This window comes from Convolutriloba macropyga, chromosome 7, assembly GCF_964194025.1.
Source record: "Convolutriloba macropyga chromosome 7, txConMacr16.3, whole genome shotgun sequence".
Lineage (NCBI taxonomy): Eukaryota > Metazoa > Xenacoelomorpha > Acoela > Convolutidae > Convolutriloba > Convolutriloba macropyga.
This window is the reverse complement of record NC_134474.1, coordinates 74537470-74669088: the sequence shown is the minus strand read 5'-3', so window position 1 is coordinate 74669088 and position 131619 is coordinate 74537470. Positions and strand designations below refer to the sequence as shown.

At 36.4% G+C, this 131619-nt stretch overlaps 2 protein-coding genes across 5 annotated transcripts; both read right to left on the bottom strand.

Annotated features, from left to right (window-relative positions):
* Window positions 1-16954: 16954 nt before the first annotated feature.
* Window positions 16955-117200, bottom strand: LOC142343325 (transient receptor potential cation channel subfamily M member 1-like). Of its 4 annotated transcripts, XM_075395160.1 has the most exons (21): window positions 116850-117200; window positions 113545-113621; window positions 112550-112703; window positions 102302-102637; window positions 102160-102174; window positions 99506-100068; window positions 98749-98875; window positions 90804-90998; window positions 90525-90536; window positions 80046-80240; window positions 76211-76243; window positions 63392-64192; window positions 62895-63069; window positions 59614-59885; window positions 59107-59520; window positions 49623-49871; window positions 41757-41907; window positions 40925-41072; window positions 22037-22215; window positions 21629-21767; window positions 16955-18929 (listed from the first exon to the last, which is right to left on the bottom strand). In XM_075395160.1, exons 1-21 carry the CDS (start codon window positions 117099-117101, stop codon window positions 17369-17371), a joined length of 6048 nt encoding a protein of 2015 aa, XP_075251275.1. In that variant the 5' UTR covers window positions 117102-117200; the 3' UTR covers window positions 16955-17368. The 4 variants fall into 4 exon arrangements, with proteins under 4 accessions (XP_075251275.1, XP_075251278.1, XP_075251276.1 ...); XM_075395163.1 differs by lacking the exon at window positions 76211-76243; XM_075395161.1 differs by lacking the exon at window positions 90525-90536.
* Window positions 117201-117258: 58 nt separating this feature from the next.
* Window positions 117259-117828, bottom strand: LOC142343326 (small ribosomal subunit protein uS12). Its single transcript, XM_075395164.1, has one exon. The coding sequence runs from the start codon at window positions 117756-117758 to the stop codon at window positions 117321-117323; it is 438 nt and encodes a 145-aa protein (XP_075251279.1). The 5' UTR covers window positions 117759-117828; the 3' UTR covers window positions 117259-117320.
* Between the last annotated feature and the right edge of the window lie 13791 nt (window positions 117829-131619).

Below are 131619 nucleotides of genomic sequence, written 5' to 3'. Positions count from 1 at the left end.
CACTAAGCTGGGGGGGGGGGGACAGAATAGATCCCAAATATCAACCAACAAAATTAACTTATTGTGAAGGAAACTTTACCTTAGTAATACTATGATTCTATATCATTTTGTTGTGAAATTATCAATTCCTCCATATGAACCCATTTTAATAGCTTCGTACAGTGAAATAATCATTCAGGAGTTCATTTTTTAAAAAAAATTTGTGCTTTCTATATTTCTGTGCTTTAGAAACAATCAGTTGAAAGTTTCATAGCCGCAAAGATACTAAACTTAATTCCCGGATATTTTCCGTTTGTGCCTCACCCAGTACGTTTTGCTTCCCCCGCTATAGAGCAAGTGCCATTTAAGTAAAAAAATGCCACATAGGTCGGGGGTTGCAAATAATATGCACCCACTGAGCTGGGGTGCACAAATGGAAAAGGTTCTAACTCTCAATTGCTAGAATTTAAAAGTTTTTATCAAATTGTTTCAAAAAAACAGAATAGATCCGTTTTTTTTCACCGCAAAACGTTCAAGTTAAACTTTTCGTTCCTAAACTTAGATTTCTAAGAAATTGATTCGTCAATAATATATTTCGTTATTAAAGTGAAATGTTGGGAAGAATGAGAAAACAGATGCCTTAAGTCCCCCAATCATCTGGTCGTAAAGTGATTCCATGAGTGCGTTGTTGTTTGATACCACAATATCACCAACTATCAGCATAAGTCGCTCCGCATCCAGCTGAGAAAGACTGGCACTCGACCTGTACAAACTCTGCCCCATCCCACAAAGAAGTAAATTTGCAAAAGTGTTCAATTTAAGCATCTCCTTTGGATTTATTCTGTTTGCCCCCCCCCCCACCAGCTTGGCGGGCATTTAACATTTACATCCCCCCTCAAGTCGCACGTGCTATTTTTGCATAGTAAGGTGCTACATAACAACGCATAAGTAAGTGAGGGTCATAAAAAAGGGGGCCGAAACAGAATAGATTCTCTCCTTTTTGCGCGCCCTCTTTCGCTCTTTCTTGACATTGGTTTCATCACCATCAGCATGCCTGTCTTTTAAATTGCCCGGGTTGTTCACAATTTGTTGGCATAACTCATACAACTCGAGTAGAAGATCTATATCCATGGAAAAAGGTCACAAGGAAAACTTTTAATTTGAGCTTGATTACTATTGAGCACGTGCTCTTTAATTGCAGGGATAAAAGAAGTAGAATCATTTCCATTTAGATCACATTCTTCCCGGTTATGAGAGCGATCTTGAAGACTCGTTCGCACAACAAGGATCCGTGGAATCTAAATTGTGCTCTTTCTCACCATACAGTTTTCGGGTCTTTCCCATTATAGCCCCCATTATGGTATATTTACCATGATTGGGGCGTATAGGTTATCTGACCACTAAGTTTGGGGTCCACTCGTTAAAACACGCTATAGTTTATAGAGTTACAGATAATGCTATTTAAAAAACGGATCTTTTCAAAAATTCTCAAGCGCCATTTTTGCTAATTAGGACCAAGCAAAAATGGATCTGAGATTGTATATTAATTCCGTTTCGCAATGTCAATACACAGACTTTGCATGAGTTTAGCGGAATTGGATTACACTCAAAAGGTAGTTTACTCTGAAGGGAAATTAGTAATCCGATTCCACAAATATAGAACATAGCCGGTAGATTGCTCGAAAATAGCAGCCATTCACAAGCAAGACGCACATCGTGGTTTAAGCAGAAATAACAAAAAAACTGACAGAATTTGTCTCTAAGTGTCAAAAAGAGCTCTAAATTGCTGTGCAGCTTCTGTCAAATTCGAAAATTTAAATCAGCATCTGAACTGCAAGCTATACAGCTGAATAATAATGCCAGCAAGAAATTGTTCTACCGAAGGTTGTTAACCTAATGCACTATGACTTAATGGCCGAGCACTATCGGTTTATCCTTTTTTGAAATCGTGAGTTAAGTAAAACGAGATCAGAAACCAAAGCAAAACAAAAGGCATAGCAGTACAAATCCTGACACAATTAAAGATTTCTCATTGACAAAGTGAATAATTCATCCTACAATGAGCAAAAAAAGTGTAGGATAACAACTTACATAGACCTGTGACAATAAAGTGGAAAAATTAGCAAAACGAATAGCTGCATCCTAACACAAAATCGCAACCAAGAAAGTGAATGTTTGTTCAAGCACCGTTATCTCATTCTATTTTAAAATTGGAGTGAAAAATTTGCACGCTGCAAATTCACTCTCTGTTTCACTCCTCTCGTTTGGGTGTGACCAAAATCAGTTCTCCAATTTGACTTCACAAATCATAAAAATCTGTGAACAGTTCCTAAAAAACATAGCCGGGAAATTACCCGAAACTACTCAAGTAGAAAACCAACCATCTTCACTGATTTGGTACATCTCTTATTTGATAACACCTAATGGCCTAATTGAACAATTTGAAACCACAACCAGCAAATTTGCTTGAAAAAAAATAATCGACAAAAACTAAAAAAAACATCTGATAAAAATTACTTCAATTTGCAAGTATGCAATTATAAAGCATTGTTTTAAAGATGTCGTAAAATAGAAGTACAATTAGTTGGTACCAAATTAATACCGATTAACGGACAGTGTATTAGGCTCAAAAAAAGAAGACGAGCAAAGGAGAGTTTAACTGGAAACGAAAGGAAAAGAAAAACAAGATTTTCTATAAAATTCAAAGAACTCTCTTTAAATAAGACTAAAACGCAAACTCAAAACTACTGATCGCAAAATTATTTAAAGAAAAATTTTGCTAGATCAGTAATCCAGGCAATATTTTAGAGAGAAAATATCAATAAAAAGCAAGTTAAAAAAGCAAAAACGAGAGAACCTAAAAAACTTAATTAAGTAATTTCACTGTAAAGTGCGTTGTCCAGTTTTAAAATGTCACTTTATTTTAAAATCACCTAGATTTGCTCTACATTAGCAACCGATCTAAAAAAACAACTGCGAAGACCCTAATTTCGAAGAAATGGTCAATAAACTCTGTACTACGTGAGTACTTGTTAGGTGTTACAGTAAAGTTTATAGAATTTCTTGTTTTATCATAATATAACCCATGAAATGTTGCTAGACTTATTCCACATGTTATTTCCATTCTTTTCTACTTTGTTCTTGCGGTGCTGAAATAATTGACTCTTCAGTTGATAACTTGATTATGTACATCAAGCAATCTTCATTCTCTGATAATTGCATCTCATATTCATTTGCTCAATTTCAACCCTGATCCCAGTCTCGCTCCGTTTTTCCTTCAAGAAACCATGATGAAAGTAAATTTTCATTCAATAGCGACTCTCGCTCCGCGAAGCTTGCCTACAAATTTTATGTAGGGAATTCGAACCACAAAGTACAGTGAAGATATACTCAAACGCAACATGGCGCAGTCATTAAAGAACAAACGGACTATTCCACTATTCCTACTCAAGACCCCCTTTCCGATGGGAGAAAGAGAGAAAGCAGTCCAAGCTTGCTATGTCAGCCAAGGAGATTATCATCTTAGGTACACTACTTGAATCAAACCTGAAATGTGCAGTCACCTCTGGAAACTTTCTATCAAGAGACGATTCAATGATCTTCAGTGTAATGAAAACTAGAACCTATTGCTAGAAACGCGCAACAAATGATGATTTGTCAAAAACAAATATCAAATGGCTATTTTATTTCGTGGCAAGCTATGGGCACTCACGACAAACATGACAAAACGTCAGTTTCGTTACTATACTTGAGTATCAGGTTCGTAAAGAAACTTTACGCAAACTTCTCCTACATGGTTATCCAACCCAACTACCGGAACTTTAAAATCTCTAAGAAGAAATTTTTGTTCAATCAAGAAATCCAACATTTGACAGAGATATATTTCGAATCGAAAAACAACTGAAGGGCAAGAACATGGAAATTTATTATGGAAAGCTTACAGCATTAGCTGAGCATTGTGAATTACATAACAAAGAGGCAAATCCCATCATATTTGTGCATAAAAAATTTGATGCACCCTAAACTTTTAAAAAGAGCTTCACAAGGAAGCAATGGAACCCCGAAAAACCCTAGAACTGTTAAGGTATCACTGAGACCACATTGAAACAAGCTCCAATACTTTAGCTCCGACCATCGTTCAAGCTATTAATTTTTGAACAAACTCCCATTCATTGGAATGGCTATCAAAATATTTCCTACCCAAATCACCCTCACGTAATTTTGCAGCACTCTACCAGCATTCTGGTTTAATGTGGTCATCCAGCCATAAAGATAAAAGCATTCCAGCGGGAAATCAGTGTAACAATTGTGACTCAGCCAGTCATTTTGCTAGGGTGTGGGAAAAAACAGACTCTTTAACCCCAGTCCTCAAAAAACGAGCGATAAAAAAATCAGTAAAGGCAGTTGAACACAAGACTACAGCGGAAAAATCGGTCAAGTGTTTTGAATCAGAAAATTTAAATAAATTATATGAATCAGAAAAAAGTAGATCCCGTTTTAACATGTTAGCAGGTTTCAATGAAACTGCTGAGAAAACCGAACCCTTGAATATGCCACTCACGATATTTAAGATTGCAGCCATAATGTTGGTTGACTCCGGTAGCGCGTGTAGAGTTCTCAAAAAAAAGAACGGCAAATCGTACAATTTCGAAAGCAAGCGTTCTGTGTGACACTTGTCAAAAAACCCAAACTTCATGTTTTCTCTAATGAGCCGATCGACAACTGTCATTTTTAAATAATGTTTGGAATAGTCCTAAACCAGAGTTCACAGTGGTATCAGACGGTTTGACGCTATTGATTGAACGGGACGTTTTTGAGAAAATGGGTCTTTCAACCACACAAACACATTCTCTCAAATTAATAATTAAAATGATAAGCAATACTACAATACAATGTTCTGCAAAAATGCAAATGGCAAAATGCATTCCTCAACTCATAGCCCGATTTGGCTGCTCAAGGACACCTGTAATTTGCTCAAATTTTCACAAAAGTTTCAACCTAAATATCAAAAGGTAAGAGGAAAACAAAGCAAATTACAATAAAAAATAAAAACAGAATTGAAAAACTAATAAGAGAAAAACCTATTGCAAAATTCCAAAATTGTTGCGACCAATTTTTTTGCTGAAGTTGTTTACATTAAAAGAGGTCAGACTGTAAAATTAGCTTTAAACTTAATTTTTATTATTTATTTTATTCAAAAAACCGACCAACAAAGGTAAAACACTGATACGTTGGTGAATTCAAAGTCGCAAGAACTTAGTGATCCCGCGCCGCAAGGTAATACTTATTTCTTTAATATTGATTTTAATTATGCGTACAGTCAGTTTCATTTACAAACTGAAACAGCCAAAGGTTGTAATTTTGACTTAGTCTAATTTTAATTTATGGCAGGATCCTATCCTTTCAAAACTGGATTTTAAGGAGTGAGAGACAAGCTTGCTAAACTTCAAAAAGCATTGGAGTACATTCTCATTGGACTAATTGATACATTCTGTTGTCAACGCGACATTTTAGGTGTAAGTAAAAGCTCTGCGGAAGACCGACTGAAAAGCGTATTCGATTGTCTCAAATAATAAGATGCGGAACCACTTCGAAATTATTTAGCCAAATGTCATTTCGTTAACACAGGCATAGATTGGAAGGATACCACTTATCACAAACTAGTTTTTCGCCCCGAAAGCAAAAAGTCCCTAATACTATCCTCGAGCCACAAAAAATTTGCTCTTTCCTAGCTTCTGTACACGGTATCAGAAAAATTATACCAATCTTATATCAACTCTGTCACCAGTTCGGCCATTTATACCGAGATCTGAAAACCTCATTAGGATTCAAAACTGTTAAAAAAACACTTCGCATCAATTAAAAAACTCATGGCAAGCACAATCGAAAACTGGCACTAAACGATACTAGGAGCTGCATCAGACAACTGACAGCAGATGGCTGGACAACCGTATATTTGGCCATTCCTTTTCGAAACTATTGCTTACAGTGTAATTCAACTTCAACAATTAGAAAATTTATTGTCTGTAGATTTTTTAAAGATTTTTTTGTGTCGGCAGAAACTAAAATAATTACAGACCATAGAGCACTGCTCTCGATTCTTAAAGAGAACCGTTCAATTAAGTCATAAATTAGTCGTCTAACAATTTCATTTGACCGTCTTATCCCCTACCTATTCTCAATAGCACACTTACGGCGCGGAAGAACGGGCCTCGTTGACTCTATTTCCCGTAACCTTTAAAAGAAAGCTAAAAAGTAGATGCTTACTGGTACTAGTACTAGAAGAAAAAGTCATACTGCAAAAGCTAGATCTGATTTCCGCGTTAGCAGGTTTACAAAAAATATATTCAAAAGTATGAGCACATCGTTTAAACTCACGCTATTTACCTATTTACCCGAGCCGCCCGCCAAGCAAAAAATATGTTCAAATAGCACATATTTTACATCTATTTTAAGAATTGATATTTTCTCACCGCAATCATGCACGACGAAATTTAAGCCACCACTCGCTAGGCGAAATCCAGTAGAGAATCACACTGCAATATAGGCACTTCAAAATATGCAAATTTTGGGCCATAATTACCAGTGAAAAAACCATTCGCACCCTAAAATCCATTTGAAAAATACAATGCATGCCAGATTATTGACGCTAACGGTTTTTCGAAGCAAAAATACTCATACAAAATCAGATAAAACGGCGCCAAATTTAACAAATTACAACTATAGCTCTAAAATTCCCAACAAACAACAAAAACTGTGCCTTTTGTCCAAAGTCAATCAAGAAGCTAGTTGCAATCTTCAAATAGGCACAGACTCAGTCAAACGACAAAAAACAATCACTCACCTTTGACAACATCTATATCAACATAATCAAAAAGATCACTAAATCGACTAATAATTGAACATGTATTGAGCGATATTCCAACCCCCCATCCGACCCACAACTTGTTTTGTTTCTGGTGCACCCAATGTACACCAATTACAGATTGCTGGCAAAACCCGACGTTCGAAAATATAATTCATAAGGTCTTCAGTATATCGGTAACTGCTTCTCTAACCAGTAAACACGCTCTACAAAAAGACTGTTTTTAAAACAACAACGAAATAGAACCACCAGAAAAAGTTAATTACCTAGTCAAGTTTTCAGATGTTCACACAACAATTTCATCATCCTGTCATTCCCTTAACTTTCATCATTTAATTCAGTTGCTTTTATTCTACTCTGTTTTCCAATAAGAAGAATCCTATTGGATTCGAGGAGGAGTTCCACAGCAGATAAAACACAGTTGCATTTGTAGCTCAATTGCTAAAACAAACTAAAAGTGGTAATCCCACAAATTGGTAAAAGCTTGGATTCGCACCTCGAATCCCATTCTACAAACTCTAAGCGGATTTGTGGCTCAGCTACGTATCTCCACAGTCAAGGATATCACATGGCGCAGTCAGCAACCAAAGAACATGCACTCCTTGGAATCGAACCCTTTTGGGAGAAACCGACACTAGAGCCACCTTTGCGATGGGACCGCTGGCAGACCATTTTGAAGTTGGCTATCATGGCAAAAGAGGGTATTTCGATCGACATTCTACTCGAAGATCCCCCAGACAAGGTCATCCTACCTCCTGAACCTATATACGAGGATAATGTTGAAAACAGCACATCCCAGAGCGAAAGAGATCGAAGAATCCGAAACGAGCAACTGAAGAACTCGTGGCTAAATCATTGGCAGAAAATAGAACTCGTAGGTATATTGTGTGGTGAAAAACCCTGGAAATATTGTGATACTAAAGCGGTTTCCCTGACGTATCTCAGCCTGGGGATGGAGGGTAGACGAATATTTGGTTCCCAAGAACCGATTATCCAGATTGATCGGGTAACAACAAAGAATCTTTGGGAAAGTCTCGATAGAGTGTTTACGAAATAACGAATCATCACCTTTGATCGGTATACCTTTCTCACCAGGAAGCAACTGAAGGGAGAACCTGTGGAAAAGTTCTACGGTTGCCTTCGGGAACTGTCATTGAATTGCGATTTAGGAAGCCATGAGGAGTCAATCATTCGTGACTTCTTCATAGCAAACATGCAAGACGGCGAAATCCAAAGGGAATCGCTAAAGGAGACAAGAACAGCGAAAAAAGCGCTTGAAATTGCCATGAACATTGAGATGGGAATACAAAATCAGCTAAAAATATCTGGGACCTCAGCTCTGACTATCACAAATGAAAAAATTACAAGTTCGTCAGTGAACAATGTACAAGGATCTTGGAATAGATCACGTCCATCAACTAACCAATTTGTTAAGCCTACAATTTGTCCAAACTGTGGCTATGGATGGTCAGCCTCATATAGACAAAATTGCCCTGCCCGTGGAAAAAATAGTAAAATTTGTGGTATTGCTAACCACTTCGCCAAAGTCTGTCGAAAACCTAAACACCCATACAAACCGAAACCCCGAGTGAATAATGTAGATGATTCTGTTTCTGAGGCTGCCACAGTGGGTACTTCAGCAACAGCAGCCGAACAAGTCAACAATATAGATAGACTACTCCAAAAGCAAGGTTTTTACGACGCAAACTATGACTCAGATTATGACGACAATGATGATAATTGTGTTGCGACGATTTCAATTAAAAGCGACATTCGAGAAGTGGAACCGGTGAACCTAGACATTTGTGTCGGGAATACGAAGACAAAAGCATTGGTGGACTCGGGGAGCGTGTGCACGATTATCAACAAAAGTCTCGCAAAAACTGTGGTGTCAGAGTGCAAAGGAAGCTATTGGGTACAGTCACCAGAGATGCATGACCTAAAAACTTTCTCTAATGATATGATCAAGATCGTTGGAGTGATTAATACACTAATCCATTGTAATGAATGGATAGCTACGGGTGTTGATGTAACAGTGGTGGAAGATGGTTATAGACCGATCATTGGACGAGATCTCTTCTCAAAGCTAGGCTTTTCTCTTACACAGTTGAAACAAGTTGCAATTATTGATCAAAACCAATGTTTAATCAAGAAGCAGATTGAATTTGATTTTCCAGGTCTCATCACAAGAATCGGTAAATCTTTTAAACACTCAGTCAAATCCACAGTCTACAAACAATTTACACCTACACATCAAAAAGTTCGTCGGGTCCCAATTAACTTAAAACCACTAGTTAATGCAGAACTTAAAAAACTACTTGACGAAAAACACATCATAAAATTTAACAGTTGCTCAGATAAAAACTTCATTTCACCTATAGTTATCACAGTAAAAAGAGATAAAACAGTTAAACTGGCTTTAGACTCAAAAATTTTAAATAAATCTATCCACAAAAATAAATATCAAATGCCGAATATAGATAATTTAATTGACACGATTCATTAAAATTTAAACACAAACGCATCACAGGGACAGCATATTTCTTCTCCTTGGATTTGAAGTACGCATACAGTCAACTTAATTTAGACCCGGAAACGGCCCGGAATTGAAAATTCAACATCATTGGCGGTGAGGGAACTGGTACATATGGTTTTATTACCGGTTTCTACGGTTTAACTGATATGCCGGCGGCATTCCAAAAACTAATGGACTAAACATTAGTTAGACTTCAAAATACTCATTGTTTCTTGGATGACCTTATAATAGTTAGTCGCGGTTCTAAAGAAGAACATTTAAAGTTAGTCTACAAATGTTTTCAAAAAATTGGATGAGGATAATTTAAGAATAAATTTATCTAAATGTTATTTCGGAAAAACCGAAATTGAATGGTTAGGACACAAATTTACTCAGTCAGGAATCGGACCACTTGAATCAAAAACAATCTCATCTCTATCCTAAAAATCTAAAACAATTACGATCATTCCTAGGATCTGTCCTCTATTTAGGAAAATTGATTCCTAATTTATCACAATTATGTCATCCACTTCGGCCATTACTTAAAAACAATACAAAATTTGTCTGGAATGACGAACATGAAACTCATTTCCATGCAATTAAAAATAAATTCGCAAATGCGACAGAAAATACACATTATAATCCGCACTTGGAAACGCGGATCAAATGCGACGCATCTAGAGCGGGATTAGGAGCAGCATTAGAACAATGCTCGCCGATAGGTTGGAATACAGTTGCATTCACGTCGCGTTTCCTCAACCCAAACGAGGAACGCTACAGTATTAATGAACTAGAATTGTTAGGGGTTGTATGGTCCGTAGAATAATTTAAATATTATTTATTTGGCAAATCATTCACAATCATCACGGATAATCGAGCACTACCTTCAATTATGAAAAAACACCGGTCCAACAAATCTTATAATAGTCGCTTAACCCGCTGGGTAGATCGTCTTTTACCTTTTGATTTTAACGTTGAACATTTACCGGGTGCAAAAATGGGGCTGGTAGATTGTATTTCACGCCAACCAAATCAAGAAGCAAAAGTTACAAACAAATACGTTGAGGAATTTGCGGTAGCAGCAATTACGCGCATTCGTGACGCCAACTTAATGTGCAATTAATGTAAATATCACACAGCAAAACTGTCAATCGCAGCACTTTAGCAGCGTCAATTACACACATTCCACACGTGCCTCACATCCTCACTCGACAAACCATTCCAATTTTCTTTCTGCCATTAATCGAAACACAACTCAGTTGCTTCTCGAATATTCTGCAAAGGCAGCTCAAATCCAGCCTAATACAAATTCTACTACAATTTCAAGTCGAATCCAGTTCATATCAAAACCTAACTCAAATACTACTCATATTCATTCATTTTCTTCTAAAAATATGAGCAGCCCAAAATCGAATCCACAAACCCCTCCTACCCACAGCAGGGTCACATTTCAATCATCCCCAAAATCGGCGGTAAACTCAACACGATCATCATATGAGGCCCCGAACTCACCCAACTTAGACTTATCAAAGGATGAGGTATTTGAGAATAACTTCACTCAGTTATTCATTAAAAGGATTCTTGGCCGTATGACTAGCAAAGATGCGGTTCTCAAAGAGGTGCGCAATTGCATTCTGCAAAATGACCCCCAACGATGTAAAGAAGTGAATCCCTACATGTTTCCATACTGGAGAGATCTACACGTGCGATCGGGTTGCGTTTGCATTGATGAACCTGTGGCAATCCCACACTCGATACAAGATGCAGTCCTGGAAAGCCTTCACCTTACGCGCCCCGGCAGTTGGGGTATGATAACCCTTGGACAGTACGCAATCTGGCCGTACAAGCATCGCGAAATCCTGGACAAGGCTGCTCAGTGCAAGCCTTGTACTGATATTCGTAAGAATCTTAAACCAGTTGTTCCGGCGTCAAAATGGAAACCTTTGTTGAACTGTTCAGAACCTAATGAAGAAATACAAATTGATTTCGGACGGCCCATCACGAAAGAAAAAGATCAAGATATTCATTTTCTTGCATGTATTGGCCGTTTTTCAAATTATCCGACCGTAGAAGTATTTGAAAAAGCAAACGGACCAAATGTAATTAAATTTTTGAGATGAATACATTCACATACACGGTGTTCCCTGAAATATAAGATAAGATCAAGCACGTTGTTTAATGGGTTATAAAGTAAAGAATTTCTGCAAACAACACAATATTAACATAATCACTGCCCCTGCTGATGACCATAGAGCTATTGGATTAGTGGAGCGTTTGATACAAACTATTAAAAGACGTTTAAGCTGCATGAAATTAGATAGTAGAAATAACACATTCACAATGAAAGAAGCAATAAAGTCAATAGTATATCAATTGCTTATATGCAAACAAAAGACCAAAAATGTAACACCTTTCCAAGCACACTTCGGAAGAAAGCCGAACACACCATTAAGCAATATTAGTACAATACCAAAGTCATCTAATTTATCATATGAAAGCATTCTTCACCACTATTTAGATGCCGATACCGTTCCTGTGGAAGATTATCTTGAAGACAACGGATGGGTGAGCGGTGACCGTAGCGATATCCTCATAGAAGAGGCTATGCAAAAGGCGCAGGTGGATATGGGACGCCGGTACAATGGGGAGCATGATAAGTCAGTTTCTCGGTTTATTATGCATCCAAAACTTAATAACCCGATACCGCGGTCCCAAAAATCGTTAGACCTGAAATTGGCAAAGTTAGACCCGAAAAGTGACAAAAAGATCGAAGAGGGACCTCCGTGGCTTGTAGGAAACATTGGTTCCGGGCAGTACCGTAGTGCGAACATCGGATACCACAACCGTCATTAAAGAACCTGGAGTCCCCGAAGTACAAATGCGCAATTGCGACATAGCGATGTTTGGCACTCGCGCTGAACGTCACCCGGATATCTGGCAATATGCCCAAGGACGCCCCCTTCCTTATGAGAAAACGACAGAGGAAAAAATTTCTCAGCATACGAAGGACCTCAAAAAGAATTACCGCGGGGAAATAAAGATTCATCACAGACCGACACAATCTGATGCCGCCTCAGAAGTTTCATCGGCCAATAGTAACATTTCCAAGGCGATGTCATCACGAAAGCCCAAAAAGCCTCAAGCAGGAGGAAAACGTTCACGACAATCTTCTACCGCACTCAATACGTCAAATGACTCTTCAGTTGCTGCGTCGTCGGGCGCATCATCAACTGCTTCGCCCACTACTTCAAAGACCAAGCGAAATCGCAGAGATCCAGATTATTTTGGCTCTGAAAGTGCCGTGTGCTCTGTTAGCGACGACTCTGCCGCCCCTGCACCCAAACTATCAAAGACAGCAAACCGGTCATTGAGACCATTATTCAAGAAGAGGAGTGACAACCTCCAGTAGTGGAGACATCCTTTGATATACCGATAGTGAATCCGCCTTACCCCCTCCAGTTGGGACATGGTCCCCTGAAAATTACGAGTATGAAGATTATACTAGAGAGATTAGCATGAGCGTCTTCGACGCGGAAAATCAAATTTAAACTCAGTTGTATGTGGTACGGTTGTACCTTATTAAGTTCAAATCACTTCATTTAAGTACCAAATCTGTTAAAGTTTGTCCTTGCCTAATCAAAAGTCAGTGATCACCTATTTTAAGTTAGCCTCCGACTAAAAAGTCAAGTTTTCAGTTGTTAACACAACCCACTTTCATCATCCTGTCATTCCCTTAACTTTCATCATTTAATTCAGTTGCTTTTATTCTACTCTGTTTTCCAATAAGAAGAATACTATTAGATTCGAGGAGGATTTCCACGGCAGATAAAACACAGTTGATTTGTAGCTCAATTGCGAAAATAAACTAAAACTGGTTATCCCACAAGTTAGTAAAAGCTTGGATTCGCACCCCGAACCCCACTCTACAAACTGTAAGCGGATTTGTGGCTGATACGTATATCCACAGTCGAGGATATCACACACTCCTAAAGAACGGTGTGAAATAGGGTGTAGACTCCTGACAAAAAATTGTAAATTAAAATAACAAATAGTTCTAGAATACAAGAAACAAATTATTAACGTTTAATACACACGTTAACCCCTACCTACAAAGAAAATCGAGGAAAAGGAAAGCTGATGACAGGATTTTTTTAAAAAAAAAATCAAAACATAATTCACTAAAAACCATGGTGGAAAAGTACCCTCGCTTAGTGGAACTGTCTTCCTACCTTCTTTTCTTGCTGTCTCTCAAAGAAGCGGCATAAGCAGAATAAATCTCTTACTGAGACATGCTAATCATTTTGAAGCAATAACATGCCAATAAACGATGGAAAATTATCTGACAACAAAAATTGATGAAGCATGGAATCAAATTTTTTTCAAACTGCGACTCCAAACAACTACTGAAAAAAACATTGCATTATGATTAGTTTGCTTTGGATAAACGACAGCGAAGATAGCGAAAATAGTTTGTACAGAGAAAACCAAGGGCAAAGATAAGAATGACAACGTCAAAAAATAATAATCTCTCCAAAAATCTAAACAAAATTATCTTAATGATAAAATGCTACTTCCAATCCATTATTTTGAGACAAAATGTTTGAGTGCAACTCTGCTCAGACATTTACCGACCAAACACCTGGCGGAAACATAATAAACAACAAAAAATGCAAACAAAGAACAAAACCGAGCAAAAGATTGTTTTATTGACTTCAGCGAAGCGTGCCCTATCTAGCCTTCAATGGCATTTTTAGGAACAAAACGTGTAGAAGCTCTAATCTTAAAAAGCATCAAGAAAAACAATAGAGAGAAGTTGAAATCACTGAATTACCTTCCGGGGTCAATTATTATCTTGTTACAGAAACAAAATTATATAGCAAGACAGCCAAAGCAACTAAAAACAGATGACTTGAACAGTAGAACTTCACCGAATCCTTCAAAAATTTAACACAAAACCATAGCACAAAGGTACGATTAGCTCAAATTGAATGTAAGTTTATTTTTTGCTTCAGATTGTCAAGAAAGCTTTCAAACGCTCTATTACTCGTTTGGGTAAAATATACAAACACCGTTAACTGAAAAAGAGTGGAATTTGAACTAAAACACTGCTTTGAAAGTTTCGCGCATAAAAATAATTTGCTTGCTTAGCAAAGAATTTTTTCCAAGAACTTTTTGCTGGCTCTCAAAAATGCTACAAGCTCAGAACTCCACTCTTTTTCTCTGCTCTTCAGCAATTTTACCTAAACTTTATTGAATCAACAGCTGACTTTTGCTTCAACAGCAGCTCAAAACAACTGATTTCATTGTACTCATTTAATTGTAATAATTAAAAGTAATAATTTGTTGGTTAAATTGAAGGACACATCGTGAAAAAACTCTTTTTCAAGAAAACTTTTGAGAAGTTTGTCATTTGATACTTTTTGGAGCCTCACAAAATTAAGTCAATGAGTTCATTTTGAGAATGATATTCCAATAATTGAATGACAATGAGAGCCAGCTTTTCACAAACTGCAGGCTTCTCTTATGTTAGGTCAATTAACAGTATCCGTTCAATTTTCAGGAACTTCTGATAGTCGGGTCGCAAAAAGTTCTGAGGGATGGGGCTTGAAACATTCTTTTTATGAATATTATGCAATGTTTGAAAAATATGTTATATTCAAAACTTAACCTCGTTTCGGATCAGCATGCTTTTTATAAAAGGTGCAAAAAAACTCTTTCGAAAATTCAATTCGCTACCTGTATGTAAAAGATATCAAGCAACGTATCAGTATTAACGATCATAGTAACATCAAGTTTAATGTAACAAGTGAAACTTAGACGGCAAGATTTTTTGATGCTCATTTAACAGGTTTTTTCGTCTGATGTCATTGACGTCAAATCATTTCGTATTCATCCAACAGTTGTCTAGATAAACTAAAAATATTAAGCCGAAAACCAGCTTAATCGATACATATCGTTGTTATATTTACTTAAAATTAGGTTATATGAACTTTTTCGGAACTTTCTACGTATAGAAAGTATTTAAATCTTAATTGGAACAACTTATATGCACATTTGAATACTCGATTCTGATTGGCTAATAAATTGATTTACAACGTAACACTTTTACAAAACCACAAATTTACTCGCAAAGTGATGCGTTGAAACGCGGTCGTTATTCCCGCATTCTGGTTAAAATTGCATCTTTAAACGTTTCAAGAAACAAGAGGCCATTTTTAAAAAGCTTGTTTTAAATTGAAACTTTACACTGTTCCAAAAAATCAAAAAAAAATCTTGTGTGCGTTAGAAAGGCAATTGAACTTAAAAAGTTAAATAAAATACAGAAGTCGAGCTCCGCTTGCAGATTGTCACTTTTATCCTTCTCCAGTAATTAAAAAATTGACTGTTTAAAAACCCCCCAATAGAAACAAAACCGATTGCTCTCAAAAGACCCACTGGCTTTGTCAGTAGCTAGCTACGATTTAGTGAGGCTAGCTTTAGCTTAATTGAGGGGGTGTGAGGTGAGCGCTGCGGGGGGTCAACCTCTAAGAACCGCCTTTCACACCATAAGTATGTCTCCCAAACAGTTTCAGTGAATCAAATACCTGGAGACTAGTGAGCTGAAAGGCTCTGAGAACTTACTGCTCGCTTGGTACTACCTGTATACGCAAAATTGGTCAAGCGAAATCACATAAAAAAGAACAACAGGACTAATATAATTGCTACAAACTTCGTTTGAGAGCAATCAAAAAGACGCGTTGATATTCAAATCCGAATTCCATTTTTGCTGTTTTCATTGCTCACTCAATATATCTCTCAAATGATACAGTTGTCGTGATAAATAACCCTGATATCCCTACCCAAATAGGCTATTCCACAAAAATTCATATTAATAGCGTGAACAGTAGTTTTCACACAAAAACGACTATCGAAAATTCCGACATTTTTTTACTTTGAATATGATAGAAATCGTTCCCCCAAACCCGTAAGTTTCTTCGCTTACCTGCGTGTTTTGGACTAGATTAATTGAAAACTAGGGCCTGCAAAATGATGAATATAAACGACTAAGTCAGGCGAATTGCTCTCATTAACCGTGAGTTGGCTTCGTGGGCAGCTAGCTACGGTGAGGCCAGCTTCATCTTAATTGAAGGACCGTGAGGTGAGCACAGCTGAGGTGGGACGCCACATGGTCAGATTAAGTAGGGCGGGGGGGGTCAAACTCTAAGACCCGCCCTTTACACCTTAAATTTCAAAACAATTTCGGTGTATCGCATACGGAGAATAGTAAGCTGTAAGGCTCTAAGAGAACTTAATGCATCCTGGGTGTTACTTTTTACTTGTTCATACCGTTTTTGAGGACGAAAAGTCAAAGGGTCAGACGAAAAACTAAAAAAAATACAAAAAGTGTAAAGTAAATAACATTATAGTACAAACTAGATGCAAAAATTTTGCACAAAAAATAATTGCTTTGTTCGAGAGCAATTAACAAGAAATCGGAGTTAACTGCAACAGCTAATTTGATTTACATAGCATCTTAAACGTTGGTAATTACGCAAAATGGAAAATTGCTTGAAAAACACCAGACTAAGATATTTTCTTTCTCACAAGCAAAAAAAGAAAATTAAAACATAAATTCTTCACAAATTTGTACAGCTATTACATAAATAACTCTTCAAATGCATAAAACTACACGAAATAAGCTATAATGATTAGGACATCCACTAAATAATACTGGCATTTGAGCACTGATATCTTAACAATTACTACAACAGATAGAGCACCTTGTATGATTTGCAATAGACAGTTAGTTATTTTTCTTCAAATGTTTATCAATTCAAACGTATATCCAATACCGATTAATACAATTTTGATTAAAACAGTTAACGCGTTATTATTCCATAACTTTAATTTTTCTGGTTTGCCCTGAGTTAGGCCAAAAATTGCAGACACGAGAATAATTACACTGAAGAATTGTTTCTTCCACTTGTAACAGAACAGCTCAAAAAGAGCAGCAGTCCTTATTGTGATTATTACACTGAGGTAGATGAGTTCTCTTCAACCAGGCATCCCAAACCAGGTGCATTTGATCTGCTGGCAAGTCCAACTGGAACTGCTCCAGTAACATTTGCAGCATCAACCAACTCAAATGTGTCTCCTTGCATTAACAGGTTTGCATTGGGAGACCTCGGAGCTGTATCGTTAGAAGAGGTAGAACTCCTGTGATGCGAGTTGGATGATCTCGGCTTCGTTTGGGATACACTCCCCATCTGATCTTTAAATGCTCTCTGTAGCAAGGTGGTCGAGTTTGAACTTAACAGCTGGGATAGTGTGAACTCCTCATGATCACTGCCTTCTTCTCCATCTCTTCCCTCGGTGGACACTTTGACAACCACTTCGCTGCTGCCCCCTTTTATACTAACTTTGTCCCCGACGTCGTCCATACTGACCTCTGAGCTGCCATTCAGCATGTTTCCATCTTCATCATCGTAGAGATCTTCTTCATCGTAAAGATCGAATCCGAAATCATCATCATCATCGTCAAATGGTTCATCGTCATCATAATTGTCAACCTCTTCGTCATAGTCCAAGTCTATGTCTCTCCCATCCATGATAGAACCTCGCAGCTTCTGACCATGACCTCCTTTACCTTCACTGTAATTGTTGTTGTTGTTGCCATTTCCACAATCCTCTTCGTCGCTCGCTACTCCAATTTCTATCTTAACAACAGGTGAATCGACCATTGCAACAGCCGCAGCGGCTGCTTTCTTACGTTTACGAATTTTGGCTTTCTTCCGGCTTTCCTTGGACGAGTAGGTCCTCAGCTTTTTCCTTATAAAATGAGTGACTGCCAGCCATTGAGTGGCTTCCGCATTCTGTTCGACATAATAATCGTCATCCTTGTTAGCTACGAGTGAAGTGTTGCTGTTCTGATTATTCACAAGAAGATGATGACTTTCGATATGGTCCGTGATAGATGTGTAGTCCCGTTCTCTGAACACTACAGCATTGCGTAAAGCTAGAGAGAAAGCTTGGGAGGGTGGACAGCTTTGGTTTAGGAATAGGCCGCTATTTGAAATAGACTGACTGGCCATTAGAGGGTTGTTCATACTGCTACTCAGGCCGACATTCACACTCAACATCCGGTTGAACGGCTGGCTCATTCTTCGCATATAAACCGGCTGGCTCACCTGTCGCTGAATGCTAGCTGAATCTGTGTGGCTTTGGTAAGCAGCTTGATTGTGGTGATTAAGTCCACTATCATCCGGGTAGTCCATCTGTGTTTGCATATCAATATTCGAACCCTGGGCTATAGTTCGAGAAGGTTCTTTTGAGAGTGTCCTGTCCGCTAAATCACCATCACCTTCACCTGTTTCATTATTGGCCAAATAACCTCCACCCCCTGGAGTATTGCCCACATTGCTGTTCTGGAAGTGAGTAGTGATGGTCTGCATCATAGCATACATCACATCCAGTTTCTCATTCGTCACTCTGTTCAGTTCCTCCAGCTGTAGTTCCAGGCCTTGCAGTGCCGCTCTGTTTGCTGTCACTTTCTCGTTCACATCCACAAAGTTGGAGCTTGCAGCTTCAGTCCTGCAACAAAAACAGCTGTTCATCATCATCTTCCATTAACCGAAAAGACATCACTAGAAACGGGAAAAACCAATATCGTTTTGAGGACGAAAAGTAAATTGGTAAGACGGCAAATCGATCAAGCCAAAAAAAACTCATAAAAACTGACAACTAGGACTCCGAAGCATCTTCACAATAAGAGCAATACCTATCTTGTAAAGTTTGAATCAGTACCACAGTTCTCACCTTTTCTTTGCTCTTGATTACAATCCGAAACATTTGGCTTGTTTTGGAGCACTGACTTTTCAAAGATGTGTTAACACATTTTTTCGAGGTATAAACAGGAAAATCCCAGAGTAACAAATTGCATTAGAGTATCTAATTTAGCTTTAGTAGGCTTTTGAGCGTTACGTGCGCTGACGCCGATGGGAAGGCATAAGTTCAAGACAAATTTTTGAAAAAAAGGGGCTTCAATTACCGTCAAAGTTCACAGAGGTTGTGTGCAAGTATCAAATCCTGTTCATGACTATGTTTGGTATCTACATATTTGGTGTCTAACTTCAATAAAAAAGATCAGTGATTTTTGATTTTTTTCGAGCAATTTTGATACTTGTCGTGTTTTTTACCTTTAGGGCCAATAAAACTTTTCAAAAGCTCGCATATGCGTCAATGAAGAGACGTTGGCAGAAGAAGAATAGTTTTGAGGGCAAGATAAAGTATTTTGTAACTTTTCAGTAACATTTGCTACTTTTTTCAAAAAACTGTTTTTGTCATTTTTCCAATGTTTGTCTCCTCTTATATGTCAAGTCAGTTTTATTTTTGTCGACATCCAGTTGTTTTGTAGATTGCGGCGAAAAAGTTTTAGTCATTTTGTTTTTTGAATTCATCTGACCAATGAAGGTTTTGCTGATCGCCTAGCTGCGTTTTTGTGCAGATTTTAGCAGCAAAATAGTGGTTTCTAAGACCTTGACACCGAGAACTTTCAGGGCATTGACAGTTGTTTGACAGTTTACAAAAATATAAAATTGCAAGCTTTAAAAAAATTTTTCTCAAATTTTGTGAAAATATTTTCCGTCTGTTTGGCTGTTAAAGTTCATTTGGTCTGTTCGTCAGGTCAAGATCTTTATTCAATACATAAGACCGTATTTCAGCAACTGTCCTGTTTTTTAAGATGCTTTTTCAGCATTTAAACAGAGCCGGCAGCTGGCCGGAAAATAGCCGCGATAGACGCTTGTGGCCTACCATGAATTGAAACAACTTAAGAAATAAGATTGACAGCTCGACCACCAGCTTTTTAAGAGACCACTAGACTTTTTGGGTTAGATTCGGACTGTCATTTTTATCAGACACATTTGCTCTACGAGGAAAAAGCCCTCATGGAGCTTTTTCAAAATTAATATTCGATATTAAAACTCAAGACTCTATTACTCAGGAATTAGCACATACAAGTTTGGCACTACTTAGATGCACACTATTGACCTTTAATTAGTAATTGTTCAAATAATTAAAATTCTATAAGTGAGTTCAGAAGTCATTTTTTGAGTGAGGTAAGTCACGCAATTGACCTAAAAGCAGAAATGACGTCACGGACACAAATTTTAACTGCAAAGCAGTAAAAGTCACTGAAGTCATTGAAAAAGTCAATTCCAAGAAGTCAGGGTCAGACGAAACAAAAATCTGTTCGACAATAAAAACATAGAAGGCAGATTGCCGAAATAGCTGCGAAACAATAGACCTACGTGCCATATAATAGAGATAGAAACAGATAAAGAGCTAAATTGAAAAAAAAAATGACGCCGCTCAAAAATCTAGGTAAAAAACATTCAGCGATAAATTAATAAAGCTTGTTAAAATTCATTACACTGAAGCCTCTTATTAGGGACCTTTAATGCACATAGGAGCTCCTTTGACCTTAGACAAATTCAAATTAAACTTAAGTTTTAAAGTGCAAAAGTCATTTTATTGAGTGAGGTAAGTCACGTATGATCAAAATCTAATCACGCAAATAACCTAAAAACTTTCGCTAAAGCGAGTGAGAAATGACGTCACGCGCGCAAATGCCGTTAGTGAGAGGAAGCCATTCAGAAAATTTGACTTTTTCAGCTTTGCTGTGTGAACAAATGGAAAACGAAAAAAGAGCGTCAGACGACGAAACAAAAAAAATCAAGAGCTCCGCAATATAGCTACGCTCAGCTTACAGCTTCGCAGCTATAAAAAAAAGGAGCGCAATAATAGCCGCCTGGAATTGCTGACGCGGCTAGTAAAAATCTATAAAGTCTTTTCAGCATTTAGAAATCTATTTTTTAGAGAATGTTGTTTGCGAATTTTATGGAGAATACTTTTTTCGGTTTTGTCCATTGTCATCTCCCTTCCCCTTTCCTCGGCATTCTATTTATGAACACATTTTATGAGGTTGTCCGACTGTTGGTATCAATTTGTTGCAAACTAAGGGTATTACAGGGTCTTTTGTCATTAGTTTTTTAGAGAAGGCCAATATTAGCCCCAGCTATCGCTTTGCGGCTATTAAAAAGAATTCGATGCTCTCAACTTTCTCCACAAGGTATCCTCAATTCATTTCCATTTGAGACAAAATTCAGACGCGAGAGCATAAAGCAGAATAGTTGCAAATAGGACAAAAATAAGATAGTGATAAGCAGTTGCCCGAAAGGGTAGGTCTGTTACTTCTATAGGCAGACACATTCACACACATACATCATTACCTCTCATCGATTAGCCTGATTCTCTCTTCTTTGGACTGTCTGGCGTGGTGCTCTCTCTTGCGCAGGAAGTTGGCCAGACATCTCTCCTCAAACTTGTTCAACTCCATCTCCTCCTCTCGGCTGAGAAACAGCTTCAGACCTCAAAAACAACATCTCAATTTCTTTCAAATGGAGACCGCCTCATCAACACTTCTTGGTAGAGCTTTATTCAGTTCAAACATTCTGGCTTGGGTTTCAGGGGGCGCCAGTATCTCTAAAGCAAAATCGTAACTCCGCTCGTGTAGAAAATGGTATAACTGACAAGTAATCGCAAAACCGCAACAAAACAGTTTGACATAATCACCGTTTCTACTTTTTAAAGGTAGGCGGATGCCTTTATAAATGCTACTCTTAATCCCAGATGTGTACCTTTGTCGTAAGCGTGCAGTTTGTGTCTCTTGACTAGCCAGCGGCCCAGGATAGAGATGTAAGCAAATATGGTGAGAGGGGGGGGCACGAATGGCTTGGTCTCGTGGTGCATGATCACATAGTACCTCTGGTACTTCCACACTTCCTTCGTGACAGAACGCACTTGGTTGTATGTATTGCTGAAACAACATAAACAATTAAAAGTTTTATTGCATGGCTTAAACTGTCCAGCAAAAAAAATGTTAAATGAAAGGATCCATTATAAAAAAAACGACTAACGTCGGGCGAATTGCTCTCAAACGACTGGCGAGCGGTTGGTTTCGTCAGATCTGCAGTTTAGGGAGGCTAGCTTTATCTAAATTGAAAAGGTCGTGGGGTGAGCATGGGGGATCGCGCGGGGGGGGGGGGGGGGTTGAGCGCGATGGGTTGTGTTGAAAGAGGTGGAAGGGGGTTGTTGAAAGATGGGATGTGTTGAAAAAAGGCAGAGAACTTTTTGATCAGGGGTCTGGTTGGTGCTGAGGTAGCAACAGAAGATTAACAGAAGTTTTCAACTGTTACGAAGGAACAACAGTGGTCAAAGAAACAGTTCAGGCATATCGTTCCAAAAGGAACTACTATATTATCAGCCTTTTGTAAGCACCCCTAACAACCCCCACACCCCCCCCCCTTGTGTCAGTGAAGAAAGCTGATTAGCTCGATTGTCAGACGTCCAACCGCATCACCACTACCACACACACAGTCAAAACTAACTGAAGCCTGAACACCAGCACAGAGTTTTTCTGGTGACGCCCTAACCAAGCTTGAACCCCTTCCAATCAACAAAGTTACGCAACGACACTTTTTTTTTCAAAAAATTGAACACCAAGATGAAAGCAGCCTACTTTGCCAGAATGCCAAAAAGAATAACGCAGTAATTTAAGCAAAAGGTGGTTAGAGCGAAAATTTATTTAAAATGTGCAAACGATGAGACTTACTTGACTTAGGAAATTTATGTGAAGCAAGAAGCGTTATGACAAGGCAGAAAAGCGTTTTCAGAAATCGAGGCAACATGCTATGAACGTTGAACACACAAATGGACGACGACCAAAATGACCAGTACATCGGAAAAATCACAGAGACCTGGAACCAGATTGACGACATGAAAAAGCGAATTCAGAATCAATCGTCCCCAGAGTAAATTTCTGTATCAGTAACAAACAATCATGTCAGCAATGGAACAACAACAGCAGCAAACTTAACAGTTGAAACAACAGGTGAAAACAAATGTCAACAACAACGCAACAAATACCACACAACAACAAGCGTCAAACAGCAAAAGTTCAACCGCAAATCGATTGGAAAACAGCAACCTATGCGAATATTGCAACATCGGCAGTTTTTGGAAAACCAGATCAGCTTATGCAACCATCATTGACAAAGAACGGCAACGGCTAACTCAAAGTTTAAAAATTACTCTAAAGACATTAACTACAGTTCTCTTCGTGTCTTAACATTTATACAAACCTTCTGCCGAATCAGTTCTCAAGTTGGATCACCAACAATTCGATGGGCACCTGAGTAAATGACGTTCATAACCAAGATGATATTGACTCTTCAAGGGCTCAATATCGAAGCTGACATTAAGAGCACTACCATTTTCAAGCATGAAACTGACAAGATTCATTACAGTGACCAATTCAAGTGAGTAGTAGTAGGTGAGCAAAGCTGGGGGGGGGGGGGGGGGGGGTAAAAGGAAGTACCTATGTATTAAGATTAGGTATAGCCCATTTTCCCTCAAATTCCAAGGATGTACCTCACAGCATGATACCCACGCTGTTCACACGAGGGGGATTAGCAAGTTAATCCCTTAATATTAAATTAGGTCATTTACTCATTCCCATATTGCACTTTAATAATGTAAATTTCCAAAGACGTACCTCACAGCATGACACCCAAGCTGTTCTCTCAAAGGGGATTAGTTAGGTAATGTTTTAATATTAAATTAGATAGGGTGACTCATTTACACTTACGTACGGTTTACGTGATTTTCAAAAGTGTACCTCACAGCATGATACCCACGCTGTTCACACGAGGGGGATTAGCAAGTAAATCCCTTAATATTAAATTAGGTCATTTACTCATTCCCATATTGCACTTTAATAATGTAAATTTCCAAAGACGTACCTCACAGCATGACACCCAAGCTGTTCTCTCAAAGGGGATTAGTTAGGTAATGTTTTAATATTAAATTAGATAGGGTGACTCATTTACACTTACGTACGGTTTACGTGATTTTCAAAAGTGTACCTCACAGCATGATACCCAAGCTGTTCACACGAAGGGGATTAGCAAGACAGTGCCTTAACAAATTAGTAAGGACATTGACCCCCTACCATATTACAGTTTACTAATGTAAATTTCCAAAGACGTACCTCACAGCATGACAGCCAAGCTGTTCACACTAAAGAGATTAGCAAGACAGTGCCTTAACAACGAATCAGTAAGGCCATTGACCCCCTACCATTTTACAGTTTAATACTGTAAATTTTCGAAAGTGTACCTCACAGCATGATACCCAAGCTGTTCACACTAAAGGGATTAGCAAGACAGTGCCTTAACATCGAATCAGTAAGGCCATTGACCCCCTACCATATTACAGTTTACAAATGTAAATTTCCAAAAACGTACCTCACAGCATGACACCCAAGCTGTTCACACTAAAGGGATTAGCAAGACAGTGCCTTAACAACGAATCAGTAAGGTCATTGACCCCCTACCATTTTACACTTTAATAATGTAAATTTCCAAAGATGTACCTCCTCACAGCATGATACCCAAGCTGTTCACACGAAGGGGATAAGAAAGATAGTGCCTTAACAAATTCGGTCATTTACCCCTTTCCAAATTACACTTTACTAACGTCAGATTTCAATGACGTACCTAACAGCATGATAGCCACGCTGTTCACACGATGGGGATTAGCAAGATAGTACCTTAACAACAAATCAGTAAGGTCATTGACCCCCTACCATATTACACCTTAATAATGTAAATTTCCCAAGACGTACCTCACAGCATGATACCCACGCTGATCGCACGAAGGAGATTTGCAAGAGAATCTCTTAGTAACAAAATAGTAAGGTCAATTACCCATTCCCATATTACACTTTACTAATGTAAAATTCAAAAGCTGTACCTCAGTGCATGATACCCAAGCTGTTCACAGGAAGGGGATTAATGAGATAATGCCTTAACATCAAATCTGTAAGGTCATTGACCCCCTACCAAATTACACTTTAATAATATAAATTTTCAAAGATGTACCTCACAGCATGATACCCAAGCTGTTCATGCGAAAAGAATTAGCAAGATAGTACTTTAATAATCATTTAGATGACTCATCGACAGTTAAGTAGGGTTTACGTGAATTTCAAAGACGTACCTCACAGCATGATACCCCAGCTATTCACACGAAGGGGATTAGCAAGACAGGGGGGATAAAAAGATGTACCTATCTATAAAGATTCCGTATAGCCCATTTTCCCTCATATCCCAAAGACGTACCTCACAGCGTGATACCCACGCTGTTCACACGAGGGGGATTAGTCAGATAATCCCTTAATATTAAATTAGTAAGGTAATTTACCCCTTCCCATAAAAGACGTACCTCAGAGCATGATACCTAAGCTGTTCACCCCATCCTCGCTAAAAATACCCAATTCTTGAAAAAAGAAATTCTTACCAAAAAATTACCAATTCTTGGCAAAAAATACACAATTATTGCCAAAAAATACCCAATTATTGCCAAAAATGTCCAATTCTTGCCACAAATACCCAATTCATGCTTAAAAAATATCTATTTCTTGAAAAAAAACACAATTGCTAAAAATACCCTATTCTTGAAATAAACACCCAATTCTTGCCAAAAACATACCAATTCTTGGCAGAAAACACACAATTCTTGGTGAAAAAACAACCAATTCTTACCAAAAATACCCAATTATTACCAAAAATTCCCAATTATTATTAAAAATTACCCAATTGTTGCCAAAAATTACCCAATTCTTGCAAAAAATACCCAAATCTGACGAAATTTTTCAAAAACTTTACCAGAAACTACCCAATACTAAAAAAATAACCATTTCTTACCAAAAATACTTCATTTTTGCCACAAAAAACATATTTGCTAACAAAAAACCCAATTCTATTAAAAACTGTCCAATTGCTGCCACTTATAATTACCACAAAGTAGCTAAATTTAGTCAAAAATACTCAATTTTTACACGCTTTTTTAGTATTGTCGAAAAACAATCAAATATTGTAAAGAATAACAAAATGTTTTCAAATATTTATCGAAAATATATCAAAAATTAGACAACTTAACATCATCATCTGTATTTATTTAATTTCTATCTGACAATCCATTTATTTAGTGATCTTTCAAACATCAATTTTGACATCTTCTTTTGTAAAGGCGAATCTTCTCAGGTGATCGATAGAGGTTTTTTGAGTACAACTTCATCGAACTTTTCACTATCGTTAGAAATAAGTCATAAAATGTATCAATTAAATCATAGTACCATAAAAATTACGTCCTACTATCTTCGCAATTACGGACAAATAGATGATTTCATAATTGCATGGGGGCAGTGTCCTCTTTAGAACAAAATTAAGATCAATTACGTCTTAGGATTGGAACAATTACCGAATTACAGAAACCTAGATATCCTATGTGGTCATTGAACTCATGTGAACAAAGTCTATACCATACTACTTACGATATGATGATTCATACTTTATCTAAGCATACACAACTCACGTGATTGAGGTCTCACTCATAGTACCGTAATAATTACGTCACTATTGCGTCATAATGATGTCATCTTTATCATAGTGTACAAACAAAAGTACAACTCATTTTACTTCTTTTCCTTCTCTTCAACAACTTAACTATAATTAGCTTTTGTTCTTTTCTTGAGACAATTTGAAGCGCTTTTTGTTACCAGCCTAAGTTGACAACTATAAACTCTTCAGCGAAGATTCTTCATCTCTAGGACCTCTTCCTATTTCCCATTCCAAGTAAGTCTGTTCTGTTATAAAATATGAGAACCAACCAAAAAAAGCGAATAAATGGCTATTATAATCATGGTACTCATTCGCAAATAGCATAGGAATGCTTCAGAGAGAAAGATTTAGCGATTATGGTTATAGGGGCAATTTTGCTTTAACTTTAGTTCATTTAGGATTTCAACCGTCTTGAACCAAACAAAGGCTGGAATGATGAATATCAAATCTGTGAAATTGAACGAAAATCTCAAAGTCCACTTCTTCTTCCCCGACTTCAATGATGATGTAGCAATTATAAAAGAGAGAAAAACGTGCTTCGGAAGGGTAGCTGATCCTCCATTCTCAATTCCGAGGCAGCTTCTGGTCTTCATTGTTGCTATCGAGAATTTGCCTGAAGTCTCTGTACCATACAAACAGACAACTGTAGACTTTTACAAAAACCACCACAATGAAAACACAACTTTACAAGTCTCGGACACCATGGAACTAAGCAGATCAGTCCGTGCGCAATTCTGTGATTATGAGTTGTCCCATAGAGCAATACATGAAAATCAACGAGGATTTTTTGAGGAGGAGAGGGAACTTAAATTCCTCTGGTGTGTTTCTGACGAGTATGACGATTTGCCGGAGCAGAAACCTGATCGGGATTGTGACGAGTGGGAAAATGGGTCACTGACAGAGAGTATTATTGCAAGTATAGAAGCGAACGCACTTGGCCTCAAGTTTGACAACAAAAAATTTGACAAGGCAGTCCCCTTTTTGTGTTTTTCTACAGAAACTGAACAAGAAACCATGAAAGAAGTACAAGAGACATCAACGGTTGAAAATACTTCACTGGAGTCTGTCAAAACCATCCTCAGTAGAGTAGTCGACGAATGTGCAGATAATCGGGATCATTTTTTTTCTCCTGATGCAACTGAAGCCAGATCTGAAAAAACTTCCCTCAAATGTGAGAACCTGCGTATTGTACACAAAAGACAGTCAAGAGAAGGGCTCTTGTTGTCAATAACCCTGAGAGAGAGGGAAGTAGAAAGTCAGAAGTTGATGAGAACGAAGAAAAATGTGTCCTCCATCGAGCAAATTGAGACGACATACTGAGTTATATGGTAACTAAACTAGCAATCTGAGAAGTTTTCCATTGGCTGATTATTTTTGTTTGTATTTCCTGTCTAATTTCAAATCTGATACTAGTATTTTTTTGTGATGAATGATTGACTAATTATTTTGAAATACTGTGTTTCTACACTCAGAAAAGCTGAAGCTCATGTATGCTTTTGAATTAATACTTTGATACTAATATTTAATTGAGCTTTAAAAATGCATTTTCGAAAACAATTTTTATCAAAAGTTCAATTTTGAATTCAAAAATTTCTCGACAAATGCTTGCTTTGGAAATATTTTTTTTTAAAAGTGAGGGTTAATAGTCGTTGCAGAGACTGTGAAGTTGGTTGGAAGTCGTTTGGATGGAAATGATCTGGTTATCAGACAATGGACCGTAGTCGACATACGACCACAAAATATCTGAAAGGTTCTCATGCGGATAGGTTTTTTTAACAACAGGTTTTTCAAGTCCCTGAATGAGCTGAAAGACCAGATTTTTGAGGTCGGAATGAGCAAGACACGTATTCAACATAAAGAACCAATATTTCTTGGGTTCTTTATCCTCCTGTACGCCAAAATTACAATGTTGCAACTTAAATACATTTTCTAATCCTCTTTCTGCAATCCAAACAAATATGAGTTGATTGAAATGGATACTGACAGTCTTTGCTTGGCACGTAGTGAGGAAAAATTTGACGAATTCAGTTGACCAGAAATGCATCCATTGTGGTACTGGATGATGCAAAGCAATTGCAGTGAAAATTTCGCAGCAGACTTTAGCAACAATTCTTTACGACGAATACTATGCAATAATCATGGAAACTTTGATAAGGGAACACCTGGTTTTTCTAAAGAAGAATTTTTGGTAAAGATTTTTAGATATAGATGCATACATATCATTAATAATAAAATTTACAATTTTTGTAAGTGGAAAACCATTTCCATTAGTTTTTTATTGTTTTGAATAAAAATTGTTTTACTAAAGGAATTTTTTTTAAAAAAATGTAAATTTTATTAGGTTTTTAACAAAAAAAATGTAAATTTTGATGTTTTTTATTTTTTTAATGAAAAAATAAATAAATTGAAAATTTTACATGAAAAAAAGTCCAAAAACTGAAAAAATGTAAAAATAGAAAAATAAAAAACAACAAAATTTACATTTTTGGTTAAAAACTTTATGTAAAAAACGACATTTCTGAAAAAAAATTATTTTTGTAAAACAACATTTTTTAATAAAAAAAAACAATTAAATTGAAAATTTTACATGAAAACTTCCAAAACTGAAAAATGGAAAAATAGAAAAAATAAAAAACAACAAAATATACATTTTTGGTTGAAAACCTTATGTAAAAAGCGGCATTTTTGAAAAAAAAATTTTTTTAGTAAAACAACACTTTTTAATGAAAAATTAACTTGAAAATTTTACATGAAAAAAATTCTAAAACTAAAAAAACGTAAATTAGAAAATTTAAAAACAAACAAATTGACATTTTTGGTTAAAAACCTTAAGTTAAAAACGACATTTTTTTAAAAAAATTTATTTTAGTAAAACAACATTTTTTAATAAAAATACAATTGAATTAAAAAATTTACGTGAAAAAAGTTCCAAAACTGAAAAATGGAAAAAGTAGAAAAAAAAACAACAACATATATACTTTTGGTTAAAACCTTATGTAAAAGACAACATTTGAAAAAATTTTCTCAGGTAAAACAACAATTTTGAATAAAAAATGAATTGAAAATTTTACATGAAAAAAAAACTTCAAAAACTGAAAAATGTAAAATATAGAAAAATAAAAAACATCAAAATTTACATTTTTTTTGTTAAAAACCTTATAAAATTCACATTTTTTTAAAAAAAATTCCTTTTGTAAAACAAATTTTATTCAAAACAATAAAAAACTAATGGAAATGGTTTTCCACTTACAAAAATTGTAAATTTTATTTCTTGGGTTCTTTATCCTCCTGTACGCCAAAATTACAATGTTGCAACTTAAATACATTTTCTAATCCTCTTTCTGCAATCCAAACAAATATGAGTTGATTGAAATGGATACTGACAGTCTTTGCTTGGCACGTAGTGAGGAAAAATTTGACGAATTCAGTTGACCAGAAATGCATCCAATTGTGGTACTGGATGATGCAAAGCAATTGCAGTGAAAATTTCGCAGCAGACTTTAGCAACAATTCTTTACGACGAATACTATGCAATAATCATGGAAACTTTGATAAGGGAACACCTGGTTTTTCTAAAGAAGAATTTTTGGTAAAGATTTTTAGATATAGATGCATACATATCATTAATAATAAAATTTACAATTTTTGTAAAGGAAAACCATTTCCATTAGTTTTTTATTGTTTTGAATAAAAATTGTTTTACAAAATGAATTTTTTTAAAAAAAATGTAAATTTTATAAGGTTTTTAACAAAAAAAATGTAAATTTTGATGTTTTTTATTTTTTTAATGAAAAAATAAATAAATTGAAAATTTTACATGAAAAAAAGTCCAAAAACTGAAAAAATGTAAAAATAGAAAAATAAAAAACAACAAAATTTACATTTTTGGTTAAAAACTTTATGTAAAAAACGACATTTCTGAAAAAAAAATTATTTTTGTAAAACAACATTTTTTAATTAAAAAAAACAATTAAATTGAAAATTTTACATGAAAACTTCCAAAACTGAAAAATGGAAAAATAGAAAAAATAAAAAACAACAAAATATACATTTTTGGTTGAAAACCTTATGTAAAAAGCGGCATTTTTGAAAAAAAATTATTTTAGTAAAACAACACTTTTTAATGAAAAATTAACTTGAAAATTTTACATGAAAAAAATTCTAAAACTAAAAAAAAACGTAAATATAGAAAAGTTAAAAACAAACAAATTTACATTTTTGGTTAAAAACCTTAAGTTAAAAACGACATTTTTTAAAAAAAATTTATTTTAGTAAAACAACATTTTTTAATAAAAATACAATTGAATTAAAAAATTTACATGAAAAAAGTTCCAAAACTGAAAAATGGAAAAAATAGAAAAATAAAAAACAACAACATATATACTTTTGGTTAAAACCTTATGTAAAAGACAACATTTGAAAAAATTTTCTCAGGTAAAACAACAATTTTGAATAAAAAAATGAATTGAAAATTTTACATGAAAAAAAAACTTCAAAAACTGAAAAATGTAAAATATAGAAAAATAAAAAACATCTAAATTTACATTTTTTTTGTTAAAAACCTTATAAAATTCACATTTTTTTTTAAAAAATTCCTTTTGTAAAACAAATTTTTATTCAAAACAATAAAAAAAAACTAATGGAAATGGTTTTCCACTTACAAAAATTGTAAATTTTATTATTAATGATATGCATGCATCTATATCTAAAAATCTTTACCAAAAATTCTTCTTTAGAAAAACCAGGTGTTCCCTTATCAAAGTTTCCATGAATATTGCATAGTATTCGTCGTAAAGAATTGTTGCTAAAGTCTGCTGCGAAATTTTCACTGCAATTGCTTTGCATCATCCAGTACCACAATGGATGCATTTCTGGTCAACTGAATTCGTCAAACTTTTCCTCACTACGTGCCAAGCAAAGACTGTCAGTATCCATTTCAATCAACTCATATTTGTTTGGATTGCAGAAAGAGGATTAGAAAATGTATTTAAGTTGCAACATTGTAATTTTGGCGTACAGGAGGATAAAGAACCCAAGAAATATTGGTTCTTTATGTTCAATACGTGTCTTGCTCATTCCTACCTCAAAAATCTGGTCTTTCAGCTCATTCAGGGAATTGAAAAACCTGTTGTTAAAAAAACCTATCCGCATGAGAACCTTTCAGATATTTTGTGGTCGTATGTCGACTACGGTCCATTGTCTGATAACCAGATCATTTCCATCCCAACGACTTCCAACCAACTTCACAGTCTCTGCAACGACTATTAACCCACACTTTTGAAAAAAAAAACGATATTTCCAAAGCAAGCATTTGTCGAGAAATTTTTGAATTCAAAATTGAACTTTTGATAAAAATTGTTTTCGAAAATGCATTTTTAAAACTCAATTAAATATTAGTATCAAAGTATTATTTCAAAAGCATACATGAGCTTCAGCTTTTCTGAGTGTAGAAACACAATATTTCAAATTATTAGTCAATCATTCATCACAAAAAATACTAGTATCAGATTTGAAATTATACAGGAAATACAAACAAAAATAATCAGCCAATGGAAAACTTCTCAGATTGCTAGTTTAGTTACCATATAACTCAGTATGTCGTCTCAATTTGCTCAATGGAGGACACATTTTTTCTTCGTTCTCATCAACTTCTGACTTTCTACTTCCCTCTCTCTCAGGGTTATTGACAACAAGAGCCCTTCTCTTGACTGTCTTTTGTGTACAATACGCAGGTTCTCACATTTGAGGGAAGTTTTTTCAGATATTGCTTCAGTTGCATCAGGAGAAAAAAATGATCCCGATTATCTGCACATTCGTCGACTACTCTACTGAGGATGGTTTTGACAGACTCCAGTGAAGTATTTTCAACCGTTGATGTCTCTTGTACTTCTTTCATGGTTTCTTGTTCAGTTTCTGTAGAAAAACACGAAAAGGGGACTGCCTTGTCAACTTTTTTGTTGTCAAACTTGAGGCCAAGTGCGTTCGCTTCTTCTATACTTGCAATAATACTCTCTGTCAGTGACCCATTTTCCCACTCGTCACAATCCCGATCAGGTTTCTGCTCCGGCAAATCGTCATACTCGTCAGAAACACACAAGAGGAATTTAAGTTCCGTCTCCTCCTCAAAAAATCCTCGTTGGTTTTCATGTATTGCTCTATAGGACAACTCATAATCACAGAATTGCGCACGGACTGATCTGCTTAGTTCCATGGTGTCCGAGACTCGTAAAGTTGTGTTTTCATTGTGGTTTTTGTAAAAGTCTACAGTTGTCTGTTTGTATGGTACAGAGACTTCAGGCCCCATCCGCAAAATTGCCCCTATAACCATAATCGCTAAATCTTTCTCTCTGAAGCATTCCTATGCTATTTGCGAATGAGTACCATGATTATAATAGCCATTTATTCACTTTTTATGGTTGGTTCTCATATTTTATAACAGAACAGACTTACTTGGAATGGGAAATAGGAAGAGGTCCTAGAGATGAAGAATCTTCGCTGAAGAGTTTATAGTTGTCAACTTAGGCTGGTAACAAAAAGCGCTTCAAATTGTCTCAAGAAAAGAACAAAAGCTAGTTATAGTTGTTAAGTTGTTGAAGAGAAGGAAAAGAAGTAAAATGAGTTGTACTTTTGTTTGTACACTATGATAAAGATGACATCATTATGACGCAATAGTGACGTAATTATTACGGTACTATGAGTGAGACCTCAATCACGTGAGTTGTGTATGCTTAGATAAAGTATGAATCATCATATCGTAAGTAGTATGGTATAGACTTTGTTCACATGAGTTCAATGACCACATAGGATATCTAGGTTTCTGTAATTCGGTAATTGTTCCAATCCTAAGACGTAATTGATCTTAATTTTGTTCTAAAGAGGACACTGCCCCCATGCAATTATGAAATCATCTATTTGTCCGTAATTGCGAAGATAGTAGGACGTAATTTTTATGGTACTATGATTTAATTGATACATTTTATGACTTATTTCTAACGATAGTGAAAAGTTCGATGAAGTTGTACTCAAAAAACCTCTATCGATCACCTGAGAAGATTCACCTTTACAAAAGAAGATGTCAAAATTGATGTTTGAAAGATCACTAAATAAATGGATTGTCAGATAGAAATTAAATAAATACAGATGATGATGTTAAGTTGTCTAATTTTTGATATATTTTCGATAAATATTTGAAAACATTTTGTTATTCTTTACAATATTTGATTGTTTTTCGACAATACTAAAAAAGCGTGTAAAAATTGAGTATTTTTGACTAAATTTAGCTACTTTGTGGTAATTATAAGTGGCAGCAATTGGACAGTTTTTAATAGAATTGGGTTTTTTGTTAGCAAATATGTTTTTTGTGGCAAAAATGAAGTATTTTTTGGTAAGAAATGGTTATTTTTTTAGTATTGGGTAGTTTCTGGTAAAGTTTTTGAAAAATTTCGTCAGATTTGGGTATTTTTTGCAAGAATTGGGTAATTTTTGGCAACAAATGGGTAATTTTTAGTAATAATTGGGAATTTTTGGTGTGTTTTCTGCCAAGAATTGGTATGTTTTTGGCAAGAACTGGGTGTTTATTTCAAGAATAGGGTATTTTTAGCAATTGTGTTTTTTTCAAGAAATAGATATTTTTTAGCATGAATTGGGTATTTGTGGCAAGAATTGGACATTTTTGGCAATAATTGGGTATTTTTTGGCAATAATTGTGTATTTTTTGCCAAGAATTGGTAATTTTTTGGTAAGAATTTCTTTTTTCAAGAATTGGGTATTTTTAGCGAGGATGGGGTGAACAGCTTAGGTATCATGCTCTGAGGTACGTCTTTTATGGGAAGGGGTAAATTACCTTACTAATTTAATATTAAGGGATTATCTGACTAATCCCCCTCGTGTGAACAGCGTGGGTATCACGCTGTGAGGTACGTCTTTGGGATATGAGGGAAAATGGGCTATACGGAATCTTTATAGATAGGTACATCTTTTTATCCCCCCTGTCTTGCTAATCCCCTTCGTGTGAATAGCTGGGGTATCATGCTGTGAGGTACGTCTTTGAAATTCACGTAAACCCTACTTAACTGTCGATGAGTCATCTAAATGATTATTAAAGTACTATCTTGCTAACTCTTTTCGCATGAACACCTTGGGTATCATGCTGTGAGATACATCTTTGAAAATTTATATTATTAAAGTGTAATTTGGTAGGGGGTCAATGACCTTACAGATTTGATGTTAAGGCATTATCTCGTTAATCCCCTTCCTGTGAACAGCTTGAATATCATGCACTGAGGTACAGCTTTTGAATTTTACATTAGTAAAGTGTAATATGGGAATGGGTAATTGACCTTACTATTTTGTTACTAAGAGATTCTCTTGCAAATCTCCTTCGTGCGATCAGCGTGGGTATCATGCTGTGAGGTACGTCTTGGGAAATTTACATTATTAAGGTGTAATATGGTAGGGGGTCAATGGCCTTACTGATTCGATGTTAAGGCACCGTCTTGCTAATCCCTTTAGTGTGAACAGCTTGGGTATCATGCTGTGAGGTACACTTTTGAAAATTTACATTATTAAAGTGTAAAATGGTAGGGGGTCAATGGCCTTACTGATTCGTTGTTAAGGCACTGTCTTGCTAATCTCTTTAGTGTGAACAGCTTGGCTGTCATGCTGTGAGGTACGTCTTTGGAAATTTACATTAGTAAACTGTAATATGGTAGGGGGTCAATGTCCTTACTAATTTGTTAAGGCACTGTCTTGCTAATCCCCTTCGTGTGAACAGCTTGGGTATCATGCTGTGAGGTACACTTTTGAAAATCACGTAAACCGTACGTAAGTGTAAATGAGTCACCCTATCTAATTTAATATTAAAACATTACCTAACTAATCCCCTTTGAGAGAACAGCTTGGGTGTCATGCTGTGAGGTACGTCTTTGGAAATTTACATTATTAAAGTGCAATATGGGAATGAGTAAATGACCTAATTTAATATTAAGGGATTAACTTGCTAATCCCCCTCGTGTGAACAGCGTGGGTATCATGCTGTGAGGTACACTTTTGAAAATCACGTAAACCGTACGTAAGTGTAAATGAGTCACCCTATCTAATTTAATATTAAAACATTACCTAACTAATCCCCTTTGAGAGAACAGCTTGGGTGTCATGCTGTGAGGTACGTCTTTGGAAATTTACATTAAAGTGCAATATGGGAATGAGTAAATGACCTAATTTAATATTAAGGGATTAACTTGCTAATCCCCCTCGTGTGAACAGCGTGGGTATCATGCTGTGAGGTACATCCTTGGAATTTGAGGGAAAATGGGCTATACCTAATCTTAATACATAGGTACTTCCTTTTACCCCCCCCCCCCCCCCCCCCCAGCTTTGCTCACGTTATACTACTCAAGTGCAATCAGTCTATTGCGACAAAAGTTCATCAATTAACACAAGCAGACTTCAACAAATCACCTAAGGAATTGCTGCAGTTCAGAGACGCTCAAGACATTACAGTAGCAGCACCGTTCACAATAAACAATCAGCAGCTCACAAACTGGAAACCAGAGCTATTCGAATACAATGAGAAAAAAACAGCCATTCCAAACGGGCCAAAACAACAGACACACACCACAGTAGAGCAATAGTCAGACCGGCAAAAGCAGCAGAATACAGCAACCATAGATATTAAGAGCAAACAGCAACAACAATCAACTTCCAGTCAGAGTTGCCAACGACGGAAACCATCAATTATTTCTTTGTCTAACTTTTGGGGAAAAATGACAAACAACTAGATATTAACCAAATCTTTGCATGAACTGCTTAGGAAAAACCACTCCGCCATCGACAGGCCTTCCACTTAAAATCGTCGGTAACAAGGGTCTGGCCAGCAACATAGGGCAAATGTTGCTGACCAGCCAACAGAATGCTACATGGGGCAAATGAAAGCTATGAAAGAGCAGCAACAACTAAACGACCAGAAAACATATATCGCGTAAACGAAAACTTTTCCGCAGTCAGAAAGCAGCGGCACAGCAATGACAAAACAAAACGACAAAATTTCTTTTAGATTATTTCGATTTCACTCCATTACGACGAGCCATAACGAGCATTTAGTTCAAACCTACACCTTCATTGCCCCGGGATGGAATTTTAATAATTATGCTTGCCAGGCAATCGCAGCAGCTCCGTTTTGAGAAGCAGACACGTCAGCAACTTATCCTGGAAGGAAAAAACGGGAGATCTCAAAACTTTTTAAGAAAGATACACAACGTGAACGACTCAACAAAGAACGTTTTTGAAAACGTCAACTAATTCAAGTTGCCGCCGCACCAGAGATATTGCGAACTCAAACCAACCATCTCAAGCACTTCATCATGCCAACGTTAAACAACTTCATAATACTGTAATATTGATGTCAAAAATCATATAGGACAGCAACATTTTACCTTTTATCACCAATAAGAGGGGACTAAGGGCCCTCATCAGCACCCAGTCCAAGTCTCTTCAAACTAGGATGAACTATCTCCGGAACCCATGACGACTTAGACCAACATACAATGCACCACACAGCTGTTTTGCAGCAACTGTCTTAACTAGGATAACCACCTTGACGGGAAAAATTGGAAATGGGGGAAAGCAAATTACACAAAATTAGAAACGAAATAAATCATGGCATCCAGAAGTTTTGATAGCCAAACAAAAATCTGCTCAAAACATGCAGGAGATAAGCCGATTGACGATAAGATAGGACTGTGGAGAGATAAAAACAGTTTGCCAGACAACAAATCGCAGGAATTTACTCATGTCAACCATCTATTCAGCGTACTACCGAAAGAGCCGCAGCGTTATAGAAAACGTAGTGGGGGGATACAAGCAGACTTCGAAAAAATTTAACCATCGCGAAGAGGAGTGTAATGCCACTAAGCGGCTAAAAATGATGTTACAAGAGCTTATTATACGTTAACACTTAGATAAAAAAAAACAATTTTGTTGAGCCTTTGATTTACCTTTTTGTAATTAACTGCTGCAGATTAAGTGAGCGGGGGATCTGCGATATGAGGCGCAGTAAATTTTTGTAGCCATTACGCAAAAATTTTTAATTAGCTTTTTGTAGAAATTAGGCAAAACAATTAAAACATTGAAAGATGGTACTTAAATTTCCCATGACGCTATAGAGTACTGTAAGGACCCTAACAGTTGCCATTACAAGAGAATAGTTTAACAAAAATAGTGAACAAAAAGCTTTTCAATATTGTTCATTTGCAGCATTTCAGTTTAGTTCCATCTTACAATTATGGCAACATTTTGCTCAACGTTTCCAGCGCCCCATAGATGCAAACTACCAAGAACAAAGAAATTTCTTTAAAAAATTTTAAACTGTTCACCATGTCCGCTATAGCCTTTCGAGAAAATTCTTTTTTTTGATATATAACCGAAGGATTTAAAAATAACATAAATGGTTAAAAACTAGTACACTTTACTTTATGCTCTAGTTCATGGACAATTGTTAGGGATACTTGCGTACTTTATATCGTTGAGTAGCCTCTATGTGAGTACTGATGGTTTTTATTTTATTTTACCACTTTTTTGTCTGATGCTTAGAGACTTTTTCGCGCTTGACTTTTGCGTGATTTGTATTGCTCCCCTTCAGACTATTAGCCACTAACGTGCGATGGTATATTAGGGAAAAGTTCGATTTGGCGAAGCCAAATTTTGTAGGCATTAGGCTAAAATTTTTCAATTAAGTTTGCGTAAATTAGGTGAAAACCTATCAAAACGCTAAAAGATTACGGCACTTAAAAGGCTAAAGTGTCGTCGTCTTTTAGCGTTTTGATAGGTTTTCGCCAAACTTTCGCATTGAAACTTACTTAATTGAAAAATTTTAAGCCTAATGGCTACAAAATTTGGCTTCGCCAAATCGAACTTTCCCCTAATATACCATCTCACGTTAGTGGCTTACAGTCTGAACGGGAGCAATTTAAATCACGCAAAAGTCTAGCGTGAAAATGCAATAAACTAGGAAATCAGGAAGTCAAGCGCGAAAAAGTGGTAATCAACAAATATAAAAAACCATCAGTACTCACATAATTGCTATAAACTTTGTTCGAAAACTATAAAACAGTGCCAAGAGTTTAAAATATAGCTGCCAGATTGCCAGAAAATAGCCGCCACAGATTCGTAGATCTGCAGTCTCAGAAAAAAAACAGTAAAAGACAGATCAAAAAATTCGTCTTTTCATTGAGGGCTGATCTGTTATATTTTGATTAAAAATCTGTGTAAGTTATTGCTTCCTCTATTAGCTGCTCTCAAATAACCTTCATTTAGAGTGACACACACCCATTTGACCTTATCTCTTTAAATTAAAGTAAACAAAAGTCAATTTCAAAGTGAGGAAGTCATTTTTGCGAGTGAGGTAAGTCAAGTGACCAAAAATTTATACACGCGAATGAACAAAAAGACTCGTTCCACTAAGAACGACAAACGACGTCACGCATGCAATTCAGTTGAAATTGCATGAACGAATGAACAAAACGAGTGGATGGGACCTCATATGATCGTAACAAAAATTTTGACGAAAAAAAAACATAGGACAAGTCCTGACGTACAATTCAAAGAATTTTCATTGACTTAACAAAAAACTAGACCTAGAACGGACTATGAGTGAATTGCAAAAACCATTTCTAAAAAAACTGATAAAAAAGACACAAAAACAGAAAATCAACGTCATAATGCCGATAGCGAAAAAAACTACTAGCGAGAAATGTAAATTGATTCTAACAAGAAAAAACTAGGCCAAGAAAGAACCATGAATGAAAAAAATTGGACCCCAGAAACGGAAAAAACAGTAAAAATCAAAGTGAAATTGCCGCACGTGATCAAAAAAACCACTAGCGAGAAAGTGAATTTTAGTTTCAAGCAACGTTTTATCACTCTACTCTAAAATTAGCGCAAAAATTATTCACGCCGCAAAACCACTCGCTTTTTCGCTCCACTTCCTGTTTCGGCGTGACCAAAATCACTACTCCAATTTGACGTCAAAAATCATGAAAATGTGTGAACAGATCTTAAAAAAACAGCCGGAAGAATGCCGGAAACGACTCGAAGGAGAAAATTGCCCATACTTACGACTAAACAACTAGAACAACTATTGTGAAACCTGAACATCCACAAACGCCATAAAAAATTTGAGGAAGAATAGAAACGGCATTCAAAAACATTGAAGAAGAAAAACTTAATGAGTTTTTAAAATAGTACAAGGAAACATAAAGCCGAGTACAATTCCTTTGCAATTAGGGCAATGAAAAGCTTGCAAAACAATGGGCAAGTCATAGTAGGCTACGAAACTTGTCTAAGACTAAAAAAAGAGAAAATCTACAAAAAATAAGAAAAATGGTTTAAAATTTTTCAATTTCTCTGTCAATTTTCCTAAGAAAAAAAATGATTTACACCAATAAAACTTTAGTCAATTGGTATCTGAATATTCCTTAAGTAACAAGCTTCTATTCCCACTTGAAGCATTAAAACAAAAAAAAAACAGGCAAAAAATCATTAAATTTCGTCTGAAAATAAGCAAAACCGATCAAAAACCTCCAAATTAGCATTAACTCATATTAACTACTTGAAACCTAAAATTCCTATCAAAACAAGCCTAAAACTAATACAGTATCATAATCAAACCTCATAACCGCCAAAAGTTGCAAAAAAACTTGCTTTTGAAAGCCGCACATGAACGAAAAAATTTCGCTCGCATAGAGAAAATTTTTTCACACATCAATTTTTCTTGCTCTCTCAAAAACAGCGGTATGAACAAAAACCACTCTCTTTTCGCTCCGGACTTCACTTTTGTTCGGCACCAAAATCTTTCCAAATTTTTTCACGCGTTTCATTTCCCGCTTCAAAAATCACTCCAATAAAATTGATTTAAAAAGGACTTCTCCAATACTCCTCTTCGAGTAGTAAAAAAGACAGCGCCCCAATACAATTCAAATTCTTTGAATTGTAAAAAACCAAGAGAAGGCCAATAATAGCCCCAGCTATCGCTGTGTGGTTATTAAAAAAAGTTAGTGGATTAGTTACTTGAATACAGCGATTAGGAGATTGACGAGCAGGATATTCTCCACCAGTAGGTAGACGGACATCAGTGCTGGCTCTATCCAGTGTCCAGTCACACACTCTGGACTGTGTTCTGTCCCACACTCGGGTGCAATCTCAGCTGCGTAGACCTCTGAAAAGCTCAAAATTTGAGTTTCGGTGAGAACGCCTCTTAGAACGCTTAACATAACCGACTGATTTACAGATTATCACATAGCTGTTCGAAAAAATAAACAGCTCAAATTGCACAACCGATATCAAAACTTCGAATATTGCTATTCTTTACCTTATTTTATGCTTCTAGCTAACTTTGGCGCACCGTGTACTTTCTACACAATTTGGGCCTAAGCAAATAGCAGATCAACTAATTTTCCATTTTTATACTGTTACTCTAACTAGGTCACAAAAAATGTACAAAAAAGGTAAAGATATCACAAAACTGTCAAACACTGCGCTGTTTTCAACGTTTAATTTTCCAGGCCCGCAGTCGATTGTATGGCATGATGCATGTCTTAGTGAACTCAATTTGCTGCACCAGCTCTCAATTAGAGATTCACTGGCTCTAAGGGCGCCAAAAATTATTACCAGAATCTGAAAAAAAATAAACAACGAAAACTTATCGGCAACCCTTTTTGGATCCAATAAGTTATGCTGTATAATATTATGCTGCTTCTTATACGTAGGCTGAAAAGTGAAACTAGAACCGTAAATCGACTAGTATCTTTTTGCAATTGAAAATTTGTTTTTTATTGGTGATTACAGTGCAGAAGTAAGAGTGGTGTGGTATCGTGTAGTGATAGTGATGGTGGTGACTAACCCCCATATATCATGAAGTAGGGATGGAAGAATATGTCTCTGATGTTCTCCCATCTGAATGGCTCGTTGGGATTGAGGATGCTCTGTCTCACTGTCCCATAGCATGTCAGTACCAGGAACATGAACACCATGAACGAAATCATGTCCATCATCTGAACAAAAGAATTATCACAATCAGAAATACTTGTGGCACTACTTCCACATACCACACCATATTGATTAGCAGAGAAAGCACCATTGAATAGTCTTGTTCATATTTGCCAATAAAACCCCCGTCAAACCATGGCTTACTTTACTGAACAATCAGACCCAATTGATATCCATTCATGTCCGGGAAGTAAGACTGAAGTTGGCGGCAACAGGAAAAACATAACCGACTAAACGTCGGACGAATTGCTCTCGAACGACTAGTGGGAGCTCTAATCAATTTCAGCCTGCTTCAGTCGGGGGGGGGGGGGCTAAATGGGACTAAGAAGTTCAATAGTGGGCTTCAAATAACCACAATAAGAGGTAAACATATACCACTATTCGATTTAAAGTGAAAAATGACACCAGTTTCGGCGCACTTTTCATTTGATTTTTAGTATTAAATTCCCGCCAATTGAGTTAAGCTGCTTGAAATTGTGATTGAGACAGAATTTTAGATCACGCGAAACGCAAAAAGTCAAGGGCGTAAAAGTCACTCGAAAAGTCAAAATTGTCAGCGGAAATTTTGCATAAAAAAAGACACACGTTTACAATAATTGCTATGAACTTCGTTCAAAAGCAATTAAACACAGCCGACTAACTTAGGGTGAATTGCTCTCAAACAACCAGCGAGCGGTTGGCTTCATCAGTAGCTAGCCACGGTTTATTGAGGCTCGCTTTAGCTTAATTGGAGGGGCGTAAGGTGAGTGCAGCGGTGGGACCGGGGCCTGACGGGATGGGAAAACCGAGGGGAGGGGGGAACATCGAGGGGAAGGGGGAGGTGTGGGAAGACAGTGAGTGGGGAAGGCAGGTGTGGGGCGACAGTGAGAAGGGCACCGTGAAAAGGGAACAGATACAGAACGTTTGAATGGGAACAGCTACAGTACGTTATGCCCCCCCCCCGTTACAGAGCACGTGCCATTACATAGTAAATCTTTATAATTATTTAACGTGTTTCTGGAGGTGCAAAAAATATGCGCCCGCTAAGCTGGGCGCACAAACGGAAAAGATCCCAAAATTCAAATAAGGGGCACCCTAAAATGGGTTTTATGAGTTTATCTCGTTTCTCTTTCTGATTTCCATTTTCGTTCATATCACATTGCTCTGTTGAGCATTTGCTGTTTAAAAGCACTTTCAGCAGAATGAGAGAAGAGCAAAACTAGCCTAGAGAAGTCAAAAAGATTTAACACAAACGCCCAAAAAGCGGCATAATTAGCTAAATTGAGACAAATTGTTGTCCAGTAGAGTACAAAATTAGAAGCGCCATATTAAACGGCTGAAAATGGCGGCTATCAACAAAATTTAAAAAAAAAACAAAAAAACAAATTTAAACAATTTGACTTCCCAAATGTAGAGCCAAACCTATATGCACCTCACTAGTCTTCAAAAAGTAAAATTGGTTCTTAAAAGAAACAATTTGGAAGTCAATTTGTCGAGTGAACTCGAGTTACGTATGATAAAAATAGCCCAAACCATCTAAAAATAGAGCTAGACAGAATGACTTCACGCAAAGAAGAAATGAGCTTTATAGGTTAATACCGTTGCAAATTTTGAACTTAATGTCAACAATGATTTCGATCATTTTAAGTTGATTTGATAAGCAACAAAAGCTCCTTAAATCGAGATTGATCACAAAGCGCCAATTGTTGGAAAAAAATGGGAAACTTGGTACAAAAAAACAAATTTTTGTTTGCCACCGTGAAAATAAAGCGCAATAAAAGATTGCAGATTAATTTACGTGGTTATTGAAAGTAAAACCAAATTAAAGAGTAATTTACTTCAAACGTAAACTAACTGTCAACTGTTACGCGAATATGATCAAGCGCAAACCCGAATTATTACAAGCAAAAATTAAGGAAGACACTTAGAGTAAAACAATCCATAGTTAATAATTGTACTCCGTCAAAATGAAGTACCAAACTTGTAAACATAACCGACCAACGACTAGTGAATTGCTCCCAAGGTATAAGCGGCCCGTTGCCTTTGACAGTAGCTATCTACGTTTCCGGGAGGCTAGCTTTGGCTTAAATGAAGTGGGACGAAGGGTTAGCGCCACGGGCCACGGTGCTGTGGGGGGGGGGCAAATGGGGGATCCGGGGTAGGGGTTGCAAAATACAGAAGCACAAAGTTAATTGCTACTAACTTTGTTTGAGAGCAATTAATCACTAATCCAAACCGTTACCGGGCTATAAACTGTTATCAGTTCAAAAACATATTGGTTTCTCCACAGTTGCGTTCAAACGCAATCAAAAACATACCCGGCAGATTGCCGGAAAATAGCCGCCGTTGATTCCAATAAGCATGATTGGGATTGAAAGAATAGAAGATATTGAAAAAAAAAGATTTTTGTACAAAAACATTTTTTTAAGTCCGATTTATTTTGATGGCATTTCGTAGTTGATAACGTACTTCTGTTTCTTAGAGAAAAGCTACAGGGGTACTATCAACACCAATAAGCATTAGAGATGGTAACTAAGACTTATAGGAACGACGTTCAAATAGCGGGCATCTAAAATTGGGCTTTATGGGTTTATCCCGTTTCTACTTCTGACTTCAATTTTTTATACTGACTCTGCTCATTTTGAATTGCTTTGCTGAGCAACTGCTGTTCAAAATCACTTTTAGCAGAGTGAGAGAAGAGAGAAACTAGCCTAGAGAAGTCAAAAAGATTTCACGCAAAATGTTGAAAAAGCGGCAAAATTAGGTAAAGCGAAACATTTTTTTATTCGACGAAGTAAAAAAAATAGGAGCGCTATAATAGCCGGCTGAGAAGATGAGGGTGGCTATTAATAAGGCAATTGATAACAGACCAATTTCCAACTCTTCAGACATATCTGGCAGATTTTCAGAACACATCAGCATTAGCTTCGTAGATCTGCAGTCTCAAATAAAACAGTAAAAAAAGAGAGACCAAAAATTGCTCTTCACATTAAAGGATGAGATGACATCTTTTGATAAATAACCTGTATAACATTGCTGCTTATATTAGCTGCTCTCAAATAACCTTCAATTAGAGTGACAAACACTCACTTGACCTTACCTCTTTAAATTAAAGTAAAGAAAAGTCAATTTCAAAGTCAGGAAGTCATTTTTCAAAGTGAGTTAAGCAATGTGTGACCAAAAACCTGATCACGCGAACAAAAAACTCGCTCCATTGAGTGAGAAATGACGTTACGCACGCACTTCAGTTGAAATTGCATGAAAAAATGAAAAAAAATTAGATTTGAACTGGTTGTGACGTCATATGGTCGTAGCAAAAATCTTGACAACGAAATAAAGAAAAACAAGAGAAGGCCAATAATAGACCCAGCTATCGCTGTGCGGCTTATAAAAACAAATGAATGATTACGTTAAAGCAAAATTTCACCTCAAAACTATTTCACCTTTGACAAGCGACTGATTTAGAAACACAGAGAATCGTAACCTCAGTTATATTTCCGAATACCAGGAAAAGTTCAAGAGGAACAAAATAACGAGGCAAAAATTCCTCTTTGAATTAAACGTTAATAAAATATAAAAACTTGAGTCGGTGTGATATCAATCAAAAAAAATTATTTAAAGAGTTTCTGATCGGAAGCTGCTAGAAAGACCGTTGAAACATATAAAACATCAAATAGCCGAGGAACAAAAGAGAACACAAAAATCACAGCAAAAAATGTTGGAAAAAGCAACCAGAATTAACCCTTGCCATTTAGTTTTCAAATGGGAACCTAACCGACTAAACGTCGGAAGAATTGCTCTCGAACGACTGGTTGTAGAACTAATCAATTGCAGCCTGCTTCAATCCGGGGGGGGGGGGGGGGGGGGCTAAATGGGACTAAGAAGTTCAATAGTGGGCTTCAAATAACAACATTAGAGGTTAACATATACCACTATTAAGATTTAAAGTAAAAATTGACACCAATTTCGGCGCACTTTTCATTTGACTTTTTGTATTAAATTGCCGCCAATTGATTTCAGCCGCTTTGATTGAGAGAGAATTTTAGATCACGCGAAACGGAAAAAGTCAAGGGCGTAAAAGTCATTCGAAAAGTCGAAATTGTTAAGCGAAAATTTTGCATAAAAAAGACACACACGTTTACAATAACTGATATGAACTACGTTCAAGAGCAATTAAACAGCTACACAGGGAACAGCTACAGTACGTTTAAATGGGAACAGCTACAGTACGTTATGCCCCCAATCTTTATCTATAATTATTGCACGTGCTTCTGTTAATAAAATATCAAAAAGACTTGAGTCGGTGTGATATTAATTAAACGTAAATTTATTGAAAAATTTTCCGCTTGGTAACTTTAAGATTTAATGCTGGAAAAAATTCAACCATGGTGTTGACAAAACAACTATAGCAAGCAGATTAGCTGAGAATTGGCTGCACAGGTTATACGTACATTTAGTCATAATAAAAAAGGCAAATAAATTTAGCAACTTCTCGCCCTCCTGAAATGTCTACTTAGCGCCTGATCTCTGACTTCCAATGCAGATCGCCAAGTCGGATATTCTGGACCAAGTTCGCCAATTATATGTTACAACAGAACAACAAAATCTCCCTTCCTCACGAATGTTCAAGGAGACTCTGAAGAGTACGGATGTCCTAACTGATAATAGAAGTTTTCTTTCTGATGGTCTGTCAGTTGCCTTTAACAAGTTGATAAAAGTCAATTTCCGTACTTGGTATCCGAAGAACTGCAATCATAAAACTATCTAGAGCCAATTGACACCCAGTTCTGCTGGTTTCAGATCACCCAATAAGAAGGGATTTTTGAATGAGAAATCAGTCAATATAAAGCATAAAAAACTCAGAAATTTTCACGCTTTTCCGCATTTGCTTTTCATCCAAAGAGAGACGAGATCTGAAAACTTTAAAACATAGCCGGTAGATTGCCGGAAAATAGTCGCGATAGACGCTTGTGGCCTTCCATGAATAAAAACAACTAAAGAAATTAGATAGACAGATCGACCACCAGTCCTTTAATAGACCACTAAAACTTTTGGGTTAGATTCGCACTGTCATTTTTATGAGACACATACGCTCTATAAGGAAAAAGCCCTAAAAGAAATTTTTCAAAATTGATATCCAAAATCAAAAACTCAAGACTCTAATAGTCAAGAATTAGGGAATTTCCGTTTGGCACCACTTGGATGCACTAATGATCTTTAACCAGTAAATTTTCATAAAATTCCATAAGTGAGTTAAGAAGTCATTTTTTGAGTGAGATAGGTCGCGCAATTGACCCAAAAGCATAACGTCACGCACATAAATTATTATCTGCAAAACAGTAGCAGTCACTGAAGTCATTAAAAAGTCAATCCCAAGAAGTACGGTCGTAAGAATCATCGATGGAGACGACGAATTAAAAAACATAGCAGGACAAGTCCTGAAATACAATTCAAAGAATTTTCATTGAGGGCAAAAAACTAGTCCTTGAAGGGAATATAAGTGAATTGGGAAAACCATTTCTAAAAAAAATCAGAATAAAAAATGAAAAATAACAAAATCGATGTCAAAATGCCACATGTGAACAAAAAAAAACCACTAACGAGAAAAGGAAATTTGGTTCAAACAGAAAAACTAGGCCTAGAATGAACTATGAATGAATTGGGAAAACCATTTAGAAAAATTAGAAAAAACCATTTAGAAAACCATTTAAAAAACGAACATAGCCGGCAGATTGCCGGAATAGCTGCGAAAGAATAGACCTGCGTGCCATATAATAGAGATAGAAACAGATAAAGAGCTAAATTGAAAAAAAAAATTGACGCCGCTCAAAAAACTAGGTAAAAAACATTCAGCGATAAATTAATAAAGCTCGTTAAAATTCATTCCGCAGAAGCCTCATATTAGGGACCTTTACTGCACAAATGAGTTCTTTTGACCTTAAACAAATTCAATTTAAACTTAAGTTTTAAAGTGCAAAAGAGCGTCAGACGACGAAACAAAAAAAACCAAGAGCACCGCAATATAGCTTCGCTCAGCTTACAGCTTCGCAGCTATAAAAAACAGTAAAAATTAAAGTGAAATTGCCGCATGTGAACAAAAAACCACTAGCAACAAAGCGAATTTTTGTTAAAACACCGTTTTCTAACTCTACTTTAAAATTAGAGCGAAAAAAATTCGCGCCGCAAAACCAACCGCTTTTTTGCTCCACTTCCTGTTTCGGCTTGACCACTTCTCCAAAAATCACTTAAATCACTTCTCCAATTTGACTTCAAAAATCAAGAAAATGTGAGAACAGATCTTTAAAAAAAAGACAGCTCCCCAATACAATTCATATTCTTTGAATTGTAAAAAACCGCGATGTCCCTAATAATAGCCACTATCGCTTCGCGGCTATTAAAAAGACCATTACGATGGAAAGAAATATTGGTTTCTACTTCTTTTCACCCCGATTCATTTAACCCCGCATAGTTTAACCCCTCTATCATTTCACCTCGTAAATTAGCAGTAGACATTGCAGGCATGTTGCAGACATAATTAAGCGGATAACTGAATCCCCTGATCGGTGGTGATAGTTTCATATCACGTCCAACGGGCCGCTGAGGCATGGCCAATGATTATTCTACTAATTTTATAAACCAGCTAATTTTATAAACTGATTTGATATAAAAGACTATAATCGGGGTATCTGATAGCGGCTAAAAAGAGGGGTGAAAAAGCGGAACACCGAATAATGTCAGATTGAGTGGCTTGAAGGCTCAAAATGTAATGCCCAAATGACGATTTGATTTTTTTAAACTGATCTCTCCAATGAATTAAGATTGTTTAAAGAGAAGTCTATATCAGGGATTTTACTTATTTTGCCTCTGAAAGTTTCGTAATTTTGTGGTTCAAACGTTAGATTCCCAATCAGATTGACACACTTTAGAAATGGTCAAATCAAATGATAGCCTCAAAAAAAAAACAATTTAAAATAGTACCTCCAAAAGATAACATCTAAAACATTTGAAAAACATAGCCGGCATATTGCCGGAATAGCTGCGAAAGAATAGACCTGCGTGCCATATAATAGAGATAGAAACAGATACAGATCTAAATTGAAAAAAATCGACGCCGCTCAAAAAACTAGGCTAAAATACATTCAGCGATAAATTAATGAAGCTTGTTTAAATTCATTCCACAGAAGCCTTTATTAGGGGGACCTTTACTGCACATATGAGTTCCTTTGACCTTAAACAAGTTCAAATTAAGCTTAAGTTTTAAAGTGCAAAAGTCATTTTATTGAGTGAGGTAAGCCACGTATGATCAAAATCTAATCACGCAAATAACCTAAAAACTTTCGCTAAAGCGAGTGAGAAATGACGTCACGCGCGCAAATGCCGTTAGTGAGAGGAAGAAGTCATTCAGAAAATTTGACTTTTTCAGCTTTGCTGTGTGAACAAATGTAAAACGAAAAAAGAGCGTCAGACGACGAAACAAAAAAAAACCAAGAGCACCGCAATATAGCTACGCTCAGCTTACAGCTTCGCAGCTATAAAAAAAAATCAACTATACGTTTATCTATCCATTTGACTTAAAACGATCCAAGGTTTCCTAAAATAATTCGCAACATATCATGACCTTGTTTACATGCACTTCGTTGAATTTTAGTTATAACTGTGCCTTTGCTTTTAGCCAACATAAAACAAGCACAACGAACATCTGCCTTCGGCAAATTTAAGATTTTTAATTCGAGCAACTAACCATTTGAGCGATAATCTGGACAAACGGTCCCAATGACTTGTTCACACTGAAGACCTCGAGCAGCTTGGCATACCAGAAGATGACATCAAGACAGTAGAGCCACCTGCCCCATGCCATAGTGGCCGGATAGAATCGGAGGCCCATCGCCACCAGGAAGAGGAGACAACCCAGAAAGTCTATTATATTCCAGGGGTCACTTAGCCACACGGACACTTTTGCACGAAACTTTACCGGCTCCGAAACCACTATCTAAAACGACAGCATAACAAAATGACAACTATGGCAGTATGACGATTTCAATAATCAAAACCAGAAAGTGAAAGTTAAACAATTAAACATGTGGCATGTTTTCTACAGACAGATTAATTTGATTTATTCTCTCAAAAACATAAACAACTAAAAGCCGAAGATTAGGCCTCAAACGACAGACAGTAGGTGAAAGGAGGATTTCGATGGTAGCATGCTTAAATTATTCCACTCGCATAGGGATTTTTCATAACTCAGTAACTAATTATATTCTCTCAATAGCAGCAAGAAATCAGTCTTCTCTTCCACATTTCTTCAACGGATTGATATGAACTCCTTTTTACAGTTGAGCCACACGAATGGTATACTCCCAGCTTATTAATACACGACCGGTAAACTACCGAAAGTAGCTGCAAAGGTAAACTACCGATATAACAATCCCCTCCGCTCATAAATTTATGAAAAACTTTAAGTGATAAAATAATATTTCTTGGTCAATTTTACTATGAATAAGCTCTTCTATTAGGATCCTTCACTGCAAAAAAAAAGCCTCTCTGACCCTCACCTGAGATGCAAAAAATTTTCGTTGAGGGGTAATTAGCGTACGACTAATCACGCGATTGACCAAAAAAGTGAGAAAATAACGCCATTTAGAAAAACAAAGCTGGCAGATTGCCAGAAAATAGCCACAATAGCTTCGTAGATCTACAGTCTCAGAAAAACAGTAAAAAAGACAGACCGAAAAAATTCGTCTTTTCATTGAAGGCTGATATGTTATATTTTGATTTAAAATCTGTATAAGTTTTTGCTGCCACTATTAGCTGCTCTCTAATAACCTTCATTTAGAGTGACATACACCCATTTCACCTTATCTATTTGAATTAAAGTAAATAAAAGTCAATTTCAAAGTAAGGAAGACATTTTCGAGAGTGAGGTAAGTCACATCTGACCAAAAATTTAATCACGCGAATGAACAAAAAAAACTCGCTCCACTAAAAGCAAAAAATGACGTCAAGCACGCACTTCAGTTGAAATTGCATGAACGAATGAACAAAAATCAGATTTGAAGTGCTTGTGACGTCATATGGTCGTAACAAAAAGTGCGACGACGAAACAAAAAAAACATAGCAGGACAAGTCCTGACGTACAATTCAAAAAATGTTCATGACTAAACAAAAATCAAGACCTAGAACGGAACCATCTCTAAAAATTAGATCAAAAAACAAAGAAAAACAAAAAATAAATGTCAAAATGCCGCTAGCGAGAACAAAAATCCACTAGCGAGAAATGTAATTTTGATTATAACAAAAAACTAGGCCTAGAATGAACTATGACTGGATTGGGAAAAGTATTTAAAAAAAAATCCGATCCAAAAATTGAAAAAAAAACAGCAAAAACCAAAGTGAAATTGCCGCATGTGAACAACCATTAGCGAGAAAGCGAACTTTTGTTCAAACATCGTTTTCTCACTCTACTTAACAATTAGAGCGAAAAAAAGTCTCGCCACAAAACCACTCGCTTTTTCACTCTATTTCCTGTTTCGGCGTGACCAAAATCAGTACTCCAATTTGACTTAAAAATCATGAAGATGTGTGGACAGAACTTAAAACATAGCCGGAAGAATTCCGGAAACGACTCGAAGTCGAAATCCATTTCAACGCCATCCAACTGCTCATCAGACAAAACGTTCCTCCACTAATATATGATTATCTTGAAGAAACCATCAAACAAAAAAGTAACAAGAAAATCAAATCTGTTAGAATATGATTTAAAAATCTGATCAAATTTTGTCGTACATTGAGATCCCGAAATAACTATCTCTGCTAAAATTACTTTATCAAAACAACTAGTATTTATTAAAACCATGTATGTGAAGTTTTGAAAATTACTTGAAGCCAAATTATGAAGAAAAGGCTCTTACAAACAACGCACTAAAAAACTGGAAAAAGTTAATAAAATTTTTGATATTACAAAAGCATATAAATCCAAAGAAAAATTCGTTTCAGCCAATAGGGTATCCAGATGCTTGCAAAACGCCAGGCAGGTCATTAAGAAACTTGTCTAAAAACAGATAAAAAAGGAAGAACTTCAAAAAAAATAATAAAAATGGTTCCAATTTTAGCCATTATTGTCATATTTCTCAACAAAATAATGATTCATATCCACAAAACTGTAACCAATTGGTATCAAAAAAAACATCAAGTAGAAGGGGTGTTTTCAATACCCATTTGAGGCAGTAAAACAAAACAATCGTCAAAAACCGCAAATGGGCACGGAAATCAGCAAAATACGTGAAAAACCTCCGAATTAGCAATCATATGAATTTCCAGAAAACTTCAAAATACTGCTAAAACCGACATAAATTTAAAACAAAATCATAGCCACACCTCTTAACCAAAAAATTGAAAAATCGCTTCAAAATGCCGCACGTGAGCAAAAAATATCGCTCGCTTACAGAATTTTTTCACAACTCAATTTCTCGCTCTCTAGAAAACAGCGATATGAACAAAAAACCACTCTCTTTTTGCTCCACTCTTCATTTTGTTCAGCAAAAAAATCACTCCAAATTTTTTCACGTGTTTCATTTCCCGCTTCAGAATTCACTCCAAAAAATTGATTGAAAAAAGGACTTCTCCAATTATTGTCCTTCGAGTCGTAAAAAAGAGAGCGCCCCAATACAATTCATATTGTTTGAATTGCAACAAAAACCAAGAGAAGAACAATAATAGCCCCAGCTATCACTGTGCGGCCATTAAAAAATATTAGATAAAATATATTTTAATTGCTCTCAAAGGAACTTTGTAGCAATTGAAAGAAGAGCTTCTGCATAGTAAAAATGATCAAGCAATATTATATTATGCCTTGAAGTTTTTCATAAATTTAAGAGGGGAAGCGATGGTTATATCGCCCTCTTTGCAGCTACTTTCGGTAGTCAACAGGCTGTGAATTAATAAGATGAGTGTTTGTTGGTGTGTCTCACCAGTAAAAAGGAGTTCATAACTATCTGTTGAAGAAATGAATGTGGAAGAGGAGAATGATTTGTTGATATTGAGCATTTGAGATCAATTATAGCAAAAACTGATCAAAATGTAACGCTGGAAAGTTAGAAATGTTACGTTCATGACTATTGGCGACTTTTATCGTCTATGTAACACACAATAAAAACCGTGTAATTTAAATCACATGGGAAAATAAGGTAAAAATTTCAGTTTAAAACTAAACTTTAAAAATAACATGTTATTGGCACTCATTATTGGTTCAATAACTCAGTATGTCGAAAACCCGATAGGTCAAAAACATAGCCGTCAGATTGCAAGAACATCTGTGAAAAAGAATTACGTGACGTATAATAAAGAGAGAAACAGCTAGATATAAGTCGAAAAAGTTATCGACACCGCTAAAAAGGCTACATAGGAAACAATCAGCAAAAAAAATAATAAGGCTTCTCAGGATTCGGTCCTTTTTGTTAGTGATATGTGTTACACATCAGCTCCTTTGACCATAAATTAATTCAAACAAAACAAATTAAAAAGCAAAAGTCATGAGTACAGTAAGTTACTTATGATAAAACTAAACGCACAAATGAGCTTAGAAATTTTGCTAGAGAGAGAGAGAGAGAGAGAGAGAGAGAGATTGGAGTGACGTCAGGCATGCAAGCGCCAGTAGTGAGACGAAGAGGTCATTCATAAAATTTGATTTCCTCAGATTTACTATGTAAACAAATTTAAAAAAAAAGAGCGTCAGACAAAAAAACATAGCCGGAAGAAATCCAGAAGCAACTCAAATCCTAGGACTTTCCAACATAAAATTATGATTGCAGCCGAGCCCACTATTTTCTCCGAAGACAATTGTTCTTTAACAGAGTTAAGATTTGGTTACAAAATCAACCCTTGTCGTAACGGAACATTTTCCACATGATTTCACCTCATTCATCAGAAAAAAAAGGAAATTGTTATAAACAAAAAAAGCGGAAAAGCGTCTCCTACTGAAACCCATCGGGCAGAATGTTCGCAAAAAAAGAAAACGCTGTAGATTGAAATCACAAATAGCAGGAAAAAATAATAGTAACTCATCGAGGTCTCAGTCGCATTATGTTAAATCAAATCAACTCCAAACAAAAAGATGAAATACTTTTTTAAACATAGCCGCCAGATTGCCGGCAAATAGCCGCTGCTGTCGCTCTAGACGCACATCAGGATCAAAAGAGAAGAAAAAAGATTGAAATTGACAAATTTTTTTCAAGAATTCACTCCAAAAAAATTGATTGAAAAAAGGACTTCTCCAATTATTGTCCTTCGAGTCGTAAAAAAGAGAGCGCCCCAATACAATCCAAATTCTTTGAATTGCAAAAAAAAACCAAGAGAAGGACAATAAAAAACCCCAGCGATCACTGTGCGGCCATTAAAAAAATTAGACAAAGTTGGTAGAACGTTGTTTAATTGCTGTCAAAGGAACTTTGTAGCAATTGAAAAAGAAGAGCTTCTGCATAGTAAAAATGATCAAGCAATATTATATTATGACTTTAAGTTTTTCATAAATTTATGAGGTGAGGCGATGGTTATATCGCGCTCTTTGCAGCTACTTTCGGCAGTCAACCGGCTGTGTATTAATAAGATGAGTGTTTGTTGGGGTGTCTCACCAGTAAAAAGGAGTTCATAACAATCTGTTGAAGAAATGAATGTGGAAGAGGAGAATGATTTGTTGATATTGAGCATTTGAGATCAATTATAGCAAAAACTGATCAAAATGTAACGCATCGAGGTCTCAGTCGCATTATGTTAAACCAAATCAACTCCAAACAAAAAGATGAAAAACTTTTTTAAACATAGCCGCCAGATTGCCGGAAAATAGCCGCTGCTGTCGCTCTAGACGCACATCAGGATCAAGACAGAAAAAAATTTAAATTGACAAATTTTTTTCTTAAAATTCGAAAATTATTCGAATTCAATGTGCAGTTTCAGTTAGATTATAAACGTATACTTAATTCAGCTTCTAAACTGAAGAGTATTAAGCTTAACACTAATATCAGCTTGCAATCGCTCTAGTGAACTTTGATAACCTAATGCACTACGACTTAATGACCGGGCTTTATCAGTTTACCCCGTTTCTTCTGATTTTGCTCTGTTGACATTGACCGTATTCACATTGCGTAACTCAATGAGTTAAAAAATTAGAATCCATTCAGTCGAAACAGTGAGGTAAGTCAAAGTCAAACGTGAAAATCGTGACTTATGTAAAACGAAAAACGTGATCAATAGGTAACGAGAATTAAAAAACATAGCCGGAAGAATTCCTGAAACGACTCGAAGAGTCGTCTTCAAAAAAGAGTTATCTTTTAAATCAACTGTTTCATATCTAAAGGATCAATAAAAAAATCAGTCAAAAAATGAAGATAGCGCATACAACCAATTGAATAAAAAATTACATTACACATATATGAAACCAGCCACATTTTTTGTACGCAATTTCAAACATCAAAGTACGCCAGCCGCAAAACTCAAGCCATGTTAGCCTCCCAAAATATTAAGTTGGAAGAAAATTGAACACTGCAGAAATGGCCAAAAATTGTTACAAAATTTATTTATTTCAGTAAGTTCTTTCAATTGAAACACTATCTTACAATGTAAAAACAGTAATCAATTGATAACTAAATGAACTTTGTCGCTTTAACAATAAAAATTAGTTGTCGCTTTAAATCACAAAGACGCCAAAAAACTAAACAATGACCGAAAAAATAATGAAATTGAAATTAATCGTGAAAAAGACTAAAGAAATAGAATATTCAAACGCAAAAATTCTCAATGTTACCAAAACCAAGACCTTAGAAAATTTGCAGAAAGTGTTGTTCAAAATCTGTGAAAATGAAGCCAGCAAAACCTCAGTGCCATAATACGTTGAATAAAATCAATTGGAAACAAAAAAGTTTAAAAATTCAAAGGAAGACAAAAAATTATTAGTTCAGATCGGTAATTTTAAATTTATTAAAAGCAGCGCGGATAGGTTTTCGGAAAATGTTAGAAAGAAAAATGCTTAAAGGTGGAGAATACATACAATGTGAAAAAGATTAATAAAACTGATTCGCAATTTATAAAAATTCAAAAAACTAAACAGGAAACTCTTAAAACCAAAATGGAAAATAATTGAGGTGAAAAAACATGGATATTTTGTAATTAGACAATCTGAGTTAAGGAACCTTACATAGCCATCTTTCCGTCTCGGTAAGAAGTAAAAAATGCTCAATTGCAAAACAAATTTTAAAAAAAAAAACCTGTTCAAAACGTGGTCAAAATTTTCACTGAATTTTAAAGTTATCGCCAAAACCAATTCAATTAGCAACCAAACGAAATCAAAAACACCTTTTATCGTAAACCAAAAGACCTTTTATCGTAAATAAATTCAAAGAAAAAGAACTTAAAAAATTTGACAAAAACCGCCAACATCGGATTAGTATGTATACAATTTTATAAAAACAAAAACATCTCACGTCAAAAAGATGCATCCAAAACAGAAATTACCAACAACACGTTAACATATTTACTTATTCGGTTTTAAAAAGTCCGCTCAAAATGCCAAAAAAGAAGAAAATATAGCTGACAGATTGCCAGAAAATAGCCGCAATAGCTTCGTAGATCTGCATACTAAAAAAAACAGTAAAAAAGACAGAGCAAAAAAATTCGTCTTTTCATTGAAGGCTGATATGTTATATTTTGATTTAAAATCTGTACAGAGCAAAACATAGCACCAAGAAATCCGTCTTCTGTTCCACATTTCTTCAACAGATTGATAGGAACTTCTTTTTACAGTTGAGCCACACGGACGGTACACTCGCAGCTTATTAATACACGACCGGTAAACTACCGAAAGAAGCTGCGAAGGTAAACTCCCGATATAACCATTCCCTCCGCTCATAAACTTATGAAAAACTTAAGTCATAAAACAATATTTCTTGGTCAATGTTACTATGCAAAAGCTCTTATATTAGGATCCTTCATTGCAAAAAAGAGCCTCACTGACCCTCAACTGAGATGCAAAAAATTTTCGTTGAGGGGTAATTAGCGTACGACTACAGACCGAAAAAATTCGTCTCTTCATTGAAGGCTGATATGTTATAATTTGATTTAAAATATGTATAAGTTTTTGCTGCCACTATTAGCTGCTCTCTAATAACCTTCATTTAGACTGACACACACCCATTTCACCTTATCTATTTGAATTAAAATAAATAAAAGTCAATTTCAAAGTAAGGAAGAAATTTTTGAGAGTGAGGTAAATCAAGTGTGACCAAAAATTTAATCACGCGAATGAACAAAAAAGTCGCTCAACTAAGAGCGAAAAATGACGTCCAGCACGCACTTCAGTTGCAATTGCATGATCGGATGAACAAAAAGCAGATTTGAAGTGGTTGTGACGTCATATGGTCGTAACAAAAATCGCGACGACTAATTAAAAAAAACCACGAGAAGGCCAATAATAGCCCCAGCTATCGCTATGCGGCTATTAATAAAGCCAAAAATTGACATTAAAAAATGAGAAAGGTGGACCGACTTTGCAATTGAAACGTATTATTAAGCTCTGAAAAACAATGTGGTTTCGATTTCAGATGGTTGCATATTCATGCTGCATCGCTCAAGATTTACTTCCACAAAAAAAACAATTTACAATGAGAAAAATTTGGGCCAAATGGACGAAAACTCGGCTAAAAAACTGTCATCTATATGCGCCAATCTCTCAAAAACTCTTTTCAAAGTCAAAAGGTCATTCACTGAACGCAGCGAATGAACAAAAAAAAACTTCTCTCGCTCCGCAAAAGTTAGTTCATATGGCAATTTTACTCACTTTCACTATTAGGTCAAAACGCTGCCTGAACAAATAGTACTTCCGGTAAAAAAAATTTAAGACAAACTTTGCTCATCTTCGAGTCGTGAAAACATACCCGGCAGATTGCCGGAAAATAGCCGCCGTTGATTCCAATAAGCATGATTGGGATTGAACGAATAGAAGATACTGAAAAAAAAATTTTGTACAAAAAAATTTTTTAAGTCCGATTTATTTCGATGGCATTTCGTAGTTGAACATACTTCTGTTTCTTAGAGAGAGGCTAAAGGGGCTACTATCAATACCAATAATCATAAGAGATGGTAACTAAGACTTATAGGAACGACGTTCAAATAGCGGGCATCTAAAATTGGGCTTCATGGGTTTATCCCGTTTCTATTTCTGACTTCAATTTTTTATACTGACTCTGTTCATTTTGAATTGCTTTGCTGAGCAACTGATGTTCAAATTCAGTTTTAGCAGAATGAGAGAAGAGAGATACTAGCCCAAATTTCACGCAAAATGTCGAAAAAGCGGCAAAATGAGGTAAAGCGAAACATTTTTTTTATTCGACGAAGTAAAGCGAAAAAAAGTTCGACGAAGTAAAAACATAGCTCGCACATTGCCAAAAAATAGCCGCAATAGATTCGTAGATCGGCAGTCTAAAAAACAGTAAAAAAGGCAGACCAAAAAAATTCGTCTTTTCATTGAAGGCTGATCTGTTATATTTTGATTTAAAATCTGTATAATTTATTGCTGCCTCTATTAGCTGATCTGAAATAACCTTCATTTAGAGTGACACACACACATTTGACCTTATCTCTTTGAATTAAAATAAATAAAAGTCAATTTCAAATTGAGAAGTCATTTTTGAGAGTGAGGTAAGTCAAGTGTGACCAAAAATTTAATCACGCAAATGAACAAAAAAACTCGCTCCACTAAAAGCAAAAAATGACGTCACACATGCAATTCAGTTGAAATTGCATGAACGAATGAACAAAAAGTGGCTGTGACGTCATATGGTCGTAACAAAAATCATGACGACGAAGTAAAAAAAACCAAGAGAAGGCCAATAATAGCCCCAGCTATCGCTGTGCGGCTATTAAAAAAAAATTAGGAGCGCTATAATAGCCGGCTGAGAAGATGAGGGCGGCTATTAAAAAGGAGAGCGCCTAAGTATTAGCCGTTTAAAAGGCTGACGGCGGCTATTAACAACACATAAAGGAAAGGCAAACAAAACTATAGCTTATGCTAAGAACTCAACAGATACTTTTTCAAAAATTTGCCAAATAATAGTATGTGCTGATTTCAGAACTTGAATTCAACCAGGAACTCAGCTTACTGCTTCGCAGCCGTAAAGACAGTAGACTAATATACACTTCCAATGGATACATTTTGAAGGTAAAAGGTGATTCGAGCGAACCTCTCTGCAGACTTCCATGCACATGGAGAGCACCCACGCAATCACGTACAACTCGGTCCAGTGGGGTTTTACCGGCAGTCTGACCAGAATCATCCAATGGTAGAAGGTCAGGAAGACAAAGAAGGCCATGGTATGGATCCAGAACTTGACAATGGGAGCATTGAGGAACTCGTAAAGTTTCTTCATCATGGTAATCTGTCGATTGGAGGAACCGCGCCCATTCCAACTCACAACACTCTTTCCATCACCTGCCACTCCTACCCCATTGTTCTCCTTTATAATAGTGCCGAGCGCATTGATCTTGACACGGGAGGAGGCCTTAGACATCACCACAGGCACATCATGCATGTTGTCTTTCCCTGACGATGACGAGAGAAAGTGTTCCTCCAAATTTGACGCCACGTCCAGGGGCACCTGGGAATAAAACAACAAGTCTTGTATCTCCACACTCATCCTCAATAAATGCCCCCTTTTCCCAACGAACACAGACAGCACTGAGTGACTTACTCTATTTGAGACAGTAGCTGATGTCTTGTTGTGGATTATTTTGCCATTGGAGACAGAGAGCGAATCAGTGGCCACAGTCCCGTCATTCTTCACGCTCTGCAACACTATCTGATTCTGCTGTTGTGGGTGATGACTGTGTTCGTGGTTAAGGTGGGCGGGGTGAGATTGAGTGGTGGCTGAGGTGGTAGACTTGTGTCTCCTCCTCTTCAATCTTTTCAACCTCCCCCAGACTCTATGTTCCCCCACTCCGTCCTCGGCAGCAGTCGAAAAACCTGCGTAATAGTAAGAGCATTTCAAGTTTATTACAACATAATCCTTTTTTAAGGAAACTTCAAATGTATAACATTAAAGTTAAATATTCATATTTACAAATGTATTCAGTCATCAAAATTTTCTAATTTCATTAAAACCATTGTAGCTGTTCGATCCCACTCTCATTAGAGTTAAATGCTCCTCAATCTCTGTCCTTAATTCGATACAAACGCACTTCGAGAAACATAGCCGGCAGATTGCGGAATAGCTGCGAAAGAATAGACTTGCATGCCGCATGATTGCGATAGACAGATATAAGTTGAAAAAGTTTCGCTCAAAAAGCTAGGAAAACAAATATTCAGCGATAGATTAAAAGCTTGTTAAAATTTGTTGAGCAGAAGCCTTTTCATTAGAGACCTTTATTGCACATGCGTTCCTTTGACCTTAAACTAATTAAACTTCTCATTTTGGTGAGTGAGGCAAGTCACGTATGATCAAAATCTAATCACGCAAACGAGCTTAAAACTTTGCCTAAAGAGAGCCAGAAATGACGTCACGCGCGCAAATGCCGCTAGTAAGATGAGGAAGTAATTAAGAAAATATGACTTTTTTAGCTTTCCCATGTGAACAAATCTAACACGAAAAATAGCGTCAGACGACGAAACGAAAAACATAGCCCGAAGAAATCTGAAAAAGAAACTTTTAAATCAACTGGTTACTAAATCAACTGGTTACTAAAAATTTAAATCAACTGGTTACTCCTGAAGTCACTACTAGCAACAAAAAAGATTCAGTCAAAAAATGAAGATAGCCCATAAAACCAACTGAACTAAAAGTTACATTCATCCTATATATAAAACAAGCCAAATATAAAAAAGAAGCCAAATTTTTTGTATACAAGCCATTTGTATAAAACAGGCTAAATCAATTGAAAACATCAAAGTACAGCCGCAGCAAAACTCAAGCAAAGCTAGGCTCCCAAAACTTTATTTTAGAAGAAAAAGTGTAATACTGCAAGAATTGGCCAAAAAATGTTACAAAATGTATCAATTTCCGTACGTTCAATCGATCAAAATACTAATTTACAATATAAAAACATACCCAGCAGATTGCCGGAAAATAGCCGCCGTAGATTCCAATAAGCATGATTGAGATTGAAAGAATAGATAATGAAAAAACATAGCCGGCAGATTGCCGGAATAGCTGCGAAATCGACTTGCGTGTCGTAAAATATAGATGGAAAAAGATACAGAAGTGAGTTGATAATAGTTATCGCCGCCGCCTATAAAACTTACAAGTTTATTTCAAAGGAGGTTGTTTTTGGGTGCAAAAAAGTTTCCCTGTCGCGTCTCGAACCGCCGATCTCCGGATTAACAGCCAGTCGCCTTAACCACTCGGCTGTCGGACCATACAATCTGTTTTCTTACAATCAAATTTGTTTTAGGAACAGATTCTGTTTCTGAATAACCGCAATTTAGGTCACGCAGAAAGCGTGAAATCAAGCGCGAAAAAGCCATTTAAGCAGCGACGAGACAGAATGTTCTAGAACAAATGTAAAACGAAAATGAAGCGTCAGACGACGAAACAAAAAAAAAACAAAGAGCACCGCAATATAGCTACGCTCAGCTTACAGCTTCGCAGCTATAAAAAAGATTTTTGGACAAAACATTTTTTAAGTCCGATTTATTTTGATGGCATTTCGTAGTTGAACATAACGTACTTCTGTTTCTTAGAGAGAGGCTACAGGGGCTACTATCAATACCAAAAAGCATTAGAGATGGTAACTAAGACTTATAGGAACGACGTTCAAATAGCGGGCATCTAAAATTGGGCTTTATGGGTTTATCCCGTTTCTATTTCTGACTTCAATTTTTTATACTGACTCTGTTCATTTTGAATTGCTTTGCTGAGCAACTGATGTTCAAATTCAGTTTTAGCAGAATGAGAGAAGAGAGAAACTAGGCCAGAGAAGTCCAAAAATTTCAGGCAAAATGTCGAAAAAGCGTCAAAATGAGGTAAAGCGCAACATTTTTTTATTCGAGAAAAAACATAGGAGCGCTATAATAGCCGGCTGAGAAGATCAGGGCGGTTATTAAACAGTAATCAATTGGTAAATAAATAAACTTTGTTGCTCTAAATATAAACTTTAGTTGTCGCTTTAAATCACAGTGATCGCGATAAAACTAAACAAGGACCAAAAAATTAATCAAATCGAAATTAAACATGAAAAAGACTAAAAAGACAGCAATATTCAAACTCAAAAATTTGTATAATACAAAAACCAAGCCTCAAGCATAATTGCAGGAAATTAGTGTTCAAAAATTTGTTAAAGTGAAGCAAGCAAAACCTCAGTGCAATATTTTAAACAAAATCAACTGTAAACAATAAAATTTTCTAAAAAATCCAAAGAAAAAGACAAAAATTATTAGTTCAAATCGATTAAAACGTTGATATATTTACGAATTTAGTTTTTAAAAAAGTCCGCTCAAAGAGCCAAAAATGGAGGAATTAATGAGAAAAGCCAAAAACTGACAAAATAATTGAAACATGGGCCAATTTTGCCTTTGAAACGCATTTCAGAAACATTGTAGTATCGATTTCAGACCGTTGCATATTCATGAAGCATCGATCAAAATTTACTTCTACAAAGAACCAAGTTACAATATAAAAAAATTGCGCCAAATGGACGAAAAGACGGCTAAAAACTGTCATCTGTATGTACCAAATTCTTTTCAAAGTCAAAAAGTCATTCACTGTTTACTCACTTTCACTATTAGGTCAAAACACCGCCTGAACAAATAGTCCTCCCGGTTAAAAAAACCTTAGGAAAACCCGTACTCCTCTTCCAGTCGTAAAAACCAAGATCACCGCAATATAGCTGCGTTCAGCTTACAGCTATAAAGAAGCTGAAGATAGTTTCAAAATTTTTGTTATCAATGTTTGCTATCGAAAAATGCACTTCTACACGAATAAAAGCGCACAAACGGGGTTACCAGGTAATCAGGAAAAATGGGATGAAGGGTGGTTACCATTTTCAGATGAGGAGGAGGATGAGGTAGATGTAGTTGAGGTGGAGTCTGAGTCATAGTGCTCTGGGTCCTGTTCAGCGTGCTCTTCTGCTGTCTGGGGCATCAGTCTCAATTCCTCTACTGTCTTGTACTCCATAAGGAACAACAGAGGGAAGCACAGGATACATGCTATCACCTATCATATACACCAAACAAATGGCTGTGAGGAGCTTTTTTTCAAACAGTTTTGTCTAAGAATAACCGACTACTGTCGGTCGGACATATTGCTCTTGAAGCAGACGGTAATCGATTCTATGTAACCAGCATTAGACGGGTGAGGGGGTTGCTAGCATGTGGCTAATTTCAGAAGGGGCTTCAAATGATGTTATTGAAACAGCACATAACACTCTCTAAGTTTTGAGAACCAATTCCCTATTGCACTTTGCTTGTTTTAAAAAAAACTCAAAAGGATCATAGATAAATATGCAATTGATGGTGAGAAAATTAGAAGCATGTACCTTAAAATTGCTGTTTTTGTTGCTCTTCAATCCTCCCATCCAGAGGTCATTAATAAGAGACTGGCAAGAATTGTGGGATACAAATGTTTTGGCACCCGCATGTACAGCCATGCTCAGGTTAGTCTGTTTACTCCACTGTTGTAACTCATAAGTCAACAAATGTCCAGTCTGGCAAGTATCAATGTTGTAACACTCATCAATCAAACTCACAGCCAGTTCCAGAAACTCTTCCCCGTTCTTCTTCAGACTCTCTGCGGATCCCAGATCCGAGTCGTCCTTCTCAGCCTCCTCACTCATTGAGAAGTACATCTTAGCACCTGTGATTGCCTTCGCCAGTGGCTCCGGCGATTGCTCCCAGAGGAATTTGGCCATTTCGTGTCTCTCAGCGAGAACTGCCCAAAGGAACAACTCGTGGAAGGGGAACTCGAAGATGTACTCTGTCGGTTCGACTTCTTTAACTGCTTTTCCATCCTTTTCTTCGTCCTGCTGAATGTCATCAAGCTGTTTCACCTGTTCTGTCAAACTTTTGAAGCTGGCATTTGCAATGAGCCTAGTGCTGACTCGCCTGAGTTTGAGGCCAGGCACTGGGAGCTTCTCGGGGACTGTCGCTTTGTTACTGTTCTTCTTTTTGTTGTTAATGTTCTGGGACTGGCCCTCTTCTATGGCCTTGTACTCTCTGTACTTGATCTTGAACAGCTTCCGACAGTAGGCACTTCTGTACACTCCTCCAATCAACAGTTCTATGATGCTTCCAATGTCAATGAGAGACACCGTGTTGGAATCCTCCGTTTGTGACTTGCTCTGAAAACAAGAAGCGATTTGAAAAGACAACAATTTTTTCATAAGCTCAAAACAGAGTTCAAAGCAGACAGCATTACAAATAATACGACTGCATTTTTTTCGTACCGCGCATCTTCTGTTAACCGTCTAAAACAGACTACAATTGCTTGTCTTTTCTAACAATAAGTTCAGGTTCCCCACGTCATTTTAACATTTCGAATTCCTTGACAAATGTCGATGCTCGCCCGGCCACAATGAAACCTTTTTTAATGAACTTCACCCCAAAAATGGACTTGAAAAGATATCACATGTAAAAGGTAGGTAATTCACAGATGAAGGAAAAAGGGTGAGAAGGATTTCTGTATTCGAATGAACAGGGTTGGAGGAAGAGGCAAATGGGATAATCATATGTTCACTCTACAATCAAAATAAACAACATATGAAAAATAACAAATACCAGAAAACTAGGAAAAGACTAAATTACCATCATCACAACTGTTTGCTTTCCCCGTGAACAAATCTTTTTGTTTCCTAGGCCTAACAAATTTAAGATCTTTTTGTGTTTGGCACTAATGATGGTATGTGTAGCCCAAGAGGGATGGGCCGGGAAACAGTGGCGATGTTATTAATGCGTACCCAACAAAAACTCAACAGAATCACTAAAGGAAACTAAATTAACATAGCCGGCAGATTGCCGGTATAGCTGCGAAAGAATAGACCTGCGTGCCATATAATAGAGATAGAAACAGATACAGATCTAAATTGAAAAAACAATCGAAGCCGCTCAAAAAAACTAGGTAAAAAAATCATTTAGCAATAAATTAATAAAGCTTGTTAAAATTCATTCCACAGAAGCCTCTTATTAGGGACCTTTACTGCTCAAAAGAGTTCCTTTGACCTTAAACAAATTCAAATTAAACTTAAGTTTTAAAGTGCAAAAGTCATTTCATTGAGTGAGGCAAGTCACGTATGATCAAAATCTAATCACGCAATTAACCTAAAAACTTTTGCTAAAGCGAGTGAGAAATGACGTCACGCGCGCAAATGCCGTTATTGAGAGAAAGAAGTCAGTCAGAAAATTTGACTTTTTCTGCTTTGCTGCGTGAACAAATGTAAAACGAAAAAAGAGCGTCAGACGACGAAACAAAAAACATAGCCGGAAGAATTCCGGAAGCGACTCGAAGCGTAAAAACATGACAAAAAAACCTAATTGCAGCTGAAACCAATACCTTTTTTTAATAAACCATAAACTCATTAACCCCCCCCCCCCCCCCCCCCCCCCCGGTCTGATCTAAAAATTGGTGAAATTTAAACCACTGTCACCAAGAGAAACAAAATGCCGCAAAATATTATTGAAAACGTTTGGTAAGGATAAGTGCAAAATAATTAGGATAATCGAAACACTGATAGTCTCAAACAGCTGACAGGGTTATCAACTGCCCTCAAATAATTCATGATTCTAATCTCAAAAAGATCACTAAAGCAAACGGCAGATAATAATAACTTAGAAACTAAATTAAATTAGAAACTTATTGCGGCTGAGCTTAACAACTCAGAAATCAAATTGAATAGCGCTTCAAGGTCATTTCAAGCTGTTCAGTTTAGAATAGTGTGACAAGCGAAATTTAATGCTACATTCTATCGAAGCCAAACGGATTTGTTCATTTTGTTCAACATTTATATTTAGCAACTATTATTAGTACGTAATCGTCATTCATGAAGTCAAACTATAACTTAAACTCGAACTACCTCAACCACCAGCAAAACAATACTACGACTTAACAGTATCGCATCAGATTCTTTGCGATTGGATTGCGAATCAACCTGTTATTGATACAGAATATTCGACAAAACTTCTACATGGTTAACAAATTTCCCATGACATCAAATTTACACTGAAAAAGTGACGTTATGGAAAAGTGTTCACATTCTGTCGACATTATTATCTACAACCAATCAACAGTTGAATTTGACATGTAAATCCACGTGACTAGCAGCATAAAAGGAGTTTGAAAAACTACCAAAAATTAGGTGAAACTCGTTAATTTTGTCTTATTAAACTGACATACAGTGCGTATTGAAGCACACTTTCTTGAGCGGTAAATTACTTGTTATCGTGTCTTGTTTCTGTAGATCATATTAGTGATTGTACAGTTTTAACTTTACTTTGACTTGTGAAAAGAGAATTAACTTTGATATTCTCAAAACTTTCTTTCTGAAGGAACGAAGTTCCTAAGTAAGAGAAACTTTGTGCAAAGCATAAAGTCAGTTTCTCTTACTGGCTTTAACGAAGCCTACTCTAGTTCAACATTGGTTGTTATTGAAACCAATAGAGAGACTTGTTAACTTTGAATTTAGAAAAATTATTATTATTAAATTTGCAAATGGTAAAACTGCCCGTTTAACAACTGTTAACTGCAGCAGGTTGAAACTTTGCATAATTTATAGCCAGATTATAGGGCTACAATTTGTAGGAACGGAAATTCCTAAATTCGGTTTATAACTTGAGTTATTAACCAAAACTCAACAAAATTTTGATTGTTTCAATTTGAATTATTTTGTTATTCTGAGAGAAACAAGTTTGTCATACAGCAAAGCTGAGCGATTAGTTATCAGAAGTAATTGAGCAACAAGTAATGCAACGATAATCTACAATATAGCGGATATACAGTTCACAAAAGTTAACTGCAAAAACACAATATCCGGACAGATTTGAAACCGCTGAAACGAACTGGGCGGTGTAAAGTTTTCCTTGACTTTGATAGGAGAGCAGCCGTTACATTTGGTCCGCCGACCCGGACAGTGGAAGGCAAACTGCTGTCCAATCTGATGAAGAGAGTGCCGAAGGCACCCCCCAAAGAGAATCAAACAAATGAACAGCGCAACGCCAGTGAGGCAGAGCGAAAGTTGCGAGTGCACATCACAAATTACGTTGAAGAACTAACCTCGCTTAAAAGCAGCAAGCAAAGCAAAAGGCAATCAGGCAAAACAAACACAATCAGCAGAGAGGAGCTTCAATCAACAGCTCAAAGGTACGACAAGAAGCTCCAAGATTTACGGGAAGAAGTCAACACCAAAACAGGTCTTGGCTACAAAATAATTGAAGATTCAGATCGACCCAACAAACTAAAGGTCCTCTACCAACAGACTGTTCACCTTCTAGAGGAAGAAATACCCAAGCAACTGCAGCGTCGAAACAAGCTTGTGCCCTATCAAGCTAATTTCGTTGAAGAGCATCTGAAAGAAGCAAGGGAGTGCAAAGCAAGTTTGGACTATCATTGGCTTGCATATATAAGCAAAGGCACGCAACCAGCAATGAATGCAGAGCAAAATAACGCGACCCAAGCAGTGAACGACAGCGAGGGCAACAACAACTACCCAACAGACAACCCAGTTGCTCAAACAGTGCAAAATGGAGCAACAGCAAGTGGCCATGAGACGGAGAATGTTTCGGAAACATCTTCAGCAAAGCAAAGGCGAGAGGAAAGGATGAAGAAATTCGATATCGAATTCGAAACCAAGATGCGACTCGAACAAGCACGGTTTGAGCGAAGGAGGCTAGAGCTGGAAATGCAAATGAAGGAACTGGAAACCAAGCATCAACTGCTGGAGGAAGAGCGTGAGCTAGAGCGCAAAGTGAAGAGAACAGCATTAGAGAACGATGATGCTCGTTCCCAATCAACTGGTGCTCGCGACAAATCACCCTTCAACTGGACCCCAAAGAAGAGAGACGTCTCAGACTGGGCCAGCATGATCGACAACCTTCTAACACCAGATCGATCAACAGCTCGCTTCGAAGTAACCCCTGAAGTGAACAGGCAAAGTCACTTCTCACGATATCGCAGTTCACGAGACCGATCCTCAAGTGTTGAAGACCGAGACGTTTCCCCCAGAGCTGGTCTATTGCGATACAACACTGGCTATTCAGGTAGTAGTAGCCTACCAAAGCTGAAGTTGAACAACTTCGACGGGAACCCTCTCGAATGGCCGGAGTGGTCTAGTATGTTCATTGCTACAGTGGATCAACGACCAATACCAGACTCAGAGAAGATGAGCCATCTGAAGACTCTACTGACAGGCAAGGCAAGGTCAGCAATCTCTGGAATGGGCTATTCTGGACAGTTCTATGGTGCTGCATGGAGCATTCTGGAGAGGAAATTTGGAAGGCCTCATGTGATCATTGATGCACAACTGGAGAGTCTCCGCAAAGCAAGTCAGGTTAAACCACACGACTCAACAGGTCTGATCAGTTTCTCAGTTATTGTTTCGAACTTTGTGAATGTGCTCAAAGAGTACAAGCAGATTGGTGATCTGCAATCAAGCTCGACACTGTATATGGCAGTAGATAAGCTACCCCAAGTTCTCAAAGAGAAGTGGTGGTTCTAAACGTTGATGATAAAGATGAAGATTGGCCTGATCTGATTATGTTTGAAAAATGGCTATCAAGGATAGCATTCGTGCACGAAGGGTTTTCAGCTTTCAAGGGAGAGCGAAGAGAAGAAGACCGAAGAAGCACAAATAGAGACAAACGGTTCTCGAAAACGTCGAACTTCAGTGCAAGTTCCAACGTGAAAGAAACGAAGCAAATGCAAAGTGATCACTGTCCGCTAGCTGATGGCACTCATAAAATATGGAACTGTCCACTATTCAGGAACATGAGTGTGAATGATCGGTACGCAGCAGTGAGAAAGCAACGCTTATGTTACGGATGTCTAGGCAAAGGACATGCAATCAAAGATTGTAAAGTCAATGCGTGCGGCATCAATGGACGCATCAAGAAGCACAAGCGATTGCTACACACAGAAAACCAAATGGACGAGGGCAATCGCGCAGTCAACGTAAGCGCAGCAACAATCAACCAGAGTAACGAAGTTACTAGCTTTCTTCAGATAGTTCCTGTCTCAATACAGAGCGGTGGCAACAGGCTGAACACATATGCTTTCCTCGATAGTGGATCAACGGTTTCATTCATCGATCAAAGTGTGCAAGAGAAGTTACGAGCCCAAGGCACCGATGTGACGCTCAACATAGCTGGCATACACGGAACGAAGGATCTGAAGACAGAAAAGGTTCCTCTCAAAATAAAGGGACTACATTCAAAGGTGCATTCAATCGAAGCGTTTGCACACCCGTCAATCTCCTTGGGAAACACAAACTACAACTACAATAAGCTGAAGCAAAGCTTCAACCACTTGAGTGTTTTACCCAACAAAAGCTTCAACTTGATGGAAGTTGGCATCATCCTTGGTCAAGATGCTTATGAGCTACAACGCCCATTGGACTATAAGATAGGAACACGAAGTGAACCTTTCGCCGTTCTAACAGAGCTAGGATGGGTAGTCAGTGGACCCATGACGGGCAAAAGAAGACAAAATGTATGTCATTTCGCCTTCACTGAAGATGTGAAAGTGGCTGAGAATATTCAAACCTGGTGGGACATAGAAACCTATGCTTCCAAAATCAACGTCGCCAGTCAGTCAAAGAAGGAACTGCAGGCACAAAAGATGCTAGAGAGTACGACAAAGTTCACAGGCGAGCGGTACGAAGTGGGAATGCTGTGGAGTGAACCAGAGCCAAACCTACCGAACAACTACAGCTCAGCCTTGGGTCAGCTTTACTCACTGGAGCGAAGATTCCAAAGGGACCCAAACCTGAAGAATTTGTATCAACAGTCAATAGATACAGATGTAGAAAAGGGATTCGTAAAGATATTGGACGAGTCCGAAGTGAAAGGCACCTTCGGGAAAGAATGGCATTTGCCACACCATCCAGTGCTAAACCCGAACAAGCCTGGCAAAGTAAGACGTGTTTGCAATGCCGCATCAAAGTACAAAGAAGTATGCCTAAATGACAAGCTACTAGCAGGACCTGATCTGCTACATGGCTTGATTGGAACAATTTTCAGATTCCGTGAAGGACCAATAGCCCTAACAGCCGACATCGAATCGATGTTTCTACAAGTGCAAGTTCCTGAACAGGATAGAAGTTGCTTGAGGTTTTTATGGCGTCCAAGAACTAACGAACCTGTTCAGATATACGAATATCAGCGTCACGTATTTGGAGCTAAGAGTTCTCCAACTTGCGCGAACTATGCTCTCAAGCGAGTGGGACTGGACAACGAAAAAGAGTATCCAATTGCAGCAAAGGCAATACAAAACAACTTCTACATGGACGATTTCATCAAATCGGTAGAAACCTCTGAAGAAGCAATTGAAGTCTTCAATCAACTACAACCTCTTCTCTCACAACATGGATTTGAATTGAAGAAGTGGATAAGCAACAACGATGCAGTTGCCAAAGCAATCCCAGAAGACTTGAAGTCAATCAGCAACACGAAGCAAGTCGAAGTGGAACCCAGTACGGAGGGATCTTCAGTGCTAGGACTACAATGGACCGTTACTGATGACAGTCTTCAAGTATGCAGAGGTACAAACAAGGAAGTGGAAGCACCTATAACCCAGAGGAAGACTCTGTCACTGGTATCTTCAGTATTCGACCCGATCGGATTGTTTGCTCCGTTCAGTGTTCATATGAGACGACTTCTGAAAGGCATCTGGACTAAGAATGGACAACATTGGGACAACGAAGTGGAGCCTAGTGAAGAAGAAGAATTCCTGAGATGGAAAGAACAACTTCCAATAGTGGCTGAAACCAGCATCGATAGAAGATACTTCAACAGAGAGAGGGATAAAACCGAACTTCATGTGTTTGCTGACGCATCTGAAGACACATGTGTGCAGTGGCCTATCTACGTTCACAACCAAAAGAATACTCAGCTGACTTAGCATTTGTCATTGGAAAATGCAGAGTGGCACCGATGAGGCATCTTTCAATACCACGATTGGAGTTGCAAGCGGCAGTCATGGCAGTGAGGTTGAAAGAACAGATAGTCAAGGAACATGAAATGAGGATAAATAGTTGCAGTTTTTGATCAGACTCAACTACGGTATTGCAGTGGATACACAGTTCCCATCGCAAACAACAAGTGTTTGTGGCCAATCGAGTAGCTGAGATACTAGATACAACTGATGTTTCACAGTGGAAACATGTGAGCGGTATCAACAACCCAGCGGACATTGGCACCAGAGCAATCAACATTGAGGAACTCAAGAGAAGTGAGTGGCTCACTGGGCCGGCCTGGTTGAAGCGACCAGAAAGTGAATGGCCGAAGCAAGTGAACCTAATCTTTGCATCAGATGAAGAGAATATACCCTCATCAGTATTCATGATACAGGCTGAAGAGAAGAAAGCTGTTATCCAGTGGGAACGATTCAGTAACTTCAACAGACTAGTAAATACAGTGGCATACGTACAGCGAGCATTGAACAAAGACAAACCTGCAACACTCGTAGTCAACATTGAAGAAAGAGAAAAAGCAAAGGCAACAATCTTCAAGCTACTACAACAAGAACAGTTTGGTGAAGAGATGAAGTCTCTCAAAGCTGAAAAGGAAATTCCAAAAATCAGCAAAATTCTACAATTCTCACCCTTTATAGATGAAGAAGGACTTATTCGAGCCAAAGGCAGAATAGGCAAAAGTCAATTGGACTTCAATGCAAAGCATCCAATTTTGCTACATTGGAAACATCATGCGGTTGAATTATTCTTGCGAAACGAGCACAAGGACAATCAACACGAAGGCACTGAGCATGTAAGAAACATTGTTCAGCAGAAGATGTGGATCCTAGGCATACGGAACGCCTTAAGATCAATCAAGAACAAGTGCATTACCTGCAGAAAGGGCAGAGCACAAACGATAGCACCAGTGATGGCAGATCTACCCGAAGAGCGGTTAGATGCTTCTACAGCTTTTACAAATGTTGGAGTCGACTACTTTGGCCCTTTCATTGTGAAGATTGGGCGAAGAAATGAAAAGCGATGGTGTTGTCTCTTTACTTGTCTAACTATGAGAGCGGTGCATATAGAAGTGGTACCTAAGTTGGACACAGATAGTTGTCTCAATGCAATAATGAGATTTATTGCTCGAAGAGGCAAACCGAATACGATCATCAGCGACAATGGGACAAACTTTGTTGGAGCTGGAAGAGAATTTGCAGAGCACGTTGCGGCATGGAACAAAGAAGGGATCGAAGAACATCTAATTCAACGAGGGATCAGATGGAAGTTCAACTCACCCGCAGCACCTCACTTTGGAGGAGTATGGGAGCGGTTGGTGAGAAGTTGCAAGAAAGCAATGTATGCAGTGTTGGGGAACAGATCAGTCACCGAGGACGTTCTTTCAACAACGATGTGCATCGTTGAGCAGACTCTGAATGCAAGACCTTTGACTCCAGTCAGTTCAGATGCTAATGACTTAGAAGCATTGACTCCCAATCACTTCTTGCTTGGCAACAAGAACGTTTGCTTACCCTACCTACCATGCGCGGAGGAATTTGTCGATCATCGAAAGCTCTTTCGACAAACTCAAGCCTATGCAAATCTCATATGGGACAGATTTCGGAAAAAATATCTGCCAACTCTGAATAATCGACAAAAATGGCGATCTACAGCGAACGAAACCCTTAAAGAAGGCGATCTCGTTTGGTTGATCGAAGACAGCAATAAGCGTGGATATTACAACCTAGGTCGAGTTACGGAGACCATCGATGGGTCTGACGGTGTGATTCGATCAGCTATAGTTCGAACGAACGACGGAGTGTACAAGAGACCAGTAGTGAAGCTCGCTCCAGTACTACCTGGAAAAGATGTTTTCGCGATGGAAAACAGGGCCGGCGATATTGCGGCTGAGTTAACAACTCAGAAATCAAATTGAATAGCGCTTCAAGGTCATTTCAAGCTGTTCAGTTTAGAATAGTGTGACAAGCGAAATTTAATGCTACATTCTATCGAAGCCAAACGGATTTGTTCATTTTGTTCAACATTTATATTTAGCAACTATTATTAGTACGTAATCGTCATTCATGAAGTCAAACTATAACTCAAACTCGAAATACCTCAACCACCAGCAAAACAATACTACGACTTAACAATATCGCATCAGATTCTTTGTGATTGGATTGCGAATCAACCTGTTATTGATACAGAATATTCGACAAAACTTCTACATGGTTAACAAATTTCCCATGACATCAAATTTACACTGAAAAAGTGACGTTATGGAAAAGTGTTCACATTCTGTCGACATTATTATCTACAACCAATCAACAGTTGAATTTGACATGTAAATCCACGTGACTAGCAGCATAAAAGGAGTTTGAAAAACTACCAAAAATTAGGTGAAACTCGTTAATTTTGTCTTATTAAACTGACATACAGTGCGTATTGAAGCACACTTTCTTGAGCGGTAAATTACTTGTTATCGTGTCTTGTTTCTGTAGATCATATTAGTGATTGTACAGTTTTAACTTTACTTTGACTTGTGAAAAGAGAATTAACTTTGATATTCTCAAAACTTTCTTTCTGAAGGAACGAAGTTCCTAAGTAAGAGAAACTTTGTGCAAAGCATAAAGTCAGTTTCTCTTACTGGCTTTAACGAAGCCTACTCTAGTTCAACATTGGTTGTTATTGAAACCAATAGAGAGACTTGTTAACTTTGAATTTAGAAAAATTATTATTATTAAATTTGCAAATGGTAAAACTGCCCGTTTAACAACTGTTAACTGCAGCAGGTTGAAACTTTGCATAATTTATAGCCAGATTATAGGGCTACAATTTGTAGGAACGGAAATTCCTAAATTCGGTTTATAACTTGAGTTATTAACCAAAACTCAACAAAATTTTGATTGTTTCAATTTGAATTATTTTGTTATTCTGAGAGAAACAAGTTTGTCATACAGCAAAGCTGAGCGATTAGTTATCAGAAGTAATTGAGCAACAAGTAATGCAACGATAATCTACAATATAGCGGATATACAGTTCACAAAAGTTAACTGCAAAAACACAATATCCGGACAGATTTGAAACCGCTGAAACGAACTGGGCGGTGTAAAGTTTTCCTTGACTTTGATAGGAGAGCAGCCGTTACAAAACTAAATTAAAAATCAGATAATAATAACTTAGAAACTAAATTAAGTTAACAGCTGACAGGGCTATCAACTGCGCTCAAATAATTCATGATTCTTATCTCAAAAAGATCACTAAAGCAAACGGCAGATAATAATAATTTACGAAACTAAATTAAAATAATCATAGAAAAGCAACCGAGTAATATTTAAAGGCAAAAAAATGTTTAAGAACAATACCAAGGTCGGAAAAAAATACAATAAAAAGTAATAAGTAGCAATTCTGGAAAAGGCTTTCTAGTAAACTCTTAGTACTGCCATATGTTGAATAAAATCAATTGCAACCCAAAGAAATGACGAAAATCTAAGAAAAAGCCGGAATAATTCAATTTGTTAATAACTGAAAAAATCAATAAAACCAGTATAAATGTCGGTGCCAAGACAGAGCTAGAATGATACCAGCTAGAATGTGAACAATATGGACACAATGTAAGGAACACCGTAACAAAGACTAATTCTTGATTTTTGAAAGTTCAAATCAAAGTTTACAAGTTTTGAAAGTTTAAAAATCAAATTTAAAAAAACAAGAAAAACTAACACCATTCCATTTTTCAGCATTCGAGACATAGAAAATACAACGATACATCCGAGACAAAAATCTATCCTCCTGAACAGATCAAAAAAAGAAAAAGCAGAAATCACATGCAAAATATTGAAAGATTTTGAAAAAAGGTCAAAAAATTTTTAGGACTGCATTTATAAAAAAAATTTAACTGTTTTTCAAAAATTTAACGCTAAAAAATTATTGACGTTTTTATCGAAACGAAACTAAAGCCCCTCATGTTGCACAAAAAGAATATTTCTAGTAATTAAAACCAAAATACAGACAAAAAACAGAAAAATAGGAAAAAAATTACCAAAATCGGATTAGCATATGTACAATTTTATAAAACAAAATTACATCGAGGTAAAAAGAGGCATCGAGTATATGAATTGTCAACGGGAAGTTGTCATATTGCCTGATCCTTGACAAAAAGACGGCTAAAAGATCCAAAAATGAAGAAAATAATAGGAAAAAAGCCAAAAATTAATTAAAAAATCAAGAAATTTATGCCAATTTTGAACTTGAAACGCGTTTTCAGGCTCTGAAAAACACTGTGCTACTAATTTCCAAAGTTTACATTTCAATATAGCATCGAATAAAAATCATTTCTACAAAAAACCAAATTCCAAGCAAAAAATGGGCCACTTAGACGAAAAAAACGGCTAAAAACGGTTATCTATATGTGCCATTCAGTCAAAAACTACTTTTCAAAGTCAAAAAGTCATTCACTAAACGCAGCGCATGATCAAAACACTTCTCTCGCTCAGAAAAAATTAGTTCACACGGCAATTTTTCTCACTTTCGCTTTTAGGTCAAAACAGCGTCTGAACGAATAGTACTTCCGGTAAAAAAAAAAACCTTAAGAAAACCAATACTCCTCTTCGAGTCGTAAAAAACCAAGAGCACCGCAATATAGCTTCGCTCAGCTTACAGCTTCGCAGCTATAAAAAGACACGCGGTTAGTTAGCATCTCAGATCTGTTTCTCGTTTCTATGTACATCAAGTGTTCACGTTTAGGGGTGATAGTGGCCCAGCATGATTGAGTTCATCTACTACTAAGGCTGCACACCGTACTAAGGGTTATATGGATCCATTCTGCCTCCCTCCCAAACCCCTCCCCCCATGGCCATCTAACGCTTACAATACCTGCCACTTTCACATGCTACTTTGCCAAATTTCAACAATTAACAACATCAAATTGCCAATTTGGGCTTTGAACATAACTCGGAGCCGAATCATTACAGATGTGGTTTTTTTCTAAATCTACAGGGATTTAAGAAACAGTTCAAACCAATTGTTTTCTACTGAGATGAGAATATAGAAAATTGATGTTGGTGATTTGTAAATTTGTAACGTCATGCAGCAATCCTGTCTACCATATCAGAGTATCTCTAACATTCTATGTCACTCACAAAAGTTCATCTACCTTATCTGTAGTAGAAATAGTAGAGGTAGTAAGAGTAGTAAACATACCTCGTCCCTGAGAGGAGCGTATCTCTTGGTACGCTACACAGCAGCAAACATCACACGTTTAACATTCACCCAAAACTTCTAATTATTCAAAAACCCTTGTTAGGTTGCTTAACAGACACAACCAAATTATAACGTTATTCACAAAATACCACCAAGTTATCTAACGCATCAAACGTTATCCAAAGTGTTTCACATCTTATCATCACATAAGACGACGCATGTACTCATGTGTTTACTAATTCTTCTTTCATAAATTAAACTACTTAACTCCAAAACCACATCCTCATCAAGTTGCTTGAAGGAAGTCCAAAGTTTGATCGATTGAGCCTCCTTTTTCAAGAGGTCAGAAGCTATTTGTATTTATTGTTGTTCCACTAGCAATCAATCTCAAAAACGAGCAATCAAAATTAACGTACTGTGTACAAAACAATAACAGATAAACTTTCTGACAGAAACTCAAGGCTGCTTTTTGCTGATTTCCAATTGATTGAGGTCACTTATCAGCAATGCATGAAAATAAACTACAAATGACATAAAAAATATATTCGCAAACTTGTAAGAAAATAGCCGCGATTATTTCCCGTGCCCCCTATTAGGAAGCTTCCTCGAATGTAATAATTTAATTACAGATTTATTGAATGTAAACACAACCGATTTATTGGAGAGCAATTAAAATTTAAGCAACTCGTTATACTTTGTGAATTCACGTTTGGAATAAAAAGAAATGAAAACAAGTATAAAGAAAAGGAAAACTAAACAAGGAGACTCAGCAGACGCACAATGTTCCGATCCCTCTTGTTCTCAATCTTAGCCCAATTTGTGTCAACTAGAAGAGCGAGGTCAAAATTTCAATTGAAAAGACGACAACTAATAGAAAAAATTTTATTTACAAAAACTTCTTAACTTATAATTAACTGAAGCTAGATTTTCTCAGCCAAAATTCATTTTCATAATAATTGCAATAAAATTAAGAATTCAAAAAAAGATTTTTCTTCATTTGCAAAAATTTGGCTCGGACAGCAGAAGCAGAAATTTAATCAGCAACTTCTGTTCTATTCGAGAAGCAAGACCGATAGCACTTTACACATAGTTTAATTCTGAAACCAAAAACAAAGAAGTTTTCCAGAACAGTCAGAGCTTCATTTAAGTCATCAAATTATTAATGCTAAAACTTACATGTTTTTCCCAGTTGAACGCAAAACCAATTAACCAAGGACTGGTGGTGTATCCCATAAACATTGTAAATTATTTGAATAAAATTCATCTAATACCTACTCAATTGTTTGTATAAGCGTCAAAGCAGGAACCGCTGGGCAGAAATAGGATAAGTTGGCAATAAGCGAAAAATTGCAAAAGATCAATGCATTAGATTTGTCTCCACGAGACACTTGTCAACAGTTGTAAAACACGAAGATTGAATGAAGTACTTTAATTAGTAAAGATAATAATCCAGAAAAAACAAGAGGTTAGGATTTCTTTCTCAACTTCTGCAACCAAGTATAATATTCAATTTAAAGTCCAATTTAAAAAGAGGATGTCATAATCTTAAACACCAACCCACTAACGTCGAACAAATTGCTTTCAAACCACAGGCGGGCAATTCAATTCCAGGGCTGTAGCTGATTTTTTTGTTTATGGGTGCAAGAACTTGGGCCCTGGGTGTGATTCCAACCTTCGACCTCGGGAGTCCTAACCATATAACCTTCACCAACCACAGGGCTATTAGGCCCTATATCAAGGTAAAATGGTTGTAACTTCAGCAACAAACATTACTTAGGAATGAGCGCCATTGATGAAGAGAAGCGTGAAATCACTCGAGAAGTCAAAAATGTTCTTGAACAAAAGCGCAAAAATGGTATCGCAAGAGTTTTGCATAGAGAAGACGCACACGTTTACAATAATTCCTTCAATCTTGGATCGAGAGCAAATTTAAATCATCCAGACATTTTCGGAAGAAGCGCAAGGGTTTCCGTCCTCAATGACGCCAACGCAGAAAAAAACAGTCAATCAAAAAATTTAAAAAATTGATCGCAAAATTGCTGTTTTGCTCAAAGATTGCCCCTTTTGATCTCAAAACAGCAGACACTGACATCATATATCCAATTCGTCAATTGAACTCTCAGAAATTTTTAAGATTACATGTGGTCGACAACAAGAGTGGTAGGTAACTTTGGAGATGATTATGTAATAATAGCAAGCAGTAGCGGGTAATTCCGGAAAAAACGACAATGTTTGAAAAGGACACGAATAACTTGCAAATTTAAGACAAAACTTTGTTTTTTAACAAATATCTCGAAATTTTGATAAGTGGTCATTGTTTTGTTTGAGAAAAAACCCAAAGGTATTTTCGATTTAGTGAATAAACAAAAACGCAAGTTGAAGAAAAGCTTTCGAGAGAAGTTAAAGTAAATGAAATCAATTACGGTCACATGTTTCTCCTGACTGATCCCATGCCCCCGCTTATTGCGAGATCAGTTTAAAATGGTCTCTATTTCTTCAAGGGCAAATAAAGTTGGCAAAAAGATTCAACAGATTGGATTGCCGACTATTTGTAAAAAAATCGACAATTTGTCTTAAATCGAAAAGACTTTTGTAAGCTCAACAGTTGAGGCCAACTTGAAGTGAAATAGCCATAAAGATTTTAAAAAACATAGTTCCTAATAACCAAAAAAAAGCCAGAAAGTCATTGCAAATTATACGAAAATCAACAAAATAATGGCCAAACTGGTAGAAACTTTTTTATATTACTCTATTGGAGTACGGAAGTAAAGATCGCCCTCTTTTATTCACAACCCTATACATTGACCGCCAAAAAATTGGACGTTGCAGTTTTGGAAATGAGTGAAATCGAAAAACATAGCCGGCAGATTGCCGGAATAGCTGCGAAATAGACTTGCGTGCCGTAAAATACAGATGGAAAAAGATACAGAAGTGAGTTGATAATAGTTATCGCCGCCGCCTATAAAACTTACAAGTTTATTTCAAAGGAGGTTGTTTTTGGGTGCAAAAATTTTTTCCCTGTCGCGTCTCGAACCGGCGATCTCCGGATTAACAGCCAGTCGCCTTAACCACTCGGCTGTCGGACCATACAATCTGTTTTGTTACAATCAACTTTGTTTTAGGAACAGATTCTGTTTCTGAATAACCGCAATTTAGGTCACGCAGAAAGCGTGAAATCAAGCGCGAAAAAGCCATTTAAGCAGTGACGAGACAGAATGTTCTAGAACAAATGTAAAACGAAAATGAAGCGTCAGACGACGAAACAAAAAAACATAGCAGGACAAGTCCTGACGTACAATTCAAAGAATTTTCATTGACTAAACAGAAAACTAGACCTAGAACGGACTATGAATGGATTGGGAAAACCATTTAGAAAAAAAATCCGATCCAAAAAATTGAAAAAACAGTAAAAATCGAAGTGAAATTGCCGCATGTGAACAAAAAACCACTAGCGAGAAAGCGAATTTTTGTTCAAACACGGTTTTCTCACTCTACTTTAAATTTAGAGCAAAAAAATTTCACGCCGCAAAACCGCTCGCTTTTTCGCTCCACTTCCTGTTTCGGCGTGACCAAAATCACTACTCCAATTTGACTTCAAAAATCATGAAAATGTGTGAACAGATCTTTAAAAAAAAAGACAGCGCCCCAATACAATTCAAATTCTTTGAATTGTAAAAAACCAAGAGCACCGCAATATAGCTACGCTCAGCTTACAGCTTCGCAGCTATAATAATTTGGATGACGAAAAAAAGCCATCAAGCGCCAAACTAAGGCGCTATAAGCGGTTCAACAACCGTAAACAATAATGCCAAGGGAAACTTTAATATAGACTGACCTTGACTTCTTTGAGCAATTTTGCGAGCATTGAGTTTGGAGTTGTTCTGCTTGAGTTGTAGAGTTGCTCTAGAGCCCTGAAGGTGAGGAACTTTTGTACATCTACTCCGTTGTGGAGGAGGAGTTTGACAAAGGCCACTCTGTCCTGGCAGAAAGCACTCATCAGAGCATCACTCACCTCACTCACACTCCACTCCTGACAATCAATATCACTTGGAATGATAAAAAAAGGAGGACGCGAGAGGATGTGGTGAGGGGATGATAAAATGTAACGAGTTACATGACTTGTCGATGCTTTAAATGACTTGCGTCCTGGTATCAAAACATGTTTTGCTTATTAACCAGGGGTTTCCAAGTTATCCAACTTCCTAATTTCGCTCCATTCAACTCCACTGAATTCATTATATTGCGCAAATTTATTTAAAAAATCTTCATTCCGTTTAATTGAGGTAGTAAAGCCAGTAACAAAAAAACACGTGATATAAGTTGACTTAGAATTAAATACGAAAGTCAAAGCTGAATAATAGCACTATGAGAACCTTAATAATAAGAGTAACTGACATGATAAAAACATAGCTGGATACACATTTTAATAATAACTAGCAAGCCTGCATAAGCATCACAAAATCATATCCGACCAGGTTTAAAAAAAAATAGGATTTTTTCGTGGCAACTCGGGTTCGAACCCTTGCCCCTCGTTTAACAGCCACAGCTCTTACCTCTTAGGCTCCCGACGAGTATTTTTGGCGTCCATTACCTTATTTAACAGCAACTTTTGGTTAAGCGACAATTTTGGCTTTGCTGTGATTAAGGTGCGCTATGTTAAAGGAGCGCAATGAATTTGCATAAAACGAGCTTCTACAACCAAATCCCAAATTTATTTCCGAGCACATCATACATCCTTTTCCTCCCCTACTTGGGCTTGAAAAAAAAACATTTGCAGAGCAGGCTCTTAGGCATGATTGCGCGGGCTGCATTCTTAAGGATCGTTAAAACATGCCAACATAGGAGCCCTGCTAAACATTGCGTTCAAGTGCGACTTACATTTAATATAATAGATGAGAGGGAGAGAAAGAAATGGAGAAAGAAAGAAAAGACAAAGGAATAAAGAAAGAATGAAAAGAAGACAAGTAAAAAAAAAACAAAGAAATGAACAGGGGAAGAAAAAGACAACCAACTCACCAATTTTTTATCCCAGTAAACGATGCATCCTTTTCCTCAACGACTCGGGATCGAACCCATGCCCCTCTCTTCACATCCACAGGCCTAATCCATTGCGCTACCGACGCCTGTTTCTGTTGTCTATTGAACTGGATACATTCGAAAAATATTGGTCGATGGCTTTTCGTCTCGCTTGTTTTTGCTAAGCCGTATGCTTAATGAGAAAAAAAAAATTGCAGATCAGGCACTTAGGCATGATCATGTAGGCTGCATGCTTAAGAATCGTTAAAACATGTGAATATAGGAGCGTTGTTAACCATAGCGTTCAAGTTCAACTTACATTTAATAATTAGATATAGAAGAATAAATAAGAACGGAAATAAAGAAGGGAGCGAGAACGAAAACAAGATTCACCATTTTTGAGCTAAAAAACAGAAGCTGGAGCGGTGATAACCGTTGCGTTCAAGTGCGACTTACATTTAATATAACAGATGAGAGGGAGAGAATGAAATGGAGAAAGAAACAAAAGATGAAGGAATAAAGAAAGAACAAAAAGAGGATACAAGTAACAAATTAAAGCAAAGAAATGAAGAAGGGAAGAAAAAGACAACCAACTCACCATTTTTTATCCCAGTAAGTTATAAATCCTTTTCCTCCCCAACATGGGCTCGAATCCATGACCCCCACTTCACAGCCATAGTCTAATCCCCTTGCGCTACTGAAGCCCGTTGCGGTTGTCTGTTGAACTGGCTACATACGCAAAGTTTTCGACAATGACTTTTTTGTCTCTCTTCTTTTTGCTAAGCTGTATGCTTAATGAGCAAAACACAATTACAGATTAGACGCTTAAGCGTGGTGGTTGTGTATGCTGAATGTTTAAGGGTCGTTCAACATCTGACGATAGTAGTGCTGTTAACCATTGCGCTCAAGTGCAATTTACATTCAATATATTAGATGAGGGGGAGAGAAAAAAATGGAGAAAGGAATAAAAGATGAAGGAATAAATAAACAACAAAAAGAATATATAAATTTAAAAAACAGAAACGCAGAAGGGAAGAAAAGGACAACCAAATCCCAAATTTAATTCCGAGTACATTATACATCCTTTTCCGCCCCTACTTGGGCTTGAACCCATGTCTCTCACTTGACAGCCACAGGTATAATCCCTTGCGCTACAGACGCCTGCTGCTGTTGTCAATCGGTACTGGCTACATAAGCAAAATTTTTATCAATGTCTTCGTTTCGCTTGTTTTTGCTAAGCCGTATAATTAATGAGCGAAAAAAAACATTTGCAGAGCAGGCTCTTAGGCATGATTTTGTGGGCTGCATTCTTAAGGATCGTTAAAACATGCCAACATAGGAGCCCTGCTAAACATTGCGTTCAAGTGCGACTTACATTTAATATAATAGATGAGAGGGAGAGAAAGAAATGGAGAAAGAAAGAAAAGACAAAGGAATAAAGAAAGAACGAAAAGAAGATATAAGTAACAAAAAAACAAAGAAATGAAGAGGGGAAGAAAACGACAACCAACTCCCGAATTTTGTATCCCAGTAAACGATGCATCCTTTTCCTCCACCACTCGGGATCGAACCCAGGCCCCTCTCTTCACAGTCACAGGTCCAAACCATTGCGCTACCGACGCCTGTTGCCATTGTCTATCCGTAGTGGCTACATACGAATATTAGTCGATGGCTTTTTGTCTCGCTTGTTTTTGCTAAGCCGTATGCTTAATGAGCGATAAAAACATTTACAGATCAGGCACTTAAGCATGGTCGTGTAGGCTGCATGTTTAAGGATCGCTAAAACACGTGAAGATAGGAGCGTTGCTAACCATAGCGTTCAAATGCGACTTACATTTAATATATTAGAAGATATAGAAGAATCAATAAGAAGGGAAATAAAGAAGGGAGCAAGAAGGAAACACAGTAGTGGATGAAAAACAAGATTCACCATTTATGACACAAAAAACAGAGGCCATTTCTGGCACCGACTCAGGCTCGAACCCATGCCCCTCGTTTCACAGCCACAGGTCTAATCCCTTGCGCTACCGACACCTGTTACTGCTGTCTCTTGAATTGGCTACATACAAAAAATATTGGTCGATAGCTTTCAGTCTCGCTTGTTTTTTCTTAAGCTGTGCTTAATGAGCAAAAAAAACATTTGCAGATCAGTCACTTAAGCATGGCCGTGTAGGCTGCATGTTAAAGGATTGCTAAAACATGTGAAGATAGGAGCGTTGTTAACCATTGTGTTCAATTTCGACTTACATTTAATATATTAGATATAGAAGAATAAATAAGAAGGGAAATAAAGACGCGAGCAAGAATGAGAGACAGTAGTGGATGAAAAACAAGATTCAACATTTATGAGACCAAAAACAGAGTTCCTTCTTCGCACCGACTCGGTCTCGAACCGATGCCCCTCGTTTCACAGACACAAGTCTAATCCCTTGCACTACCGACGCCTGTTACTGTTGTCTATCCGTTGAGGCTACATACGAATATTGGTCGATGGCTTTTTGTCGCGCTTGTTTTTGCTAAGCCGTACGCATATTGAGCAAAGAAACATTTACAGATCAGGCACTTAAGCATGGTCGTGTAGTCTGCATGTTTAAGGATCGCTAAAACACGTGAAGATAGGAGCGTTGTTAACCATTGCGTTCAAGTGCGACGTACATTTAAAATATTAGATATAGAAGAATCAATAAGAAGGGAATTAAAGAAGGGAGCAAGAAAGAAACACAGTAGTGGATGAAAAACAAGATTCACCATTTATGACACAAAAAACAGAGGACATTTCTGGCACGGACTCAGGCTCGAACCCATACCCCTCGCTTCACAGCCACAGGTCTAATCCCTTGCGCTACCGACGCCTGTTACTGTTGTCTATCCGTTGTGGCTACATACGAAAATTGGTCGATGGCTTTTTGTCTCGCTTGTTTTTGCTTAGCCGTATGCTTAATGAGCGAAAAAACATTTACAGATCAGGCACTTAAATATGGTCGATTAGGCTGCATGTTTAAAGATCGCTAAAACACGTGAAGATAGGAGCGTTGTTAACCATTGTGTTCAAGTGCGACTTACCTTTAATATATTAGATATAGAGGAATCAATAAGAAGGGAAATAAAGGAGAGAGCAAGAAGGAACCACAGTAGTGGTTGAAAAACAAGATTCACCATTTATGACACAAAAAACAGTACAATTCTGGCACCGACTCAGGCTCGAACCGATACCCCTCGCTTTACAGCCACAGGTCTAATCCCTTGCGCTACCGACACCTGTTACTGCTGTCTCTTGAATTGGCTACATACGAAAAATATTGGTCGATAGCTTTCAGTCTCGCTTGTTTTTTCTTAAGCTGTGCTTAATGAGCAAAAAAACATTTGCAGATCAGTCACTTAAGCATGGCCGTGTAGGCTGCATGTTAAAGGATCGTTAAAACATGTGAAGATAGGAGCGTTGTTAACCATTGCGTTCAAGTGCGACTTACATTTAATATATTAGAAGATATAGAAGAATAAATAAGAAGTGAAATAAAGAAGGGAGCAAGAACGAAACACAGTAGTGGATGAAAAACAAGATTCACCATTTATGAGACCAAAACCACAGTCCATTCTTCGCACCGACTCGGTCTCGAACCGATGCCCCTCGTTTCACAGACACAAGTCTAATCCCTTGCACTACCGACGCCTGTTACTGTTGTCTATCCGTTGAGGCTACATACGAATATTGGTCGATGGCTTTTTGTCGCGCTTGTTTTTGCTAAGCCGTACGCATATTGAGCAAAGAAACATTTACAGATCAGGCACTTAAGCATGGTCGTGTAGTCTGCATGTTTAAGGATCGCTAAAACACGTGAAGATAGGAGCGTTGTTAACCATTGCGTTCAAGTGCGACTTACATTTAATATATTAGATAATTGAATTCGTCTTGAACAATTAAAATTACAAAAATTAACATCGATAGGTATATACATAGTCAAATCTGGACTAGCCCGAAAGCCTGCTAAAGGCATGTTGAAGGCAGCCCAAGAGCATTTGATTCAATTTTAATTATCACAAAAATTAAGCATTATTATTAAAGTCAACATGAAAATTGAACAAAATATGAAACATTATGAGGATGAAGATAAACAGAGAAAACTAAAAATAAAACGAGAAAACAGATTAAGGTTAAATAAATTCTATTTCAACGATGCAGTCCAGGACAGCTTCAAGCCCACGAGAGACACCTCCCAGCGCAATGAGGATGAGTAGTCTAAGTACAGTTCTTGAATGATAAGAATGACTTTCGAGTGCTCATTAAAGGCCCTACAACAGTAGTTAGTTCCACACCTTGAGGACTGAAAGGTATCGCACACAAGCAAGAAGCTGTCCAAGACTGCAAAATCACAACAAAATGATAGAGGCAATTTGATACTACTTGGATTAGTTCTTATTTAAAGATAATATTTGCCAGGTTCCCTATTATGAAATTATCACGGAAGTCGTGTAAATATGCGTTTTTTGAATTTTCACTTTAAAAGCTTGTCTGGACTTCTATGTTTGCTTTTTTCAACAGGTTCTCAAGAAAAGTTGTCCTAAAGTCTACAGAGAGTTGTTTCGCTTTGCATTTGTTTATTGGCAGAGAGTTGATCCTGCTTTCTTTTGCTCTGGTTACATAGCACTTTCCACATTGTGAGACTTCTTTTTTATTAACCACTCGTTTGAACAACTCGTATATGTGTAATTCAAACACCGATGCAATTTTTAATTTCTCAAGTTTATCAGAAATGCTGTCGCGATACCTTTTACGAAAAGCTATTCTAAAAAACCGTTTTTGACTTTTGTGAATTGCATAGAGATTGCTTTTCTTCACGCAACCATATATAAGAATCCCATATTGCAAGACCGGTTGTGCATACGTTTTATAATAATTTATAAGCTGATTAATTGTCATTACATCACGCAACTTATAGACAATTGCGCAGAATTTATTAATCTTTTTCCGTATATACTCAATGTGTTGTCTGAAAGAAAGTTTGTTATCCAACCATATTCCTAAATATTTGCAAGAATCCACTCTTATTAAAAATTCATCGGAAAATTTTAGTGAGATGTCGTCTTTAGCAATGCAAAATCTGAGTAATTTAGATTTCGTAGCCTTCACGGTTACTTTGTTGTATTTCATCCAATGATCAACTCTTTCGATATCTTTCTGAAACTCCTCGTTGCTTGCATGTGGATTTTTTACTATTGCTGTACCATCAGCAAAGAGTGTTGATGAAGAATGGAAAACAGCATGCGGCCGATCATTGATATATATATCAAAAACAGTAGTGGACCCAAAACTGAGCCCTGGGGAACCCCATATTTGACCTGGCGTTTTGTACTCAGTGTTATTAATATGTATACACTGATACCTCTCTGACAAGTAATTTTTGAGCAGGCAAAACTTACAACCTCGAATTCCGTAGTTCTCAAGTTTTCCTAGTATAATAGAGTGATCAACGCTATCAAATGCTTTCTGCAGATCAAGTAAAAGCATCAATCTTTTTTCAGATTTTTCATATTTCTGATCTCTTCAACTAACCTAAGAGCGGCATCTACAGTGTTCAATTTAGACCTAAATCCAAACTGATTAGCATTGAGCAACTCAAAATGTTCAAAATAATTAATAATTCTGTTATAGATAATACGTGCAAACACTTTTGCTAATGATGGGAGTAATGAAATTGGCCTGTAATTTCAATACTCATTGACATTACCATCTTTGGAGGGGATTTACTTTTGCAACTTTAAATTCGTCCGGGAAAATTCCAGTTTTAACACAGTTATAGAACACATTAGTTAGTGGTTCACTTATAAGGGGACAACAAAGTTTTTGGAGGATATACCATCGTGACCATTGCTGTTTTTACTTTGCATGTTTATAATTACGTTTTCCATCTCATTATAGTTAATTTCACTAAAAAACAAAGATTGTGGTTGCCTTTCTATGGGTACTTTTTCTACTTTTTCAATTTTGGCATTCAGTTCTGTGCCAATGTGTGCAAAAAACTTATATCATTTGCGACATTTGAGTCAAAATTATCCGGCAAAATCAATATTCTTTTTGATCCAATTATATTACTGATGGTAGTATGATATTGTTTTCGGTCTGCATTTTCCAATTTAGTTCTCCACTAAGCTCGATATGCTTTACGAGATAGCGCATTACATTTATTCCTTGAAACCTTGAACTGCTCAAAGTTGTCTATTGTCGGATTTTTAATATATATATTGTAGAGCTCATTCCTTTTCCTTGATGCACGCAGTACTTGATTTGTTACCCAATTCTTACGCGCCCTTTTGATTTTTGTAAGTGGACAAAATCTGTCGAAACAATAGGTAATTACCTCATTAAGCTTTACGATTGCTGTATTGGGATCGGTATCACTAAACGCGATATTCCTTAGCTTTTGGCTCAATAGAAACTCCAGTCGTAACCTAGCACAAGGGGTAGGTTGTTGATAATGATACAGTCTTTTGATGAGTATCTTTCAATATCGTTCACCTTTTTCTCCAGGAATTGTACCCTAGATACTAGCTTGTTGATAGATGCTTGCTTCTTCTCGAGCTCCCCAATAATCTTTTCCATAAAATTCATTAATGTGGGGTCACAGCTGTTGATATTGTCGAGTTCATCTCTCAAACTTATCATTATGGCAGCTCAGAGACAGGGGGTTTAGCTTATGCAAGGCCAAATCTGAAACTATTTAATAAGTTTATCACAACAATTAGGCTAATTATCACAACATTTTAACTAAAAGATGATGTTTTAAACCGAACAATAAATGTATCATAACTCAGTTCGATCTCAAAGATGAATTAAAAATGAAGATTGAAATGTTTTCCTCTGTGAACAATTTCAAAACCATCATTTCTGCGAATTTTTTGTTTAAGCTGCCACCTAAATTTTCTTATGTCTAATTAGCAGCGGTTTAAATAATTCTTATTCACATCCATAATAGTTCTACACGAACAATTTTACAAAAAACGCATCCTGAAAAGCTCAGCGAAAAAAATATGAAGAACATAGCCGACAAACTGCCAAAACATAGTTGCCACAACTCTGTCGAGCAGTAGTCTCAAAACACTAATGAAAAGAATGAGACTTGAAGAGCCATAGAAAATCTTCTAAATGTTTTTGTAAAACTGCCCACCAAAAAAAATCAATTAGAAATGAGATATCTTTATTTGACCGACCTCCGACTGCACCTTACAGATATTTCGATTGAAACACGATAAAAAAACATGGTTTTACAAAAAATAATCCGAAAGAGCAGGCTATCTCTATTACATTTCATATTAGCCACACTCCTGTTTCCCAATGAGAGGATAGAGGGATTAGCATCATCAGTAGTAAGCATTGGACCCGGTAACTTAGACTAAACATAAACCAAATAACGTCGAACAGAGTGCTCTTGGACGACCGTTGGGAGAGTTTAATTCAAAATTATAGCCTTGAACAATTTTAGGGGTGCAAATAAATCCGACCAAGCTGTTGGAACTCCCAACCTTCGACCTGCTAGATTCAAGTATTAAGAATTCGGACATCAAAGATCCGATCTAACGATCGCGTCTACTTTGGCAACAGAGTTAATTTCTGAAAAAAAACAGGTAATCTCTTTTTTCCAGAAATCTCTTGTTTTCGGAAATTTTTGGTAACCTCTGAAAAAAGAGTTAATTTCTGAAAAAAAATTCTGCAATTTATATCAGACAAAAAAAGGTAGTCAAGCATGAAAGTCACTCGCAAGTGAAATGAAAATATTTTAGAACGAAATGGTCAACCAAAAAGTTTGGGTAAAGAACACGTCAATAATAATTGCGTCAAACGTCGCTAGACAGCTATAAAACATACGGAGCAGACTACCGGAAAGTAGCAAGATTGATTCCCATAACCTCGATCGGTATTAAAAGAACAGAAAAAAAATAAAAATCAGTTCTCTAAAATATATTTTCAAAAAGAGAACTTTTGATTTCATTTCGTCGTTCAACATTCTTCTGTTTAATAATGATTGGCTGCAGGTGCTAGTATCAATATCAATGAGCATTAGAGATGGTTACTAAAAACAGGGGTCATCTAAATTGAGGTTTATCCCGTGTACTCTTGATTTCGTTTTTAAGACTCGTTCAATTTAACTTGATTTGCTTAGCAACTGCTGTTTAAAAGCACTTAGAGCAGAATGAGCAGCTTTTCCTCACTCGCCAAATTCTTTCACCTAATTTTCGCGCTCTTTCTCAAACTAATGCATCAAACTTTGCCAGATTGCCCTAAAACTTGTTTTCACGAGCGGCATTTACTTTTAGGATTCAGGTTGTAATGAGGACGAGGCTGTGGGGGAGATGGGGTGAAGGGGGAGTGGGTAATTACCCAATAATGTAAACTTCAAAGAATTCTGAGAAATTTGTTTTGAGCTTGAATGGTAGAGGCAGGCAGCTTAAAAAGGCCCTAGGCCCTAAAATTGTTCTGTACTGCTTTGAAAATAATCAAAACTTCTCTTAAAAGTTTCTCATAATCCTTCCATTTATTTCTCTAAAAACGTAGGATAACTTTACGGTCATTACTACTATACCTCAAGAAAAAGCATGAACAATTTTTGTCAAACACATTTAACTTACACCAGAATGCTTTTACGCAGATTTGATCAAACAGCGGCGAGCCGTGAACAGAGCATGGTTTCACGTATTCAATTAAATAGAATTTTACAGCGGCAGTCGAAGCATGAAAAAGTCAAACTCAATCTGTAGGATTGAATAAATATTGTGTCCTTTTATAGACGATATTCGTCGATTGAGGTGGTATCAGCAGTAATAGTAACACGAGACAAACACCAGATGTTTCAAAAATCACAAAAGAATTCACACAATGAACGCACATAAAACACGCGTCCAACGTGAGACTATTGGTGAAAACTGTCTAATTAAAAATTTTATAATAGTTTTAATATGACCTTTATCAAACCTGCTAAGATCGTTTGAAAATAGTTGCTTCACTCAAATCATACAAGATGCAATTTAAAATTAGTTGCTGATAACTTTTCGGCAAATATCTCGTCTATTGTAGTCTCAATACTCTACAGTCTATGATATCAAACAAGTTTCAAATGAAAGGAGAAATAATCTGCTTTAATTATAACTAACTACTGACAAATTTTTGACGTGAAGGCTAAAAACAAACTATGCAATGGATAGATTAAAACAGTTGCAGTCCATGTGAATCAATTTGAGAATAAGAATGGTAAGAATGTGAGTATGGCGGTGTGACAATCACTCCACGCTGTTTTGTTCAACTTACAGTTGGATGCGACTGGAAAACGAGATCGAGTTAGCTAATCAGACGATCATAAGATAAGTGAGTAGATTCGAGAGATAAAAGCGCAGCCAGCTATCTTCACCAAAAGGCTTCAAATGATGTTAATTGAAAGCTAATTTAAGAGCTCTTCAATGATTTCAAGGGAAAAAATATGGTCCTTTCCCATTATTGGATATAGAGGTCATCTGACCGCTAAGCTGGGGGTGGGGGAGGGTACTATGGGAAAGGCCCGAAAAGTTATTTTGTGGTGTATTTTGGTACCTTTCCCACGCGGAATATCTCGTTTTCTGCCAAGTCTGGTCTGCCCCATGACATGGTGAGGTGGAATCTCTCGAGTGGAGAGGCCGTGTGGCTATGGAGGAGGGCGGACAGTATCTTTACATCCACATCCCCCACTCCGTCTCCTCCTCCTCCCCCTCCTTGTGACCCACCATACGAGTAGATTGATATGTAGTCCTACACAACACAACATTCTCACCAATCTCACACAAAAACAGCAAATTTATTTTTGTCCCAGGCACATCAGTAAAAATGCCAGATCCAACTCATGGCCAAGGAAATGCCTAAGCATTTTCACTAATCTCTTGAAACGAGACATCGCTTTTAGTCGACTGAGTTTTAACATAACAGATTTAAAAACTAAAGTTTACGAAATGGGAATAAATCGGAATAACAAGTTTTTATATGCTCTATTTATTGTGCCTTCTTCAATAACGATTTTCCGTGGAAAGTTTTCCGACAGCCGCTGGTGATGGTTACCATTAAACGGAAGCTCAAAAGAATTTAACATGGCAAAATCCTCAAACTGCACAGCAGTTAAATATCTAGCTGCATATATAAGGAAACATACCCGGCAGAATGCCGGAAAATAGCCACCATTGATTCCCATAACTCAGATTGGAACTGAAACAAAAAAATGTAAACATAGCTGGCAGATTGCCAGGAAATAGCCGCAATAGCTTTGTAGATCTGCAGTCTGAAAAAAAAACAGTAAAAGACAGACCAAAAAATTCGTCTTTTCAATGAACGCTGATGTTATATTTTGATTAGAAATCTGTATACATTTTTGCTGCCTCTATTAGCTGATCTCAAATAACCTTCATTTAGAGTGACACACACACATCTGACCTTATCGCTTTAAATTAAAGTAAATAAAAGTCAATTTCGAAGTGAGGAAATCATTTTGTGAGAGGTAAGTCAAGTGTGACCAAAAATTTAATCACGCAAATGAACAAAAAAACTCGCTCCACTAAGAACGAAAAATGACGTCACGCACGCATTTCAGTTGAAATTGCATGAACGAATGAACAAAAAGCAGATTTGAAGTGGTTGTGACGTCATATGGTCGTAACAAAAATCGCGACGACGAAATAAAACATAGCAGGACAAGTCCTGAAATAAAATTCAAAGAACTGAATGAAAAACTTGGAAGTACTCTACCTGACCAGCAGATCAATTGAACAATGCCAGCCAAAGTACAAACAAAATCATCTCAAAAAATTGAGAAACAAACAATCAAACAAACTAAACAAAAAAATAACCATTGCTAAAACTTTGAAGCTTCTACCCTTAAGGCAAAATTTGATCCTTTTTAATATACGTACTTCAAAAATATATTCAAAACCAATTTTTTTCTGAAATTGCGGCAGTATTATGTCTGCAAGGCCTGAAAAAATTCATTGGTCCTTGAAGATCGATTAACTCGAAAATGACGCAAAAAATTTCTTTTTAAAAATGAAATCAATTGCAAATTTTAATGAAATGTTATTGAAAATTGTGATATTAATATCTCAAGAATCATTCTGTGTCTCTAGAGGCTATCCAGTAACCCTATTCCAAGCCTTAAAAAATTAATTATTCAAAGATCGATAGGCAAAAAATGTCATAAAAATTTCAAAAAAATAGAAATTCGTTGCTTCAAAATGTTGAAAACCATTCAATTGACCCCTAGCAACTATTTAATAACATACAATCAAAACCTCTATGAGATTATATGGCTACTGGGTCAAGAAGAACTGAGTAAGACAAATGCTTTGAAAAATCTTGAAATTGCGAATTTTATCAGAAAATTTTTAAAATTCGAAAGATTAAATTGTTGAAAACAAATCCATTAAATCATACAACTAAAACTGTAACCATAGAGTTATTTTTTCAGACCAGAAAATCTCATAAAATGACAAAAATTTTCAAAAAAAATTAATATTTCCAAAAAAAAAAATTGGTATCATTTTGCGTGTTAGTGTTTGCAGTACGAAAACATACAGCTCATGAAATGGTCATAATTAGTAATTTTTTCTCGCAAAAGGCCTTCATCAACTTTTAAAACCTTCAACCTAAGACTAATCAAACAAAAAACTTTGAAAAATCAAAAACTAAAAAACATGAAAAATTGCACCATTTTGAGCCCAAAAACTCCTAAAAATGACCTTTTAACCTTAAATTGAGGCCTTACCAGCAGCTGCACCACTCTAAGCACTTGTAGAACTACCAACAGTTCACTTTGGGGCCCTAATGAAACTTAATGCCCGCTGGGCTTTACCTGTTTATCCCGTTTTGAAAGATCAAGTCATTGAAAAATGTGTGAACACATCTTAAAAAAACACAACGCCCCAATACAATTCAAATTCTTTGAATTGTAAAAACTAGGAGAAGGCCAATAATAGCCCCAGCTAGCTGTGCGGCTATTAAAAACTGGCTATTAAAAACTGATTGATGTAAAAAAAACTTTTAAAGTGCGAAACATTTCGATTTCCTTTTGTTAGAAACGCTCTTCTTACTTATTGAGAGGATGCAAGGGCTAATACCAATCATCTAATAATCATTAAAGATGGTAACTAAGACTTATAAGAACAAATTTCCAGTAGCAGGCATCTAAAATTGGTCATTACGAGTTTATCCCGTTTCTAATTTTGATTTCGTCTATTGATACTCATTCTAATCATTAGATTGCTTTGCTGAGCAACTGCAAAATGTGTGAACGATCTTGAAAAAGATAAAACAATCAAAACTTTTTGAATTGTATAAAAAATAGGAGCCTGCTGAGAAGCTGCGGATGGCTATTATTAAAGAAATGTATTTTGATGCATTACATTAAAACCGTCAATTTGAACCCAATATTTAAAAAACATAAATTTTGGGCAAAATTACTCGATAAGCTAGATGTCCATAGCATAGTATTGATAAACATAGCCGACTACCGTCGGGCGAATTGCTCTCAAACAACCGGCGAGCGGTTGGCTTTGTCAGTAGCTAGGTACGGTTTAGTGAGGCTAGCTTGAGCTTAATTGAATGGGCGTAAGTAAGCGCAGCGGTGGGGGGGGGGGGGGTGCACCGGGGGCTGATGGGGTAGCAAAAGTGGGGGGGGGGGGGGGGTAGCAGTGGGGGTCAATCTTTAAGAACCGCCCTTCGCACCATAAGTATGAGTCTCCAACACAGATTCTGTGAATCGCATACTTGAAGACCAGTGAGCTGAAAGGCTCTAAGTGCACTTAATGCCCGCTGGGCGCTACCTGTTATCCCCTTTTTGAGGACGAAAAGTCAAATGCGTCAGAAAAATTGGTCAAGCGAAAAATCGCATAAAAAGACCGACAGGACTACTGAAATTGCTACAAACTTCGTTTGAGGGCAATTAGTAATCAGTTTCAATAAACTTAGAAAATATATTTCAAACTTTAAAGCCGCAAAATTCATTTCGAGCCTTCAGAACCTCAGTTTATCCAGTTTTATCCTGAAAAGTCAAATGAGTAACCCGAAAAAGATCAAACAAAAAAGTGTCAGTGTAGCTAGGGCGAGGGGATCAGATGGGTTGAGGTGGTGAAGCTAGGTCAGAACGGATTCCACCGCTAGTTCAAAAAGTTACTCGTTTTTCGATATTAACCTTCCCTAACCTGTGGCAGAATTCAAGCCAGAAAATTAGACTTCCTACTCACGTTTTCTGCCTTAGAAGATTGAAATGAATGTTGCGGCATGCAGAAGTGATCTTAAGCAAGGTAAGTCATTAAAAAACAGCTGATAGGTTGCCAGAAAATAGCCACAATAGCTTCGTAGATCTGCAGTCGCAAAAGATGGTGAAAGAAACAGACCGAAATAGAAATTTTAAAATGCTGAGCTGTTGTATTTTAAAAACATGATAAACTTGTTGTGGATTCTATTAGCTTCCCTTATATACCCTTTAGTTAGAGTGAGACACATTCATTTGACCTTATCTCTTTGAAGTAAAGAAAAGTCAATTTCAGAGTGAGGAAGTCATTTTGAGAGATTTAAGTCACCAATAATTTAATCACGCGAAAGAACAAAAACATAACCGACTAAACGTCAGAAAAATTGCTCTTGAACGACTCGTGGGAGCTATAATCAATTGGCGACTGCTCCAGTCGGGGGGGGGGGGAGCCTAAATGGGACTAAGAAGTTCTATAGTAGGCTTCAAATAACCACATTAGAGGTTAACATATTAAGTAAAAAATGACACCAGTTTCGGCGCACTTTTCATCTGACTTTTAGTATTAAATTGCCGCCAATTGAATTCAGCTGCTTGAAATTGTGATTGAGAGAGAATTTTAAATCACACGAAATGCAAAAAGTCAAGGGCGAAAAAGTCACTCGAAAAGTCAAAATTGTCAAGCAAAAATTTTGCATAAAAGACACCGCTAAGAGTGAAAAATGACGTCACGCACGCAATTCAATTGAAGTTGCATGAACAAACATACCCGGCAGATTGCCGGAAAATAGCCGCCGTTGATTCCAATAAGCATGATTGGGATTGAAAGAATAGAAGATATTGAAAAAAAAGATTTTTGTACAAAAACAATTTTTTAAGTCCAATTTATTTTGATGGCATTTAGTAGTTGAACATGCTTCTGTTTCTTAGAGAGAGGCCGCAGGTGCTACTATCAATACCAATAAGCATAAGAGATGGTAACTAAGACTCATAGGAACGACGTTCAAATAGCGGGCATCTAAAATTGGGCTTTATGGGTTTCTCCCGTTTCTATTTCTGACTTCAATTTTTTATACTGACTCTGTTCATTTTGAATTGCTTTGCTGAGCAACTGATGTTCAAATTAACTTCTAGCAGAATGAGAGAAGAGAGAAACTAGCCTAGAGAAGTCAAAAAGATTTCACGCAAAATGTCGAAAAAGCGGCAAAATGGTAAAGCGAAAACAAGTTCGACGAAGTAAAAAAAAAAATAGGAGCGCTATAATAGCCGGCTGAGAAGATGAGGGCGGCTATTAAACATAACCGACTAAACGTCGGAAGAATTGCTCTCGAACGACTAGTGGGAGCTCTAATCAATTGCAGCCTGCTTCAATCGGGGGCCCTAAATGGGACTAAAAAGTTCAATAGTTGGCTTCAAATAACCACATTAGAGGTTCACATATACCACTATTAAGATTTAAAGTGAAAAATGGCACCAGTTTCGGCGCACTTTTCATTTGACTTTTAGTATTAAACTGCCGCCAATTGAGTTCAGCTGCTTGAAATTCTGATTGAGAGAGAATTTTGGATCGCGCGAAACGCAAAAAGTCAAGGGCGTAAAAGTCATCTGGAACAAAACTGGTCAAAACGGCCAAGCGAAAGTTTTTGCATGTTTACAATATTTCTTCTCTACGAGAGCAATTAAAAAGCAGATATGAGGTGGTGATTGACATCATATGGTCGTAACAAAAATCGTGTCGACGAAATAAAACGAACAACCAAGAGAAGACCAATAATAGCCTCAGCTATCGCTTTGCGGCTAATAATAATCACTATCGACCAAAAACAGAATAGAATGAGATATGACGTCACTCGAAAATAACGAACCTCAAATCGACGCAAAAATCAGTGATGAAGACCACCGGGAAGGGGGAGGGGTCGACCGTACTAAATGGAATGACGTTGAGGAGGGTGGATGCCGTTGAGTGGTGGTTGGGACGATTGAGGAGCGTTGTTAAGTGCAGAGGAAGGTTAAATGGGAGTGGCACAATCTCGAAGAACCACTGGTCATAACTTAAAACGTATCTCTTAAACATCACCGACTAACGTCCTTTTGACCTCAAATATTATGAGTATTTCTTAATTGCTATACTTCACAACTAAGCTATTGTTAAACTCTAATGTTCAAAAACAGAGGTAAATGTTCGAAAAGAAAAGTAAAACTCAAGTCATGAACAAGCTCGCTCCAGCAAAAAAAAACTCAATAACAAAACTCCACTTCGAATAGTAACACAGACCAGCAAATCTTCAATAAATGCTTCAAACTGCGTTCGAGAGCAATTATAAATCTTTGATCTTTTCTTAATGTGTCCGGAGTAAGTTATGCACCCCTACCGTTACCGAGCACGCGCTATTATATAGTAAATCCATATGTTAAAATGGCATCCGCGCTTGGGGGTGCAAATAATAAGCGGTCAGTCTGCTGCGGTGGGATAAGCGTAGGCGAAAAAAAATCCAAAATTTGTATAAAACCCAATACTCCTCTTAGAGTGCGTAAAAAACCCGTATAAAGACAAAACACCTCTTCGAGTCGTAAAAAGACCGAAGGTCTCATAACATAGCCGGCAGACTGCCGGAATATCTGCGAAGGTATAGACCTGCGTGCCATATAATAAAGATAGAAACAGATACCGATCTAAATCGAAAAAAATCGACGCCTCTCAAAAAAACGAGGTAAAAAACATTCAGCGATAAATTAACAAAGCTAGTTAAAATTCATTCCGCAGAAGCCTATTAGGGACCTTTACTACACAAATGAGTTCCTCTGACCTTAAACAAATTCAAACTAAACTTAAATTTTAAAGTGCAAAAGTCATTTTATTGAGTGAGGTAAGTCACGTATGATAAAAATCTAATCACGCAAATAACCTAAAAACTTTTGCAAAAGCGAGTGAGGAATGACGTCACGCGCGCAAATGCCGTTAGTGAGAGGAAGAAGTCATTCAGAAAATTTGACTTTTTCAGCTTTGCTGTGTGAACAAATGTAAAACGAAAAAAGAGCGTCAGACGACGAAACAAAAAACATAGCAGGACAAGTCCTGACGTACAATTCAAAGAATTTTCATTGAAAAAACAGAAAACTAGACCGAGAACAGACTATAAATGGATTGGGAAAACCCTTTACAAAAAAATCCGATCCAAAAAATCGAAAAAACAGTAAAAATCAGAGTGAAATTGCCGCATGTGAACAAAAAACCACTACCGAGAAACCGAATTTTTGTTCAAACACTGTTTTCTCACTCTACTTTAAATTAGAGCGCAAAAATTTTACGCCGCAAAACTACTCGCTTTTTCGCTCCACTTCCTGTTTCGTTGTGACCAAAATCACTACTCCAAGTTGACTTCAAAAATCAAGAAAATGTGTGAACAGATCTTAAAATTTGAGCGAAAAAAATTCACGCCGCAAAACCACTTGCTTTTTCGCTCCATTTCCTGCTTCGGCGTGACCAAAATCACCACTCCAATTTGACTTCGAAAATCATGAAAATGTGTGAACAGATCTTAAAAAAAACATAGCAGGACAAGTCCTGACGTACACTTCAAAGAATTTTCATTGACTAAACAAAAGACTAGACCTAGAAGGGACTATGAATGGATTGGGAAAACCATTTAGAAAAAAATCCTATCCAAAAAATCGAAAAACAGTAAAAATCAAAGTGAAATTGCCGCATGTGAACAAAAAACCACTAGCGAGAAAGCGAATTTTTGTTCAAACACCGTTTTCTCACTACTTAAAATTTAGAGCCAAAAAATTTCACACCGCAAAACCACTCGCTTTTTCGCTCCACTTCCTGTTTCGGCGTGACCAAAATCACTACTCCAATTTGACTTCAAAAATCATGAAAATGTGTGAACAATCTTAAAAAAAAAGACAGCGCCCCAATACAATTCAAATTCTTTGAATTGTAAAAAACCAAGAGCACCGCAATATAGCTTCGCTCAGCTTACAGCTTCGCAGCTATAATAATTTCTGCAAACTTTATTTCAGAGCAAATGAAAAGGATTATAAAAGATGTCATACAATTCATACACTACTTCTTTGTACCTTGATCCTTGAATTATTAGTAGGAAATCGAATCGCATTTGCCCTCATATGATTACCATATCCTATATGACTATGGTATATAGTAGGATTAACGACAATCAAATTTGGCAGTCAAGTAAAATTGTGGTAAGTGAACTTCTTAAAGATTTTTCGCTCGTTTTGTGGCTTTAGGATTAACAATTGTACCTGTCTTAAATGGAAGCAGAGCTCCAACTCCTTGATAAGGTTATTGGCCTCTTCAGATGCAATATTGAAGGTCAAATGCATAGTTTGAGCCAACTCCGCTCTCACACTGTCGGGGATGGAACGGGTCCTGAAACAACCGGAACAAATTACTTCTCATCATTTAGTCGAAATTAGGGCCACTAAACTCAATAAGGTCAACTCTCATATTATGTTGCGTTTGAACAAAGTGCATCAACCTTTAACTGTTTAAGTACTTAAAAGCCAAAAATCAACAATTTGACTCAATTTTAACATTTGTAGAATTGTTTTTACTTGCATGAAGAGTGCCCCGCCTAGCAAGATTTGGCTTAACTACAAGGTGTAAAGAGATTAACCTGGCTGAGAGCAGTTTTTCCATACTTCTAATTACTGTAAAATGGAATCTAGATACCCTAAAAAGTGGACAGCTGTAGATTGTCGACCTGATTGAATTCGATAGTTTCGAATCTCATTTTAATTTAAAGCTGCTTTCCACTTTCAAGTAAAGCTTAACCTATATAAACTTCCCGCAGCCAATGGAAGCAAACTTTGTAAAAAATATCTGCCTGTAAACTCCTATCATGAGCTTGGACATCTTAAACTGCTGCAGCTAGTAGCTCAGAGACAAATAGTTTTGATTCATCAATGAATAAACTTAATGCTGTCTCTGCCACTTTAATTAGAACTTTGATTTACAATTCATCTTTAAAAACAACAACTTTTCTTCGATAGCACTGACCTTTCATCATAGACTCTATGTGCAAATGAAATGATATCAGCCGCCTTTCCAGTTCCGTCACAGACCACAATTGGCACTGGGGGATCCTCAGAGAGGTAGTCTACCATAGTCCGGATCAGACTTACCCCACCCTCAATAGCCACACAAACTAGGGGAATCTTTGGAGCCAGCGCTTCCGGCAGCTTGGCGACCACTGCGTCCAGCAATTTTGGGCTGTCATCCACTTTGCATGCACTCTGTTGTTGTCCACTTTCATCAGTAGCTGGACTGTCATTGTCCTTGACGCTCGAGGGATCTTCGAAATGAGTGGTGATGTCGGGTAGAACCGCATTATCGCTACCTGACCTCAAGCTATGCTCTTGGACTGACTTCCTGTTTGGGTTGCCCAGTTTGCTGCTCTGGTGAGCTGGCTGGCGACCTGAGAGGTACCTTTCCAAATTGCGACGCAGTCTCACTTCCGCCCCCTTACAAGTGAACAGTCCGTTGTCAGCTAGGAGGAAGTGGCTGTGATGTGCGTTCAGTTTACCAACTTCGGCCTTTCTGCTGTAGTAGCGCACTTTTTGCTGGAAGATAAAAAATACAGTGCTCGAGACAGAAGCATACGCGATAGGACCCATATCAGCGCCAAAACATCACTCAGACATCACTCAAGTACAATGAATGGTACAGGTGAAAAACTAAAAGGCACAGAATTTGAAACGTGCAGTGACAACTCTGATTAGTCTCCTTTATTAAACATGAGTTGACTGGAGTTGTTCTGAAAGAACGTTGTGCCGATGAAAGATTTTTGGTCCAATTTTTAAATTCATTATAACCAACTCTTCTCAATGAATTGCTTAATAAACATAGCTGGCAGATTGCCAGTGAATAACCGCAATAGCTTCGTAGATCTGCAGTCTAAAAAACAGTAAAAAAGACAGACCAAAAAAATAGTCTTTTCACTGAATATTAAATTTTGATTAGGAATCTGTACAAGTTTTTACTGCCTCTATTAGCTGCTTTCTAATAACCTTCATTTAGAGTAACACACCCATTTGACCTTATATCTTTGAATTAAAGTAAATAAAAGTCAATTTCAAAGTGAGGAAGTCATTTTTAAGAGTGAGGTAAGTCAAGTGTGACCAAAAATTTAATCACGCGAATGAACAAAAACTCGCTCCACTAAGAGCGAAAAATGACGTCACACACGCATTTCAGTTGAAAATGCATGAACAAACGAACAAAAAGCAGATTTGAAGTGGTTGTGACGTCATATGAACGTAACAAAAATCGCGACGACGAATTAAAAAACATAGCAGGACAAGTCCTGACGTACAATTCAAGAGTTTTCATTGACTAAACAGAAAACTAGACATAGAACGGACTAAGAATGGATTGGGAAAACCATTTAGAAAAAAATCTGATCCAAAAAATCGAAAAAACAGTAAAAATCAAAGTGAAATTGCCGCATGTGAACAAAAAACCACTAACGAGAAAGCGAATTTTTGTTCAAACACTGTTTTCTCACTCTACTTTAAATTAGAGCGCAAAAATTTTACGCCGCAAAACTACTCGCTTTTTCGCTCCACTTCCTGTTTCGTTGTGACCAAAATCACTACTCCAAGTTGACTTCAAAAATCATGAAAATGTGTGAACAGATCTTAAAAAAAAGACAGCACCCCAATTCAATTCCAATTCTTTGAATTGTAAAAAACCAAGACAAGGCCAATAATAGCCCCAGCTATCGCTGTGCGGCTATTAAAAACAGCCAAAAATTGACATAAAAAAATGAGAAATGTGGACCGACTCTGCAATTGAAACGCATTATTAAGCTCTAAAAAAAACCAAGTTACAACGAAAAAAATTTGGGCCAAATGGACGAAAACTCGGCTAAAAAGCTGTCATCTATATGCGCCAACCACTCAAAAACTCTTTTCAAAGTCAAAAGGTCATTGACTGAACGCAGCGAATGAACAAAAAAAACTTCTCTCGCTCAGCAAAAGTTAGTTCATATAGCAATTTTACTCACTTTCACTATTAGGTCAAAACGCAACAAAAATCGCAACGACGAAATAAAAAACATAACAGGACAAGTAAAAGAATTTCCATTGACTACACAGAAGAACTAGACCTAGAACGGACTAAGAATGGATTGGGAAAACCATTTAGAAAAAAATCCGACCAAAAAATCGAAAAAACGGTAAAAATCAAAGTGAAATTGCCGCATGTGAACAAAAAACCACTAGCAAGAAAGCAAATTTATGTTCAAACACCGTTTTCTCACTCTACTTTAAATTTATAGCGCAAAAATTTCACGCCGCAAGACCACCCGCTTTTTCGCTCCATTTCCTGTTTCGGCGTGACCAAAGTCGCCACTCCAATTTGACTTCAAAAATCATGAAAATGTGTGAACAGATCTTTAAAAAAAGACAGCGCCCCAAAACAATTCAAATTCTTTGAATTGTAAAAAACCAAGAGAGGGCCAATAATAGCCCCAGCTATCGCTGTGCGGCTATTAATAATGAATGTTACAGAATATTATGCTTACAATTATGTCTATACTGCAAAATGTAATATTTTCAACTTTCCCATGCCAAGATACATGATACTTCCAAACAGTATGTCGGACTGCTCTAAAACGACGAGTGAATCTCAAAATCTTAAAACTACTCTACCTTACTGACATTCTCCTATAATCGCATATCAATATCTACAATTATTGTGTATGAACAAGCACAAACTCCGCGTTGTAGTTCCAGATCAACATCCGAATCAATTCCGATCAAATCCGAAAAAAATTCTAAAGTTCCAGCTTACATCAGGGCCAATTAGATTCTCTCTGCCTTGCACAATGCCCCATGGGGTGATTCCAATACAAGGAATCCTGTTGTTCCTCTTGAACGCATTCTTCAGAGCTGAGCCGACCTCTTTACTCGCTCCACAGTTCAGTCCATTAGTAATAATCCAAGCACCCGTAGTCTCAGCCGCCTTGACTAGCCCGTTCTTAATTGCCTGCTTCACTTTGGGCTGCAATTCGAAGTCCCCAGTGCCTTCCAGTACAGATATGATGAGAGTGGGAGTGGGCAGCTTCCAGTGGTAGAGGAGGAGTCTGTGGACTGTTGCAGCATTGGAGGTCGGAGAGAGACGGCAATACTGAAATAAAGTACTCTGTGACCATTTATTATTCCCTCAAATGTAAGCCAAAGCTATTAGTGGCAAAATGCGCATAATATCCAGAATTATTATCAGGCCAACTGGTAAAATCCTCTTAAAATTACTAGGAAATGTCTAGTAAAAACGACTTTTATGAGAACCGACACTTCATATCTTCTAAATAGCTTCTATCAAGAAGAAAAATAGTTCTATTGATGCTTTTTTACGATCTGATTCCATATAACTGTCGACCCCTTCATTTTCAATCAAAAACTTAATAATCCTGAACAGCTCATAAAATTAAACAGCCGACTAACTTCAGAATTCCTCTCAACGACTAGTGGGATATCAAATTCATTGCAGCATGCTTCAGTCGGGACAGCGTTTGGGGGGAGGGGTACTAAACCCAATAAAAGAGGAGTCAACAGAGGTTACTATATACCACCGCTAAGATTGAGAGTGAAAAAACGACAAACATTTCGGCGCACATTTCAGTTGAATTTTAGCAGTAAACTGTAATCATTTGATTTCAGTTGCTTTAACTTGTGAATGAGAAATTTTCATCACGCAAAACGCAAATCAATTAAAAATCAAGACGAATACCGTTCAACTCAATAGAAAACCGGAAAATAATCGTACGATATCAACTCTTCAATCTTCCTAAATCAGAAATATCAAAGAAAATAAAAACATAGTCGACAGATTGTCGGAATAGCTGCGGGAAGACTTGAGTGCCGTATAATAGATATAGATACAACAGAGACAGACCTAAATTGGTACAACAGGTATAACAGAGTAGACCTAAATGGAAAAAAATCGACGCCGCTCAAAAAGCCAGTAAAAAAACATTCAGCGATAAAGTAATAAAAATTGTTAAAATTCATTACGCAGAAGCCTTTTTATTAGGGACCTTTAATGCACATATGAGTTCCTTTGACCTTAAACCAAATTAAAGTTTTAAAGTGCAAAAGTCATTTCATTGAGTGAGATAAAAGAGATAACTCAAAACCTTTGCAAGAGAGAGAGAGAAGGAGAAATGACGTCACGCGCGCAAACGCCGTAAGTGAGAGGAAGAAGTCATTCAAAAAACTTGTCTTCAGCTTTGCTGTGTGAAAAAATGTAAAAGGAAAAAGAGCGTCAGACGACGAAAAAACCATAGCCGGAAGAATTCCGGAAACTACCCAAAGATTCGTTGTCGTCAAAGAAGTACCTTTAAAAACAACTATTTCCTACTAAGACGACTACCAACAACAACAAAAAATTCAGCCATAAAAAGCAGATAGGCCATAAGACCCAACTAAACTAAAAATTACATTACTCTTATATATAAAACAAAATTTTTTGTATGCAATTGAAAATATCAAAGTACGTGAGCAGCAAAAGTCAAAGTCATGTTAGGCTCCGAAAACTTTATTTTGGATGAAAAAGTTGAATATTGCAAAAGAAATGGCCAAAAACTGTTACAAAATTCCGTAAAAGCTCTCAATCGAAACACTATTTTACAAAATAAAACATTAATCAATTGGAAACCAAAAAAACTCTGTCGCTTTAACAATAAACATTTGTTGTCGCTTCAAATCACAATGAACGCGAACCTAAAACAATGAGCATAAAACTAATCAATGATGATCAAATCGAAATTAATCATGAAAGAGACAGATTAATATTCGAACGCAAAAAATCGTATGTTACCAAAACCAAGCCCTAAAAATATTCACAGAAAAAGTGTTGTTCAAAATTTGTATTTGAAGCTAGCAAAACCTCAGTGCCATATTATGTTAACCAAATTCAATTGCAAACAAAAAACCTATAAAAAATTCAAAAGAAAGACAAAAATTATTGGTTCAAATCGATAATTTTCAATTTAATAATAGCAGGGCGAATGAAACTATAGGTCTTAGGAGAATGTTAGAAAACATGCTGGGATAAGGAGAATAAATAAATTGTGGAAAAGATTTTTAAAAAGATAAGCAATTTCTGAAAAATCAACAAAATTAGAAAATCTAATTAAAAATAAAATGGAGTAAAATGTGGATTTTTTGTTACTAAGCAAAAGAGACATAAAAACATTACATAGCCACCTTCCTGTCTTCGAAAAAGAGAAAACAGCTCTATTGCGAAACCGTAAAACAATTTGAAAAAATGTTCAAAATATGGTAAACATTATCACTGAACTTTAAAGAGTTATCGCCAAAAAACAATTCAATTAGCAACAAAAGAACTTTTATGGTTAATGAACTCAAAGTACCATAAAAAACTTAGAAAACTTTGACAAAAACCGCCAAAAACCGATTAGTATTTGTTCAATTCTATAAACATAGCCGGCAGATTGCCGGAAAATTGCCGCGATAGACGCTCGTGGCCTTCCATGAATTGAAACACCTAAAGAAATAAGATAGACAGATCGACCACCAGTCCTTTAATAGACCACAAGACTTTGGGTTAGCTTCGGAATGTCAATTTTTTGACACATACGTTCTATAAGGAAAAAGCCCTTAAATAGCTATTTCAAAATTGATATTCGAAATCAAAAACTCAAGACGACTAATAATCACGAATTAGGGCATACAAGATTGGCACTACTTAGATGCACGCTATTAACTAGTAAATCTTCATAAAAAATTAAAGTTCCATAAGTGAGTTCAGAAGTCATTTTTTTGAGTGAGGTAAGTCACGCAATTGACCTAAAAGCAGAAACGACGTCACGAACATAAATTTTAACTGCAAAACAATAGAAGTCACTTAAGTCAATTCCAAGAAGTCAGGTCGTAAGAATCATCGATGGAGACGACGAATTAAAAAAACCACGATGTCCCCAATAATAGCCGCTATCGCTTCGCGGCTATTAAAAACAAAACCACCTCACGTAAAAAAGAGGCATCCAATTCAGGAATTATCAAAAAGGCGTTGGCAAATTTACTAATTTGGTTTTAAAAAGTCCGCACAAAAAGCCAAAAATGAGGAAATAAATGAAAGCCACAAATTGACAAAAAATTGAGAATATGGGCCAATTTTGCACTTGAAATGGATTATTAAGCTGTCAGATTATTAGGCTGTCAGCATTATTAAGCTGTAGCATCGATTTCAGATGGTTGCGTAATCATGCGGCATTGATCCAAATTTACTTCTACAGAAAACCAAGATACAATTTAAAAAAATTGGGCCAAGAGGACAAAAACACGGCTTAAAACTGTCATCTATATGCGTCAATCTCTCAAAAGCTCTTTTCAAAGTTAAAAAAGTCATTTTCTGAACGCAGCGCATGAAAATAAAACTTCTCTCGCTCAGAAAATTAAGTTCACATGTCAATTCTACTCGCTTTCACTATTAGATCAACCCTGAACAAATAGTACGGTAAAAAAAAACCTAAAGAAAACTAATACTCTTCTTCGAGTGGTCAAAAAATCAAGAGGACCGCAATATAGCTCCACTCAATTTACAGCTATAAAAAACCAAACATTAATTGCCAAATATAACTATAGAAACTCTTAAATATGTAGCCAGTTTTTGTTTTGGGGGTCGGGATACGAGGGGGTGGTAGGAAGTTTGGGGCATAAACTAACGTCTGATTAATTGCTCTCGAACGACTGGTATGGGGATGGTGGGACTAAACTCTATCGAAATCAAAATTCCGCATACTTTTATATGACTTTTAAAAAATGCCCCTTATTGAATCCAACTGTTCAAAATTGTGAATGATAGTTAGAGCATGCAAAAATCAAGTGTGATCAAAGTGACTGGAGAAGTAACACAATGGAACTACAATAAATGCTTGAAGCTTAGCCAAACGCAATTAACAAAAATTAATTTACTCTATAGTGTACATTCCTTATTAAAATTGGGGGTCTTAGTTACAGTTTTTGACGCCGATTGCCGGATAATAGCCAAAAAGTATCCTTCAATTTAAAAAATTGCTCAGATTTCACTTTGGTAAATACGCAAGTAAATAGCACCACTTAAGGAAGGATAATTCATTGAATTCCAATGCCACCTAGAAAATTATTATACTTTATTCGATTTTTAAATAACTTCAATGACAACAACCTGCTTCAGAAATATCAAAACAGAAATATCAAAACATCGGCTTGTAGAATAATCCAATAAAAAGCGGATAACGTCTAATTTGCTCCCAAAACCACTGCATTTTGGCAATTTGTATTGCAAAAGAAAGATACAATAAAGACCAACAGGACCATACCAATTATCTAAGTTTCTCAAGAATGATTAATGAAAGTATACGCAATTTTCGCCAGACATTTTCGAAAAATCCAAAACTTTTTGCGGCAACAACAATACTGCTTTAACGATGAACTTCAATTAAACTCAAATTTCAATTTTGAACAAATTTAGAAACACATTGATGAGTTAAATATTTCATAGCTATGAGATATTCAGTTTTCTTGCAAACTTTTGAATGATGGTGATCAAAGATAGTACTATTACGCGAGAAAAAACTGATAACTCTGACATTATGTGACAAACACAATCAATTTTAAAAACACAGTCGACAGATTGCCGGAATAGCTGCGAAAGAGGAGACTTCCGTGCCATATAATAGAGATAGAAACAGATACAGATATAAGTTGAAAAGTTATCGACGCCGCTCAAAAAGCTATGTAAAAAACATTCAGCGATAAATTAATAAAGCTTGTTAAAATGCATTGCGCAGAAGCCCTTTCATTAGGGACCTTTTTTGCACATATGAATTCCTTTAAACTTAATTTAGTTACTTAATCAAATTAAACTAAGTTTCAATGAGCAAAAGTAATTTTATAGTGAGGTAAGTCACGTATGATCAAAATCTAATCAGGCAAATACTTTTGCTAGAGAGATAGAGAGAAATGACGTCACGCGCGCATACGGCGTTAGTGAGGATGAAGTCAACCTGAAAATTTGACTTTTTCAGCTTTGCTGTGTGAGCAAATGTAAATTGAGAAAGAGCATCAGACGACGATACAAAAAACATAGCAGGACAAGTCCTGAGGTACAATTCAAAGAATCTTCATTGACTAAACAAACTAGACGTAAAACGGACTAGGAGTGAATTGGTAAAACCATTTCTTAAAAAACAGATAAAAAATATGCCCGGCAGATTGCCGGAAAATAGCCGCCGTTGATTCCCATAAGCAAGATTGGGATTGAAAGAGAAAAAGCTGAAATAATTTTTGTACAAACAATTTTTAGTACAACCTATTTTGGTGTCAATTTGGAGCTGAACGTGCTCCTATTTCGTAGTGAGGACATGGGGGCTTGTATCAATACCAATAAGCATTAGAGATGTTAACTAAGAACAAAGTTCGAGTAACGTGCATCTAAAATCGGGTTTGATGGGGTTTATCCCGTTTCTATTTCTGATTTCGTTTTTAACACTGACTTTGTTTATTTTGAATTGCCGTGCCTAGCAACTGCTGTCTAAAAGCACTTTGAGCAGAACAAGAGAAGAGTGAAACAAGCCTAGAAAAGTCAAAAGGATTTCACGCGAAATGTTGAACAAGCTGTGAACTAAGGTAAAGCGAAAAAATTTGATTCAGCTTTTGCGAGAGAGAGTGAGAAATGACGTCACGCGCACAAAAGCAGTTAGTGAGAGGAAGAAGTCATTCAGAAAATTTGACTTTTCAGCTTTGAGGTGTGAAAAGTGAAACGAAAAAAAGAGCGTCAGACTACGAAAGAAAAACATCACAAGACAAGTCCTGACATACAATTCAAAGAATTTTCATTGACTAAACGAAAAACTAGAACTAGAGGGGACTATGAATGAATTGGGAAAGCCATTTCTAAAAAATCATATAATATTTTTAAAAAAAAACAGAAAATCAATGTCGAAATGCTGAATGTGTAAAAAAAAACCACTAGCGAGAAATTGAAATTTGGTTCAAACAAAATATATAGGCCCAGAAGGAACTATGAATGGATTAAGAAAACCATATAGAAAATCTAACCCAAAAAATCGAAAAAAACAGTACAAATCAAAGTGAAATTTCCACATGTGAACAAAATATCGCTAGCGAGAAAGCGAAATTTTGTTCAAACACCGTTTTCTCATTCTACTTACAAATTAGAGCGAAAAAAATACACGCCGCAAAACCACTCGCTTTTTCGCTCCACTTCCTGCTTCGGCGTGACCAAAGTCGCCACTCCAATTTGACTTCAAAAATCATGAAAATGTGTAAACAGATCTTAAAAAAGACAGCGCCCCAATACAATTCAAATTCTTTGAATTGTAAAAGCCAAGGACAAAGTAATATAGCTTCGCAAAGCTTAGAGCTATAAAAACTATTTTTTCAGCTCTCCGCTCAAAACAAGTTCACTTCGCTTCTTCTTGCGTCTTTAGTTTTAGTTACTTCTCATATCAAACGCCACGATATTATTAACCGCTAATCAGCAACTAGTATTTGTTCCGACCCCACTTGTGGGGGAGGAACTATATACTCAAATGAGTTTTTTCTTCAGACAATTTTGGCCCATCGATATATTCATCGTAGAGAAATATGAGTGGTATCATTAAAAAGCTCGTCCAGCTTAGAATTTAAAACAAAAAAAATTTCTTCGAATTTCGTTTTTTTTTCGAGTTAGCTTTGGGTTGATTCTTAGTTCATGGCTTGTTTCAATCGCTTCGTTTGTAACAATAATTTACATTAATGCTCCAACTCCACATGTATATAATTACAAGTGAACTATATACTCATGGGTCTTATTGGGTTATAATTTTTCAGTCACTTAAAATATGGGTTTTATTTGTTCAGTCAACTTTGGCCGATCGAATTGTTTATCGTAGAGAAATATGAGTGGTATCATTAAAAAGCTCGTCTTGAATTCAGAACTCGAATTTAAAAATCTTTTTTCGAATTGAGGAGCTATCGAGGATTGAAGTTCTGTCTGAACACGGGATGATTTTGTTCCCTTTTAGTGTAATTTTTCAAAAAAAAAATTAAGATCTTTATTAAAACAATAATTCAAAATTACATTTCACGCCACAAAATGCATCAGTTTTGAGTTCCTAATAGAAGAAAAGCGATAAAAAAGAGTAGTTCTGGTCTCATAGGGCAGTTTACTATCAAAAAATTTGAATTCTATTCGAGAGCTGCTTCGTCTTCAAGGAATCGCTCATTTTTGGCTTCGACTCCGCTTTCGTTATTTTAAAATTTTGACTTTCTTTTTGAGGTTTTACTAAATTTTTGAAGTCCTATAACATAGTCTCGTTGACCAAAAGTGCAAGAGGTTTTGTATTTAGCATTAAGTGAACCTATCTAGAGCTTTCAGTGGACAGCTAATGGCTGTTAAGACTTTAAAAATGATCTTCCGAGAAATTTTTTTTAACATTAACCAATCAAAAACTTATTTTTGTGAAATGTAAGTCAGTCTCAGTAATTAAAGGACCCCTTTTCTTTCTACTTAAAACAACATTAATGTGTTTAACGGTTTTATTTTCTGACTATTTGTTATATGACTTCAATGCCAGAAGATTTCAAAAATTTTTTGAAATTTTTTTGGATATAATATTATTGGTTTCTCTTGAAATCTTCACATTATCCTGAGATTGATAACTCACATTGGCTCAGAGATGACGTTCAATGGATCATACAAAGTTTTTAGAGAAAAACTTATGGTTTAAATGGCTTCGAAACTTTCTTCTCACACTTTTCTACTCAATTTTTGGATTTTGCCTGTATTTGTTGTCGTTTTCATAGTCAATGACTTATGGTAATATCATATAGATGACATATGAACAACAAACATCATTACTGTCTCATCAGGTCATAACTTAGCGTATTTATTGTAAGTTGTTGAATTCCGTTGAAAGCTGTTGAATTTAATGGCGTTGATACTACGGTTTTTCTCAAAAATTTCGTGGTATTAATGTATTTGTTCATGTTTGTTGATTTATTGGAGTCAAATGGTTAAAAAAGAAACCCATTGCTGTTAAAAAACTAATTGAAAGTAGAAACTTTCTGCTGAAAGGTTCATTTTTTAATTTCTTCGACACTTTTCTCGCTCATTTTTTTTATCGCTCAATATTTTGCTATTTTTGGTTTTTTCTATTCTTTAAGTAGCCGTAGAATACTGACCGGTCTCATCAGCTTGTAATTCAGGATTGAATTAATGATGTTACCCGAAGCAGTCAGTTTATTAAGAGCAGTCCTAAAGATTATGACATTATACATTTTTAAGAATTTTAATGATTTTCCAATTTTTTCAGTTTTTGTTGTTCTTTTCGTAACTTAAATTACTCTCATCATTGAGAGGTCCCGTGTAACTCCTTGTAATTTAAAAATAAACATGTTTACTGATATTATGACGTAACTGATGATTTGTTTGCTGGATAATATGAATTTTCATAAAAAGTTATGTAAGTGGTGTATTTTTGTTTCTTTTTCTCGTCCTTTAGCACAATCACGTAATAACAGATCCCGATGATTTTCAAATATGGCCCAATTGAACTTATTTATTCATTCAGTGTAATTTCAGCTATAATAGTTTATATAGAAAATGAAATAAAAATACATAAAATTCAGATAATAGCTAATGATTTCAATGGCTTCACTAATTTGTGTTTTCGCAATGTTTGTAATTTGATGTTCGTAATTTTTCGAGTTTTTCTACATCTTTAGTCCATTTCTATGGGTTAGTCTAACCAAAGACAGGTCCTATTGGCTTCATTGTGTTTTTTAGTAAATTTATCAAGAATTAATTTGTTAAAAGCTAATTATTTTTAAGACTTTTGAAATTATTTGGTTTAAACAATGTTGATTCATTTTTGAATTTTGCCTCAGTATTTCTTCTTTTTGTCAACTTGTTTCCTAGTCTTATTAAGAAAAAATGCCATCTGATGTGTAGTTAGGAAAAAGTACATTGTAGTGAGGGTTTTGTCTGATTGTAATTTGACGTTGTTACTAGGTGCTTTTAAAGTAAGATAGAGTTTTTGCCGTGAAAATTTTGTTTTTGCTTTTTTGTTGTTGTTGTTTTTTTTCGTAGTATTTTTAATTGCATATCTGGTTGTAATGAGTCATGGCATTATCTAATTCAAGTATTATTATTTGGGTGTGTAACGATTTTTTTTTAACTCAAACATATATTTTTGATTATCTCTTCGTCAAAAATGTAAGACAAAAGACAATTAAGTCGAAAATGTAGATGAGCGCGGGTCGGAACATCATGTGCGACCGCACATTAACGAGCCTCCTTGTTCTATTCAGTATTTAGTAATCTGAGGTACTTCGATAGAAATGCTTACCAGTTATGCTTTCTTGTGTATTATGCTTTCTAAGTTGTCTGCTACCAGTCGCGAGACCAAAACCAAGATCACAACAACTCGACTTGCTCACAGAGGTATTATAGCCACTTGGTGAAAAACAGACAAATGAGAATATATTCGGGAAAAATGAGCTAAATGTCGCGTTATGTTAGTTTTCGCCGCAATTTTGATAAAATTAGGTAATGCGAATTTATCAGAAAATCGAGAAATCCTTTCTCTGAGAACTTATAAGTGTTTTCGGCGAAGTGCGCAGAATTCTGAAAAAACTACACCTGATCTTAATAGCTTCATTAAATCTTATGTTCTATTAAACTTTTAATGGTCCCATGTTGAAATTTTTGACGGTTCAATTAGTCATAATTCGATAAATAGACAAGGTACCTCTCCATCGCATAATTCGAACAAATTATTCAACAAACTGAAGAGGGGATTTAAACCTCACAAAATTGCCTTTTCGAATGACTGCATGCCCCTCCGCAGTTTTTCAGAACTAAGAAACTAGAAAACCTTCACCAAAACGGCACCCCGACTTAATAGTGAGAACCGGTCAAACAAAAAAAACGATCAACCAAAAACGCATTAAAACGACCAACAGTGCTCAAGTATTTGGTTCACACTTCGTTTGAGATAAATTAATTGGGCTGCCGTTGTCTACTCACTGGTGCCTGATTGACGACTCCGATTCCCTGGAAGTCGAGTACTCCATAAGTGTTGCAAACAGCAGTGCCAATGTGTTTGTTCCTCCAGCCCTTTCTCTCTTTCACCTCATCTGCATCTCTGTGCATGTCAACAGTGTACCCACACTTCTTGCATCTACAACAACAAAACCCAAATCCTCCATTAAAAAAACGAACGTGATACCTGTAAATATACCATGTGGAAAACGTTGTATGTTGTCGATTTATCTATCAGACATAAATTGTTTTCAAGTACGTTAGCATTGCTCTACAAACCAGGCCGCACAGAACCGCCACTTACTTGATAGGTCATCAAAAGGTCCGATGGTCCTAGTCAAGTGATGCCAGTATTAAAACTAAGAAACAGATAGTCAAATACTTAAGGTGCAGGGGATTAAAACAATGGCCAGCTTAATACATTAAAGAAACATCATTGCTTTCTTACATTAAAACCCAAAATGTATTTCAATTTTGCGATTGTACTGTTTATAGGAACGGAACTTCGTCAAGCCGTTTTAACTATTCTATTTTTGTTTTCTTCGTTTAAATTTACTCATCCGCGTTTCTAATTGCTATGTGAAGAATTTTCTCTTTTTTGTTGAACTGTTGCACAGCTACCACATCTTAAATTACAATTTGATGCTAAAAAGTTTACTAGTACGATGATTTACACTAATTAGAATGTTTTCGATTATGTTGAAGTTTCCGTTTTTTTACGTATTTGACGTTAATGCATCCGAATCCTTCAAGTTTAATCAGATAGCTCTTAGGTCAGCAAAAGCATCAATTAACAATCAAAACTTTCAAAGCTTAAATTTGCAAACATTAAATACTTCATCAATGCTTCGTCAATGCTTAAATGTTCATTTCGACACTGATCAGAGTTGTTCTGTGAAAATGTTCAGCAAATCATAAAATATAAACAATTTTGAAAGCCTTCAAGACAGCAGCCGTATGAAACAGACAAGTAGACTAACGTGTTCTCTTCCTTCGCTCGCACGAATCCAGTACAGGCCATTACTCTGATGTTCTTTGAGATCCAGCTATCGAGGTACTGAAACAGAAGAGTTCTGCAATGCATACTACGCATATGCAAAACTATGTTCCTAAACTTTATTCAAGAAGAACTACACTCACCTGAAAAATCAAACTTCAAAAATTATCATGGACTACTAACTCGGCTCTACCTACCAATCAATGCTTAACAAAACCACGCTTCGCATATATTTATATCTGATATCTTGACTCATAAACCTGGATAGCATTACAGCTCATTGGGCGACGCCAGGAAGACTTAGACCTTTGCTGAGGCGGGTGGGGGCATCATCACGATCACTGGATCCGCTATTGACATCAGAAATCATAATTTCCGAAAAAGAGTCTCCAATAAACCATTTCAAGACAAAAACAACAACATAGCTGGCAGATTGCCAGAAAATAGCCGCAATAGATTCGTAGACCGGCACTCTAAAAAACAGTAAAAAAGACAGACCAAAAAAATTCGTCTTTTCATTGAAGGCTGATATGTTATATTTTGATTTAAAATCTGTATAAGTTATGACTGCCTCTATTAGCTGATCTCAAATAACCTTCATTTAGAGTGATACACACCCATTTGACCTTATCTCTTTGAATTAAAGTAAATAAAAGTCAATTTCAAAGTGAGGAAGTCATTTTTGAGAGTGAGGTAAGTCAAGTGTGACCAAAAATTTAATCACGCGCATGAACAAAAAAACTCTCTCCACTAAGAGCGAAAAATGACGTCACACATGCAATTCAGTTGAAATTGCATGAACGAATGAACAAAAAATGGCGGTGACGTCATATGGTCGTAACAAAAATCATGACGACGAAATAAAAAAAAACCAAGAGAAGGCCAATAATAGCCTCAGCTATCGCTGTGCGGCTATTAAAAAGACAGACCAAAAAAAAATTTGTCTTTTCATTGAAGGCTGATCTGTTACATTTTGATTAAAAATCTGTATAAGTTATTGCTGCCTCTATTAGCTGATCTCAAATAACCTTCATTTAGAGTGACACACGCCCATTTGACCTTATCTCTTTGAATTAAAGTAAATAAAATCAATTTCAAATTGAGGAAGTCATTTTTGAGAGTGAGGTAAGTCAAGTGTGACCAAAAATTTAATCACGCGCATGAACAAAAAAACTCGCTCCACTAAGAGCGAAAAATGACGTCACACATGCAATTCAGTTGAAATTGCATGAACGAATGAACAAAAAGTGGCTGTGACGTCATATGGTCGTAACAAAAATCATGACGACGAAATAAAAAAAAAAACCAAGAGAAGGCCAATAATAGCCCCAGCTATCGCTGTGCGGCTATTAAAAAGAGCTTGCCAAAGTGAGCAGTGAAATAGATTTGTCTGAGTGCTGAATTGTAAAAGCATTAGCTGCAAAATTGAACCGATAAATTGACCAGCAGCTTCACCGACTACCTAAAACGTCTGGCAGGGAGCTGCTTATGGTTGCAGCTATCTTACACGTACCTTACAGTAAACTGCACAAAACCAGAGCCATTAAAAGCAAATTGTGCAGGCGTCAGAAAAAATTGGATCTTTCAAGAGTTAGCCCAGTTAAGGAAAAGGAGAGAGAAAAAGCTGTAAATGAAAACAATCGAATCGATTAGAGGGTTCTGGTAGCAAACTGAGGACTAGAGGGATCTGTCCCAGATCTGAAAGAGCACCGCCTAACGTAAATCGCATTTTCAACGGCCGTAAGAAGACCACGGACCTACAAGTGATTGAATTGTGGGAAAGACCAGTAGAGGTAGCTAACTGGCGGGACAGTAGAGGTAGCTAACTGGCCATCAGTCCAACACGACCACACTACAAAGAAAAATGCGCCTTCCGTGCCCCTTGAAACCGCCAGCTAAGCAATAATGGTAGCTCCTGGAGGCAAATTTTGGAGTACGAAAAATTATCGCAGATGTTCAACGAAAGGAAAAGTACTAATGGCAACTTCAATAAGCAGAACCCTATTTAGTTTTCTTTTTTATGAAAACATAGCCGGCAGATTGCCGGAAAATAGCCGCGGTAGACGCTTGTGGCCTACGATTGAAACAACTAAGGAAATAAGATTGACAGATCGCCCACCAGATTTTTGATAGACCACTAGACTTTTTGGGTTAGATTCGAACTGTCATTTTTATGAGACACATTTGCTCTACAAGGAAAAAACCCTAATGAAGCTTTTTCAAAATTAATATTCGATATTAAAACTCAAGACACTATTACTCAGGAATTAGGGCATACAAGTTTGGCACTATTTAGATGCACACTATTGACCTTTACTTAGTAAATGTTCATAAAAATTAAAGTTCCATAAGTGAGTTCAGTAGTCAGTTTTTGAGTGATGTAAATCACGGAATTGACCTAACAGCAGAAATGACGTCACAAACAAAAAATTCAACTACAAAGCAATAGAAGCCACTGAAGTCAGTGTAAAAGTCAATTCCAAGAAGTCAGGGTAAGACGAAACAAAAATCTTTTAGACGAAGTAAAAACACATAGTCCTGACGTACAATTCAAAACATATTCATTGACTAAACAAAAAACTAGACCTAGAACGACTGTGAGTGAATGGGAAAACCATTCCTAAAAATTCAGATCAAACAAACTAAAAAAAATCAATATCAAAATGCCGAATTTGAAAAAAAACAAGCGAGAAATGGAAATTTGGTTCAAACAAAAAACAAGGCCCAGAATGATTTACGAAAGGATTGTGAAAACCATTTGGAAGAAAATCCGAGCAAAAAAAATCGAAAAATTAGTAAAAATCAAAGTGAAATTGCCGCATGTGAACAAAAAACCACTGGCGAGAAAACGAATTTTTGTTCAAACACTGTTTTCTCACTCTACTTTAAATTAGAGCGCAAAAATTTTACGCCGCAAAACTACTCGCTTTTTCGCTCCACTTCCTGTTTCGTTGTGACCAAAATCACTACTCCAAGTTGACTTCAAAAATCATGAAAATGTGAAGAGATCTTAAAAAAAGACAGCCCCCCAATACAATTCAAATTCTTTGAACTGTAAAAAAAAAAATTCGGAGCGCAATAATAGCCGCCTGGAATTGCTGACGCAGCTATTTAACGCCTAAACGATATTGGCATGCTTGACTTTTAAGAAAGAAGACTCGTGATACACAAGATAATACATCGTTCAGATAATAAATCGTGACATACACACTGGCCATGTATAGACAATTTTTTCGGAAACAATTACACTTAGCATGGACTTCACTGTGCATTGTGAAGCATTCTTACCATGTGCTTCACTCGAAGCGAAGGCTCGCCGCCATCTTCAGTCAGAAGGGCGATGTGGTTATCAGTCCAAACCGCGTAATTCCCGCCATGCTGCACGATCGGTTTGGCTGTTTGTGAAGGCTGTCTATAAAAGTGAGCTTGCTGGGGAAGGGCTCTAAAAAGACTGTGGTTGTCCAACTGGAGCGACCCATCTCCAGATGCTGCCTCCGAGATAGTGGGTTGGAGGTTTGCTCCGGTGCCACTATTAGCCATTGTCTAACGCCACGTCACTCAGGTCAGGACAAACCGTCATAACAGGCAAGACTAAGCAGAATCAGAAGACATTGACTAACTGAAACAGCACGCTTTTTAACCAGGTTAAAGAGCAAATTAAAAGTAGAGCCGTTGGCTGTTAAAAGAACACATTAAGTTAATGATGTGGATAGCCTCAATTCTCAACTGAAGAAGCAACCAAATAACAATTCAGCAAATTTATGATCTCGGCCTTTCTTTTTTGCCTTTAAAGATAGCGAGCAAAGAAACATTAGCAACTTTCACAATTTTGAAGCGCACACCAGGAATATCTCCTACAGCATGTCCTTTCCTTCCAAAGCCAGCAACCAGCACTTCGTCGTTCTCTTCAATGTAGTTCAATGATCCGTCTCTCGGAACAAACGCTGTTATTTTCTTTCCATTTTTTATCAGCTGAACTCTTACGCATTTTCGAATAGCTGAATTGGGTTGTTTAGCTTCTACGCCAACTTTCTCTAGCACAATTCCTTTGGCGTGAGAAGCACCACCAAATGGATTTGCTTTCAAAGCAGTCCCAAGATGCGACTTTTTGTAGTCTTTATCGTTCCATAATTGAACACGCCTGTGATCTCTCAATTTCCTCGCCGTTCGAATACCCCTCGGCGCTCCCTTGCCCATTGCTATCTAATTGTTAACCAAAACCCTGATAAACACTATTTCTGTAACCACGAGCGCAAGTCACGTTAAGCTATTTGACATTCGATAGCTAGTAAATGCATTTGAATTTTGTCAAGATTAAGTCAAGTGCGTAGATGCAAAAATTTGTCCATAAAAATTTTGGGTCTTTCCAATTATACCCAATTATGATATAATTACCAAGATTGTGGGCTATAGGTTATCTGACCACTAAGATGGGAGGAGGAGCTATAATAGGAAAGACCCAAAATTAGTTCCCCCAAAACTTATACCCCAATTGTAATCGCTATCATATCATGATGTTTTAATTCCACCAAAGTAACATCGTAAAACTAGTTAACCAAAATTAAGCACAATAGAATCTTTATTAAAGTTTAACTACAAGAGGGAAACACCTAAAACTTATATTCCAATTGTAATCCCTATCATATCATGATGTTTTAATTCCACCAACTGTGAATCCTTCTTTTTGATGTTCTGACGTCCTATTTGTAAGATGCCGGCTGGTCGGCCCAACATAGATGAATCCTATTTTATCTCAGATACGTGGGATTTAGTCTCTATCAAAAAAAAAAGATTTTAAAGTGAGCCTGATCTTAATTTTCGCGTTATTAATACCAATCGCAATACGCATAGTGTCTTCAATATAGGCAAAGTTTTAAGTAAAAAATCTTCCACCAGTCTTTGAGTAAGATTGCTTCTGTATTGTAGAAAAATTGTTGTTTTCATGAGATTTAATCCTTCTTCTTTGATGAGCTTTTGGTAATGTTTCAAATTGACATTTACAGCCAAATATATTCTTCACTAAAGTCTGGTTCAATGTTTCTGCAGATCATTCGTCTAGATACTGTTATTTGGTCCAGCATATTTTGTTCTTACTTCAAATTATTTATCGAACGCCAACCAGTTATATGTTGCAATAAAAACGGTTTGAACCATCGCACGAATTTTACTTTGATTATGCTGAAACAGTTTGCAGTTAGAAAAATTCAGTACTATAACTGTGTCAACTGATTTCTGATACCAAATATAGTGTTCGCTCGCCGATTCCAATCTTTGTAATTCCCGTTTGAATCAGATTGAAAAATAATTTTTCCGAGCTGTGGTTTTTTGCTCAATTAAAACATCATATCATGATGTTGTAATTCCACCAAAGTAATATCGTAGTGTAAAAGAAACCAATTTGTCAAATTAAAATTACTTCCAATACTTAAAACAAACGTTTTCGAACTTTACGTTCATCGTCAGGTTAAAACTGTTTTACAAATTGTTAAAAGATAAAATGAATATGTATTTACATTTGTCTGAGATGACAATTAAAACAATTCTAGGAAACATTCTAAAAAATTCAATCGAAAATTTTTCCTTATATACAATATTTAGCCTATTTACAACACATATATACATCTGTTATCAATTTACTTAAAAACATTCCTATTCCGGATTTTTCGATTTTGTCCATGTTCTTGTATTTTTAGGGTTATTCCGAATTTGCCCTAACCATAAGTATCCCTCTTGTGGAGGTTTTGCAAATTTCGTTTTGTCATGCACAAAATGTTTTTTGCCCTATGCATTCTCATTTAGTCAAAATTATGATTTGAACTAATATTTTAGCGTGAGTTCCCTCCCCCTATATTCGTCGCGTGTGTTTAGTGCCGGCTTTAGCTTGCTGATATATATAGCTTCGATGATCATTAGTTTTTCTACTGACCGACAGGCGTCCAGAATTCTCCATTTATGTCATTCGTGGCGCCACGACATTCAACTAGATGTTGACCCACCTGTGAATAATCCTTCTTTTGATGTTCTGTTATCCTTGTGGTAACATGCCGGCTTGTTTGCCCAACATAGATGGATCCGCATCCATTACATTTAATTTCATATACCACGTGGGATTTCAGATCTCTATCAAAGGATGATTTCAGGGTGGGGCATGCACAAAATGTTTTTTGCCCTATGCATTCTCATTTAGTCAAAATTATGATTTGAACTAATATTTTAGCGTAAAATTAAGCACAATAGAATTTTTATTAAAGTTTAACTACAAAAGGGAAACACTATATTGTTGCATAGGGATAGCTAACGCGAAATATACAAAGAGTTACAAAATATTTACGCGGAAACAAATTATTTTATAAAAGTTTAACTGGTTACAGGTTAATTGAAGTGGAAATCACGTCATGTATTAGCCTGCTGAATGGGAACTGCTGAGGATTTTTAAAGTCCTCAGCTATCAGATTTTTAAAGTAATTCGGTTAGTACGCTTGTTAATCCTTTACGGTCGTAGTCAAATTAAGCTGTTGTTGAAAGTCTCATTTCATAATTCTAGTTTCTTGGATCTACGTCTCTTCTAACTCGATCAATTGTCTTATGCCGACAACATTGTTACGTTTTCTTAAATAATTTGACTTCAGACTACAACGCAAAAACACAAGAAAAAATCCCAATTCATTTTCTCCGAAGAAAGCACCAAAGTTGAACTAATGTGAAATACAATAAGCAGAGTGGATCAATTTCAAGAACTCAAAAACTCACTTCTACAATTTTTTTCGTAGTTGTGCCGCATTGCATTAAAAAAACTCCAGAGCCTGAAAGTTGGACTGCGAAAATTGTAAACCAAATTCTCAAAACACTAGTGGTACGGAAACAGAAAGCCTCAAATACCGAGAAAAAAAGATATATCATTAGCAAAAAATAGTCGAGGAAATCCCCACATTTTTAGTGCAATACAGAGGCCATTTAAGCGTGCGAATGAAAGAACAACTACAGAAAATATCTCGACTAAACATTTTTAACGACTAGGAAATTAAAACTTGATGGCCTTCGCTTAAGTCGAGTTTCGATAAATCTGTATCTCACGTGGTTTATGAAATTTATTGTAGTGGATGTGAATCCACCTATATCGTCCAGACTTGACATCATATTAACACGAGAATGACAGAGCACCAGAGACTTGATTCACCGGTCGAGCAGCACCTTAGATTGATTGGCAAATCATTGATCAGTGCAGCGACACTGAAAAATTTATTACCTTGTAGGCATTGCACATAAAGCAACGGAAACCAAAGTCAAACACGGGCAACGAATACCAGGAGGGGGAGCTGACACTCAAGTAAAAGTCTGACATTGGATTTGGCTTGTTCGGATAAAAACATTTACGATCAGTATATGAAAATAAGCAAAAAAACACGCTATTGTGGGAAGATAGTAACTCAAAAATTCAGAAACGACATTTTTCGGAAGTCAATTGAGCAAAATTTTTCGGAAGTTAGAAATAACAGATTTTTGAGAGTTAAGAAATTCGATTTAAACAAGTGGATCAACTCCAAGAACTCAAACAATTTAATCTTTGTAGTGATTGTTAATATATATTTACATTTGTTCAAAAACACTCATAGAACAAAGGTGATAACCTGATAATGCTAGTTATAGCAAAAACGTTCGTTTTTAATTAAACAATTATTTATTTTTGGCTTTCCATTAATTGTCTTTTAACTAATTGGCTTCTAATCTCTTTTATTAAGCAGCGTATTCTAAATGACAAATGACAAGTTGGTGGAAGATCACGAGTAATTCTGTGATAGTTAAACACTGTTGTACAATTTTAGGGTTTTTCATACCAACAGTCGAGTTAGTAGAAACCAATAGGTCAGATTAAAATTAAATCGGATTTTTAAAACAATCATTTTCGAACGTTAAGTTAATCGTCAGGTTAAAATTGTTTTAGAAACTGTTAAAGGATAAAATGAATATGTTATTTGCTAAAAGAACTATAATTCAATAATAATTAAATAAATAAAACAAACGTTTTTGCTGTAACTAGAATCGTCAAGTTAGGAAGTTTTAACAACTTAGAGTTTGTTGTTCACCGCTATAATGAATTAAACTTATCATGTTAGCTTGTCATGATTTCATATACACAAAAATTGAATTGAATTAAACGAAATTCTTTCTCTTAATTTTTTCAAATGTTGTTATTTTGTTTGCCGTTTTTGATTCCTTTTACTATTTTATTCAGTTTGTTTGAATGCCACTCTGTTTCTTAAAATTTTGCAATCAACTCGAATTTGATTTCATCGACTTCGAAATTTAAAAAAAAATCCACATTTGTTAATGTAGACTCCTATTTGAGAGTTAGCTCTCTGCTCCTGTTTTCTAAATGAAGCACTTCGTCGTTCTCTTCAATGTAGTTCAATGATCCGTCTCTCGGAACAAACGCAGTTATTTTCTTTCCATTTTTTATCAGCTGAACTCTTACGCATTTTCGAATAGCTGAATTGGGTTGTTTAGCTTCTACGCCAACTTTCTCTAGCACAATTCCTTTGGCGTGAGAAGCACCACCAAATGGATTTGCTTTCAAAGCAGTCCCAAGATGTGACTTTTTGTAGTCTTTATCGTTCCATAATTAAACACGCCTGTGATCTCTCAATTTGCTCGCCGTTCGAATACCCCTCGGCGCTCCCTTGCCCATTGCTATCTAATTGTTAACCGAAACCCTGATAAACACTATTTCTGTAACCACGAGCGCAAGTCACGTTAAGCTATTTGACATTCGATAGCTAGTAAATGCATTTGAATTTGGTCAAGATTAAAAGTCAAGTGCGTAGATGCAAAAATTTGTCCATAAAAATTTTGGGTCTTTCCAATTATACCCAATTATGATATAATTAACAAGATTGTGGGCTATAGGTTATCTGACCACTAAGATGGGAGGAGGAGCTATAATAGGAAAGACCCAAAATTAGTTCCCCCAAAACTTATACCCCAATTGTAATCGCTATCATATCATGATGTTTTAATTCCACCAAAGTAACATCGTAAAACTAGTTAACCAAAATTAAGCACAATAGAATCTTTATTAAAGTTTAACTACAAGAGGGAAACACCTAAAACTTATATTCCAATTGTAATCCCTATCATATCATGATGTTTTAATTCCACCAACTGTGAATCCTTCTTTTTGATGTTCTGACGTCCTATTTGTAAGATGCCGGCTGGTCGGCCCAACATAGATGAATCCTATTTTATCTCAGATACGTGGGATTTACAGTCTCTATCAAAAAAAAAGATTTTAAAGTGAGCTTGATCTTAATTTTCGCGTTATTAATACCAATCGCAATACGCATAGTGTCTTCAATATAGGCAAAGTTTTAAGTAAAAAATCTTCCACCAGTCTTTGAGTAAGATTGCTTCTGTATTGTAGGAAAATTGTTGTTTTCATGAGATTTAATCCTTCTTCTTTGATGAGCTTTTGGTAATGTTTCAAATTGACATTTACAGCCAAATATATTCTTCACTAAAGTCTGGTTCAATGTTTCTGCAGATCATTCGTCTAGATACTGTTATTTGGTCCAGCATATTTTGTTCTTACTTCAAATTATTTATCGAACGCCAACCAGTTATATGTTGCAATAAAAACGGTTTGAACCATCGCACGAATTTTATTTTGATTATGCTGAAACAGTTTGCAGTTGCAAAAATTCAGTACTATAATTGTGTCAACTGATTTCTGATACCAAATATAGTGTTCGCTCGCCGATTCCAATCTTTGCAATTCCCGTTTGAATCAGATTGAAAAATAATTTTTCCGAGCTGTGGTTTTTTGCTCAATTAAAACATCATATCATGATGTTTTAATTCCACCAAAGTAATATCGTAGTAATAGTAAAATTAAGCACAATAGAATTTTTATTAAAGTTTGACTACAAAAGGGAAACACTATATTGTTGCATAGGGATAGCTAACGCGAAATATACAAAGAGTTACAAAATATTTACGCGGAAACAAATTATTTTATAAAATTTTAACTGGTTACAGGTTAATTGAAGCGGAAATCACGTCATGTATTAGCCTGCTGAATGGGAACTGCTGAGGATTTTTAAAGTCCTCAGCTATCAGATTTTTAAAGTAATTCGGTTAGTACGCTTGTTAATCCTTTACGGTCGTAGTCAAATTAAGCTGTTGTTGAAAGTCTCTTTTCATAATTCTAGTTTCTTGGATCTACGTCTCTTCTAACTCGATCAATTGTCTTATGCCGACAACATTGTTACGTTTTCTTAAATAATTTGACTTCAGACTACAACGAAAAAACACAAGAAAAAACCCAATTCATCTTCTCCGAAGAAAGCACCAAAGTCGAACTAATGTGAAATACAATAAGCAGAGTGGATCAATTTCAAGAACTCAAAAACTCACTTCTACAATTTTTTTCGTAGTTGTGCCGCATTGCATTAAAAAAACTCCAGAGCCTGAAAATTGGACTGCGAAAATTGTAAACCAAGTTCTCAAAACACTAGTGGTATGGAAACAGAAAGCCTCAAATACCGAGAAAAAAGGTATATCTTTAGCAAAAAATTGTCGAGGAAATCCCCACATTTTTAGTGCAATACAGAGGCCATTTAAGCGTGCAAATGAAAGAAAAACTACAGAAAAAATCTCGACTAAATATTTTTTACGACTAGGAAATTAAAACTTGATGGCCTTCGCTTATGTCGAGTTTCGATAAATCTGTATCTCACGTGGTTTATGAAAATTATTGGAGTGGATGTGAATCCACCTATATCGTCCAGACTTGACATCATATTAACACGAGAATGACAGAGCACCAGAGACTTGATTCACCGGTCGAGCAGCACCTTAGATTGATTGGCAAATCATTGATCAGTGCAGCGACACTGAAAAATTTATTACCTTGTAGGCATTGCACATAAAGCAACGGAAACCAAAGTCAAACACGGGCAACGAATACCAGGAGGGGGAGCTGACACTCAAGTAAAAGTCTGACATTGGATTTGGCTTGTTCGGATAAAAACATTTACGATCAGTATATGAAAATAAGCAAAAAAACACGCTATTGTGGGAAGATAGTAACTCAAAAATTCAGAAACGACATTTTTCGGAAGTCAATTGAGCAAAATTTTTCGGAAGTTAGAAATAACAGATTTTTGAGAGTTAAGAAATTCGATTTAAACAAGTGGATCAACTCCAAGAACTCAAACAATTTAATCTTTGTAGTGATTGTTAATATATATTTACATTTGTTTAAAAACACTTATAGAACAAAATTGATAACCTGATAATGCTAGTTATAGCAAAAACCTTCGTTTTTTGCAAAGGAAAGCAAAGTCAAACACGCGCGACGAATACCAGGAGGGGGAACTGACACTCAAGTAAAAGCCTGACATGTGATTTGGCTTGTTCGGATTAAAACATTTACGATCAGTATATGAAAATAAGCGAAAAAACACGCTATAGTAGGAAGATAGTAACTCAAAATTTCAGAAACGACATTTTTCGGAAGTTAATTGAGCGAAATTTTTCGGAAGTTAAAAATAACAGATTTTTGAGAGTTAAGAAATTCGATTTAAACAAGTGGATCAACTCCAAAAACTCAACTAATTTAATCTTTGTAGTGATTGTTAATATATATTTACATTTGTTTAAAAACACTTATAGAACAAAGTTGATAACCTGATAATGCTAGTTATAGCAAAAACGTTCGTTTTTAATTTAACAATTATTTATTTTTGGCTTTCCATTAATTGTCTTTTAACTAATTGGCTTTTAATCTCTTTTATTAAGCAGCGTATTCTAAATGACAAATGACAAGTTGGTGGAAGATCACGAGTAATTCTGTGATAGTTAAACACTGTTGTACAATTTTAGGGTTTTTCATACCAACAGTCGAGGTAGTAGAAACCAATAGGTCTAATTAAAATTAAATCGGATTTTTAAAACAATCATTTTCGAACGTTAAGTTAATCGTCAGGTTAAATTTGTTTTAGAAACTGTTAAAGGATAAAATGAATATGTTATTTGCTAAAAGAACTATAATTCAATAATAATTAAATAAATAAAACAAACGTTTGGCAAATTTCGTTTTGTTGTTCCCAAAAATTTTTTTGCCCTACTTTTTTTTCGCAAGTCAACATTCTGATTTCAACTATTTTTTTAGCGTGTGCTCCCGCCCCCTATTTTCGCCGAGTGTATTTATTCCCGGCTTCAACTGGCTGATATATATCGCTTCGATTTTCATGAGTTTCCTAATTGTGCGGCAGGCATTCCAGAGTTTTTCGTTCAATGTCATTCTCGGAGACACTACATTCAACAAGATGTTGAACCCAACTGTGAATCCTTCTTTTTGATGTTCTGGCGTCCTATTTGTAAGATGCCGACTGGTCGGCCCAACATAGATGAATCCTATTTTATCTCAGATACGTGGTATTTCCAATCTCTATAAAAAAAAAAGATTTTAAAGTGGGGAGGCTTGATCTTAATTTTCGCGTTATTAATACCAATCGCAATACGCATAGTGTCTTCAATATAGGCAAAGTTTTAAGTAAAAAATCTTCTACAAGTCTTTGAGTAAGATTGCTTCTGTATTGTAGAAAAATTGTTGTTTTCATGAGATTTAATCCTTCTTCTTTGATGAGATTTTGGTAATGTTTTAAATTGACATTTACAGCCAAATATATTCTTCACTAAAGTCTGGTTCACTGTTTCTGCAGATCATTCATCTGGATACTGTTATTTGGTCCAGCATATTTTGTTCTTACTTCAAATTATTTATCGAAGGCCAACCAGTTGAATGTTGCAATAAAAACGGTTTGAACCATCGCACGAATTTTTTCGAATTTTACTTTGATTATGCTGAAGCAGTTTGCAGCTGCATAAATTCAGTACTATAACTGTGTCAACTGATTTCTGATACCAAATACAGGTGAAAATTTTTTTCGTTGCGCATATTTACGGCGAAATCAAGAAAAACCAAACAGTCATTCGTGTTCATTTTTTCTAAGGTAATTTGCAGGTTCTTATGTAATGACTTTGCAAATTTTAAGTACATGTCCAAGTCACCACGGACTGTGCAGATATTCTTATCCAAATAACTTTCGAACAATTTTAGCCCCTCAAACCGCCACTCTTTCTCTTCATCAATGCATTACGTACAAATCCAAACAACGTTTTTCATGTTGGCGTTTTCCCCATTTTATCTTTTGGCATTTTGCATGAAACCAGCGTTTACTTTTTTTCCGGAAAATCGCTCGCCGATTCCAATCTTTGCAATTCCCGTTTGAATCAGATTGAAAAATAATTTTTCCGAGCTGTGGTTTTTGCTCAAATGATTTCATCCACACGTTCGCTAGTCATACAGCCATTGATGCATCCATAGCTAGAACCTCGGATTGTACACACCAGATTCCATTACATTTAAACGAATGTTTGTCACAACTAGCCTTAAATAACTTTTCATTGCAGACCTTGGGATCTCTGGAGCTAGGTTGCTTGAATAGAGTTCTCTTAGAGCAATTTCTATAGCCTCTCCAACCGGCACGTTGCTTTGAGAACTTTTTACTTCAGGAGATAGTATCTGCTCGCCATGTTCAAGAGAGAATGACTCCTAAATTTTGTTAGCACTTTGCAAGTTGATTTCAATGTTTGCGCCCGGTTGTTTCGGGAAAAATGCTGCAAGAAATCTGTTCAAGTTTTTGTACTTGCTACCACGTATCGAAAAAACAGGTTGGAGAGGTGTATATTTTTTATGTAGCTTTTCTCGGTCATAAAACCTCGCTGTTTATGAATTAATTTTTCTAAAGCTTTTTCGAATTTTGTCACTAATTTTCCCTCATCAATTATTTCGGGCTCTTATTTGTCTGTTTTTCTTTATTGATTACACTTTCATCTTTTGCTTTATTGATTTTTTGGACGTGATCCGAGTTTAGCATCATATCATCAAATTTTTCTATGTACGTTGAATTTTTTTTTAAACAGAAGAGGCAGCTTCTGTCAAATGGTACTGCCAGCAAATTTTTAGCTTTTAGGTAATCATCCATTTTTTGATCCCTCTAACTATTGCTTTTCGCGTAAAATTTTTGCATAGCATTTTCAGGATGACTCAATTCCACAAATCTTCTCATCCTCTTTTTTGGTATCGCGTAATTCACGTGAAAACTTGTCAACGTCTGCAAAAAAAGTGCACATCATTAAACTTATCTTTCACGGGTTGCTTAGGTCCCAACGATAGGACGCCAAGTACAAACTTTGGAAGTTCACCGCCATCCATCATCACAACATTACTATGGGAGACCTTCCGCATTGGCCTATACTATCTCTCCGACAGTTTATCAAGCTTTACTTAAATCTATTTTGAACCATAGTGGGTTAATTTCTTATTTCAAATCTGAAGCTGCAAGCAACGGATGAATTAAACTCTGGTCTTACCTTCTCCCTAAAAAAACTCTATCGGTTTCAAGTTTTGCCTTGAACAATTACGGCCTTGTTCTGCACGGTTTATTTCTCGTTTTGGGAGTTTCAATTAAAAACTGTGCACCGCTTATCAAAAAAACTTCCTTATTATGAGCGCGACAATATTGTCATAACTTATCGTGTGTTTGAAAAGTAAAGTGATACTCTATGGTAACATCTAAACATTGATATTGGTTTAATTTTTTTTATATAACTGTCCCTACAAAAAAGTCTGCGGATCGTTGAACATGTCCTTTTTCTTGCGAGAAAACCTTTGAATTTGGTTTCTTGTAAGACTATTCACTGAGAAATACATAGCTAAAACCTAATCAAATTTTCATTACATTTTCAATATAAACTTAATATAATCAAGCAACAAGAAAACATTTTTCGACTTGTTTTGCAAAGTTTAAAAGTTTAGATATAGTCATTTTCTAAGCAGAATTTGATGCGAAAGCTTGTTGAAAATTCAGATAAAGAGCGAAGAATGGCCTGAACAATTTAACCAATTTATCAATATCAGATTGAACTGAGTTAAAGAAAAATAGAATAACAAATTCATTTCTTGGAGCCCAGACTGAAACTGTAACAGTAAATTCCTGGTCTCTACGTAACATGTAATTTTTTTGCAAGTCGTCCTTTTATATGTTATAAAACGAAGTAGATAAACGTCATTGATTTGATTAAATTTTACAGGATTCAGAATTTTTTTTTCATAGAGGTGGTTGAGAGACTTAATTTAAGTATCGCATGATTAACCAGTTTTAAAGCGTTGAAATGCGTGAAGTGGGGGAAAAAGATGCTACTCATCGCAATTAAACAAAGTGAACACTTTATGATGGCCTTGTTGTGATATAGCTCTCTAAGCACACCAAAATCTATATTTCTTTTTGAAATTGGAAAAAAGAGACGCGGTGCCGTAGCAAAATTTTGTGTTTCTTTTTTTTTAGCAAAGTACTGCCCTAGATTTGAGAAAATTACAACTATCGGCATTATCGCTGTTGTCTGGAATCTTATCATTCATGAAAATTTTCACTTTTTTTGTTTATTATTTACATTTTGATTATTTAAAATTCTAACAAAACTAATAAAATTCCAGCAATCTTTATAGCTGTACTAAGTGAATGGAAACAGTTCAAGGTAACCTTCTCCTCTCTTTCTTTCAATATGCTAGAGAGTTTGATTTGTCTCTTATTGTAAACAAAGCTAATATCTGGCAACCAAATTACACAATAACAATTGTACGCTAATTGATGTTCACTAACTGAACTTTTCTTTCTTTCTTAAACCAATTTTGTTTACAAAAATTTGGATTTTTAAATCCAAAAATAACTTCCTAAAAGGAGCATATTTTTTCATTGAAGAAGACGAGGAAAAATTTTAATCATCTTTGGTGTTTAACATGCCTATAATTTCAACAGAGACTTTAGTTGCGTACGCTTTTTAAGTATTTTTTAAAATCTAATGTGAGCAACGCGTAGGTTCTGTCTATATTTTACGGACATTTCGACAAATTTTTCGTTTTCAATTTTAGCTACCGGATTTTGTTCGATGTAACCACGGTGTTCAAAAATGATCCAGTGTACAATAAACGTGTCAATGAGCAAACTGCTGCATCAGACATCGGAATGATTTAAAAAGCAAAATAAGTGGTCATATCAAAACATGATGTTTCTTCATTTTTTTTCAGCGAAATACCACTAAAATTGAGAACACAATATAACTTTCGGCAATCATGCTGTAACCAAAAGTCTTACCAGTCAACGAATTTTTCCTCTCGGCATGTTTTTTACATCTTGAGTAAATGTCTCTCTAACAATATGAATAAAATATGAGCAATTTTTAGTTTCTTGAACTTGCATATACCTTGAACGAAGTCTTAAGCTGCTTACAATTTTTGAATGCGTTTTTAAAATTAATGTGAACTATGCGTAGCTTCTGTTAAAAGTTCATTGACATTCTGATCAATTGTTTTTGTTCAGTTTTAGCTACCGGATTCTGCTCCATGTCACCACAGTGTTCAAAAATAGTGCAGCATACACAAAAATTGACATTGCGTAAACTGCAGCGTCAGAAAGCGCGACGCCTCACATATCAATTTTTTTACATAGAGAATAGCGCATTATCCCATTTTTAGAATTGTACCCCTAGTTGAATTTTATATGGTACTCCTTAACATCAACTCTGATTAAAAAATCGTTATATGATAACCTCGATCTTTTGGTTTGCGACGTATTTACTGGAATATTCATCAAATAAGAAATCTACTCTGAAATTAACCAAAGATTTTAATTAATAATTAAATTATCTTCCATGTTAAACAACCTGAAAAGTATGTTCAACGCATACTCAACGAGGTGAAATAAATCATAATTGTTTGTTGAATTAATTGAATTAGAGTCTCATGTAATAGCCTGTGCACAAAAGGGTAATAAAATTGGATCTATTCTGTTTTGGCCCCTAGTGTTTCTTACGCCCCCCGTTACAAATTATGTTGTTATATTGCACGCTACTGTGTAAGAAAAAGGCACATGCTAATGGGGGGGACGTCAAAATTATAAGCTCACTAAGTTGGGGGGCAAAAAAGAATAGATCCATTTAAGTTCCGTTTTTGTTGAGCACAATAAAGTTTGCTCGCTGATTACAAGCTTGTTTGTAAATTTGCTGTAATTTTAGAAATGTAGTCGTATTTATGAATTTAAAGTTACTTGAATGGTGGTAACAGTTTGTGCAACGTCAATAAATTCACCAACTGCAAGCATATTGTCGGTAAGCTTTTGTCAAATTAATTTTGAGGTAGAGATCAGTTAGAAAACTCTTTCTGTCATTAAGCTTTTGTGAAGCACTACGCTTACTTGCTAACTCGGGCATTCGAGACCAGACGTTTCCATCAGATTGGCTTCTCCAAAACATATAAAAATCGAGTTACTTCTTCAACTTTTTCTTAATTATTTGTATTATTATTGGAGAACTTCAAATTGGAGAGTAATAGAAATTGGATATATTCTGTTTTGGCGCCTGGTGTTTCTTACGCCCCCCGTTACAAATTATGTTGTTATATTGCACGCTACTGTGTAAGAAAAATGCACATGCTAATGGGGGGGACGTCAAAATTATAAGCTCACTAAGTTGGGGGGCAAAAAAGAATAGATCCATTTAAGTTCCGTTTTGTTTTTGTTGAGCACAATAAAGTTTGCTCGCTGATTACAAGCTTGTTTGTAAATTTGCTGTAATTTTAGAAATGTAGTCGTATTTATGAATTTAAAGTTACTTGAATGGTGGTAACAGTTTGTGCAACGTCAAGAAATTCACCAACTGCAAGCATATTTTCGGTAAGCTTTTGTCAAAAAAATTTTGAGGTACAGATCAGTTAGAAAACTCTTTCTGTCATTAGGCTTTTGTGAAGCACTACGCTTACTTGACATTGGAATGTTTTAAAAAGCAAAATAAGTGGTCATATCAAAACATGATGTTTCTTCATTTTTTTTCAGGGAAATACCACTAAAATTGAGAACACAATATAAAAACTTTGGGCAATCATGCTGTAACCAAAAGTCTTACCAGTCAAGGAATTTTTCCTCTCGGCTTTTGTTTACAT

Bases quoted from the DNA above. Each gene is read 5' to 3' on its own strand.
- LOC142343325 (XM_075395160.1), bottom strand. From the start codon at position 117,101: ATGGCTAATAGTGGCACCGGAGCAAACCTCCAACCCACTATCTCGGAG. The intron at 64,193-76,210 runs GTATGTTTACTA...TCTTGTTTTCAG, and splicing joins ACGCTCCTCTCAGGGACGAG to AGCAAGTCACAAACGGAGGA. The intron at 59,886-62,894 runs GTAACCACCCTT...ACTATTACGCAG, and splicing joins CTCCTCCTCATCTGAAAATG to GTTTTTCGACTGCTGCCGAG.
- LOC142343326 (XM_075395164.1), bottom strand. From the start codon at position 117,758: ATGGGCAAGGGAGCGCCGAGGGGTATTCGAACGGCGAGGAAATTGAGA.